The sequence below is a fragment of the Diadema antillarum genome, unplaced genomic scaffold (genome assembly GCF_040938485.1).
Source record: "Diadema antillarum isolate AM-2024a unplaced genomic scaffold, OU_Dant_1.0 seq00000248_RagTag, whole genome shotgun sequence".
NCBI classification, from domain to species: Eukaryota; Metazoa; Echinodermata; class Echinoidea; order Diadematoida; family Diadematidae; genus Diadema; species Diadema antillarum.
Genome location: NW_027271292.1, coordinates 2,142,411 through 2,286,589, shown reverse-complemented (window position 1 = coordinate 2,286,589; position 144,179 = coordinate 2,142,411). Strand labels below are relative to the sequence as shown.

General features: G+C 39.0%; 4 protein-coding genes across 4 annotated transcripts in view; 1 reads left to right on the top strand and 3 right to left on the bottom strand.

The window, feature by feature from the left end:
• LOC139729623 (synaptotagmin-12-like) overlaps window positions 1-42,290 on the bottom strand; it is a 120,050-nt gene extending 77,760 nt beyond the window's left edge. Inside the window, exons 1-2 of the mRNA XM_071640550.1 lie at window positions 41,991-42,290; window positions 797-994 (exon numbers count right to left, since the gene is read on the bottom strand). Of these exons, the coding sequence (XP_071496651.1) occupies window positions 797-982 (186 nt within the window). The 5' untranslated portion in view covers window positions 983-994; window positions 41,991-42,290. The remainder of the gene's footprint in view (window positions 1-796; window positions 995-41,990) is intronic.
• A 2,588-nt stretch (window positions 42,291-44,878) lies between these two features.
• Window positions 44,879-66,567, bottom strand: LOC139729661 (aqualysin-1-like). The gene is made up of 8 exons (XM_071640587.1): window positions 66,460-66,567; window positions 65,619-65,759; window positions 64,894-65,023; window positions 61,756-61,877; window positions 59,218-59,359; window positions 56,713-56,897; window positions 45,630-45,801; window positions 44,879-45,056 (listed from the first exon to the last, which is right to left on the bottom strand). Exons 1-8 carry the CDS (start codon window positions 66,565-66,567, stop codon window positions 44,917-44,919), a joined length of 1,140 nt encoding a protein of 379 aa, XP_071496688.1. The 3' UTR covers window positions 44,879-44,916.
• Window positions 66,568-89,765: 23,198 nt separating this feature from the next.
• Window positions 89,766-101,407, top strand: LOC139729659 (interstitial collagenase-like). Its single transcript, XM_071640586.1, has 9 exons — window positions 89,766-90,060; window positions 90,420-90,543; window positions 93,872-94,080; window positions 96,191-96,413; window positions 97,465-97,623; window positions 98,753-98,872; window positions 99,820-99,956; window positions 100,313-100,457; window positions 101,034-101,407. Exons 1-9 carry the CDS (start codon window positions 89,980-89,982, stop codon window positions 101,405-101,407), a joined length of 1,572 nt encoding a protein of 523 aa, XP_071496687.1. The 5' UTR covers window positions 89,766-89,979.
• A 5,307-nt stretch (window positions 101,408-106,714) lies between these two features.
• Window positions 106,715-142,435, bottom strand: LOC139729658 (SPARC-like). Its single transcript, XM_071640585.1, has 6 exons — window positions 142,223-142,435; window positions 115,311-115,344; window positions 109,676-109,909; window positions 108,950-109,107; window positions 107,923-108,102; window positions 106,715-106,840 (listed from the first exon to the last, which is right to left on the bottom strand). The coding sequence occupies exons 1-6, from the start codon at window positions 142,268-142,270 to the stop codon at window positions 106,715-106,717; spliced, it is 780 nt and encodes a 259-aa protein (XP_071496686.1). The 5' UTR covers window positions 142,271-142,435.
• Between the last annotated feature and the right edge of the window lie 1,744 nt (window positions 142,436-144,179).

Here is a 144,179-nt window from a genome sequence, read left to right as displayed (position 1 = left end):
AAAGGCAGCTAGGTAATCAAAAGAGATCCACCCGTGTAACATTACTTAAACGATGCACCACTATAATGCCAATCGTTGGCGGAATCCATCCACCACTACAGCGTTCCTTGGATATTCATACGCACTCATAAAAAGTAGAACTTTATCCAGTCAAAATCAAGACACTTTATAGGAACAATAGAACATAATCGGAGCAAGACTTGGCTAAATGTTGACTGTATGTTGCATTTTGACGTCATGAAGAATGAACACGCTAATGTTCGACAGCCCTTCACATTATCCGGGAATCCTTCTTATGCCGTATTTGATATGATTTTTTATTGTAATATTCAGGAGATATAACATGATTACGCTTTCTGTTTATAATCTTTGCTTTTATCCTCTGATTGACTGTTTTCATAAAATACATCTGACATTTCCTTCCTTACGTAAGGCAATCTCTGTAATCCTCTGCGAGCTAACGACAGAGTCTGTAGCCGAGCTGAATGCTCAAAGTAATGGCAAACGGTCGCAAAAGATATAAAAAGGATCCGTTCTTGGACTCTTCGAAAGACAGTCGATACTTACAGAAATGAGTGTTCTTTATAGCGCATCGATCAACACAAGGGAAAAAACAAAACAAAACACGAGAAGAAGCGGATTACACGAACGATCTCAGATCCATTATTTATCTCTCTGTAAAGATATCGTAAAGATGTCAAATTTAAAGTTATCATCATGCATTCTAAAGATGGGGTCAGACGGTGAAGAAATAAAACTTGTCTGCTCGGATATCTTCTCCCGCCAGTTAACTCACCTGGTACGCCGCCTGATATTCAGTCCGGATAAGGATCAATTTTTCATCGTCGGTTAGTCTCCCCGTCAGCCGCCCCCACACCTTGCCGAAGTCGCACTCTTTGCAGTATTTGGCCAGGCCTGCTACGACAGCCACCGCTCCCAAAGTCACGCCAGAAACGACCAGAGCGACGGCTATGACCGGCATTGCGCTCAAAGTCTGAAATTGAGACAACATAAAATGGTTCCGCTTAATAACGTTTGCTTAGCTCTCATCACTCATGGGCATAATAGATATGTAAAATTGAAAGGATATTGTTATTCACAAACTACTTTCCTTTTCTTGACTCTTTCTTCAAATTGTCTTCAAATTGTCTTCGAATGAATAAATTGTTTGTCTCGAGGATGGAAAACGGGTTCATAGTTATACTACGTTATACTACAAACACCAGAAACAACTACATACACAAATAAGCACTTCAACAATTATGCACCTCCTGTTCGTAATTTCATCTTCCTTTTGACAGTACTTTTACTGAATGCGATTTTTTCAAGGCTTCTCATAGATACATTGTATTACAGAATTTAGAAGTTAAGATTCAAAACCCCCTATGCGAAAGGAAAAGCAGTCATGACAATTCAGTGCAAATGATTTCTTTCCTTGTTCGTTCTTTGCAAGAGTCATCGGTTGGCTTGGACTAAGAATAGCTATCAAAGTCGATACAACATTATCAAAAAAAGAAAAAGAAAAGATTAGAAAAAGAAAAACCTAAGGTGGGAAGGAGGTCAAAAGCTCATACAAAATGACCCAGACGACAAAAACAGCGGTACATCGCTGCGATGCAACCACCAAAAGATTGCCGCCAGAGAGCACTCGTCTAGATATGAATAAATGCGCATAATCGAAGGAATGGATAGAGATGAGAACATCAGAGGTCTGTTTGTAAGACATGACACGTGACCAGCTGGTCAGACGAATGGGCAGGTATACCTCTTTGGACAGACATACAGGTTTGCTCAGGCAGGGAGGTCTAGACTCGACGGTCTTCATCAGGAACATATGATTGAACTCGCTGGAGTTTCAAACCATTAAAACCATGAACATGGTGCCCATCACACCTGAATGCAATTACACATAAAAAACACCACCAACAACAACAAACAGAATAGATCTTTTCTGATGACATAACTGATGCCCTAAATTGATCTAATCTATGTAAGGTCACATGACATTTTTAGATCATGTTGGTGAGGCTAAAATGTACCTTCTTTACGCGGCCGTCCAGCAGAGAATTAACAATGTAACGACATGAACAATATGAAATTAATGCTTCTTGTGAAGTACGTCACGTGCACAGCGGTTAACCAGTCCTATAATCTGTGCACCTTCATAAGGCTGCCTTGCCTAGGACACACAGTACATTTATGGTGTGACTTCAAGAACACTAGAATGTTCAAATTAAGGAAATTTTGCGTCGAGTTTTTTTTTTTCAACTAATTGACAAATTGCTGTACATCGACGTAAATAAGCACCTAATCAATATTGTAGTGTTAAGTTAGGTAGTAGCTTATTGATCGTCTACTACTATGATTTTTCTTTTTTTAAAGATATTTTTCGATGTAGGGCAATTTGTCAATCAAAGTGTTATTGCTGGTACGTAGGCGTGTGTTCTATGAAGTTAAGTGGACCGACGTGGAGCATTAAAAAGAAACAACAATGTTTCAACTGAATAAAAGAAAATTGAGAGAGAGAAAAAAATTGAGGTTGAATGATATCATGGTACAATATCGTAGAAAGGATGCATTGTGGCATGCAAAATTTCACATCAAGTAAAATGTGTTTTTTTATCATACCACAGCCATAGAAGGCATTATCCACGGAGAAACTTTTCTCTTTATTTTGCATGTGATTGGCGAAATGAAAATATGAAAAAAGTCTGTATACGCGCGCGCACACACAGACACACAGACACACACACACACGCACACACGCACACACATAAGCAAGTTAAAGGTTATAATCAACACACTCTTAACGTGGAATATAGTTATAAAATCGTTGACAAAAACAAACAAACAAACAAACAAACAAACAAACAAACATTTTACGCCATGGTAAAACCAACGGAGAAGTTGTGAAACGATGACACCATGGCCTCGAGACATTTTAGATTGGTGGCTGCAGGGAGGTGAGACCTCCCTGGTGATTGAGACTGCATACTGAAATTACGTGGAGTTTTACAATCCAAAAACTTTTTGAGATTTGTCTAATTTGAACGAGATATTCGTTAATTCTATTTGACTTTGGTCCCTATTCTCTACAAGTCAGCGCGAACATTGAGTGGTGTTGCCCTGTAAGTTGATGGGGTTTGTCGAAGGCACGGATTGTTGTGAATTGATAGCGCCCTCATCACGGTGTATAACCTTCGTGTGTTTAGAATTAGGGCTTTTGCTACAGGGTTTCCGCGCTGATGGAGACATTTGAAATCACTAGATGTAGGTGAGTACTATCGACTTAAGTGATTTTATTTTTCTAATGGACGCCACGCGACTTGGTTGGAGAGCTCGTACAGTACTATTCTATTCTCTCATCAATCCAATCGGTATAGTGTCAAGACGTATTTGCCTGATGATGATAAAATTTGATAGAACTACCCTCTACACGTAATTGCTTTAGCCAAATAATGCATAATTGAGGGAAACCATGGCAACATGAAACACCGGGCGAACGTGACCAGCGTACTGAAGCTGGGTTACTAGGCGCACCCTCCGGTGTTCGTCTAATTAGATCTTGCTCCATTAATTTCAAATGACTGAAGTGATAACACGTGAATATCGCTACCATCTCCCAAAACAGACAAATTCAGTGCATCAATATTTAATGCACGCTTGCACGTGATTGTTTGAGAGTTTTCCCGGGGCTTCAAATTACATTCCGTCTCTTTGCATATCAAGGCACTACACACGTTGCTACTAATACGATGAAAGGTTCAACTATGTAGCGCTGTAATCTAGGATCTGATAAAAGGAAAATTCAATTTGAGATTCAATAATTCGAACTCACTGTTAATTGTTAATATTGCAGGAGAACCTGCTTTACAGCCACTGATTATCACATCTCTGGGTTTATTATGTGATTGTGCTTTCGAACAATCAAGAGATTGATAACGTTTTGGTGTTGTTTTTTTCACAGTACTCAAAGGTATAGAATGTCTAGACAGTATGGTGTGAAGCGACGTCAAGCCAACAATTAAAGGGGATGGCTAGTAACCGATCAGTGGGAATCAGTGGGAATGCTGAGGGATGATTGTTCCAATCCTTGTGGGATTCATTTAAGAGTACATTATATATCTACTGTTGTGTGAAAATTATTTGCTTCAGAACGGTCTCATATTCAAGTAATGTGCAGATTAATGCCCCGTCACTGACCAGGGACGCTTACCTGGAAACATTAAACTGCACATTACTTGAATTTGAGACCATTCTGAACCAAATAGTTTTCACACAAGAATAGATATATAATGTACTCTTAAATGAATCCCACAAGGATTGGAACAATCATCCCTCAGCAATCCCACTGATTCCTACTGATCAGTTACTAGCCATCCCCTTTAAACGCCAAGAACAGCCGCACATAATGATTCTAAGTATACTCTGTGTCTGTCTACATATTCTTCTGCTAAAAAGACGTTCGCCGATACGTTGGATAGTCAATTTGTGTCATAATCAGTGCAAGTGACTGATTCCCTGCCACATTAATCGCTCAGACACAGCAAACCGTAAAGTCCCGTTCTCATTAATCCTATGTGTGCCAGGGACCTTGGACGGCGTGTACAACGCTATGGAATTTTCTGCACCAATCTACACTCATAGCGCTTAAGGGGTTAAGTTGTCTATAGCGTCTGTAGAGCATGCGTTGTTACATCAAGGACATCGAATAGTCTCCCAAGAGTTTAGCTGTTCGCCAAGCGTGGCGCTATCTCTCGATATAGTGTGCAACCAAGTTCAAGGTTGATAGATTGATATCACTGTACTCTTGCACGTGTGACGTTAAAAAAAAGACAGACGATGGATATGTGTAATCTTGAGGTCGATGTGAACTTAATGCGACAAGAGCGATCTACAAACTGTCATTAACACGATACCTCTATGCCCCCACCCCTCCCAGCAGTAGGCTCTAACATACATAAGGTAGTGTAGAGCACTCTATACGCAGAACCTTGTAGTAATAGTAAACCCGGTTACAGACCGTCTTTTGAAAAGTGCAGATACATTACGACTGATTTATTCTACCTTCAAACCCGTAAATAACATTATCTATGGAGCCAACAGCATGTGGCAATACCTCACTCTTAACGAGTGGCCAGCTATCCTGTGCTGCAATGATGTGGCATAGAGTAAAAGTACCAATATACAAATTGCGTACATTGAGAGGGGGAACAGATTATGGACAGAAAATGCAAAGTCAAGACAAAGTAAGTGAGACATCTCCCCTTACTCCCCTCTTCTCATAATATTAACCCCTCATTCAGTCTACAAACTTATCCTGATAATTAAATGTCTTACTGTTGTTGTGTAGTATAGTTTAAGCAGTATATAGACGCAAGGCAGTTACAGTTAACAAACACTGTAGAAATGCACATTCTACAAAATAGAAGAGACTGCAAAATATTGGAAAGAGACAGAGTCGCTTGCAACTGTCTTCCAATCAGTGCATACAAGTCAAGATAGGCCTACTTGAATGAAAGAAAAACAATCTGACATTAAGAAAGTAAACGCAATTGGTGTTTTTTGTTTGTTGTTAGATCTTTGACATTAGTGATTTTGGTGGGCAATCGTCAATATCTTTTGACCACAGTAACCTTTACATTTGACTTTACTCTATTAAGCATCATAATTCTATTACCTTTTTTTTTTTTTTTTTTTTTTTTTTTTTTTTTTTTTTTTTAGAAAGAGACCAGTAAAGATAAGGGAACTGTTTGCATTAATTACATGCATTGATGCATAACAATTGGGATATAGGTTTTGAGATTTCCAACGTTTAGTGTGGGTTTAAAATATGCAAGATCATTAAGAAATGTTTCCCCACATTAATGTTACACGCCATTACTGTTTAGGGTTGAATTATTAAGCATTCGGCCGAAGTGAGTTTGTTGCTGTTGTTTTTTGTATTCACCAGAAGAGGAAGAAAACAGCGTAGCATGGTCGAAATGACGGCGTGACAGGATGCTTCAGTCCGCATGATTCGCTTATCTAATTGGTGATGGAGTAGCGGCAGACAGCCATGAATGTCACTGGTTTCTCTGGGAGAGAAGAATATTACCCCGCTGTCTCGCTTCATCTTCATAACCCACCTGAGTTATTTCTCTACGCCGAGATCATACAGCCGTAACTCTTGTTCAAATGGTGTAAGGTCCCCGTGAGTTTAGTAATATCATGGGTTATGATCGCTGCGACGCAAAGTATGGGGGAGGTGAGGGTTTTGGCGCAGTTTACTGTTGTGCTAACTGTCAAAGACAACACCCCCTCTTACTTATGAGGCCTGTAAGGCTCTCCATAGCTTCACTTCAGACGGTGGTGTCTAACATTTATAATCTAGCGTGATGCAACATGTTTTGTTTTGTTTTGTTTTGTTTTGTTTTGTTTTGTTTTGTTTGCTTTGTTTTGTTGTTGTTTTTTGCCCGCCCAGCTTTGTAACGCGGAACGATCATTTATAATTATCATGTATCTAGGTGGATCTCAATTATTCCTACAAGCACCATCGTCGCTTTAGGATCAAAACCACGGATTCGATGTTGTATATTCAAATAACAACCGGGACTGCAAATGTTGAGTTTGGAATGACCAAAATGCTGCGTCGTGTTCAGGTCAGCCGTCCTTTTTAGCTAGACCCATGCAGTCGATTCATTCTCCGCACCCTGGAATATGTTATGAGGGATAGTATGCCTGTGGCGTATATTAGTGACGTATCGTCTTATACCAGATAAATGTCAATGTACTGTTAGCCCCTGCCTGAGGTTACAATAATTAGTATCTTATGAAGCGCCTCTAAACGTATTATTTACAACAGGGCGAACAACTGACGAGGCGATCTATAAGGTTTGTACAGCAGACCTTTGCGATTGATCATGACCTGTAATTCGCTGCGTTTATCCGGACGTTTCACTCGGTACTACGAGAATGAAAACTTCGAAACTTCTATGGCGCGTCATTTTACTGGTTCTATGACAACAACAACAACAGCAACATCCATTGTCATTAACACCTTTATATATAAATGGCTAAAGAGAATAAGAAGAAAGTAAGATCAACCGTTGATGATAAAGCGAAATAAGGGGAATAAAAGAATATTGAGTGAACACACCAGACAAGCATGAACATCATGTAATGATTACTGGCGTGATACTGTCGGGATGGGGTAACGTGAACAATGCATACCATGTCACACGAGGCATGTTTGGGTATTAAAGGATGATTTCTTTCTATTTATATACGGTCCCTGCCGTATGATGATCAAATTTAAAGCCATTTCATGTCCAGTAAGACAGCATCGCTTTGATATCATATTTGTAAAATGTTGACAAATTCGCTCATATTATGTTAAACCTTCCTGAGCCCCACAAATATGACTAAGGATGGGACTACTGGCAATGATAATGAACTTGACTTGTTGCCAAGAAGAGATATTAATGCCGCAGTGTATATTTTGCCCATGACAATGTCATGAAGCGATAATCGCGACAATCGTTGGCTAATTGAAGATGGGTAATTGATGGCCTAACAAGATTATCGCTGGAATCAATGGTTCGTTGCTGATTTAATCATTCAGAGAAGACGAGGGCTCGCACAGGTGTGAGAGTTATCTCTGGCTATCGTGAAATATTGTCCGTGTTCGAATACTGCATGTTTGTTTGTTCAACTGAACTGAACTAAAAATATAATATGTACATCTTGTGTTAGCGGCTTATGGTATGTTTCGGAACTGTATTGCTTTTTTTTTTCGAGACAAACATGATAAACAGAGCTTTTTATCATGCATAAGTGCTGTTATAAATTTCACAAAATTAGACGAAACTTTACTTGAAGATATGACGCATTCTTCCTTTCTTCCTTCGGGAAAAATCGTTGTGCTTTTAAAATCCGACCCAAGTCGCGAATATTCAACAAATAATTGACCCCCTACAAATTTTGGTGCAAGCTTATACCTCGTGCTATAGAGTTATCTCATCTTCATCCTTAGGAAGAAAAATGCTTTTGTTATTAAAAAAAAAAGATAAATCCACCGCATTGGACATTAGATTTGTTTAGAAAATAATTTCAAGCAAAACGCAAGATAATTACTCAAAAAAAAACAACTAACCGCTTCCCTTTTTTCCATTCCCAGGTTGATCACAGGAGCGCTGTTTCTAATACCCAGTGGACACTGATCACCGAGGAACAAGAACATCTCTCAGGTCCATTTAGGAATACGGACGCCATTTCCGTTGCATCAAAAACAGCTGAGACATAGCCTATATAATTAGTTGCATATCCCTCGAGGGAGCCTCCAAGGCCGAAAGCAATATGAAATTACAACGGTTCTATTACGGCTCAATTATTGGCCGTGATTCCCTATAGACTTTTATGTTAGCCCACAGGTATGAATGATTCGTCTGACGAATGGGCGCAGAGTGTTTTGTCAACCATCAAAGGCCGAAATTAAAGGAACTATTTTCCCAGAGATGCAGATATCTTGAATGAATGCGTGTCAGAGCACCTGCGGCAAGAGTTTTTGACGAGCTTCAAGAAAAGCGAGTCTCGTGGTAAAGAGGTGACTGTGCTCAGGATCTAACGACAACGGCTCCAGGGTTCGATTCCACCTGACACGCGTATTTCTTCGGAGGAGATAATTCCGTTTCTGGTCCACATGGAAAGATAAGTGGGCCTAGGGGGCAAGAGTCATAATGGTACGACACGACCCTCTGACATAGAAGAAAGGTTACATTGATGAGGTTAAGAGTTCATTGTCAGGATTGTCGAGACATTTCAAACAGAAGTCAAGACATGACGTCATGTGGGCCTACTGGGTCACGTGACAGTGTCATAAGAAGCTAGGGAGATTGCGACTTTTCCATACTGATCAATTATTAGACTTGGATAGTGGGTGATCACTTATTCACGTGGAGGACCCAGAATCACTATTGATATGATAACGATGTAGAGGAAAAGGTAATAGAAAAGCAAAATAAAGATAATAGACAACACATCTATCCCTTTGTATACTGTAGGACAAACGAATCGCAAATAAAAACATGCTGATAGTTAGCAAGGGGCTTAACCCTGTCCTGGAACATGGGTTTGATCTTTTGGGGAGTCAGCTCAAGAAGCATTACAGTCACTGACATGACGAATCGATTGCTTAAAGGAGAGATGCGAGGGTTAGGGCTTACACATTGCACAGAGAAATTGCTGTAAGTTACTCTGTAAAAATCTAACAAAGAAAAATACAATTTTCTTATGAAAGTGACGTAGCAGTGAAAGGATGTGGTGACTCTCTCTCTCTCTTCTCTTCTCTCTCTCTCTCTCTCTCTCTCTGTCTCTCCCTTACCTGCTATCTCTCTCTATCTCGTGATCACACAACCTACATTGTGCCTATCATGCTTGTCATTCAAGAACATGTACACACTTTTCCAGCTTTGTATTATATTTCTGTTTTTCGAAAAGATCTATATAAGACTACACGTATAATGTAAGTCGACCTTGCACAAGTACCGCGCAGGTGGAAATTTGAGCAAGAACAAAGCAGGTGACAGAAGTTACAAGGACTATACCTCTTGCTTTGAAGTCTGTTAATGTGAATATACTCATTAAACGGCGCAACATGATAATGCCAGTTCTAGAAATGTCAATCGCTGTATACCCATCGTTTGGTCTGACCTTGTATGTGTGTGTGCGTGTGTGTGTGTGTGTGTTTGTGTGTGTGTGTTTGTGTGTATGTGTGTGTATTTAAGGAGATAGTTTGCGTTAAAGGAAAAACAATACTGTTTTTCTTTTCATTTACTCCTTAAAATGATTAATTTGTCCAGACATAAAGAAAAAAGAATAATGTCGATCTTAAAAGAGAAAATAGTGAATTCATTCTCATCGAGTGAAATGCAGACATTGAAAGCCAAAACATCAGGATTTTCGTCTTATTGCATAATCGTGTGTGTGTGTGGATGTAGGCCTATGCATGTGTGTGTGTGCAATAGATAAAATCTAATGGGCTCCCGCATCGTAATGTTAATGATTTAGCCCATGTCATCACCACTCTGTGAGGTTGAAATCCTTTTGAATTTTTATACGAATCTAGACCATTCTGATGGCAAAAAAACTCTTCACATTTACCGCTCAATCCAAGACAGGCTGTAAACAAAACGGCGTGTCTTCTTTATGCGTCCTCATTAGCTAGCGTGAAATCGCTTGCAGACATTGCGTCATGCTAATCGAATCGACAAAATTTGCCTGTGGTACTTATTTCCCCCAATTTGCTTTCGCACTCTACACTGGTTAAGCAATTTACTTGGTTGGTGAAAGTTTCATCGAAAAAGCATGTAAGCAAAGATACGTTATCATTTTCGTGTTGAAAGGCAAGTTGCCATTGGTGTAATAAGACATCCTAAATAACGAATGAGTTAACAAGCGCGGAGCCTTTAGGCAATGCGAGAAAATTGCTGAATAGCCCGGGGACTCAACGCGCTCTTTAGCAACGCTTACCTCTTGGTATTGTGTCCTTAATTAAGTTTCTCGGTTTACATGAATTCTGGATGAAATTGGAAGATGAGATGGAGAGGGAGAGGGAGAGAGGGAGAGATGGATAGACTGAGAGAGAGAGAGAGAGAGAGAGAGAGAGAGAGAGAGAGGTGGGAAAAGGAGAGATGAATAATAATGAGGGTAAGGAAGAGCGATAGAAGAAAAGATAAAGAGAAGAAGAAACAAAGAATAGGGTCCGTATGTGATGACGCATTCAATTATGTAGACATTTTTTTTTTTACCCATGATAAATGTAGCCTGTATTCTAATGTATACATTATACTTCTTAACCAGTTTATATGACTGTGCAATGTATTCACAAATTTGCAACTTAGTTTTGTATAGAGTAAACCCCTCAAGACCAAATTCATGGAAGGGGCAACTCTTCAAGAGATGTGAATAGATGAGAGGATAAAAAGACGAGGATAATTAGAGGAGATTTATACAGCGAAGAATTGAAAAAAGAAAATTAGGCCTTTATCAGGTGAAAGATTCTGGAATGCATAAAGAACAATATATCGGAGAACCGACATCTCTCAGGAGACAAATTCGGTCTAGTTTTTGTTTCCTGAGTTAGAATTCACTCACTCTAGCGATGATAAATTCTGGTTTTACACCATTTCTGTGTTGTCACATCTATCCATTATTGTTAGAGTAAAATGTATCTATCTATTTTGTGCAGGAGAGGAGAGATTGAGGAAATTATTTCTAAAACCGTATAATTTCTTGTGCCAGAAGATGTTCAAGTTGTCGGCAGATTAATGAACAGTGTATATCCGAGACGAGAAAAGAATAGGGCATGGCGGCAAATTAATGGTTTTGTCCTTAACCACCTTGTAGACGTAGCTAGGGGTTTCCATAAACAGTAGGCACATACATTGTACTTGCATAACTTACAAAGATTAACAAGAGCAAATGGCAAAGATATTGAGCCACACGCCGCATTTTGCCAACCAAATCTCAGGCAGAGGTTCTGGAAACAGCGGCTATGTTGTGATAACGAGCTACTTTTAGATCCCACGGAACTGAAGATCGTGTCATGACAACACGATGTAAGGATGCCCCCGCCACAGGGCAGGAGCCAAATGAGTGGAGAGTCGCAGGGAATTGATTAGGCACACATCACCCACACAGGTTTGAGGATGGAGCGCCTTCTCAGTCATCTCTAACTCCATTCTCTGACATCCCTCCCAAAGCCATTCAATCTTCTTTTATATCAACAAATTTCAATGGTATTGATGAATATCAAAGATTTTTTTTAAAGAGTATGACTTCTTATCTTCAAGAGTAAAAAAGAAAAAAGTGTGGTTATACAAACTGCCGTCAAATTGAGAGTAAGTTACAATGTAAAAGCGTTTTTGTCTTTGTTTTTGGCACTTGAAGGTAAATATTCCATTCTGTCTTTCTTCATCCAGCAGATATCCATTCACTCCACGTCATTGTTTAGATGGTTGGTTGATCTCAGAAATTGTCTGAAAATGTAAACTATGCGAGTTGATGGGTAGCTTTAAAACATGAGCATCTTGCAATTTTCGCAAATGTGTCTGATGTAGAGCCGTTTCGTGGCAAAAGATCTTAAACAGAAACGAATAACTTAAATACTCCTATTTCGAAGTGCTTGCCCTCTCATACTGTCAGATATAAATGTAACTCATATGCAACTTGTGGAGTCTACAGGTGAATTCTTTGTAAAGAACGTGAGGGTTTTACAAGAAGGTAATTGTCTGTCCTGTTTTTCCCCTCCTGCCTTCTAGAAATGTGCTGCGTGACATCCGCTTATCATATTTAACACCATTTCACATTCTTCCATCCTTTTCCTTTATCAATACCTGGAAAGTCACACCAGAGGGAGAGAGAGGGGGGGGGGGGGGGAGGAGGTGGGATGGGGGTGGATGAGAGGGAAAGAGCGGAGTGGTGAAGAGATAGATGCATTGGGTACATGAGTACGAGTGGAGGTGGTTTGTTTGACGAATCAGCCGGGGCATAAAAGCGATTGTTCCACTTCCATTCCAGGTATTGCACTCGAAGCATCGATCTTCACGCAGAGATTGCGTGGAATGAGATTGACATAAAAACCAAAGCTAAACCTGTTTACCTCCTTGGAAGACCAAATAAGGCCAGGAAAGTGGGAAAGATAAAGAAAAAGATATAAGGAAGAGAGCGGGAGGTATAGAGTGTGTATATATGTTATGATATGGCCCACATGTATTTGTGTGTGTGTGTGTGTGTGTGTGTGTGTGTGTGTGTGGTGTGCGTGTGTGTGTGTGTGTGTGCGTGTGTGTGTGAGTGTGTGTGTGTGTGTGTGTGTGTGTGTGTTTGTTGTTGTTGCTTATTTTTGCATTGGGGTTGAAGTGATGCCTACTAGCCGTGTGTGAGCGTGAATGAGAGCTCGTATTGAGAGAATGACACGGAAATCGCTGGCCAGCTAAAAGCTCCCCAAAATGAAACAAAATAAAACACGGCAGTTTTTTCCTTTTGGGGGGAAATAATTTAGTGATTCTTTTTTATTAATTTTTTTTCACATGTTCCACAACACATGAAATAAAACCCTATATTTGTATCCACATGCACAGCAATTTCTGTTGATCTATTATAACGCGTCTACCATTTTCATCGTCTTTTTGCCCCCCTTTAACAACACTTCCTTTCAAACATCAACAGCTCTTCAATTCAAATTTGCTCGGTTTATATGTCTCTCGCTTCCGCACTTCAATCCCTCTCGTCAAGCAAAGAGAGTAAACACAAAAGCACACAGACCGACAGACAGACAGATACACACACACACACACACACACACACACACACACACACACAGAAACTCACTTCCCAAAACCTAATTTATTTTTACTGTCGAGAATGACGAAGAAAAGTCTACCAGTGAAGATCGAAGAATTCCTATTTCCCTCAATTATGTACTCTTGTCTAGACGACGGAACCCGACAATGTTTGCACGTGGTACATCACTGTCACAATCGACGTCCGTACATTAGAATGGTAGGCTACTCACGAGTCACTGCTTATTAAAGTAAGTTGAGACTCCCCTCCTACCCCCCCCCCCACCGCTCCCAACCCCTCCAGGCAGTGCTTTTAGCCGCCTTCCTGATCACAAATCGACCAAGTTTCATGAATCATGAGAGAAGCGGATACCCTCACTGTGCGATAACACGGTTTCGTCCCTCCTAAAATATGCTAAAACCATGAGCCACAAATTTCCAGTGGTATTACAATGTACGGCACAAAATATTCATCAGCCAGATATCGGCTCAGTGTCATCTCGGCCCCAGGCAATGCTGCCTCTTTGTATCGAGACTCAAGCCATTCCATTTCAATGCTCCCATACGGTAGGTTATGTTTTTCAAACCCTGTCACACCATCTGGTCGGATGAAGACAGAGGGATGTAGTTTCCACTATTTTTTAATAAAAATGTCACGCTATGCTGAGTTATTGGCTGTCGGTGGGATATCAAATTCGTGGACATCGTATGCTTACTATTTTCTCTTCAATCTGACAATACGACTGCTGTTACATAACACTAATCCACACCTGAATCTAACTTTAAATCTTCTTTCGTCGTGTTCGTCATTGAAGAGAACCATGGCGCTAATATGGTCCGAGATGCTACCACTGAGAATTTTGGTACAGGATTATTACTGGGGAAGTTCAGACAGTTGTTGTATACAACGTTAAAAGATCTTCTTTTTTTGGGGGGGGGGGGGTCCATTGTAAATTAAACAATCTCATTAAAAAAAAATACTGTACAGAATAAATTAGTTACGTATCAGAGTGATTAGTTCGAACTTCTGCCTGGTTTTGCCGTAAGAAATAGGTAAATGAATAGACAAATAACTGACTAAAAACTTGCTGGATCGGTAAATGCGGTGAGGCGTTCCTGGGGGATTACCCAGTGTCTTTTGTGTAAATATAACAAATCTTCGTATCACTGTTATCATCACCAATACTACATGCTTTGATTTATTGATCGGGCAAATTATTTGCGTATCATTGTATGGAACGAATGTACAGTAAGAAGGTTGGCAGGAAACTAAGTTGGTTGAGAGGGCCTATGTAGAACAAAGAAGTTGTTGCGACCATTAACTCTAGGAGCTGGCATTTTACTAATAACAATCGACCATAAGTTTGTTCAGTGCGCAGCTTACGACTGAACTTTTCAAGTGCAGAGATCGGGCATGCCTTCCCATCCTTCGTAATTGTTAAATAACCACAGGCTGACAGGTGGTGGTTCGAAGTAAACAGTTTGGAAAGGCATATTTGCGTACTAGGAACATCAAGTAAACAATCATTTCGAAGCTTCTGGACTTTTCAAGGCTTCCGGTCTTGAAGATACAGTGTTATATACTTTTCTTTCCTCGCTTTATATAAAATGAAGTATATATATATATATATATATATATAATGTATATATATATATATATATATATATTGTGACGAACTCGCCTTCTCGTCGTGAAGTAAGAGAGTGTATTTGACTGTCTGTACAAATGCCTCCGCGAGCCGTGTCAGGATGGCCGAGTAGGCGGGGTTCGTTTTGTTGCAGTTTACAACGATCCCTTTAAATTATTAAAACTACTAGTCTTTATGCTACCATGTATTATGTTGTGTCAGAAGCAGCTCACCAACACAAGCGGCACACATACCAAGTTCAGCATCACTTAAAGTATGTCACTCCCAAGCGTCACTTGTAGAGGATGTTAAATTGGTATACTTATTTTGTTACCAACTTTTGCTACCAACTCTTGTTACCAAGTTCTGCTACCAAGTTCTGTTACCAACTCTGCTACCAACTTTTGCTACCAACTCAGTCACGCTAACGTGGAACACCTTTCACAACCATATGGTGGCACAGGTATCGTTGGTGGCACGGGGTAAAGTGCTATATCGCACCGTTACCAACTTCTTCAGGCGGCGACTGGAACTTGGATTGGGCACGGACTATGCGACAAGTCACATTACCAATATACCCGAAATCCAACGACGACGACTGGAACTTGGATTGGGCACGGACTATGCGACAAGTCACATTACCATTATACCCGAAATCCAATTACTTGCTAGTTGGTCTTCTCAGGAACGGCGCTCCAACTCAGGAACATGTACCACCACTCTCCAACTTGTTGTATTGTGGTAGGACTCTTAAGAAGACAACAGTGTAGTCACAATTTCAGGAACACATGTACAGTTTATTACACATAGAAGTGAACGCTAACAACACATTGGAAATATATCATACACGGGCTACTTGTTGCGGACTATGTCACACAACGGCCACTTTATATGCCTCTCCTCCTATCGCGGAATGAGGAGGCAATCCCGCACGGCCGTGATCAACGCGGAAATTACCCGCAGTAGTCGTTCAAATTATTTACAATGTTGGCGTGGTTACAAAATTCGTACAAGGATTATACATTTTAACAGTATTTCTTGTACATGGTTACTATAATTCGGCATGTATCATCGGTCTAAACCGGAGTTGGTATTAAAATAATCCAAACTTGCCCATGACAAACAAGTAACCACATATTTAACAATAAATGTTAAAACTCATAATAATGCACTACCACATTACAGCATTTGCCAAACGTTCCAATCGTGCCCCCTTTCTATGCTATAGGCACAATCGATCATAACAAATTATAATCGAAACGGTTAAATCGAATCGGTTCCACCGAATTTCGTTACATGGCTTCCCTCCCCATGCAGGCTTCGTCCCTGGAGCCGAACGCATAAAGAAAGAAAAAGTGGCAACAACAATGTACTACAAACATTATTGAACGTTTTGCTCCTTTACAAAACTCTACGTACAGTCCTTAACAATGTTACGAGACAACTACAGTCTTAAGTTCAAAGCTGTCCAACTGTCATATAGACTAATTGTTCGTCAGAATCTCATCTTTTAAGAGTTCAACAGTCTCTTCATTTGATTTCCTGACCTGGCTGCTCCCTTGCAGCAGACAGGTTGACACGAGAAATGTCACATTTCACCCTGGCATGGTGTGCCAGAATGAATCCGACGTATGATGAGATGAACGGGCGTGCCTCAACGGGAGAGCGGTTCCTCGATCGGGGTAGATACTCGGGTGGTCTTCCCGGTGACCGAGAATAGCGTGCAGGTGAGGAAGAGTCGTCACACCGGCGATGTCCACTAGGTAGCTTTCCCGCAACTACTGGTGCTGTCGCGCTGACGCTGACACGTGTCCCTGCTCGGCCTGTAGAGAACACCTCTGAGTCGTCTCTCAGAAGCTGGTATGCCGATGAATTGCTTTCTGGGGGAGTTTCTGTCCAACTGCATTGACAGAAGTCCACCAGATGTGGCGGCACACGATTCTGAGATATGCCTTCGTCGAGAGGCGTGGTCTCCGTGTCGTCCTCAGCAAGGCTGGTAAGGTTGGCTGGCGCAGTCCCTTTTACCGATATCGGTGCTGTCGTTGCTGCACATATCTGTTTCTCATTGTTTATACATGGGAGAGATACCCATGGCGTATGCAGCTGCATGTTCTGGAAGTCCAGTGTGGTTTGCAGACCAATCAGGAGATCCAGACCAAGGATGCCCTCAGCTCTTATGTCAGCTACTACCAAGTCAACATGGCACAAGCAGGAGCCAAGCTGAAGTTCCATGGTAGCATGTCCCTTTGTTTTCAGCCGAGATCCATCTGCTTGACGAACGATGCTTGTCACTGGTTCAAGTGGTGGCTTTCGCTCAGGTCTCACTCGCAGGTACATTCCTTCTGAGACATATGACTGCGATGCACCACTGTCTACCAGAAACATCACCTCCTGCCCATTCACGTTCAACTTCACGTACAGTCCTTTCTGGAACGTGGATGACAGAAGTGAAGCTGCGGAACTAGGTAGTGGCGGGTGAGATGTCTCTGGTTCGGGTGCCTCTCTGGCTGGTGTGCACCCGTCGTCTGGAGGATTCGTACCCTCCTTGGATGTGTCCTCCTTGTTGTCAGAAGGCTGACTGTCCTCCTTCTGTTCGCTTTTAGGGAGTGTCTCAGTCTTTAATGCCAAGTCGTTTCTCCGCACTGGCGCTGGTTGCTCCTTCTCCCTCTTCTTTGTTAGATCGCTCACTGCTTGGATCATGAGAGTGGTGTTATTTTCACACACCCCCATGGACTTGTCAGCAGTGTCTTCATCCTTCACAGCCACGTCTTGTTCTTCCTCCTGTGACAACAAGACTCGGTTATACTGTCGACGGTCGCTCTCCATCCGCAGGAATGCTTCTGTGTTGAGAGCAGCTTGGATTGCCTCGTCGAGCGTACGAGGCTGAGCCCGGAAGAGGCCGATTCGGATATCCCGGTCAACTATTGCATCGAGAAAGTGACCTCGAGCCAATTTATCTTGGCCCGCTTCCTTGAATTCAGGATATGCCATGGATGTCAGCTCGCGAATGCTCTGTCCTAGCTCCTGCAAACTTTCCTTCGGTCTGCGTCGTCTGGTGCGCAGTTCTGCTAGGAATACTTCTGAATGCGAAACAGGTCCAAAGCGGTGCTTCAGGCGGTTCACGAGTTCTTGGTACGTCAACTGACGTCCCGCCTGCTGTGCTAGTACTTTGACAGCAGCTCCTTTCAAGCTGGCAGCCAAATATTGAAGAGCTTCCACTTCCGTCCAGCGGTTAACTCCAGCGCAAGCTTCGAAATGGCAAAGATAGTCCAGCACAGGTCCTTTGCCATCATATCTATCTGGTATGACAGCCGGTTTGCTGGTTCCGTTGCCCTGAACATCACGTCTCTGGTCCCAGAGCTCTAGTCGACGTCGCTGGTTCGGGCCGAACTGGTGTGGCATTACATCTGGTTGTCCTCCAAATGTAACAGGCTGGTCACTTGTACGAGATGAATGCGACTGCTGCATTGGAGTTTGATGCTGCTGAGGTAGTAGCTTTGCCGATGACGGAGCTGACAACTCCACCTCTCCATTCGCATCTCCAAACAGCTGAGGTGACACCACTGGCGAGCGTGACAGTGACGACTGGTTACGGCGCCCTCCAAGTGTCATCGGTGAGCAGCGTAAGTTAGAAACCGAAGTTGGTGCTACTCCAGTTTGCTTGCGCACCGACTCTGACACCTGAGCAATCAAGTCGTCGATTTCGCTAATCTTGCTCTCTAGCAAAAGTGACAACTCCAACAATGGTGTTTCGCGTGCCATAGTGAAAACACAGTTAACTACATTAATTCATACAAAATTTACAAATAGGGATCCCACTCCTGACACCATGTGTGACGAACTCGCCTTCTCGTCGTGAATTAAGAGAATGTATTTGACTGTCTGTACAAATGCCTCCGCGAGCCGTGTCAGGATGGCCGAGTAGGCGGGGTTCGTTTTGTTGCAGTTTACAACGATCCCTTTAAATTATTAAAACTACTAGTCTTTATGCTACCATGTATTATGTTGTGTCAGAAGCAGCTCACCAACACAAGCGGCACACATACCAAGTTCAGCATCACTTAAAGTATGTCACTCCCAAGCGTCACTTGTAGAGGATGTTAAATTGGTATACTTATTTTGTTACCAACTTTTGCTACCAACTCTTGTTACCAAGTTCTGCTACCAAGTTCTGTTACCAACTCTGCTACCAACTTTTGCTACCAACTCAGTCACGCTAACGTGGAACACCTTTCACAACCATATGGTGGCACAGGTATCGTTGGTGGCACGGGGTAAAGTGCTATATCGCACCGTTACCAACTTCTTCAGGCGGCGACTGGAACTTGGATTGGGCACGGACTATGCGACAAGTCACATTACCAATATACCCGAAATCCAACGACGACGACTGGAACTTGGATTGGGCACGGACTATGCGACAAGTCACATTACCATTATACCCGAAATCCAATTACTTGCTAGTTGGTCTTCTCAGGAACGGCGCTCCAACTCAGGAACATGTACCACCACTCTCCAACTTGTTGTATTGTGGTAGGACTCTTAAGAAGACAACAGTGTAGTCACAATTTCAGGAACACATGTACAGTTTATTACACATAGAAGTGAACGCTAACAACACATTGGAAATATATCATACACGGGCTACTTGTTGCGGACTATGTCACACAACGGCCACTTTATATGCCTCTCCTCCTATCGCGGAATGAGGAGGCAATCCCGCACGGCCGTGATCAACGCGGAAATTACCCGCAGTAGTCGTTCAAATTATTTACAATGTTGGCGTGGTTACAAAATTCGTACAAGGATTATACATTTTAACAGTATTTCTTGTACATGGTTACTATAATTCGGCATGTATCATCGGTCTAAACCGGAGTTGGTATTAAAATAATCCAAACTTGCCCATGACAAACAAGTAACCACATATTTAACAATAAATGTTAAAACTCATAATAATGCACTACCACATTACAGCATTTGCCAAACGTTCCAATCGTGCCCCCTTTCTATGCTATAGGCACAATCGATCATAACAAATTATAATCGAAACGGTTAAATCGAATCGGTTCCACCGAATTTCGTTACAATATATATATATACATATGTATATATTATAAATATATACATATACACACACACACATATATATATACTTCATTTTATATAAAGCGAGGAAAGAAAAGTATAGCGATAGGAAATTTACGAAAGAGCTTTTGCGCACGATTGTCACGTATAGACATTCATCACAAACGTTCTTCATCCCTCGGGCATTGACTACGCTCGTTCAGGGCTGGAATGAACAGAGACGACAACGAAAAATGTAAATTTCAAGAGGAATGTGACTCCGGCAAATTCTAGGTGTGCGTGGCGTTAGACACACTACGGCACGTTTTCCCACATCATACAGTTTGAATGGAGTCTAGTCCCGAGGTGGACGTGGCGTTAGACACACTACGACACATTTTCCCATGTCATGCAATTTGAATGGAATGTGGTCCCTCTGTGCAGGTGCTGAGAAATCGACACGCACGGACAAGACCTACTAGAGCTCTGTGACTTGCACACTGAGGTGAGAGTCTTGATTTAATCGTATCCTTCAATTTTCGTAATGCAATCCTTATCGTAAAAGATAGAGAAAGAGAGAGAGAGAGAGAAAAAAAAAAACTGGTTTAGATTTCGCCGGACACAAAGGAGCAGGCAGAAGGTGCTCGACTCGGAGTACGTATTTTTATATTTCGCCGTTACGATCCTTGTTCGCCATCTTCACGTTTCATCACAGATGCTCGACATTCCAGTATCCTTTTAAATAATTCATGGGGCATACAATATCCACCACTTGTCTATCGCTTGCTTCACGGCCGGCTTCATTTCCAGTCGCCATGGATACGTCCCTTCTGGTGACGGATACGTCTGAGATCCGGTTGAAAAAAAATAATGTTCAGATTTGGTAGGTAAAGGGGAAAGATTTTATGTATAAATGTCAAAGGTGCAAGCAGAGGGCGATTTGGCATTTAGTGTTTCTAGAGCACTCGGCACGCTGTTTCAGATGACAAAGTTTTGACAAGGAGATGAGGCACATGTCAAACTGGCACAGAACAGAAGGCAGAAACGTCATTCCTCGGAAGTAATTAATAGCTCTTATCCTTCACGCTACAACGGTTAGAAATATTCGCTCTACTTACCTCGCTTCTCACAACAGCATGCTCAGGTCACTTTGATAGATCTCCTGAAGTGAACACTACTGAGTCATATCTGATACACATGGTCATAGTTATCTCAACCCATGGTTTACAGAACAGGGTATGTTAGTGTGAAACCTTTGGTAATCTTGAAGTTAAAGAGTTATAAATCAAGTTAACAATAGAAAGATTAGTATAGAATGCCGCCAACTTTTCCTAATAATCCTTTACGCCGTAGAACCAGCTACCCCTAAGCTAAAGTAATTAACAACTATCCAAGGTAGATGTGAACAGACCTACCCAAAACTCAGTTCAGTCTTATCTGGGTATCACGTGATCTGTGTTTCCTTTGGTCCTGACGAGTTCATACTATGTTAACATATCTGGCAACATCCCCTCTCGTCGTATCCAACCTTGATTCTTGTATGAAACAAAAAGAACCACAAGACAAGTTTCTGAGACAACAGATTTCATGAGTAGTTTGAACAGTTCTTTTCTTTTTGTCTTGTTTTCTTCTGTCCACGACTAATATTTACAAGAATTGGTCATAACAAGGATGACTGGAGTGCAAGTCATAACCGCTCTCTATGTTATCTTTAATGTGAAAAAAAATATCACATTTCTATCCACATGAGCAACAGAATGTGTCAACAATACGTCTAGATGAAATCTACCCGAGTCTGTCACAAGATCCTTGCGCGTAATTAGCCTTCATCTACAATTTAATTTGATTTCAGCGGACAATCGAAATGAAATAACTCAGTTAAAAGGAAGGTGAGATTTCATAATTCCATCGCAGGGTACTCAGCTTAGCTTCGCTGCCTCTATCATGAATACATGACTCAAGGATAAAGGAGAAATGAACATGACATGGAGTCATAATCTGCCTACCCCCAAATCACCTCCCCTCCATTCACTCCCCGCCCTGCCCCATCCCCTGTCCTATTTTTTTTTAATGCCATTCAAGTACAACAAAACGCGCTCTACAGTCCCACATACTTCACTTCCACCAGTTGAATTGCATCATCACCCGCACTTTTCCTTTTGTTTCACATCATCGCATCTTTGAAGTGGTTGTCATGACGACCGTAAGGGGAGCCTGAATCGGAAATCGATGTGTCGCTGGCCTCGAGGAGAAGCAGTCTTTTTCCAGTCGGCTTCGGTTTAAAAAAAAAAGGAAAAAGATTCGACCAAACTCGGAGTTAGAGCACTGATTCAATGCTTTTCATAACTAAAAGAACTTTAAGTTTCAGACACTCTCATCTGATTTGGTAACAGTGGGGTTAATCTTGAGAGAGCAATGTAAAAAAAAATATATATCAAGCACAATAGTCTGCGGTGTTTTGAATCAATAGTCAAATAGTGTGGCCATTCAGCAAGGCATAGCCGACAAAAACAGCTTCTTTAGCGCTTGTGTATACAATGTCCAACGACAGCAAGAGTGATAACCCTAGAGCATCGAGTACCACTCAGTCGCGTGTCTGTAAGGAAGAGTAAAGATTATAAAAGGTGTGATATATTTAGCTCTGAAGAAAGAAAAATTAAGAAGATAGAACAATTGCTTTAGAAGAAGTCATGAATATTTCAACATTCTATTACGACGAAAGATTTGCAATAAAATGTCAGGAATGCATACATGAATCCATTCCAGCCTATACCTACAGACGAGCAAAGACATCCTCTAGATAATTCGCTCTAAAACGCCGCGAACTTCCCGCATAATGTTCTCATAATTAAATATCACATCTCAATAATAGTACTCCAGAGAGTCTCTGAAACTCAAGATCTGAGTACTTCAGCGACGTAGTTTATGGGAAAATGGGTATCATTTCCATACTCCTCAACTATATTTTGCTGTGCGAGCCTGCTGGAGATTTTCGCACGTTTCGTCGACGAGTGATTCGGAGGCGGGACCCCATGATATGGTAATCAATTTTGGCGGCCTCAATTTCCTTTAGTGGTAAGGTGTGCGTGACAAGTGAATCACTGAGTAAATAACCCTGACGGTGGGGGCGGGCTGGTGCGTGCGAGGCAGTGCGTGTATCTTATCTCGAAATACTTCTTGTACATCTGAAAAACAACAGGCAGACAATTAGAAATGTACACTTTCTAGTGATTAAGCAACGACGCGGAGCCAGGGGAATAATATACAAGTCACATAGTTAACTCAGACGCGGTGTTCTGCTTTGGTTTCTTTTCTTCTTGTTTCTTTCTTTCTCGTAACTGGTTTTGATTTTCATCACGTTGACCTTAGGCAGTTTATGTTGTTCAAATCTTTTAGATTTTTTGTTTTTGCCTGACTTGGTGTGATATAAATGTTGTTGCTTTCTGTGTAAAATGACTAAAAGAGCCACAATCATGATGTTTTAATTTTCTCCTCCAAGCTATGACTCATACACAGGGTTTGCATTTATTTCGCAACTCCGCAAGATGTTCAAGTTGGTTTCAATAGAGACAATGTAAAATCAAACAAACAAAAGAATAATGATACATCAAACTCGGCCCAAAAAAGAAAAAAAAAGTTAAGAATTTTAACAGTTTGACACGTTTTCATGATACATTGGAAAAGGTTGCAACATGGTGCAAATTAGAAGAGGCAATGGTGCCATGGTTTCACCAGTCTCTCATCATCTATTAATACATGCATATTTTCATCAAATTTCATTTTCTTTTAACATAAATCCAAAGTGAAGCTTATTATCTTTGAATCAAATATTGTTGTGTTCCAAAATCGTATGCAGCAGTAAGGGTATTCCTATATCTATATAGTCTACCTTGATGCCTTTCACTTTTATATCTCCCGGGGCATTCATTATCAATAAGTCAATACAAGGTCGGTGATGATTTTGCACATGACAGTCTACTCATTAAATTTAGAGTAACATTGTACGACACATTTATCATTTAAGAGGCATAAACGTCTACTGCAGGTTGGACTACGTAACGTACTCGTATCAACTGTTCATAAACGTTGATTTATCTGATTTTCCAAACATGAAAACATGATTCCCTACCATTGACTGTGGACCAATGCATTCATTGAGAAAGAGCAAATAATGACACCAAGCTTCATATATTTTCATCCAGTAGTATAATCCTCTGTATCTATGTGAAACTTAAGTCGGAGAAAATAATGCTTCTAAGTTACAGAAATCACCTGATGTTGAAGTTAGTTTGCGAAGCATCTTTATAGAATGTAACGGAGATACAAAGGCGACCCCCAAGCTATACACAGAGATTTAGTAGGAGTTAACGGCAAGTTTAGCTTTTTGTTACCAAACAAAGAGGAGAGCTTCTCACATGTTTCGCACATACTACTGTAATGCAATTAGCCGTTCTTAAAACTTGTCAGGACGATAACTGGAGCCTCATACAAAATAATCTCGTACACATGAACAGTATCTAAAAATAATGTGTATTCAGATGCTGGAGTGTTGTGAATAAAGAGTTCAGTTCGGAGGTGGCTTTGAATAATTAAAGGAAGGTCGTGATAAATTGGCTACTGCGAAAGGAAAGATCAACGAATAACAATCTATGACAACAAAAGTGAACGCAGCACTACAAGCCGAACGCAGAAAATGAACATTTTCCCCAAATTTAATCTAGCCCTTATTAGCTGCTCATATACTTCGCCAGCCATTTGTCAATTAGCCGACAGACTGTGTGCAGAGCCCGTATCGTCATGATTCCAGCAACAGAAGTCTCGACATGGCATGGGGTTGGGCGAGGTGAGGAGAATTTGTTCCTGGGGACTGCATTAATTATTATCCCGTCAGTGGTTTCGACTAGTAAAAAAACAGCTTTGGGTGTTATTGCACTCTCAAGGTGAGCGGGTGCGATGAAGAGCAGCCGCCAGGAGTGTCGGCGATGCGAAGCACGACAAACACCGGACAGACGTGTGCACTTCCGTTTTAAGGACAAGCTGTCATCTTTTGTATTTGAACTTAATGACGTGAAAGTAAACATACCAACCTTTCGCTTCCTTAGAAAAATCTTAGAGCTCCTGACTTTAGAAATAAAATTAGCAGTTTTTAATTTGTTTAGGTTGTTGCTATGAGACAACAACATCCATCAAGTTGTATCATAAGTCTCATGGAGAATGCACATACATACTGAAATAGGTTCATTTACTCAACAGCAACACCATCTCAATCATAAGAGGAGAAGATAAATGGCGGCCCCTGCTGAAGACTGCCGAATTCGAGTCATATTTCTGTGAAGCACTGTGATACATGTTCACGCATCGTAAGATGGAAGTACTATAAAAGTACCCATATTGCATTTTATAAAATGGGCTCAAGAATGTAGCCAATAGGAAGCGCTGAAATGAGTCACATGTGCTTCCTTTATTCTAGTCCCATTGCACTGCGTGTTAAATCCTATTGCCGATCGTCTGTGCGCGCGGCGGCTCCTTTTGCATGCATACGCGCTGTCAATCCTGTAAACAACTTCTAGTTCGGGCTGCCGGCCGGCCTTTCTTCCCTTGTGCATAACATGTGTGGCGTACGTATACTCTACTATACTTACCTACACTTTGTACAGCACAGTAGACCAAGCGTTGTGGGACCGGACGCGTACATGGAGTCACTTTGAAGGGCAAATCCAACGATTTAGCAGGTTAATTCTCACGCCGTTTTCAGAGTATGTTGTCTAGTAGGCCTATATGAGGAGTCTATATCAAGTCTTTAAGGTAAAGGGTGCATATTCTATGTAAAATAAGTAAGTTTTCATGCGGGAACTTAAGTGTCCGGAAACCCAACCTCCCACCATACTTAAATACTGTATGTGCGGGATTTCCGAGTGCGACGTGCGTAAATGTTTGGGACGAACATCTTCGGACGTCTTGACCCACAAAGGTACGTGAAAAACGCTGAAAAATGCTGTTAGTTTTCGAATTTTCGACCCATTTTATAAAACAAATGATGCACAGGATTATTTCGTGGCGTTAGCTCACTCTCGGGTATTTACAATGTAGTGCAACATGCACTCGGCTTCGCCTCGTGCATGTTTCACAATTGTAAATACCCTCGAGTGCACTATACGCCTACACTAACGCACTCTATCCTGTGCATCATTTGTATAATATTGTATTGTATTATATGGTATTGTATTGTACTGTATTATATTGTATTGTATTGTATTGTATTGTATTGAATTGTATTGTATTGTATTGTATTATATTGTATTGTATTGCGCTGTAAAAGTGGATATTTTCGCGCGACTAATTTTTCGCGCTTGGCCGGGTAAGAAGAGTTTCGCGTGTTTTTAATTCCGCGGAATCAAGTCATCACGCACAGGAACATATGGTAAGCAAAAATATTCGCGTGCTTTTATTTTCGCGCTAGTTTCTGGTTGCGCGAAATGCGCGAAAATTTCAACACCGCGAAAATTTCCACTTTTACAGCTAGTATTGTATTGTATTGGATTGGATTGGATTGGATTGGATTGGATTTCAGACCGACAGGGCTCAACAAGTTGTGTTGATAAAGAGATGTATTATAGACTCTACTCGTACTCAAGGGACGCTATCGATGTGTTCTGGTCTATTGCCAATTTAGACGATTCGCCTGGGGAGCATTGTTGGTTTTGTTCGGGTCTTGAGTAAGCACGTCCTAGATGAGACGCAACGATTCGTATCCCGATTGCTGGCTAAACCTCAAACCTATCTCATAACATCACTGTCTAATAAACCGACTTCTGGGAGAGCGACGAGCCACGATATCCGGTGGGACTTGTTCTCCGCCGAGCGTCCAGCCATTGTTTGTCTACGTCTGGTTCTCCGCTGGACCCTCGCTGTTTGAACAGCCACTTGAATGCGGGAATTCAGCGTGGAAGGCATGAGGTGAGCGTACAATCGGATGACATCCTCGCTAGAGATGGGGTTACCTAGCAACGTCGATTGCCGATGCCCCGGGAAAAACGGATTCATGCGCCGGGCTTAGCCTTTCACCAGACTTTCAATTCTCTTAGGTGGGTTAAAAGAATACAGCATATAGACGCAATCTCCTGTGTTCTTGATCTACATAATCTTCGTTTAGGGAACATTATTCTGATAGTCATTCGCTTCCTACGCTGCATAAAAGTGTATCCATGTATTACATGTAACAAGTAAATGTGTGCTTGAGCTCACTATATGTATGAGGTCGTGTCGCTACACCATTACTTATTCTCAATACTTTCTCTCTAAGTTGTGGTGTAGTGTACTAAAGTATCTGTTAAATTTCGGATGTCATTTTTTAAAACAATAATTAGCCTGGTAGAATGCTACCAGTCCCTATAATGATCCCACATAATATTCACAAAAGGACTGTCCCTTTCTTTGTAAATGTAAAGAGCATGCTATTTACAGCAAATGACAGCAAATCCCGCCATATCCGATTTACAAGGGGCATTCTCTCCCTCTCTCTCTCTCTCTCCCTCTCTCTCTCTCTCTCTCTCTCTCTCTCATTGACTATCGACTGTCATTCACATTGTGTAGTTGGAAAAGTTAAAAGGATTGCACAGTTTCGGTTGAGATGGAGATTGAGGTTTCTAACGTTTTTTTTTTTTGATGATTTGTTTTTTAGATAATGAGTAACTTCTTATGAAACGTTGAATAGCATGTAATTCTACGAGGAATTCAAAGTTTATTGATTGATGAAAATGAGTTTTGAAATTGCCGAGATATCCAAAATAAAGCGATTCTAAATTAAAGGTGGGACCCAGCTTTTTTTTAGGAGCGCTTTGTTTTACTTTTTTTTTTGGTATATCTCAGCCATTTCAAGACTGACTTTCATCAAATAAAGAGCTTGCTTCCAAAAGGCGCTAAATCAATCATTTTTCAATGGATTTAGCGCCTTTTGGAAGCAAGCTCTTCAAACAAACTTTGAATTCCTCTAGAAATTGTATGCTCCTTAAAGGGTGTGTACAGTTCTGGTCGAGGTGAGGATTTAGCTTTTAGCATTTTGCGAGATATTCAGAAACGACTCGATGAGATGTCAAAGAGCATGCAATTCTAAGGGGTATCAAAAGTTTATCTGATGAAAATCGGTTTTGAAGTGGCCGAGATATCCAAAAACAAGGTGAAACAAAGAGATCCTAATAAAGTTGTGGCCTGCAGTCTTTTATTATCATCACTTTTTTGGATATCTCAGCCATTTGAAAATCATTTTCATCAAATAAACGTTGAATCTTTCTTAAATTTACATGCTTTTTCATATTTCATAGGAGGTTTCTCATTATCTCACTTAGGAATGTAAAAAACATGAATCCCCACCTCAACCAGTACTGTACAGCCCCCTTAACATTTCATAAAGTGGTTTCTAAGTATCTTGCAAAAGGTTAAAAGCTGAATTCTCACCTCAACCAATACTATACCATCCCTTTAATGCATTCTGAGCCACCAAATTCCGTTTCATTTCATTACATCATCTATGCCAGTATTCGAGCATCCTTTACAAAAGGGGCTATCTTTGCAGAGCCTGCAAAATCTGCGCGTGCGTATAGAAACCTACCCACGGCTAAGGTTAACTTACAACATAAAAGTCAAAATCGATGATATTACACCCGTAACGTAATCATATCGATTATGCATTATTTTTGAACGCAATCTATTCACACCGATTCCAAAATCTCATTTCATTTTTTCCCATATTTTAGGTGAAATGTCTCATTAGAAAATGGGATCAATGCGGTGAAAAGAAGCTCGAAAACTTCTTCAAATGCCGCTAGAAGTTATACTTTCACGACTGTCAGAATATCTGCTGTAAGCCGTATGCAAAGTGCAGACGAGAAAAGACAGTGCTCTGTCGTGCGTTGTGAGCATCCTTCACTGAACATCAAGATGGCACGTGCAAGGGAATACAACTAGGTTTAGAATTTGCGCCCACACTTAACGCCTTTCGTCTGAATGCATCGACACAAACGCACTTAGCTTGTTTCTAGTCGATTGAAAATTAACCTCAAGTCGATTAAGTCTGGTGTATTAGGAATTCCACACACACGTTGCCCCTAGCTTTTAGACGTGGATGCATCGCCTAGAACAAAGATCTAGACAAAAATGTTTTAAACAGTCGAAGTTCGATCAAGCGAAATGTGACAAGGCACCAGTACAGACTGCATTGAATAACTTTGTGTGCACTCGCGCCGAACTCTATGACCGCGAGCTATTTGTTTGTTGTTTTGTTTTGTCTTCTTCCACAAAGGGTTATTCCCTAAATAGGGGATATCTGCACGTTGAATAAATACGGTCAAGTATGCCAGCATTAATGGTTCTTCGCCTTTGACGGTTTTACGGCTTGATGCAGATTACTCACGACACATTAATGCACACAGCCAAATTGCCATGACTTCTGTATGATTGCAGTGTCTTATCCACCCCCCTCCCCCCACCACCACCACCAGATTGTGCTCAGTAGTTCAAAGTAAACACCTGCCTCCTCAGCTACAACCCCCGGTTGGCCCCCTAGCGGTGACGATTCAACAGTTTGCAAAATCAAGAATTGACAATAACAGATGATGATGGCGCATTGCATATACATAAAACATGAGACAAAAACAAGCTTTAGCGAAGTGTTCACTTCTCCGTCAGCCTGGCAGTGCTTTGTTTGAAAGTGTGTCCAACAAATTTCTTGTCATAATCAATGTACTTTAAAGTTTGCTTGTTTGTGGACGTGAAGTTAAAGTTCGTCATTCACCTTTTGATGCACTTTCCCCGTTTAAAATTGTTTTGTTTTCAATCCGCTGCCTTCCACTGACTACTAGTATATGGCCGATTCAATATGACATAATCTCATCATCCGCGCTCTTGGTTCAAGGAAATTGGGCGAAAATGAAACCAACGTCGGCTCGGGTGAGGAAGCTCTATTGATTTGATTCTACGTGGCAGCCGAGCAGATATTAGCCGGCAAACGATCCAACTGGCCGAAAAGACCCGCCATTATCACAGGCTCGCCACTCCAGCACAAACCTTTAAAACGTAATGTAAGCAAATTTATAGGTAGGTCACATCGTGGTGAACATATAGGTGAATGATCATAGTGTGTGAAAAAAGTACACGCAGTTGTTTTCTCGTTAAGCCAGTCCATATCATGTCGAAGCTAATGGTGATGCATATAATGATGGAGTATCGCTGTTCTAGGCCAAGGTTATCATGGTGATAATTGCGTTTTTCTACGGTGCATGTCCATGAGGAATCATTTGTCATATACCATCATTTTCGTGATGATGACACTGTACCGTACTGATATCAAAATATATAGCCTGTACACACAATCACCCACAAGTGCTTCTTTCCACCTATTTCCCACCTTATCCGACTGTCCATTTCATGGTGGATTTTCAGATTTGCTTTGTTTTTTTAGTAGACTGAAAAACACGGAGAGTGGGGGATAAGATCAAAATATGCTCCATGAAGAAAACGAAGTTGAAATTTCCAAACGTTGTGAACTAAACCAAAGTGAGATTATCATACTAATATTACAGTGAGAATTTCTGATGGCCCATCTCCATCAGTCTCTTTCTTTCTGTGCCACATGAAATCATCAACACAAAGCTCAATTAAATTGACAATGTTTTATGAAACTCACACTGAATGTTAATCCTTACTCTCATGAAGCCGATTTCACAGCTGTGTGAAATAAAAATGCACTGCATAAATCAATGAAATAATCTAAAAGTTATTACTAATTTGCAAACCAAGCAATACATTGTACTAACTGCAGGGTGACTTGATTTCAGTATCCCTGTATAATACGTCATAATCTTCTCCTTGCAATCTTTCTCTTCTTCCTTTCTGTAGATATCTTGATTTCCATCTTCTGATCATTTCGTCATTTAGTTCTTCACCTGCTCATTTTCCTTCCTAATTAACTCTCTCCTCCCGTCTTCTTCTTACCTCTCCTGCCATCTTCCTTCCGTCCCTCAATCTATCATTTTCCTCTCGTTGTTTCCTCCTTTCTCTTCACTGTCTTTTCCTTTTCCATCCCTTTTTTAGTCCTACCCTTCATTTTCCCTCAGATACCATCACTTTAATCGTGCACCCGAGGCCTGACACAGTTTTTAAAGTGTACATACATGCGACATGCAAGTTTAATGACTTCACTGAAAATCGTGTGTTGGACACCGTTCGCTGCCCCCAGGGCTTATCAAACATTTACCACTCGTTGCCTAGCAGCATGACAATGACACGAGAAAGTGAGAGACAAAGATAGAGAGAGAGAGAGGGAGGGAGAGAGATAAAGAGGAAGAGATAGGAAGAGTGAGACACTATCCTGTGTTCCCTATATCATGTACACCGTACATCCAACTATATATCATATATTTCTTCTGTTACTAATACTGTGTTCTTCTTCAGCTTTAGTAGTCAATTAATTAGTACAGCAGCTGCATGGTGTGCGCTTAACGTGATGAGACACTAAAATACGCTTTAAAGCCATCTCACTTGCACCGCTCGTTAAAAACTGGAAAAAATAACAAAATGATTTTCAATAATAGCAGAAATAAGACTGAGAGACAAACCCGATATGAGATGAAAAGGCGAATAAAGTATAACACTTTCCAACCATGCGTGGTGAAAACTTAAGAAGTAGGCCAGGAAATAGACCAGGAATTAGGTCAAATAATTGAAAGGAGATATAGGAATATAAAAAATAAAGAAAAAAGGGGAAAGAGAAAAAAAAGATAAAGAAAGAAGGGAGCAGCAGTTATCCGGACCCAAAGAAGACAACGATTAATGCATGAGAGGATACAACAAAATCTTTAAGAATCAGCGGACCAGCTATCAAACAGTTGGCCAGTGCTTCGGGGTTCGTCTCTCTCTATCTACCGGAGAACCAACTTCTTAATGATCATTCATTCTGTAATCCAACCCGCACTAGCTTGCAAAGGATTCCGAGCGTGAGGAAGAACGAATACGGAAAGTCACCGAGATCCGCACACCTGGGACATACGAGATCTCATCCTTCAATCTGTGCGGGAATATCGCATGAAAACTTCGTAGAAGTTTTGGGGTATGGCAGGAAAAGGACCTCCCCAGCACACTTATGATATCAAACCACCCTGAAAATACGGTCACAACTCGATGAGGAGTTCAATCATTTCATTGCCCCAATTCGGTCTCTCGGGCCAGCGGAAATTTTTGATCCTTCAATAACTTGGTATCCTTCGATAGGTTTTTACTCTCTCCTAGCGCAGTTCATCCAAATAGGAATGCGTCTGGAGCAATCCTCACAGTATCTATCTCACTCCAAATTTCACAATGCATCAAGGACCTGTTAGAGTACGAGATGGGTTGGTTTGCTTGGCGTCGGTGAAGGCAAAGGGTTAGATGGAGTCATTGTGCATGGTTTGACGGACGGTCATAGAGTACACAGAGTTCAACTGTTACTCCAGTGGTTGCTTGTCTTTAAGCTATACGCTTATGAATATATTGAAATAGTAATCACTTTATATTGAATTAGCCTTATATCAGAGAGGTCGGTACATTTTCGCTTGGGGGTTTGTAAAAGGATGCATCGTTCTGTCTGCGATTTTATGCTGTGGGTGTGTTTATTTAGATTTTTCTTTGTCGCGTCCGTTCGATTTCATGAGAGAAGAAACCAGTAAATTTGGGATTCTTTATTCCTCCATTAACCACAATCTATTCACAGTGTTTTGCTCACAGAGAAATTGCTTCTCTTGGTGTTACATAGAATGAAAATTGTGTGAATGTGATTGTGTCATAGACCGACTGGAATATGTGAATTTTCTTTTGCAAGAAGTCAAGTGTGAAGCTGTATTGATATGCATGCCGCCTCTTCAGTTCATCTAACTTCCATGATCTCGCCTTTACCTTTGAAGAAGGAGAAGGATAATAACAATATATTTTCGTCAATAATAATTCAAAACCTTGTAGTTTCTATGTGTAAATCTTGTGCTTAATAGTAATCATACTGAATGTCCAGTCAAGTTTCCGTTCAAAAGCTCCGAGCAGATAAACTTACAATACTCACGATCTACTTGGAAGCAAAGTCGCGAAAGGATTCTATTGACCCATTAAGTTCCATCATGCAGAAACAACATTTCTGTGCTTTAGTGACGTGATTTTGTTATATTCGCTGTTAGTATTTCATATGTATCAATGGAAATCTTTCAATCTCTTTCACATGTACCTTTGTTTGAATTACTAAATTAACGACTGATCCACTAATCAGTTGGCGACATACTTTTGCAGATTAAAGGAATGTTTCTATCGCAAATTGCCAAATTTCTGTAAGTTTTTTCCCTGATATTTTGCCGAATCAATGAATAGAACCAGTACCATCCATTTTTTTTTTGTACAAAATAGGGTACGCAGTAAAGTCTGAGGGCATTCCATGAATCATTTGTCAGATATTTTTTCTGACAAACGGTTATAAGCTGCTGAAATCTTTGCATGTGATTGGCTGAGAGCAAATTTGTCCGACATTTTTTTCCGGACAAAATGCTTCATGAAATGCCCCCACCCCCCGAGTTGCAGACTCAGTGAGAACAAGATACTGATTTTTATTTCTGCAGAATTACCCCATACAGAACATATCGAGGTCGTGTTGAACCGTTCCAAGCTGTTTGGTGTTGTTTGCTGCGGATAGAAAATCCACTCACGCTGGCGGGGAAACAGAAATGGCATATCTGTCACGCTTCACACTCATCCTTTGTGCTCTGTCGCAGATTGGGGGCTTACCGAAGAACCAGGTATAAGGGATTTTTTGCCTTGTAAATCCCATCGTACCATGGCAACAGGATTGTACCGTTTTATCCTCCACGAGACAAGGTGGGATCTGATTGCGAAAACATTCAGAGTACATTTTGAACAACAATCGGCTATAAACCAATGTGCATATTATGTTACGTTACAGTGGTTTTTCTCTTCGCTCGCCAAAATGGATTTCACGATATTTGCGCTGTATGTCTGTAGACAAAATGAAGATTTGATTTAAGGTGAAGTGCTCGTAGATCAATGAAAGGGCAATAAGAAGGTAAAGGGTGAAATAAGGAAGAGAAACAGAAAACGTGCGTCATCCCATGCTTCCATGAGTCCTCTCGGATGTTTTGGGTAAAGATTGATATTGACTCACTGGAAACCCTTCAATCAGACCAAACATTTTTCATTAGAAAACAAAGATTCACAAGGTGTTTGGATGTGCTTCCTTGTATTTCAATTGATTCTCCTGTTTTCACACAATATGAGCCCCGTCTGGTCTTTCTTACATCATCCCTTCTTTCACATCTTCTCTAGATTGCGTCAATACCGCCTTTTGTCAAATCACATTAAAGGGGATGGCTAGTAACTGATCAGTGGGAATCAATGGGAATGCTGGGAGATGATTGTTCCAATCCTTGTGGGATTCATTTAAGAGTACATTATTTATCTATTGTGTGAAAACTGTTTGATTCAGAATGGTCTCATATTCAAGTAATGTGCAGTTTAATGTTTCCAGGTTAGCATGCCTGTACAGTGACGGGACATTAAACTACACATTCCTAGAATATGAGACCGTTCTGAAGCAAATCATTTTCACGCAACAATAGATATATAATGTACTCTTAAATGAATCCCACAAGAATTGGAACAATCATCCCCCAGCATTCCCACTGATTCCCATTGATCAGTTACTAGCCATCCCCTTTAAAAGAAGTATACCATGCAAAAACAAAATTATTCCCACACAAGTTTGTCTATACAGTTACATTACACATATACTCACATACATATAAACGTACGCACACACACACCCACCCATCCACACGCGCGCACACACACACACACACACACACACACTCACAGGGGCAAAGAATGACTCCCAAAACCAGGTTCACTAGAATCCATTCCACGTGTTTGTAATTTCACGCTTTGTATCGAAGCTCACACTTGCTGCTTCGCTGCCTTACACACCATTCTCTGACAAGGCCATCACGTTTAGTACCCCGACACTCACAGAACGCGGTATGTCCTCTTTACAGAAAAGGAATACAGACTAATATCTTTCAGTGTGTTCATCTGAACAATCTCAAAGTTATATTCCCCATACTCTGCTTCTTTCACTCCAGTATAAAATCTATTCTGTCTCCATTTCTCTAACAGTCGTCTTGTGAAAGTCTGTCAGTCCGTCCGTCCAAGACGTTTCACTTGGTTCCCCGTGTAAATCACTCTCGCTCCGTTTCCCTGGGACGCTTCACTGCATCCCTTCGGCACGGTGTCTTCTCTCTCACCTCTAGGGAGCTTGGCCGCACGCCGGCTGCACCCCGGATCACCGCTCCCTCGGAAACAAGCTAATTACAACTCCAGACAGAGACTTACATGGCGAAGAGATATGGAGACAAAAAAAAAGAAAGAAAGAAAGAGAAGAGAGAGAGAGAGAGAGAGAGAGAGAGAGAATTAACCCAGCCCTCACACATACACACATAACTAACACACACACACACACACACACACACACATACACACACACACACACACACACACACACACACACTCATTATTCACATGCATAGATGCGCACATAAACACCAACCCTAACACAAGGAGTCAGCATCACAGCAACTAAGTAACAATTTTCGATCCTAACTGTACGATGATCTATGCAACCATATTGTAACCACAGTGATAAAACTCTTCACTAGACACTGATCGAAATTGTCGTCATGTTTAACACTTAGCGCTGGGCGGTAAAGGGACATTACCTACAATTAATGTTTTACTTAACCTTTTTCTTTCGTCGCACATGAAGAATCTGACGTCTCATCATACATTATGCCTTAAATCTGTATGACATATACATTAACTCGATAGTATGAATATAATAACAAAAAAAGTGTTTAGGTGAGAATGTATTATCACGGCACGTGTGTAGGAGCGAAAAGAGTTATGTATTTCTAATTCCAGTGAATTATCTTGAAAATAAGGCTAGATTCTTAAATGACAATTATATTTCACACAGTCGGTTTATTAAGGGACGTCTTGGAAATGAGGTCATATTTTGAAAACTGTCTGGATGTATACAAAAAGTGTTCATAACTTTAATCTTCTAATTGAATTAAGGTAGAAAGAACACAATGATATTAGCGAAGTAGCATTAGCATTCAAAACAATATATTGAGCATACACCTTAAGCAAGGTTATTATTCCGATGGTTTATTCTAACGCATCTATTTCAAATTCTTTAATACTGTAGGGGATTCTGCTGACAACTGACTGAGACATTGTAGCCAAGGGTTTGTCGCGTAATAGCAGACATCAGCAGTCATCGCAGAATTTCTTTCTGGGATCTCTAGGGATAAGGAAGAAATTAAAATGGCGCCTGATGCCGAAATGATGAAATACACCGGTGTGGAAGGTCGAGACGGCGATCATGTCGGGAAAGCTTCAATGAGCATGGTGATCCTTACCTCTGGAATAATTGCAAAATTCGAGAATACCTGGATAGGACTATAGCCAAGTGGTATAATATTGCTGTATTTTATCTCTTTTAGGACATTTAATGATGTTATTATGTAGTTTTTTGTGCTCTTTGTTCTTTGATAGAATCATTTTCACCTAACTTTTGCTTTACACAATGATAAGTACACCCTCCAACACACACACACACACACACACAGAGAAATATATATATATAGATATATGCATATATAATAACTAAACACAATACACACAACTGATGCCATGATTATTTGACATCGAAATTTTAACAAAATTTTATGTTTTGTCAGCTTAGAAGAAAATTCTATAATCAAAGTCTGATGTTGACCTTTAGAGGACATCAGTATTTTGCGACAGTCTGACGCGGTGTTTTTAAGATAAAGGTCTAAGGCTACACCTGTTTCAACAACATGTGATCATGCATGGTAATCACGTGCAGGATATAATGACAGTACTCCAAATAGGAGCAATGGCTCCCAAGATGTGTTGGCAAACAAACAAAACAACTCAGGTGCAGGAGTCGGGAATGATAATGGATTCGAGGATGGAAATTTGTCGGAAAACACCGTTGTTGGAAATCACTCCGCACATGGTAGTGGAGAATTCTCAGGAGAAATATGAGAAATGAACGAACAATGGGTATTTTTTGAGGAAATCCACACACTGAAATGAACAAACACACTGAGAGTCCTGTAAATGGTACCCATGGGCAAAGCATCTTTCTGCTATCGGAATTTTATTGGTACAGTGCACTACCGTTACAACGAGCACGGTTATAGTGTTAATATATAATTCCGGTTACAACGAAGTAGAAATTCAGGCTGCAGCAGTATCCGCTCTATGTTTGCTTTGTGTTTTTTTTTTCTTGTATGCTCGGTTATAACGAAATATTGATACAACGAGAGAAAACTGCCGGTCCAGAGAACTTCGTTATAACGGGAGTCATTATTACTTTTCCAAATTGATGAAATATTTGCGTCGAGTTGTTATTAGTTGCAATGAAAACAACTCAACGCAAGAATTCCTTCAATTTTAACAGTTACGCAGTACCCGCTGCATGCATCCGGTGATCAGGAGGTCGATGGTTCGAATCCTGGTCCAGTATGTATTCCTATAAATTATTTTGTTATAAAATGGCTACTATACTAAAACACTGACCAATTGAGTGCTTATTTACGTTAATGCAGGGCAATTTCTGTGGAAATTATTACTTTTTGTTTCTTGTGAAAAAAATAATGTGGGGGAAAAAATGATGTATCCATACATCAAGGCGATAGCCGTCTTCCTTTTCTATCCGAGAAAGAATGTGTACCTGATTAGAACACAGAATCATTAGTAACCAAGCAAGGACTCGGCAACCAAATTTGCTTTAATGACAAAGATTCTCCGATTTGCCGACTAGACAGGGATGTTAGTATGTATAATTATGATAACATTATGTGAATGAATGACTTAAACTATAGTTTCAAGAGATGGATAAAGGGTTAGAATTTGTAGAATACGACTCTTCATTATTGACCTCCATAAGTATAAGGCCTAAACAACATTTTGCAGAATTGTTTTTCTTTTCGAAATTAATGAAATCATTGTTTTTGTCATCGTTATGTATGTGACTCCAGTATTACTTCTAGAATAAAACCGCTGTGGATAGAATATCAACAACGCTTGAGGAAATACAGTGCACTACCGTTATGACGAAATCCTCGGGACTGGCGGTTTTCTGTCGTTATAACGAAATTTCATTATAACCAGATTGAAATTCTTGACAAGTCTGCAATGCGATCTATAAGAACCAGCTATGATGATGATGACGATGATGAAGATAATAATAACAACAATAAAAATAATAATAATTAAAAAAAATAATAATGATAATAATTATTTTTTTAATTATTATTATCATATAATAATAATAATATTAATAATAACAATAATTACTATTATTATCGTTATTATCATTATTATGAGTAGTCGTATTTAGATATATAGATGGTAAGTTTGGGACATGAATTTTGATTCCGATGTAACGAGAATTTCATTTTTACCGTGTTTGTTATATCGGGAGTACACTGCAAAAGTGAGTCAAATCCAACATTTAACACTCATCGTTCAGAATTCTTGGATATATATAAATGGCCTCCCCAGTTTATCTCAATGTTGACCTTACTGATAGACCATAATTATGCATTCTATCAAGCTACGATGTGCCATCTATATCCTTTCTGTCCTCGTGGAATTGCATTTTTCATTTAATTAGATTGAACGCTCTTTTCCTAATCAACTAGAGTGATGCTCATTATTCAAAATGCAGGAAATTCCTACCCAGATCACTCATGATAGCATCTTTTCCTGAGAGTAATTTCTTGAGTGTTACCATAATAGCGAGTGTGTAGAACGTCATAAGGGGGGGGGGGGATAGAGTTATGTACCCATATTCAAGTAAATTGAGTGTACACAAAAGTTCTAACGACGGAACAGAAAATTGTAGACAATTTGTGATATGACGATTAGACACTTTACGACTACTCAAAGTCTACTGTGTGACGAACAACTGAATTTTGATTAGAATACTGACAGCAGCAGTGACGTTTTGCCATAATCATTTATCATTGTTTATAGTTTCAGAATACTCTTGCGAAAATGCCGATTTGCACTTTTTTTCAAACTTTACTGGTTTTATATGCTTTGTCTTTGTGTGTGTTCTTTCTCAGTGTAGTAAATGTGGGATTACGGACTAACGTGCAGACCGTATAAGTAAAGCTTCGATCTCCAATGGGTGTGGGTTGACGTGTTAATTTTTCTTTAACTTCCATGTAATAATTCAAGTTCTTTATGTATTGAGAATACACTATGGTTAGTTATCATATATAGACCAGAATGAAGAATTCATTCAAAAGCAACGATTTTGTTTGTACATATATATGTGTTTATAATTATATACACACACACATTTATATACATTTATCTCTGAAACTACATATTTTTCATGCATTTCGAGAATGATGGACTACGTGTTATACAATCTTGTAAAGATTATGATAATCTCCGATACCTCGCGTTAAAACAACTAACTTAGTGTTCTCAATGACGCGAATTTCTGTCGCCTTAAGGTGTAGCACTCCGCTTTTTTCCATACTTTGCGTCAGGTTCAATTTCACACATGTCCGATGGAAGCAAATAGAGCGTCTTCGAACAATCATCACTGCTCAAGTTAAACACACACACACACACACACACACACACACACAACAACAACAACAACAACAACAACAAAAACGTCAGCATCGCAGTTAATCCATTGCTTGCTGGTTAGAGGTGGACATGCTGCGTTGCAGGCATTGATTAAAAAAAAAAAAAAAAAGAAGTGTTTCTCATCTGCCCAGATACATTTCTAGATGTGATCAACAGTTGGATACAATATAGCAAGCTCCATATGGGTGCAAATCAATATCTACGCTCACAAAAGTTGACATATTCATGTCATGTAGCCACCACTTAGGATGAGGATCAATTATCATCATTACATTTCTAGCGCAGGTGGTTTGGGAGCTGATTGAGAAAGCGGGACCCTTGGAGAGAGTACGAAGGACCTCGTCGTATGCGATGTAATCCGCCATCACCTCGCTTGATTGATAACAAATATCTACCGACTAAAAACAGAGAGAATCGGTATACCTCTTTCTGTACTTTCTCTCTCACACACCTCTGTCTTTTTCACAGCTGACATTTCCTCTCCTCTTTCCCTCTCTCAACAGCCATGCAGTACTCTCTCTTTCTACGTCGATGAAGCGCAATTTCATCCCATTTGGTTTCGATTTTATTCTTACTATTGATACTAGAAACAGGAAAAAAAGTATGCGTTGCGCTTTTCCCATCTAAACGCCCGCTTTGCAAAAAGAGACAAACAAATTCTTTGACAGTATTAGATTCTCGCTGCTTTTTCCACAAAGTCATGATAAAAAGGACGGCTTACCTGTATAGTGCGATTGGCACCTTCTATTTTCATGTGAAAGAAAGAAAAAGTTCAATTATTGCCAATACTGAAATTTTACTGTCATTTTAAAATTCATGATCACATAAGATGATCATATACTAGTTTTGTACTACACTTTATAATCCTTTTATTATCTATTTCTTACAAAATGATAAATAATGAATGTGTGATGTATACTTGTTTCGTATTTTGTTTCGAATTCTTTGGACGAATGGAAATCTAATATCAATTGAACCGAAACCGAAACTGAAATTATTTTTGCACTATTGCAGTGATACGTCAATTGTAGTTTTGTAAGCTATGTATAAAGGTATTGTAGTAATGTGAGTAAGTGAGGGGAATGCACTATACAAGTTCGCTTTTTAGCAGCCCCTCAATTTTCATTTCCATCAAGTCCTTAATGAAACAAGATGTATTATATGTTACAAGAATATACTAACATTTTGACGTTTGTATATCACCTATGTATATTGTTTGGAAATGACAAAAGTAAAACATGAATGAATGAATAAAAAAAAAAATTGAATACTCAACTCACTTGCACCAAACCCAAATTTACTTTGTTTCTTAGGTGATCGATTTTCAACACTTTGACACTATGCTGCACACATAGGTAAATAAGAACATTTCTGTGTTAAATAGTTTAGGTGCCATTTTCTAGCACAATAGCGGTATAGCAATAGCAATTCTAACTTTGACATTTCTCTCTGTCAGCAATCAAGTCGTATCAAGAATGAAGACTGGCTGTCACTAGAGATACATGAGCGTAATTATGAAATTTGCCTGAAAATCAGAAAATACTGAAACCATCAATATAATGCCGTATGATGTTGATTTAGTATTCATTAAGGAGATGTTAGATTAAATCAGTTCTTCAAGTAAAAAAAAACCAGCAAAGTTGATACGAAAATGTTACTTTGATTAACTTTTCAAAGCGAAAAATAAAATGATCTGCTCCTGAGCGCCAGGAACGCAAATGTGCCAACGCCTTGACGTACAGGAATCAATTAGAATACCCCGATCCCTCTGCCTTGGAAAAAAAATGGAGGAGACCGATGGAAATCTATTGGTCTGGCACAAGTTCTTGGTCTGAGCCAGTGGATGTTGATAGCAGTAAAACATCCCAATGACTGACGAAGCAACACACCGAGTCACTGACAGTAGGTCAAGTTAGTTAACAGCTTAATATTTATTATTAATCCTTACGTAATAATGTTTTCTGTTAGATCTCTTTCGACTGAGATATGAGCACAATAGAAAATGACCTCAGAAGAATATCCTATGTCCATTTTGCCTTTCACATTGAAGTAAACTCTACTTTCACTTTGAAGGAATAACACTGAATTCTAAGACGTAACAGATTGACTCTAAAAGATATAATACAGTAATTCGATAGATCAGCATCAGTATTTTGAGGGTCTTCATCCGGAGTGATTAATTTCAGGAGCTTACCTTGTCAGTATTGTGTTATTCCAAAGAGCAATGCGCTTTCCGACGAAGACTTGGGACAGGCAGGCGAACTTCACGCGAGCACGTCGTCTGTTTGGATGGGCAACCAGCGGCAGCATTCGCTTCCTTGCCTCCTTGCTTGCAGTGCGACGGCGCAAAAATCGATCCTGTACCGTAAAAATATCCTCCGAAATCCCGGCACTGAATTCCACAAGTGGTAACAATCAAATCTTACACTTCGAAGATAATGGATTGTTCCAAATTTTAAAGGTTCAGCACGAGAAGAAAATGCGAAAATGGACACAGGAGTCCACCGACTTACACAAATTCGCATTTCCCCGCGAGAATATCGTTTGCAGGTTCAGAACGAACGATTACGATGCACGACGCTATCGCGATACCATATGATACAGTGCGCATTGCCATGGGGGGGGGGGGGGGGGGGGGGAACTCGCCGCGTAACAGGGACACGGCAACTTCGGTTTACTGAAAACTATCATCTCCACCTTGACTCATCCACTAAAAAAGACATGGTACCGGGTACTACGCAGTCCTGTGTATTCAAATGCCATAAATGGTTCTAGTTTAAAGCCTCGAGTAAATGTTTGTTTTCTTATTTCATTTGCTTCATACTTTCATATTTTGCATGCTTTGGGTCTACGCTAAACAGACATCAGGCTAGCCTATAGCTTGGCTTGCCATTTCTGAGCGGAAATATTTGTCTCACATAAAGAAAATTAAAAATAAAACTGAACAAGAAAACGAACCAATGGACAAACACATATCACTCTATCTAAAACAGTATTTACGACCAATTTCATGACCAAAGCTGACAGTTTTAACTACAAAGTTAACGAACGTGACAAAGGCAGTCTTTTATTATCTCAACATATATTCATTATCGAATTAGGAGGCTTTTGTTTTTAAATTTTGCAATGCGGATGTAAACATCACAATGAGGTGGATCGTTTTTTTTTTAAATCTTTACAAGCTATTCAATTTAAATTCTTAAACTCTCCCAAATATTCCGGGATTTTTCCTCTTTAGTGATAACATTAGAATCTTGAGTAAGTTCCACATAGAGCATTTGATATTATTAGATGGATTAGGCACCTTGGAAATCCCATATATTATTTAATAATGATACTACTACTACTATACTACGACGACGACGACGACTACTACTACTACTACTACTACTACTACTACTACTACTACTACTACTACTAATGATAATAATAACAATAATAACAGTAATATTGATAACAGTAATAATGATTCTATTATTATTGTCATCATCATTATCATTATTATCATTGTTAGTAGTTTAGTAGTAGTTATAGTAATACTAGTAAAATAGTATTACTTGACTTTCCAGGGGTAGATCTCACTTAATCAACATTTTCATTTGGCTCGGACACTACTGGAATGTTCGTTTTACACCATTGTTACGTTGAAGCAATCCGACTGTTGAAAAAATTGAAAACGGTTTTGCTTTCTCATAAACTTTCTCCAGAAGATTTTCATCATAAATATTATGAGATAAAGGGATAATGAGATAGCGTGCGTTAGGGAAATCAAGTTTAACTGAATCGACCGCTAAATCGTATCCCGAAGTCGATAATGGGACTACAGTAAATCTATCTAGCGCCATCTCCGGCCAATCGCCACACAAATTATTACGGTTTTTAATAATAAGTTTTTGTCGTTGTTGTTTTTTCAGTATCGTCATTGTATGACATTGTATCACTTACAGTGTAAAGTGATTCAAGATAATGTCGTGAAATCTTAGGGTGAGTTGCTTAGTAACCACGTGTCTTCGGGAACCTGTCGAATTCTGTATAAAACCTACAGGGCGTCAGAATTACGAATGACTGGCTTACGTCGGACGTGTTTTTTTTTTCCAGAGTAACTGCAAATACATTCATCAATACCTTGCGTGTGATTGATTTATGCACTCTTTATGCTTTCTCTCTCTCTCTCTCTCTCTCTCTTTCTCTCATATATATATATATATATATATATATATATATTATATATATATATATATATATATATATATATATATATATATATATATATATGAAGAGAGAGTTATTTAGTTACTTAGACAGAAAGATAACTAAATGTAACATTGGACTTGAATATGCACCGAGATACATATCATCGTTCAATATATTCCAGGGAATCACGCTTTTGACACTTTTAACACCGGTGGGTTTTTTTTTTTTGTCTCAAGGTACTACACACATGAAAAATTGAATACTATCGTGAGTTTTTATTTCAGAGATTGCTTTCGACTTATTTTCCTATACGAATCAGTCAAATGACGGCAAATGCCGTGAAATTATACATTACAGGTCAGAATGATTTGTCGGTAATTGACAAGGAAAAGGCAGAAGAATTCATAATGATTCTTTATTACATTCAACCAATACAAATGATCGGAATATCAATGACAACAGAAAGGAATCATGTAGGCTTTGTGAACAACAAAATATTGACGGAACATTTTTGAAATGCTGACGTTATCAAAATCATGCAACAAAGGAAACAGGTCACCTGTCAAAACAGAGCAGATGCACGTAAGCTATATTCCTGGCCATTTTGAATTACCCAACATTCATTGGTCGATCAATCAAAACTGTTGGTTGATTGAGGTTGCCTACAAAATTGATAGCTTTGCAACTTTCCTCACATAAGGTAGGCCTACATGTGACGTTATGTATCATCATACGACAAAATATATGAAGAAATCATAATCGTTGATCTAATGAATTTATTACCGGCAGTGATTTGATTGATTTTCAACAATATAGCGTGGATTGTCATATAGTTTGGTTGTTTTTTAATTCAAACATGGGAAACGTTGCATTCGTGCTCGAATCAATGTCGGGCGTTCCTTGGCAGAGAACCATGAGTCACTAATCTAGTCGATATAGAGGAGTTTGTTGGGCGAGCCAGACTCTACATCCGTAAGCCTGTTGTTGGTAGCATCAGAAAGAATAGCGTCCCTGACTTGCAATGGGCTCATACCAGGATTGTTGCCCAGTAGTACGGCAGCCACTCCTGGGGTAAGAAGAATATTCATGCACACATGTTGTTTTGTATTGGTATATGAGCAATACAATTATCTTTTAACCTAACCGTTCCCCTTCAAAATATGCCCGTTTGCTCCATCGATAAGCACGCACACCTTATCGAACATGTAGTGTTGTTTAAACAAGAACTCTATAATATTGGAACAGATTGGCATATTGCCTTATATCAACGTAAATAAGTGCAATCAGTTGCAATAAGAAGAACTTGACATGGTCAAGTTGGTATTAAACTCTAAAGATATTTATGTACAATTAACTTTATGATTTTCAATTTGGTTTCATATTCAAGATACCATTGCACATGAGTATACACGTAATATGCATACTCAAACGTACAAACGAGTGCCAGACATTTAAAGAGTAATAGTGCCGACAAGGCTCGCTGGAAGAACCCTACAATAAGAGAGAGAGAGGGAGGGAGGGAGAGAGAGAGAGAGAGAGAGAGAGAGGGAGGGAGAGCGGGAGAGGGAGGGGAGGGGGAGGTATGAGATGGAGGGAGGGAATTATGTTTGGTTGTAAATGTTTCTGTCTGTTTGCTCACCTGCAACGTGTGGGCAGGCCATGCTGGTACCACTCCATGCATCAGTGGCCGTGTCGTTAGTTTGAATTGAACTGACAATGTTTACACCTGGTGCGAAGATGTCAACACAACTCCCATAGTTGGAAAAGTAGGCACGAGTGTCGGTGTTATCGGTGGCACCAACGGTGATGGCCTGGAATATAAGAGGAAAAATGATGATAAAAAATGATTTTACCATTTCATGAAGTTCTCAGAATCAAACATTGTCGAAATATCCTTCAAAGGAAATAAAAAAACTACTAGTAACCTTGGTGACAGAGCTTTCATGTATGCTGCTCTGAAATTATTATTATGGAATAACCCCCCCCCCCCCTGTTTGTAAGACAAGAAGCTACGATAGTGTTTAAGACCAGGTGCATATCTGAAAAATTACATACTTAGTTTCAATTGAGTATGTAATGACTACTACTTTGTAATGCACGGTAGATTATATCATTATCCAGTAGTTGCGTATCTGCACATGTCCTTTATTATTGTTATTATTATTATTATTATTATTATTATCATCATCATCATCATCATCGTCGTCATCTCGTCATCATCATCATGATTGTTTTTATGATAAAATCTTAAACGAAGCATTTAGGCTATGAAGGGACATAAGGAAAAGCCAATGTATCATAGACATAGGAGACAGGGTATGGAAATTTGAGTAACCTCGGAAATGAAAAATCATCGCACGTGGAGATAATATACAAATGATGCACAGGATAGAGTGTGTTAGTGTAGGCGTGGTGCACTCGAGGGTATTTACAATTGTGAAACATGCACGAGGCGAAGCCGAGTGCATGTTGCACTACATTGTAAATACCCGAGAGTGAGCTACGCCTCCACTAACGCCACGAAATAATCCTGTGCATCATTTGTTTTATAAAATGGGTCGAAAATTCGAAAACTAACATCATTTTTCAGCATTTTTCACGACCCTTTGTGGGTCAAGACGTCCGAAGATGTTCGTCCCAAACATTTACGCACGTCGCACTCGCGGAAGTCCCGCACATACAGTATAAGTATAATGGGGGGTTGGGTTTCCGGACACTTAAGTTCCCGCATGAAAACTTACTTATTTTACATAGAATATGCACCCTTTACCTTAAAGACTTGATATAGACTCCTCATATAGGCCTACTAGACAACATACTCTGAAAACGGCGTGAGAATTAACCTGCTAAATCGTTGGATTTGCTCTTCAAAGTGACTCCATGTACGCGTCCGGTCCCATAACGCTTGGTCTACTGTACTGTACAAAGTGTACGTATAGTAGAGTATACGTACGTACGCCACACCTTATGCACAAGGGAAGACAGGCCGGCCGGCCGGTGTAGCGGCAGATAGCGTTCCGCGGCGTTTTTTGTTCTAAAACAGTATCCGCCGGCAGTTATCGTTTCAATCGGCAGTTATCGTTCCGACATGGGCTGAAATCTGCCGCGATTAGTTACGGCAGATACTGTACAGCGGCGGATTTTGTACGTACAGGCTACTACGTTGTAATAGCGTTGCTTAACCTGCCGCGTGCACGTGATCTTCGTCAGGGACTGTCAAAAGAGTTCCGCGCTGCGCGGATTAGGTTCCAAGTGGCTACTGTATTGCTACCAATAGTTGCGCGAGCTTTACGGCAGCCATTTAGTAAGCAAAATGCTGCATGAATCGTCACGAGATGGAGTGAATTCTGCCTCCCTATGAATACACAACAGGGACTTATGCCTCTCTTTGAATACGCTACAGGGACTCACGGTTGACATTTTTATAATCTGTTGACATTTTTATAATCTGCGGACATTTTTAGGCACCCTTTAGGTTTCAATAAATCTGAGACTTGCTCTTCAGCCATGTGAAATTGTCCCAAAGTTATATCAATCGAGATATCTAATGCACAATTCGTCGGCGTTTTCACGAACCGACGCTATTTCGTTTTTGAGCGAAAATGCAGTTCTGAGAAAATCGCGTTTAAAGATCTCACAAGTTTTAGACAACGTTTTCAATGACTTTTCCTGTCTTGTGTGTGAAAATTTTGACAGGGTGATGAGAGTGGAAGTTGTTCTTCCTATCCATAGTGTAATTTTAGTGTGAATTCAAAAAATTTACGATATTTCTGTCTTCAAACTCACTGCGTCGGTTCGTAAATCCATCGTTTCTTGCGCGCACCATAGGTTATGTACTTAAGCGCGGGTCTCACGAACCGACGTAAGTTGTATTACGCCGGTTCGTGAGACCCGCGCTGTAGGGCCTGTACAATAGGTAACGTGCAATACGCGTGTATTTACGAACCGTCGCTATTTCATTTTCGTATGTGTTTACATACAAATACTATTAGGGCTATACCTGCTTATCAACAATAACCTTATTAATTGAAATTAATTGTCATGTAATGATTGTTGTGATGATTACAATACATTTAGTGATAATTAAGATGATAATACAAGCCAGTTTCTCTTAATTGTTCTAAAAAGAGTGTTGTCATTGTTTTCATCTTCATTTAGTACACGCAGGTATTGTTATTATAGCTGTGGTTGATCGTTCCAAAGATTTCTTTGCCCCCCCTTTTTTGTGGATATATTATTATTTAACACTTTTGCATTTGGACATCTATCATTTGGTAATACATGTATTCGGTATACTGTGTTTCATATTTTTTACTTTTTACTGTTTTTTTTTTACTTAATTAACTTACTTTTTCATTTTTTCACATTATTTTTAATTCAAATTCAATTCACTTCTTTCATAATTATGAATGTTTGTTCTAAGATGAAGGATACCGCTAAATCTTGGGAAAAAGACGTGCCAGTCAATAATAATTACTTGTATTTACTCATCTTTCATACTCATGCATGCACTGTTATTTCTTTCTCTGAAATAATATATTAATTTCTTTATTTCTTATTATTCCACATATTTGTGACATTTACTTTGTCACAATTTTTATCAGTGTCATTATTGTCATTTGGCTCGCATGCGAATTCACTCATAATTCCTCATTTTCCATCTTTCTCTTTCCTGCTCAACAGATTCTATGATAGCTGCACCTGATCATATAAAAACATAAACTCATCCTGCATGCACTCTTCGAAACTGATAAACTCCTAAAAATACATGAATATCGACACTATCAGAATTTCAAGCTTCATTTTAAATATATAATAATGGTCATGTTTTATTATGCCTTTTGCAGCAATATATTGAAGAGGTACATTATGTAATCGAAGAAACATAGGTCTGCAATAGAATATCAAATTTGAATTATTCAGAGATGAGTAATGACAATGGGAAGGATAACAATTGTGGAAGAGCTCCATAAATCAATACATATCTAATTGCAAATGGAGATGGAATCAAGATTCAAGAATATGTGTAATTCAAGTTCATTATTATATCAGTTCTTGTGTGTTCACAAAAAGAGGAACACAGTTCGAACATGCACACCAAATCTTACATCGTACATTTACATCTATAGAGTGCGGACGGAACATATACAAGAGAAAGAATAACATTCTCAAATTAATATATCAAGCATAACTACATGTATGTATATGACCACACAAAGATGTTACTGCATATGCATGAAGCTTGAGAGTGCTGCAACACCTATATGCTCAGATAAAAACTTGATGTATATCATACAAAAGAGAAGAGGTACTGCATGTACATGTAGTTACACTATTCACAGGACAGTAGAGAAAAAGCACGAGAGAGAGAGGGAAATGGGAGTCTAAAATAGGTCGATGTAAGGAGTGCCAAGCCAATTAAGTCTCTAATAGAAGTCATACATATATAAGGAAACAAATTAATCACAACATAAATGATCATGCTCTTGTTAACCAATAATTAGCATCTAAAAATGTGTGTAGAAAGCCCATAATATCAGCCTTTCGCCCCGAAGGCTTGTTACATATGAGAAAAAGAGAAATTTTGGCCGACCCCCCCCCCCTCCCTGTGAATCCTTAATCCACCGGTACTATAAACACATTCTGAGAATGTGTTTTAGTACATGTACTAGCAAATTCACAAGAGGGTTGGGGAAATTCAGCCAAAATTGTGTGTGGCTAAAATAATTAAAAAGAAAGGTCATCAGCAAAACTACGGGGTGGATGCAGACGAATTTTCATGTGATGACTAAAAAATATGCAGCTAAAGGGAAAAAAAAAGACGGCGGAGAGGGGCCAAGGCTAATTTGACTCCCCTCCCCCCCCCCCCCCCACCAAAAAACAAACAAACAAACAAACACCACTGTTTTACAGCACCTTTAAAGGACTCTTAATTTTTTGTTTGTTAAAAACAAACGTCTCGAAGTAAAGAATTCCATATTGTAGGCGAAATGTAGACCGATACAGTGTATAAAGTGTACATCCCAAGCTATTAAAGAAAAGAAAAACAGATTATGAATATCATTTAAAGTAAGAATTTCAGTGTGTTTAATCATCTTTAGTTGAGTTGCAAATGACATGTACATATTTAATAAGAGCAGTAAACTTCGAAGCGCCCCCAAGCCCTTCTATACTTAATTATTCATGTGTAAAGGTAGCGCCAGGGCACTCCGGTGGTCTAGTGGTTATGACGCTGGTCTAGTAATCCAGAGGTCGTGGTTCGAATCCTGCTTGGGCTGCCTGTGATTTTTTTTTTCACAGCAGCCTACAAACTGCACACTGCAGTTGCGTGCGTTACTACGGATGGAGACAAATGAATAATCTATTATTTTAATATACGATGTTTGACATCCTTATTGCAATCACTTTCTTTAATTGTAAATTTAGAGACATAATGAATTATTATTAAAAGAAATCAAATTTCTGTATTTTGTTGTGAGTTTGCATGGGAACATACACGTATCATAATTTACAATTTTAGTTAGATAAAGAACATCTTATAACAGAACTGTCTAGTGATGGTTGAATAATTATGTCAATTTGTTATAAGTCCTATCATTTACATGGAGTGCATGTTCCCATGTTTATAAGAATCATACGTGACACATTCAAAGTGGGTTGAAGACAACAAAATAATAAATAAAAGAATAAAGGAGAATAGAACTTAATCTGATTACAGCATCATCTAAATATTGCCAATGTGCACTTAGAAATCTATCAAGATTTATCACAAGGTTATGATTACCACACAAAACCTTCAAGATTTATTATCATGAAATACATACCAATGAACACTTAAAAAAATCTAACATTCCATATCCACATGAAGCTTTCCTTGATATAAATGTCTCTCTGTAGTGTTATTAAAGTGTAGCAAAATTGTAATTACGACATCACAGAATGGAATGCCTTGTTTTCACCTTCAATCTTAGGATCTCCTTTCATGTTTCCACTTTACAATCACATTTCACTGTAGATATACCGTCCTTATGTTGTCGCCCTTCATCCCAATTTCTTCCTTCTATCCTATCTGTAGATTGTCTTCTTTCCTAAGCCATTGTATTCACATTCCTTGATGATCAGCACGATGCTGTACTTTTTTCTTCTTCTCTGAAACAGTCCAGCTCTTCGCTACTGCATGGCATCAGTCATCTGAAAGAAAAGACAGAAATTAAGAACTTTCAATTAAAATCAAACATCATGATACAAGATACAACTTTCATTTTGAGAAAAAGAAATCAGCCAACTAAACTGTAGTTGAAATTATTTTGCTCTATTTATATTAAACATAAAACAAAACGGTATACAGGATCAAAGAATGTCAAAAAAATACTGCTGTTTTTGATGCATATTCAAATTGTCTCGCCTTTTACATATTTTAATGATGCAAGATCTTATGTCTAGCACTTAGTAAGTCTCATGTAGAATTTAAATTATTATTCACATGAATAAATCTGCATGTCCTTGTAAACAAGGCATTGCTTTGAAAAAGCTGAATATTACTAATTGCATTTGGGAAAGAGTCTACGACAATCAAACTTGTTTATTATCAGAGACTTTAACATCTTAATTAGACCTACACTCTACATTACCATTGTATTCACATCCGTTGGTGATGTACACGACCCTGTACTTTTCCTTTTCTTTTCTGAGACAGTCCAGTTCTTCGCTACTACATGGCACCAGTCATCTGAAAGAAAAGAAAGAAATTAAGAACTTTTGATTAAAATCAAACATCATGGCACAAGATACAACTTTAATTTTGAGAAGAAAAAAAAAATCAGCCAACAAAACTGAAGTCGAAATTATTTTGCTCTATTTATATTAAACATAAAACAAAATGGTAGGCCTTTGCAGGATCAAAGAATGTCAAAAAATGCTGCTGTTCGTATTTGATGCATATTCAAATTGTCTCTTCATTTACACATTTTACTGATGCAAGATATTATGTTTAGCACTTGGTATGTCTCATGTAGAAATTGAATTATCATTCACATGAATATAAATCTACATGTATTTGTAAACAAGGCATTGCATTGAAATAGCTGAATATTACTACATGTACCTGCATTTGGGAAACAGTCTATGACAATCAAACCTGTTTCTTATCAGAGACTGTAACATCTTAATTAGACCTAGACTCTACATTATCATTCAGCTTTTAAAGGTATTAACCATTCACCTATAAAACACTGGCATTGTCATGTGCATCATATTTCTTTGATACTGCACATATTTTCATGAAGTCTGCACAAGAATGCAAATGAAACACGTCTGTTGTTTGGTATTTATGAGAAAAAAAATCACTAACCCGGAAGTCCTTGGCCTTAGGAATAACACGTGGCGAGTTAGTAGGAATTGACGTTAAAATAGAATAAGAATAGATCTACTAAATAGGCCTTTGCCTCATGAATGTCTGGTCTAATTACAGACTAAGTGAAGTCTAGACCTTTCACTTTTAAGTTACCAGTGGTTCACAAAATTTATATTATAGATCTAGACTACATCTAGATCTAGACATCTAATACTATTAGATCTTGGCAACTTTTGTCTTTGTGACACGAAATTAACACGTCACGGATGATATTGCGGCGATATCCAACAGGATGACAGTACCACTATTACTGACTCAGTAAGTTGACATAGATAACTAACATCAACTTGTTAACGTACGTTAGAGATGGCACCATATACAATAACCGGTGACACTGACACTGACAGATCTAACGACTACGTTTAGACTAACGTTAAAGAGTTAGACTCGCCATCTCAGTAAGTCGGCCAAAGACAAAGTCAATACAGGGCTAAGTCAGTGTTACTGTTATGTTAGGCCTAACAAATGTTAACGGTTACTCGGTTAGGTTAGGTTTACCAGGACTCAAGAGTCCTGTTAAATCAGTCGAGGGACATTTCTTAGAAGTCCTTCGATTCCAAGAATAAAAAGGGTGAAAGAACAAAGGGAAAAAAGGAAAGAAGAAAGGACAAAAGATTATGTATGGATGCTGTGGAAATCGACAGCGCTACTGTACTATCAATCACGCGTGAATATGTAAACGCCATTTGGTTGGGCCGCATTCACAAGTTTTAGGGAAAAAAAGCCCCACCGCTGTGCTTCAACGGTACTCCACTCGAACTAACGTTAGACATAATGTCACATATCTACACACAGTACGGTACTAGGGCTGAATTCACAAGTATACTATAACACTGCACTGTACAGGAAAGCCACCTAACCTGTAGAGTACTACTCGTAGTGTTTAGGTAGTATCACTAGACCACATACTGTCATAGATGACATCTAGGTACTCTACACCAACGCTGCACACTGGCACTGGTCCGACGGTCCCTGACCAGGAAAAATCACTGTTGGACACTGACCAGTAACTTTTTCAGGAATGGACAAGTAAAAATTGGGGGAAAAAATGGGTGGACTCTACCTACTATTACCACTAGTCTAGATGTAGATCTAGAGCTAGACTATATACTCTGTGTTAATTTGACTTGGTCTTAGACTTCAGCTGATCTTAGTTTTAGTAACTGGCATTACAAGTAAAGTCTTAACTTAGACTTAATAGTTAAACTTGAAAGTTAAAGTCTAACATGTCTAACTTTATTCTTTACTCTTCCTTTGAGTTTTACTTTCAGACTTTTTACTTTTTTTTTAGTTTAGTAGGCCTACTTTGTCAATCTCATGATTTCATTTTCAACTCAAGTCAAGGCATAGCCATGAGTGTCTTCGAGACTTTGACATCTTGCATGTCTTGCACACAGACGTTACGACTACAGTACTCAGTAGTCTCAGAAGTAACGACACAAGTTGAAAAGAAACTATAAATAATATGATTTGGGATCTAATTTGAAATTGGATGGCGTTTACAGACTAGGCTTCATAAGCATCACGCGATTGAATACATGGGACTACACTCTACCGCAATTAATGGTTATGGTAGTCCAACTGAAACTGTTATTTTGAGCATGATTTTAATAGGATTATAGCTTACCATTCACTTCACTCGTGGACAGTGGGCTGGCTTAGGTCGTCATTCATCTTTCAGATGGTTTGGTTCTCACTCTGAGATCTGGATTAGGGCCAAAACCTAATTCTAGGCCAGTAAGTTGAACAAAGCTCAAAATAATGCAACTGCGACGGTTCGTAAAACCCGCATTGCTCTTCACCCTAGCAATTCGGGTTTCACGAACCGGCGTATCTTTACTGCGTCGGTTCGTGAAACCCCTTTTTCTCAATTTCTCGATATTTCGAGTACCGTCGTTTTTTTCTTTCTTTGATAAAATTAAGAATAATTAATTTTGTGATCTAAAATTTTGGGATTTGGTAGAGTTTTGAAAGCACTTTCATTTGGTACCAATATCTCGATTTTGAAAATTTTGACCAAAATCGAAATAGCGTCGGTTCGTGAAAACGCCGACGAATTGTGGACAGCCCCCAAATTACTATTTTTCAATAATATGTGAAGAAATTTGGAAGCTTTATGTGACTTTGCACAAACTCTCCTTGGTATTTGACTTAGAGTTTGCTCCTCACATTTTCACTGCCCAAAAATCTCCAAACGAGGAGATCTTTTCTCATGCATGGCCGCTTCCTATCTTTTATTATATTTATGCAAATGTTCAGTTAGCTAATACATAGAAATATTGATCTAAATTGCTGAATATAGTTCCCCCATATGTAAAACTTGAATTCTTCACTTTACAAGTGGCTTTCTAAATCAACATTTTGTGACCACTTTGTGTTAGGATAACAGTAAGAAGAGCAGAGAAAAATCTGGGATAGCCATAAGTGTCCAATCCACACCTTTTATTTAGAATCTGTCTTCTTTTTCTAAAACTTCTCTTTTGATGTCGAAATTAATATTTGGCAATCTTATACACACTGAACGATTTCATCTTCATTTAATAGACAAATAGAAAAAAGTTGATGTTTCAGGGCCATCTTTTTTTCTTTAATAAAAACAGATGGGCAATTAAAAAAAAACCAGATTCAATGATAAATTGAAATCCACTACTCATTTGAGATTTGTGCAAGTCAAAGATGATTTAGAACTCATAATCTTTTCAACAGTAGGTCCATTATATATACATTGTTTGTCATACCAAGATTGTAATTAATGGAGGAAACCTTTTAGAGCATCAATTTTCAATTCAGTGGCATAGTGTACTCTAATTTCGCAAGAAGTTATAGTCTTTTCATCTGTAAGACGTGTCATCATGTAGGATAATGGCCAATGGACTTAGCTGAGTCGGAAAGGGGGGTTACCATGCACCCTATACATATAGTTTTTAAATCTACTTCATCTAGACCAAGTTTGTGCGTAGATTTCAAAAATGCTATGTTAACAGGTCAAAGCGTGTCCCATAGTGGTCAACAATCCGTTTTCATGGTAACGCATGGTGAAAATGTCAGTATCTCATAAAAATACATGTAACCTTTGATGAAATTGTTCAATTATCATGACTTTGGTCTCAAATTAAAGAAAAGGAAATTATCTATATGATAATACCAATTATGTAGGGGGTTATACTAATCTTCATATTAATTCTGAGGCCAGAATTCATTTTTTTTCATATTTTTCTAGCAAAAATGCATTTTTACCATAATACTAATCTATCTCTAAATCATACCAAAACAAATTCAATTTGTTTGAACATTCTTCAAAATTATACCAAATATGTATGTAATGAAATATGAAAATTTCGTAGATATTGCTAAAATAACAAGAAAGTTACGGCCATCCAAAGTTGACATTGACACCTTTCGAGACGTATTCGACGAAAATCGAGGCTTTTCCTGCTTGCGTAATGAATATTTATAAGATAATTTCTCGCATGGCTACGAAAAAAAAAGATACGTGCGGACCAGAGCTAGCTGCTCCACATCAACCACGGAATACCGGTCTGGAGTGTAAGTGGAGGCAGCGAAACAGCAGCAGCGAGGGGCGGAAGCAGCAAATATAGAGGTATTGTACGTGAAACTTGAAATGGAAGCAGCGAACAAGCAGGGGCGCATTGGCAGAAGCAGCGAAAAGAAGAAACCACAGTGAGAAGCAACGATATTAACGATACCTGCGCTTCAGAACAGTATCCGCCAGTGTTAGGACACGATCTGCCGGCGGATACTGTTTTAGAACAAAAAACGCCGCGGAACGCTATCTGCCGCTACACCGGCCGGCAGCCCGAACTAGAAGTTGTTTACAGGATTGACAGCGCGTATGCATGCAATTCATCAAAGGAGCCGCCGCGCGCACAGACGATCGGCAATCTACTATAGGATTACAGGCAGTGCAATTGTACTGAAGTAAAGGAAGGAGGTGTGTCTCATTTCAGCGCTTCCTATTGGCTACATTCTTGAACCCATTTTATAATTGTCCTTCATTGCTATAATCTCTCGAATAAGACATAGGCCTAAAAGCCCTAAATATGGGGAATTTGATTGAGTGTGACACGAGCACCCTTATCAACCTCATCTAATTATATATTTAGCAAGATTGTATTGCTCAATTTTTCCCCTCAATATTTACTTTAGTATCTTTTGTACGTAAAAGGAAGCGACAGGTACTGGTCCAATTTTTTGTTTTTGTTTTTTTGAACAGATGTGAGATTAACTGAGATCTATAGTTTAGAAGTCAGTACACTAACGACCGACAGAATAAATGAGACGCGCTTACAGCTGGAGCACGTGCAGGCGAGTACCAGCACGCATTGGCGTCAGAGTTTCCCGCAGCCGCCACGGGGACGATCCCCGCTGCCGCAGCTCCGGCCACTGCTTCATCAACTGCCGGACGGTAGAACAATCCAAAGGACATTGACATGACCGCTGGTAGGGTGGCGATACTTGTAGTGTAGTCAATAGCTGGGAGCGGGAAATATAAACATCATTAGATGCGATTTTCTGAAAAAGTTCTCCTCTAACTAGCTTGTATTAAAAAAAAAAAGAATTCACCGGAGTGCTTTAACCAAGTTTTCATGAACAGAATTCAAGAAAAGTTCACAGCGGTCTCAGAATAATGCGGCACACAGGGGGTCTTACATCAAGGCCCACATAGAGAAGAGTTGGTTTTATCAGTAATTTAATGCTAGAGTTTGGTAATGAGCTGGTGGAACAAATTGATTTATATCTTTTTCCCCTTTTGCAGAACTTCATAACTTCTCACAACCTCTTCCTTTGATAGATCTGAATGTGTCAAGTAGCGAACCAGGTATTAAGAATAATAACTTTCTTGTGCCTTGTCTCTGTCAACCAAGCAAAGGTTTTCCTTTAAAGTGTTGACCGGAATAATATTTTGTGGATAAATCTTGGTTTCATTGCTAAGGCATATCACAAAGAATGCTCGACCATCTATAGGCGTTTTCACATCAGCCCGATGTTTCGAAATAGCGCGATATTTTCTGACTTGGGAAAGATATCTCGAGCTTGGATTTTTATCGGGCTGATGTGAAAACGCCTAATGTGATGTCGGTGGCGTGGAAGCTTGTTTTCCAGGTGACAGCTATCACAACAACATTGCAAATTAGATGTTGAGCTTGAGTTGAGATGTTTTGTTCTACCTCAAAGTATAAAGAATTTGTCAACTAGGCAATGTTATCTCCATTGTATCTCTGTTCCTTTATTTGTCTGTAAAATTTCTGTGTTCACTTTGTGTAAGACTATTTTTGAGAGACTTTGCGGCAGTAAAGGCTGTAAATGAAATATCGCGTAAATTGTACAGTTATACAATGGCATGCTAGTATATTTTAGTGACGTTTTGCATTTTCTCTGTTATAAATTTCATATGCTTCGCAGTGACAAATAACAATCTCATGGTACAATATATGATCCATAAAGAAATGGAGAAGTTCAGAAAGAAAAGTGATGTTAGTCTCATCAGATGGTAAGCACTGAAAGTTTTATTATTGTTTCATAAACATGAAGAGAATAACCCAACTTCCAGTTTCAGTTTTGATATTTTGTTTGTTCACTTTTAAAAATATAAGGAAATACACACAAAATGAATACACAATTAAAATGGCAAAAATCAGAGACTCGTAATATTACTTGTATAACATAATATAGACATACAGGTAAACAACAAGGAAATGACGTACGAGTGAAAAATTATATATTTTGAGGTACAATGTGGAGGATAAAGTCATCAACAAGCATTGTGCTTGACTGGGATGACTGCCTTAGATGACAATAAATTCATGAGAAAACTCAGAGTTTTGATTGGAATTGGAATGGAAAACAAAAAAACACTTCAACCTATCATTTCATGACATGTGTAGTGGATGGAACATATTGCATTGAATATCGAACTATAAGCAGACAGATAAGAAGGACAAAGAAGGGGATTGTTATGGCACATTTTGGTAATTTACTACCAAAATGTGCCATAACAGGGATACCTAAAATAGAGAGGAGGAAGAAAAGAGATTAACAGTGCTTGAAGGATTGGAGCCGTCTCCTTATCATATGCAGATTGTTACCTAGGAATTCTTATTATATTGAGCATTCGAGCTGGAGTAATAAGATGAGCAGCAACAATAAACATATAATTGAAATCTATATAGTAGATGATCGAGTCGGATTATTTTGAAACCAACAAGTATACGATGGCTGCATGAAGTATTTACAGCAGATTAAACAGCTATTTTAGTAGGGCACTGTAGGGCCTACCTTTCAGCACTTTCTTTTTTTTTTTTGCAGCATACAATTCTGGCGCGATGTTACATCGTATCCCAGGAAAGGGTGGTCACGTCATGTAGTGTTTATGGAGCTATAGGGCTCTCGGAGAGAACGAGTTAGAGGGACTGTTCTTGACTCTCTGTACACTTAAAGATTAGGCTAATAATGCTCCCTGGTGTCACTGTTAAAGTCTCTGTGGGATTGTCTTCACTGTTTCTTAAGATTTAGGACTCGGTATGTTTTCAGGCCCCTTTGGGCCCTTTTGGATTAATGATGGTAAGGAAATGCCTGCATGTGGTCATTGTGAGGTCCTTACAGATTCGATCACTATTCTTGACAGTTTGAGTGAAAGGGATGAATAACATTAAATGAATGTTACATGAAAAGGGATATCGTATGAACATGTAAATTAATGATATATTGTGTTCAAATGAATGGCTACCAAGAGAGGATATCGTGTCAAGAGCATGAATCGAAATGATTCAATACGCCGAGTAATTCTCCTCACCTGCCACTATATCTGCGGCTGACCCACGGCCCTCGCAATCGAACAAACGAACGGAGACTATGTTCGCGTTTCGCGCGATCCCATGTATACCGCCCGCAGCGGTACCGGCACAATGAGTTCCGTGTCCATGACAGTCATCTCCCTGTTGTCGGTAAAAAGAAAACAAAAGTGGCTTTGAATTCGTCTTTATTCTATATTTGCTTATTTTATGGTAGCTTATTCTGGTCATACAAAATTGGTACATTGCAGACCCAAAGGCTGAATTGTGTGCTTCTTGTGTATATGTACAAACCAATAATTCTGCCCTTTATAAAGAGAACAAACTTTATACGGGCCTTGCATTCCCTTAGCCACAAATGAAATTCCATCTCAAAATATAAATTTGAATTAAACACCCATTTTACATGGAAAATTGCTACTGAAAATTATGTATTTTCACGATTTTGGTACGATTTCTTTAAATCAAAGGGGCGGCTCGTCTTTGAAGTAGGCTTAATGACTATAATCAACTCTGTTCAAATTGACAATTTTTTTCGTTGAGTTATTTTTTATTGCAACTGATTAACAAATTGCCCTACATCGACGTACAAAAAATAACAACAAAACTCGACGGAAGAATTTCATGAATTTGAATAATTGTCCAGTACCAGCTGTGGTCGTAGGTTCGAATCATGCCTATGATTTCATTTGTTGTGGCGACTACTTAAACATTGATCAATTCAGTGCCTATTTACGTCGATGTAGGGCAATATATTAATCAGTTGTATTAACTTCATGTTTTATATCTATATTCTCACAAATAAATGTCATGTTTTTCTAGAAATCCACATACTAAAGATGATTATGCAACGAATATTTTCTGGATTTTCTGAAAGCGGTCAAAAACCTATTGAAAAGAGGCTTTTTATTAATAGTAAGCAAAGGAGATTCGACGGATATCTGGAATTACGACGCGTCATCATAATAAACAACCTCATCAATATTCAGTTTCAGTTTCAGTTTCAGTTTCAGTTTATTTCCACAGTTCAGGTAAAAACATATAAATACACAATCAATCAGTTCTAACACATACATATACAAACCAAAAATCATTTTGGATAAATACATAATCACAGTTAAAAGTTAAAAAGTGTGTGTTCCAGATTGACATAACAATTAAAATAAATGGTGAAGGAAATCAGCAGTAGGCCATTGGCCTTTCGAGGCTGATCCCCTGAGCAAATATACAATATTAAAACTGTATGTCGTTATACACTGTTACATGAATCATGAGTCGCATAAAAAAGAACTGGATTTGCAATAAATAGGGACAAGAAGAAGAAGAAGAAAAAAAGCACATCCAAAAGGAAGGAACCATGACATACCAAAAACAACCATAAAAAGGGTGGGACAAAAAAATGGGCAAAAATTATCATTGAATGCAATTTAAGAAATATATATATGGTTTGAGCATATAATATTCTATAAAAATCGACAAAGAAAAAAAAATACATATCATCATAATACCGAGTATCATTGAGTATAGTGTGCAGCTGTATAATCGTGATTCTTCAGTGTGTACATATGCCAAGCAATATCGTGAGCCGCGCCCCGCCACTGAGGGCGCACCACTTCCAACATGATCAGAGCTCTCAATTACGATACATGTACTGAGTACAGTGTAAAAGAATAATTGTAATACATTGTACAATGAATGTAGAAGGCTCCGATCATAATCACCACAGGCACGCGCGCGATTCCCAACCTGTACCACTCTACATCCCCCACCCGAGGCGGCCGCCCGGCGACCCCCACCCCGGCGCGCGCTCCCCGCCAGCGCGCCGGGGTTATATCCCTAAAAAGGCATGTTTTCTGGAGCCAAGTATGGTCGTTGCAAACATTCTATTTCCAATATTACAGATGTGCATGAGAGGAAGAAAAAGAAATGACTAAAAAGAAGATGGAGTGGTATACAAGAGCCAAAGGTATTTATTTCATTTCATTTCATTTCATTTCATTTCATTTCATTTCATTTTGTTGCTGTATGGTACAATATAATCAACTCTGATCACTTTCAGAAATAAACATATGGTTCATACCAATCTATGGCTTATTTTGCGCATGACAGGTAATCAAATCATTGTGACAAAGAACAGAGACATAATGATAATGAAAATAAAAGTCAAGGTATCATACAGGAGGATCCCCAGTAGGCCGAGCTTAATATCGGGGCCTCGTGCACAAATAAATGATAAACAGTTTCAACCAACTATCGGATTACTTAACTACAAAAAAAAAAAACAAGTTTTACACAACAAAACAGTTACAAAATAAAGCATACAACGTCATGTACACAGGTGATGCTAAGAAGGAAAAACAAAGAAGAAGGGGACAGCGATAATGAAAGATGGTGAGAAAGAACAGGAGAGAGAGAGAAATAGAAAGACTCCTCGTTCACTGTACAATAATACACTGTACAAAATACAACACCATTGCAGGTGCATTCACCCTGTTGCCAGGTAACGGCTGGGTGAAGCAACGTACGGACCAGTTACTTACGTTCCGGCCGTCTCCTACAAAGTCAGCTTCAGCCTTAACAGCTCTCCCGTCTTGGCCAAACTCAACGTGAGTGTCTCTGATGCCTGTGTCCAACACGTAGACTGTTACACCGGTCCCGTCGCCTGAAAATAAACGGTAATGGATAAAAGAGTTTCTAAACTTTTAACTCTTGCTGATTCAAAAAAAGAAGAAGAATCAAACACGATTACGTAGGAACGATAGAGCATCCGTAGAGCTATACTTTGCACTACCAGAGTATAGAATGAAATATATTCTATAAGCTATCTGTGTGATAACTCATACAAATGAAGATTATGAATTTTCCGGTGTTTATTACATTTTATCGAGCAGCCGAGGCTTTTTGTAAATGAGCCACTGAAATTAATTATTGTTCTTGTATGATTACGTCCGACTATTATTTGGTTTGTTGTGTGTGTGTATGTGTGTGTGCGTCTATGTGTGTTTATTTGCTCTTTTGCATAATGTGTGTGTTTGTATGGGATTTTCATAATCACGTTTGCAGCTTTTCATGAACAAATTGGGCGGTCTGACTGTCCGCGGTGGAAGCTACAAGCCTATATACACTCAGCAAAAAAAAAAAAAGAAAGTAAACGCTTTTTCAAGTTTAGATTTCTTATAGAATATTTGGCTGATAGCTAGTGTATTATATACCATATTGAAGGTAATTTAATTGGCTATCAACCTGGTAGATCATCAAAAAGGGGAACACCATTGTTTTTCTCTTCCAGGGCACAAAAGTAAAAATTTCAAAACTGAACAATTTGCATTCATGCGTATGTGCTCTTCCATAGAACAATAAGAACAAACAACAAATTTCACACGAAAAGAAACATGAATTACGTTGCAAAAATAAACCTTTGATCTCTATGATATCTTTACAGACCAAAAGATCAACGAAGACTAAAAATAAAGGGGGAAAATAAAGCATCTTATGCAGTGGCGTATCTAGGGAAAACGGCGCCCGGGGCAAGCGCGAAAATTGCGCCCCTAATTTCTGAAAAAGTGTTCAACCTCAACCCCATCCCGGTAGGGACTTTTAGAAAAAAGGTTCACATATGCTTTTTCAAGCACTTAAAAGGGGTCTTTTGAGGGTGATTTAAATGTAATAAATTTAGATAAATATTGGCGAGCGAGCGCAGCGAGCGAGCCGAAAATTTTTGTATATTTCGCGTCATCATCACGTTTGGTTCTTATCTTCTTCTCTTTTTTTTTTTTGATAAATTGGGGCGAGCGAGCGCAGCGAGCGAGCCGAAAATTTTTGTATTTTAGCTTACAATACATGGAATTCTTGTCATTTTTTTGCTTATCAAATCTTAAAATTCTAATCAAGATATTGTGACGGCATTATAGATAACGATTTATACCAACAAACTTAGGACTTGAAAAAATACTCCAAATTAGTACGCACGAGTGAGCCGAAATTCGTATATTTCCGCGCCATCATCACGTTTTGTTCTTATCTTCTTCTCTTTTTTTTTTGATGAATTTTGGCGAGCGAGCGCAGCGAGCGAGCAGAAAATTTTTGTATTTCAGCTTACAAAACATGGAATTCTTGTCATTTTTTGCTTATTAAATCTTACAATTCTAATCAAGATATATAAGTGACGGCCTTATAGATAACGACTTATACCAACAAACTGAGGAGTTGAAAAAATATTCCAAATTAGTACGCACGAGTGAGCCGAAATTCGTATATTTCCGCGCCATCATCACGTTTTGTTCTTATCTTCTTTTTTGATAAATTTTGGCGAGCGAGCGCAGCGAGCGAGCCGAAAATTTTTGTATTTCAGCTTACAAAACATGGAATTCTTGCCATTTTTTGCTTATTAAATCTTACAATTCTAATCAAGATATAGTGACGGCCTTATAGACAACGATTTATACCAACAAACTGAGGACTTGATAAAAAATACTCTAAATTATTTTGCGCGAGTGAGCCGAAATTTGTATATTTCCGCGTCATCATTACGTTTGTTCTTATCTTGTTTGATTTTTTTTGCGCCCCCCCGTAATGTTCGACACCTTTTGTGCCCTCGTTTGATCCAGCAGGCGATCGCTTCAGAACGAAAGAAATAAAATTGCAGCCGCTGCTCCGTGTAACATTTTGCCTTCTAACAATGGCATGTGTGAACACGATATACATTGTCATTTTGTCCGCGTTATCATCACGTTTTGTTCTTATCTTCTTTTCTATACATTTTGTCGAGCGAGCGCAGCGAGCGAGCCTAAATTTCAGCTTACAAAACATGGAATTCTTGTGTGAACACAATCAACATTGTCATTTTTTGTTTTTATCTTGTTTGATTTGGTTTTCTTCCCCCCCCCCCCCCCCCCCCGCCGCCCCCAGTCCGGGCGAGTTTTTTTTTTTTTCCTTCTTCTTCTTCTTCTTCTTCTTTTTTTTTTTCTTTTTCTTTTTCTTTTTTCGTTTTTTCGTTTTCGGCGCCCCCAAGGAGTGGCGCCCGGGGCACGTGCCCCCCTTGCCCCCCCCTAGATACGCCATCTTATGTCAAATCTAAATTCAAATGAAATGAGAGAAGAAGGAATAATTAACAAAAATGGTAGAAATTTGTTTTTTTTTTCAAATTTGGAAATTGCAAATAATGTTCGGTTCTTGAAATTGTCACATGGATTCTTAAATCACTAGATTGAAAGAAATAAATAAAGAAATTCTGCTCATTTAACCATCTTTATGCTTATTATTCCCTTTGTCATTTGAAGTTTGACTTGACAGAAAATTTTTGTTTTTCCCCCTTAGTTTCCCACTTTGTTTTCTTAGAGGTTATAAAGAGATAAAGAGAACAAAAACTTATTTTTCCTATTTCATTCATGTCTCTCATTGTGTTAAACTGGTCTTTTGTTGTCAATGTTATCGTGAAGGGCATTTGCAAATAAAAGAGAACTTGTCAATTTTTGCAATTTTTAATTTTGTGCCTTGGAGGACAAAATCTAATGTGCTTACTTATGCGTAAAGTTTTCTTTCTAATTAATCTATTAGCTTAATAGGCAATTAAATTACCTTTAACATGGTATATAATACATTGATTTTCATAAAAATCTTCTATGAAAAATATGACCTCGAAAAAGTGTTTACTTTCTTTTTTTGCTGAGTGTATATACCATAGATATCAAATGTGTTGTCGTAAGGCAGGTCGCGCTGGTCAATGCGATCCAGTCCCCAAGATGACACATCGTCGATCGTGGCGATGGCATCGCTGTCGACGTACTTGACTCCAGACATTCGTTTCACCTGTCGAAATAAAATATGCATAACGTCACTGATTATTTTCTGACAATTGAAAATGACTCTAATCTTACAGGGGGATTTATAACAAAAAATAGGTGAAATGCTATCGTGTAGGTTTACTTCGCTGGAAATGAAATTAGATGAAACTCTTTCCCGTTTAATTCTAAATGTTACTTATTTATTTTCTTTAAGCATAAATCTCATTTGAAAGACACTGAACATTGCCAAGGTCTGTTTATTTTCAGGTAATGATTTTGGGAGGACGACACGTTCACCATTTGACTTCACGAGCTTTAATTTTTAAGCCCAGACAGGAAAAAATAAAGAACATTCATGAAAAATGCAAGGAATTTGGATAAATGAGGTGGATTTTAGATATCCTTTTTGATTATTTTCGAGCTGAGCTGTGTGAAAAAGCTATCGTGTAATCGTAAAAGCAAAAGGGTGTGGTGACTCTTACTAGAATCGCATGGTGCCAACACTTAATAATTATGACAAATGAATACTTCACCGGCAAATTACTTTTTTTTTTCGTAATGAAAACGGGTCTATCAAGAATTTAGTTCATGTGCATTGTCTTTTTTTTTTTGAAGCTCACCAATTTAAGGGATCTTTCGTCCAGAGTAACCGCCATCCCCTTCAAGGCTGTGTAGTATCTGCGAGCTACATCAAACTTTCCGCCAATCGACAAACTTTCCAGTTCAAGACTCCTCACGAGGTCATCGACGACCACGTTATCCTGTTCGCAGAAGGGTTAAAAATGCAACACTCACACTGTTTTCATTGTGTCCGTCAAGAAAAAGCCTTTTCTAGGGACAAAGTAAAAGTCATGGACATAATAAACTCAACCTATTTTCAATTCTGAAATCTAGCTTGCATCTATAAGCTATGAATACAATGCGATTAATTATTGATTATGCAACCTTTTTAGTAGCCAGTAGCAACCTTTGTTTTTAAGGGCAAGCGTAAATTATTTATTTCAGTAATTCGGTCTATTAACACAACATCAACAGACATCTTCATCTTAATCTACAGTTATATATATATATATATATATATATATATGATAATATTACTATATATAAAGATTAGTGTCTAAAATATTGAAAAAAAATATGCTCTCAAATTTATGAACTTTGCTATGCTATATCATGCTTAATTAGAACATTTTGCATTTTGCACTTTTGGTTGTTTAGATATAATTTCTTCATTGTTTTTCGTCGAGTGTGTGTTTTATCCACCCCCCCCCCCCCCCCCCGGAAAGAAAATCATTACCTGTAGCTAAATACAATACAACTTCTTGCTTCCAGGTACGGGAAAAAATAGAGCAAATAATAGTTATTATGATAACTGAACCAGCCAGAATTGTGATTAATCTCATAATGACAAAAAGTTTAATATATGCTACTGTTTGATGGTGAATATGGCTGAATCAGTACCTCGAAGACGACAATGTAGCGGTCCTTGATTGCTGCAGTAAGCCTGTCAGCTGGCAACCCACTGGTCACAGTGACGACCAATAGGAGAGTCAGGATCAACGAATGCATGATCACGCGATGCTATCACTTTCCTACATGGGAGTCATATAACAAAACATGGCAAAACTTAATAAATATACAGTGGCGGATTCAGGCAGGGGCGCACCGGGCCCGTGCCCCTCCCCCTTTAATTTCTGTTGAAATAAAAGAAATACAAAAGAAAAGTGGGGGCACACGTCCCCCTTTAATTTTGTAAAGCCCCCACCCCCCCCCCTTTTTTTTTTGAATTCCTGGTGTATAATACTTATGAAGTTGCTAAACATTAACCTCCGATTTCGGGTATGTTTGAATTCTCAAATTCGGCTTTCAGTGATATGAATAATGTGTCCAACTATATTTTCAAAATCCCAGTGCAACAACAGCAAAAATAAGGCTGGCCCCCAGATGAACACAGTTTTCAGGAAATAGGCTGTGCAAGTATCGGTGCAGTCAAACATACATGAGAAGGAGAGTGTTCAATTACAAAATGATTGATCTAATTTACGGAATCAACACGTAAAAAAAACAGGAAGGTTACATATCTCAAAAGATATTTTCAAACTTGGACATCCTACCAAGAGGGAGATAAAATATTGATTTAAGAACTATTTTGGCTTTCAAACAAATCTCAAGTCTTGTAACCTGGTCAAACTGACTTTTTCTCAGAAACTTTGCAACTTTATCAGCGTAACGATCTTGTGCATAAACACTTTTTAATATGTTATATCATACATAAAGCTCGTGAGAACATCCTTTACGAAGAAGTTTCTGTTGGGTTCCATAACGTTGATTTGCTGCTTCGAAAAAGGATTAGAAAAGGACGTGCATGTGCAATATCGATAAGATATCGAGATAAATCACAATATGAATTTCACGAAGAAATGCGGTGCCATCCGTGAATGACAATTCGGAATATAAGGGAAATATTGACTGCTTTAGCAGTTGTGCTATGGCTGATGTTTTACCCTCCAAGTGATCTCGATCATAGCCCCACTTTACATAGCAGTCAATATTTCTTTACTATTGTTATCTTCACGGGGAGAAGCATATCATTCTCCCCTGAACTTTCTCAGTACAGTACTTATGATTTTGACATTACTACCCAATTAAACGGAGTACCCGTTTAAGCGATACCCGATTACGCGGAGAGTACTGTACAATGTGTTCCCTTACGTGTGTAAATAGAGTGTCTTGTGCCGTATTCGAGACATCGTGAATGTCTCATGAGTGTACACATACTTACCGGGAAAAATGTTTCATGGCAAGGGTGAATACTACTTAATAATAATGTATCTTCACCTTTCCATCTTCGAGCTTTACAAGATCGACTGAACAGAACAGATGAATGAATTCTTTCTAGTGTATTTATTTCTTTGCTATTTTTAGAGGGATGAAGCTTGACCGCCCAGTACTATGCATTAGACTTACATAAAAAACTTAAACTTTTAAATTCCAACTATAATAAGCGCGATGAAAATTTAGATATCCAAAATGCATTACCAACATCATTATGCTCAGATCGCTATGTAATAATGCACATTGTTAACGGCATTTAAAAAGTTTTTTATAGCGTGAAAAAGAAATAGAAACAAAACCAAGGCGACGAAGAGGAGTGAAATCACTATATACCATATTTTCATTCAACAATTATAATCATTCATTTTGATAATGTATTACGCATAACTATAAGTGATGATATTGTGAGGTGGTTTGTGTACAGTATAAGGCAGTCTCTTCCAGGACGACTTTAAATAGCTTTAATGGTATTCTTAAAAACAAAGAAAATATACATGGGCCGTATAGCACACCCATCGCAAAATAGCGAAAAACACAAAGACAAAAACAAAACGGGAATACTATTAATCATTTCTTCTGTATGCCACTTTTATAGTGAGGTTATATTTTATCATGTGACACTAACTCTGAAATTAAAAAAACGGTATAAGGTAAAGTTATTTAAAGGGGCATTCCAGACGATTTTCATAATTTCACATCATGTAGTACATTAATCAACAGCTCCATGTACAGACAGGTGGAATTTATTGTGGCCCTTGAGCAGAGAAACCAATAATTTGAAAATCTTAAATAAACCTGACGACATAGGAGCCTCGTATATTTTAGAAATGTAGCAGCGTAATTTCATTACAATACCGCTTGCTTAACAGGTTCACCTGTATAGAATCTATACATACCTTCTTCTTTTGTTCTGCTTCCTTGAACCCCAACACATGCATTCTTATGGTGAGGCTGCCATGTCATTATCCTTGTTCATTGCAATTTGTTATAAAGTTTGAAAACATTATTATTCCTCATCCCAGCCACTACAAATTTGGAAACTCTGTACTCGGTACAGTGTATAACTTATCTATAGTTGTTCAATTGTTAAAGTCTGAAAATCTTCCGGTGGTTTCCTTTGAGAATACTCAGGGGGTAAAAAAAATCCCTTGATTATCTATCATTCTGACTCAAAATCATATCTGTCGAATCTATTGGAACATAAAACGAATATTTCACATGAGATTATCGTTCCGGCTTGGACATCAATACTGAGACAAGAGGTATAGTTGAGAAAAATTCAAACACCTTTTTACCTCAAGCTGAGTGAGACCAGATTGTCCTAAGATGACACTTCTTTACGAGCAGAGATCCAATCGGGAAGCTGCTCCTTCGCTGGCCGATGCAAATGTACTGAACAACAAATCTGAGGAGCAGTGGTAATTAAGAATTCATCATCAATAATTAATCCAAACTGACAACGTGGTTACAGGCAAAGTGGTGGCACGAGACATGACGTAATCAGAGGGCCTACGTCTTGAGAAAAAAGTCCAACAATTCATGAATGGAATATGCGAAAATATAATGATAACACCTTAGAACTACCGATAAGATTACCAACGTGTTCCACGTGTGAATCAACAAAATAATCCATGCCAAAAAGTATAATTTATGCAAAGAGAGAGAAAAAAAATGAAACCCATGACGTGGATACCAGCAAAGTGATTGCACGAGACATGATGAAATCCGAAGGCGTATACATCTTGAGAAAACAAACAAATGTTATGATAACCGACTAGATTACCAACATGACAGACAATTCAACGAATGAAAGTACCGGACGCGAGTAGAACAGGCGGAGCTCTGAACTCAATCAGCAAATGTCGACCAATAGTAGTCCGGAAAATCCAATACATACTATTTTGTTCCTCACTACACAAACTTCTTTACAGACAGACCTGGGTTCGATCCCCGTGTTACAAGCTACGGTGGGGAAGAAGACAGGTGTGCGGTTTATCAACAGAGTGGTTAGCCATTTCTGCAGCGCGCCGGAGGTGAGATATGATTTCTTATCGAGATGTGGATAGCTTTGTTATTATGCTGCTTGATAAGTATTTCCAGCTCCAACAATTGCGACAGATATCGTCATTGCGCATGCAACAGTGTTTGTTTATGACTTTATAATCAGAGAAATATGAAACGCAGCTGGTAACATTCCCATCATTCAATTTCTAACCAAAAAAAAAATATGATGTCTCCTTGATTCATTAACAACATCTTCACAAGTTGAGATCTTCATATACCAGTTGCCAATTCCAAATCATCTAGTAGAATGAGTATATATATATATATATATATATATATACAAATATATACACATAATAATATTATTTTTACTGGACGAAAATTGGTTTTGGAATGGCTGAGATATACAACAACAAAGGGGTGCTAATAAAAAGGAGGACATCTTTTATTAGGAACATTTTGTTTTACTTTTTTCTTTGATATCTCATCCATTTTCAAAGCCACCCTCATCAAGTATAAACTTGTAATTCCTTTTAGAATTGTTGCCCCTTTCATATTTGATAAGAGGTTTCTCTTTTTTTTTCGCAAAAAATTAAGATCTGAAATCCTCACCTCAGCCAAAGCTTTTCTATCTCTTTAAGGTTGCATTGCTGCCAGAAAAACCCATGAGGAGAAAGAGAGAGAGAGAACGAAAGAAAATGGGAGGAAACAAACAACTGTAGATAGAGTGTCAACCATATGATGCTCACATTGCCTCACAAGTCATTTCCAAACAAGAATCTAGACTTTCACAAACAATCTTGAAAGCAGAGCGGGTCAGGAGTTCACTCAGTTTCGTATGATGTAAAGACCATTCCGTTGCGAACATGATACAGCGATATGACTGCCTGAACGTGACAATGGCACACACACGTACAAATTATAACACACACAGCGAGATTGTAAACACACGGCCAGATTACTTCTCGATTCCTGCTGCCTATATGAATAAATTCTTATATTGATATCATGATTGTGTATGTATTTTTCCAATTTGATTTTTGTCACCCCTCTGACTTGTTTGTTGGTATTCTTTGTTTTAGTTTTTCTCGTACACATGAGCTAAGATTATGTAACTGGCATCAATTTCACAACAGCTAGGTAACGACTATGTGTAAAAATTGGCATGTACATGTGCTTCTGATGATTCCGTTTGCATGCAGTACGCTAAAGTTAATCAATTTATTGCAAATGTAAAATCTTAGGTGCCAGGTAAAAATGGCAGAGATAAAAATGGCAGAGGTAAAAATGGCAGAGGTAGAAATGGCAGAGGTAAAATTGGCAGAGGTAAAAATGGCAGAGGTAAAAATGGCAGAGGTAAAAATGGCAGGGGTAAAAATGGCAGAGGTGAAAATGGCAGGGGTAAAAATGGCAGAGGTAAAAATGGCAGAGATAAAAATGGCAGAGGTAAAAATGGCAGTGGTAAAAATGGCAGGGGTAAAAATGGCAAGGGTAAAAATGGCAGAGGTAAAAATGGCAGGAGTAAAAATGGCAGAGGTAAAAATGGCAGGGGTAAAAATGGCAGAGGTAAAAATGGAAGAGGTAAAAATGGCAGAGGTAAAAATGGCAGAGGTAAAGATGGCAGGGGTAAAAATGGCAGAGGTAAAAATGGCAGGGGTAAAAATGCCAGAGGTAAAAACGGCAGAGGTAAAAATGTCAGCGGTAAAAATGGCAGAGGTAAATAATTATGTGGTAAAAATGTCAGAGGTAAAGTTGTCAGTGGTCGAAATGTCAGTGGTCAAAATGCTAGAGATAAATATGCCACTGATAAAAATTTAGTCGTTGAAATGTGAGAGGACGAGGTAAAAGTGACAGAGATTTTTTTTCCTTCATGTTTCTGACACCTTTCTCGCAATACGCGCTTTTCGTGCCTTCTTCTCCTGAAATAAAGCACGGGGGAAACCGGGGAGAAATGGGACACGGGGAGAAATATGGGACACTCACGTAACTTGAAAAACGCTCGACCAGTCAACAATCCAATTATATCAGTAAAAAGATGAGCGTCGGTACACCTGAAAATGGACATATTAACCACTTTACAGCTCTACAGGTATCTTGTCAGTAAAATATCAAACTCACTTTAGATCTGGTAGGTCCTATACGATATTAATAAGTATTTTTAAAAGCGTGCAAACTTCTGAAAATAAAATTGCTTGATAACAGACATGCAGGTATGAAAAATGATATTATTGGCACGGATCTTTTACTGTTTCCATTTGGTTTCCGTTACCACTGGGAGAAATTTAATAGGGCAGTGTTACATTTCTCCCCGCGGCACATGCAAAGAGAGTCTTGCAGAGCTTCAGCGATCCCTGTGTAAATTGAATCGCGATCATTATGGTATTCGTAGGCGGTGATTTCAATCTACCTGGATGGGATTGGATTGGATTTTCTTACTGTTGTTGTATAATGAGGGAAAAACGTCATTTTCGGTGGCTGAATCTACCAATCTTTAGCAACACACCATGTTGATAACATAATGGAATCTGACTTTGGAGCAACAGCTAAGTTTGAAAGGCATCAAATATTTACATTTTTTCGCCTGCGGATTCGTTCAACAATGATTGAAAGAAATTCCATGGCAAACTATCAGTTTTTACTCTCACTAGAACAGTTTATTGCTAAAGTTCGTCTCCAGTTTTAATAGGCATAAGTTTGTAAAGTGACCACAAAGTTTTCATTAAACTTCGAGATTTTTGTTTTTGCGCCATGTGATACTTGAACATTATAATAAAATATTTTGCAAAAGCTTATTTGTTTTTGCGCCGTGTGATACTTGAACAATGTAATAAGATATTTTGCAAGAGCTTACTTATGTCTGCCGATACATCTGCAGTAGTTTGTTTTTTGCGTTTTGTATTTTTACTTCTACATTATGCCGTGATCAGGCCTTGTGAGATAAATAGGCTCCTACGAAACCTAAATGTGAGAAAATAATATTGAACAGGTGAAAAATTAGCGGTTTGCTTCGACTATGTCTCCTTCACTTCTTTACACTAAACAGTTCAAAAAATGAAAAATAATGACAATATACTAGCCTGGACGTGAGCGGAATTCGTTTGTGTAAGAGTGTGTATGTGAGAGTATATATATATGCGTATATGTTTATACCAAAAGTGGGTTCGTGTGTGTGTGTGTGTGTGTGTGTGTGTGTGTGTGTGTGTGTTTGTGTGTGTGTGTGTGTGTGTGTATGTGTGTGATAACTTCATTGGGCGAAACAACGTAGGATTAAACTGTTTAAGGGCTTTGCAGCATTGTTGGAACCCCCTTATAATGATAGGTAATAATAATAATAATAATAATAATAATAATAATAATAGTAATAATAATAATAATAATAATAATAATAATAATAATAATAATAATAATAATAATAATAATAATACTGAATAATAGAATAATTTCCCATATTACTACTAGGCTCTTAGCTGGTTTATTATTTCTCTGCACACAGACAGATTACGCCACTGCACTTGAATCAAACCCAGAATAATGAGAGTGCTCTAATCTCTAATCTCTAATAATTCATTCAATATTCTTCAAACCTGCAATTTGGATTTGAAAATTCGATAAATACACTTTGCTCTGGCTAGGTTATCATTCAAAACCTCTTCATACGCTTATATCTGACGAAATCGCTCTCATTATACTTCTGACATTGTACTTCTGCCATTTTTACCTCTGCCATTATTACCTCTGCCGTTTTTACCTCTGCCATTTTTACCTCTGCCATTTTTACCTCTGCCATTTTTACCTCTGCCATTTGTACCTCTGCCATTTTTATCTTTGCCATTTTTACCTCTGCCATTTTGACCTCTGCCATTTTTACCCCTGCCATTTTTACCCCTGCCATTTTTACTTCTGCCATTTTTACCTCTGCCATTTTTACCCCTGCCATTTTACCCCTGCCATTTTTACCTCTGCCATTTTTACACCGAACCAAAGCTTAGTAGATTGTCAGGCCTTCTCATAAATTTGGAGGCAGGGAGCTTAATACCTATAAAAAGCGTAATTGCATATTTACCTCATTTGAAGGATACTAGGGTAAACATTCCTTTTTTTATGTGTCTCCTGATATCGGTGCATATTTTGATTAATACATTGCTCTAACAAATTAACAGAAGACAACATTATGTCACAGCCCTTTTAAAGGCGTATTCCAGACGATTTATATAATTTCACATCATTTGGGGAATAAATCGGTAGTCCCATGTATAGATTGGAGAATTTATTGTGGTCCTCGATAAACCAATACTCTGAAAAACCAAAAACATAATACACTGAACAAGAATGATAACATAGGAGACTCACGCTTCAGAAATGTATATATTATACTACCATGACAATACGACTCGCTTCACAAGTTTACCTGTGTAGAATTTACTCATGCTTTCTTCTTTTGCACTGCTTCCTTGAGTACCCAGTCATGTATTTCTTGGTGAAGCTGCTATGTCATCATCCTTATTCACTGTTCTTCTTGCAAACCAACAGGAAAATCTGGCTTATCTTTTTTTATTAACTACCCATAGATGTCAATGTGTATTCTTTGTCTGCTCCCACTAGTTTGTTGTTTTCTTTTTTTCTTAATGATACTATGTTCTCATGTTGGACATCAAGGAAAATTCAAACTCGAAGATGGCAACAAAAAAAAAATCAACGGTGAGCACTCGCAACAGAAGAAAAATAATTACAAAGTTGTGTATATGACGAGCTTCAATTTCAATTGATGAGTAAATTAAGATATCTGATTGATGGCGCTGTCTCGTTACATTTCGTTTCATTCCGATTGACCCTTTAGTATCATGTTATCATTAAACCAATAAAAGTAACCCAACAGAATCTTTATCAGCGATGTGTAGGTAAACATTTATAATATTTCATACGGAGATGTACGTCTCATATTTTCACCAATCTAGTAACGCATTTCTCATATCTCTGTAGACCTATTACATGACACCATTTCCGGGTTGATCTCTTGTGTAGCACTGTATCGAAAATTACAATAAGATGAGAGCAATCATACATGAAACTAGAGAAGAGAGAGAGAGAGAGGAAAAAAAACCTGTCTAAATTGTCATGACATGATTGATCTTTGGATCCTGGGGATTTTATGTCTCATCCCTCAACTACACGACTTTTGTTGTGAGCGTATGTATTTTCCTGTCTTTCTTACTTTTTTTAAAAAGCTTTGTCCGATTCACATCGGAAACAACAGGCAAAGTTCGATGCCCATGTTTATGGCTTAGATTCTCCTCTTCTAGCGCGATGCTATTCTTGCACGTGACCTCAGGAGGTCAAATTGCCTTGGGAGGCACACTGCCGCTTTGTCATCTGACCTTTGACCAAGAACCTGTTCCTACGCAATGAGACGCACTGTACTTCTTGAGTAGTACAACACTTAGCTCTTCGTGGCGCGTTACGGACACTGTGTATACAAACAGTAATTCATTACCGTTCCCACGTCGTATTTCAAAGCAGGAAATTGCTCTGAGTAGAAATCGGATCTGCTGACTGGTCTGGTTGGAGTAAATATTGTAGTGATTGCTGCAACGTGTTCGGTGCTAGCAAAGCTTTACGCGACCATGACATGATGGCGACTTCATCTTTCATTAATTTCATCTGAAAACGTCTGGCCTTCAAGAAGACAGAGTGAGTGCAACACATCACCAGGTAGTAGGTCCAGAGCCATTATTGTGTCCCTCTTATTTGAAGATAATCAGGTCGTTTTGAACAACTCACTTACAATGTAGAGAAATGTTTTTGATACCAGAGACAGGGTGCTTGATGATTTTCAATTCTAGTGCAACTGCTCACAGGCGATTATGGAAATATATAGTATAGAGTTAGTATCCACTCTGTTTCGGAATTGGCTGAGATTCCTTCTGTCTTCTCAGTATTACAGCCTATGGAATGTATACTTGAATAGAGAGGAAAAAAAAACAGGAGCGAAACCATTCACAGGTTAACGTATTATGCGTATAGGGTCTACATAATCATAAACTTTTTTTTTTTTGTTTAGCAATTACAACGTGTGATATAGCTTAGATTATTTATCTACTGGACTGTTTAATATTCAAAGAATTACAAATTATTCTCTACACCGTTTCTGTCATTACTACCCGGGCTGAGACCCACATCCTACAATCTACTTCCATGAAATCGCTACCGGTGCAGTGACACTTTTGTGAAGAACTATGCAGATCTCACTTTTTATCTGACTGATATCATTAGTAGTTTTTTTTTTCTTTTTTTTGTCTGTTTTTGTATTGGAATTTCCATTCCCCATCGATGAATGTGACCTGAAGTTACAACTTCTAAACGCAGATACGGACATACAAATCCTGCCATTTTGATCAATGTATACAAATGTATGATGTGTGAAACGTAGCCTATTCATTTCATAATATCTTAACTTAATTCCAAGTATCTTCTGCAGACCTTTATTTCAAATGCTTTCTAAAAACCAAATACACACACATACATAAACGCAAACACAAATAAAAAAAAAAATATATATATATACATATATATATATATATATATATATATAATCAGTATTATTATGTATTGTCATCATGATGTTCATTGTATTTGTCAGTCAAAATACTCAGTATATTGTATACCTTCATATTCTGACAAGCCTGATGGAGAAAAGCAGAATTTTATCAGAATCTTGTAATCATTGACCATTGTACAATAAAATCTGCATGATTATTATGTTCATATCATGATTAAAGGTCAACGGTTGCATTGATTTCACGTGACGTCACTGCTTTTGCCACGAGTGCATGGCCATGCGAAATAAGTGTGAATTTGTGCATGTGTAATCAATGCAATGAATATGTACTTAAGGCTAGTGTATAAAAAATAGTGGACGTTCTGCCGTGCACCATTCTGGACTATGTCCTCTCCAAATGCATTAATAGCCCTCTTAATTATCTTTAAATACCGAACTGGATATAGATTAGCATAAAACTGCACAAAGGGTTATAACGTATTTACTTTTTCTTTTTATTACAAGCTAGTAAAAATACGCTTGAAATTATCCATTTCTGTATATATGAGTATGTATGGATGATGTATATATATATATATATATATATATATATATACATATGTGTGTGTGTGTTTGTGTGTTTGTCTCTGTGTATTATTTAGTATGTAGGTGTGTATGTGTGTGGTGTTGTGTTGTGTGCTTGTGCATGAATTGGACATTCTCTATCAGCTTTGCCTCTCATACAATGATTCGAAACGTCAAGTTTATTGAAGGCTAAAAAAAAATATCGTCTGTATCTCTATGCACTCGTTGTTTTGCTTGTAGCGTTAAAATGCATTGTCATACTGTTCATTGACACCACCATTCTCACACTCGTGTCACATTGTGATCATTTTACTCATCTTTTTTTATCAAACCTGTTTCTGCATTCTCTTAGGAGGCATAAACTGTGTTGAAGTTGATCGCCATGTTTCGAAAGTCTTCAGAAGATAACTGGACGAGAAACCTTACGTAATGCACGGTTCGGAGCCCTACCTACGAGATGCGGGTTTGGTTTCAGCGGGGACAGGTGAAAGAGACACATCCTTGCACCTCTACAGACGGAACAGCTGCCAGCAGGGCCGGCTGGAGCAGGACCTCCGGAGGATTCGGCAGCAGGAGGAGCGATCGCTGCGTAAGACCAACCGAGAAATCATCGACCTGAATCTAGAACAGAAGCAGCGCAAGGAAACACTGAGGAGGGAGAGACGTCGGTCTGAGTGCATCGGCCTGCCTCCTCCTCCTCTCACTCCATTGGATATCTTGCACTCCAAGGGAGAGCATCTCCTTTCAAGGAGACACAGTTCAACCGGAAGTAATCCAGATATGCTGACTAGCTCTTCAGGGTTAAAACGCGCGCAAGTTCGACGAGCATCTATCAGCACACCTTCCACACTACCTGACCTGACCGGACGCGATTCCCAGTCAAGGTTTAAGGACCGTCCGAAGTCCCACTCAGCTGAGCGTTTACCTAACCCAGCTCACATGGACTCTTCTTTCAGCATTCAAGAGACCTTTGTAGATTTCCGGCCCCAGAAAGAAGTCTTGCGGCTGAGGAAACACTCGGAGAGCTCCGTCAAATCGACTCACCAGCTTGGTGCAGCGGACAGGACGGGCAAGCCGCCGATCCCCACCAGCTCGTTCCGCTCGTCGCTCGCCGACTCCGAGAGGAAAACGAGGAAATCGTCTCAAGTTTTCGATAGATTGAGCCTCGAAGCCAGAGTTTCCGGTTTGCCTGCCGATAAATTCTTAAAAGTGATTCGAAACAGGACAAAATCACTCGACGCAGGCACTGGGGTGAAAACACTCAACTCTGATGCAGCGAGCAGTCTGTAGCTTCTCGCATAGTGTACAAAGGCAAAGTCCATGACTTATGTCTATTTTGATGTGCGTGAAAGGTCCAAATAAAGCTAACGAAACTTTCTACGAAGAAACTGCTGCATATTTGAAGGAACATCATTATCTTTCTGACCTCGGAAAATTCCAATCTTACAAGGTATCATGTTTGACTCATTTGACAATCTTGCGCTCTTTACCAAATTGTCTCTCTCTCCTATTGATGTGTTTCTACCAGAAATATGAATTAGGATAAAGGAGGACGACAAACACGTACTAGAGTTAGATTCGACCGTCCAGATAATTGTAGTACATTGTAATGATATCCAGCACCCCCCCCCAAAAAAAAAAAAAAAAACTCTACAAAAGTTTACTCTGACAACTGACAATTCAATGATGTCATTTCCTGTGAGCATTTGCTTTAGGTATTGAACCATTTTACAACTAGAACAACAGCAGTAATTGAATAAACTAAAACCTACTGTGTACACACTCACCACCACAACTTACACACAAACCCACACACTCTCACACACTTAACACTCATTTGGAATTCTCAACAAGTCCATGCAATTTAGTTGTCAAACAACGACCTCTCATCCGTTTACCGTCTTATTCTGTTCCCCATATACATTTTACGTGAAGCTAGTTTGTCTTGCCTGTTGTAATTCAGTCTGAAATCCATTGTGCTCGTCACCCTTCCATTGGCTTTTCGAAGGAAGAATTGCAGGAGGGGTGCGAAATACACTCCCCATTCTTTGGCAAAGTTTCCTAATTCAAATACAAACACTCCCTGTGCTAGATAGGAGTATGCAGGAGTAGCGCGAATTTTCTTTTGTCATACCATTTCCTCACTGCCAACCTCAAAATTAAAGTTAATTTAGAACTTTATTGGACTTCAAACGGATGAAAACCAGAAAAATGACTAGTAAAGTATGCAGCAACTATGGTTTCATCATTCCTCCCCTCCCGTTACTTTGTGAATGCATGAATATTGTCATTGAAATGTTTATGAACTTTGAATCTAAAGACTTTGAATATTTTGCAAGGTGAAATTTATAAGTGAAATAGGAGTGCAATTGCAAAGTAATTAATAATTGTACGAACAGCACAAAAATTTGATTGTATGGAAAATTTTCTAACACGTTAACTGCAGTTGGTGTACTTACAATGTATGCTTTATGTCGGGTCCGAGATTCGTGCACTTTTTGACTGTCATCAGATGAGGGTGATATTTGCCCCTTGTCTGCATGATAATTTGCCCCATAAACTTCGAATAAGTCAAATTATGCTTTCTAAAAGACAGAGGCTGAATGAAACTTGCATCTGAAGAAGGAATAGAGCAGGACATGTTCCTGATCGACGGTATGTTACCTGGCAAAACAATGAGTTCTACTTTTGAGTTGTGTGTGTGTGTGTGTGTGTGCGCGCGCGCGTGTGTGTGTGTCCAGACTCAATGGAGACTTTTTAATGATTTTTTTTTCACTATAAAAAACGGCACACACATCTGCAAAGTTCATTACCATGATCATGCTCTTGTGGTTTGATGTCACCTATACAGTAACGTGGGAATATTTCCGATCACTCAGAAAGTTTTCTCATCCTCCGGTGTGTCCATATTGGACGGGAAGACCTACATAATCGCCGTCAGTAGCGAGGTCAAAGTTCAAATCAATAATTAATACTGACCGCAATATGGGAAGTCTAAAGGGATGTGACACATAGCCATATCATGAAAAAAAAGTATTACACAGGTGATCTTCAATTTTAGGCTGAATAACCGGTTACTACTCATAGCATCAACAATGACGTAATCCATCGTCACAATAGCAAAAGGGTCGTTGATTTCCCTGAATAGACGATTGTATTGCTTTATTTCTTTACAACAGTTACGGCAGGATTATCAATATTGAAAATTAGAATTGCTGAACCCGAGAAGTCCATATTCTGAAATCAATCTGCACGCGCAGTGATGGGCGTTATCTTTCATCCAAAGAAAAACGTGGGTGTCTAGATTCAAATAGCGGACGTTTTAGGTATGGAATTTGTATTAAGACGTACATTTTATATGGAATGAATAGAATTCCTATTCTCTTATTTCTGTATTCGGTCATATTGTTCTATGATGTTTTTCTTGTTAATTTGTCTCTCCGTCTCTCTCCACTTACATCGTTTTCTTTGTTCTTTGTTTATATCATCAGAATTTCATGTCTATGATTTATTACTTAAAGTAAAATTACTAATCAATTGCAAATTCTTCTGAGCTCGCAATTTTATCTTTATCATTAATCTCTAGCAAAATATTGCCATTTGTTTTTGCGATGAAGTTGTATTTGCTCATTTTGCTGTATCACAATGCATGCCTTTAGCTGGTATGATGTAAGCCTTCATGTCTGTCACACAAGGTATGATAAAATAATTTTAAAAAAAACACTTTTATCAAGATATTATAGTAAGACTTAGTCGTACTCTACTTGTGAAAAGTGGTTTCTGGGTCATGTGTGTGTGTTTGTGTTTTTGTTGCGTTGTGTTAAGATCATGGCATGAAGAGGATAAGGTATACCTCATGGCAAATAGGGAAGATAGACTTTATTCCAAACGAGTGTCACCAGTTTGAACATTATTTGTCTTTGCTCAAAGTTTTCACTATCTATCATTCGTAAAGCCTGCAAAAATAAGGATCGAAAAGTATGGAAGATAACTTCTTAGCAAAGTACATTAACAGTTTTCTCTTGACATTCAATTTGCAAATGTCAATGCGTGGATAAATCAACATGTACATTGTATATATATAATTATATATATATATATATATATATATATATATATATATCCATGCAACTGTATACAAACTGACCGTGGTTAATTAGGGTGAATTTCAAAAAGACATGCACCTCGCTGGAGACTTTTAAACTCAAATGGCTGTAATGTTGTAGAAAAGTTTTAGATTCAGTGGAGTTTTTTAGTGGTAGGATCGTCTTCCTACACCGTAATGACCTCAGAGCAGAATTTGAACACCCCTGGCCTTGCATAATAATCATAATTAAGGACTAAGGTTGAACAAAGTAGTTCCCCTTGACATGAAGAACGGAAAAGATAAACACGTGTGTCTAAGGGGAATCACTGACAGGTGTTAGACCTTCAACGCACGGGCTGTCCAAAAAATGTCGTCCCTCATTCTACTAGATTTGATCCAGTTCCAAGAGAGTCCTTCTGGATGGCTGAAGTCTGAGATAAAACCTTAAAAAGAAACAACTTAACTACCAATGAGACACTTCATCTATTTAGCATCTATGTATCTATATATCTATCCCTCTCTCTGCACTTCTTATATATTACTAATATTATATATTACTGACAGCTATGTACTTTACAAGGACATGAGCAGGTGAAATCCAAACCCAAAGTTTCCTGTCTACACTTTTGTAACACCTCTCACTGAGATGAGTTCTTCATATATATATATATATATATATATATATATATATATATATATGTATATATACACTGTTTATATATTTCGGAAAAGGTATTAGTATTACCTTCGTTTTACTTTGTGGCAGCAATTGACAATTTAGGGTGACATAATAAAAAGCAGGGCTCGACACTAACGGTGGCCCGGTGGCCCGGGGCCACCGAAAATGAAAGTCGGGCCACCAAATTTCAAAACAAAGGGCAAATTTGGTGGCCCGCCTCGGGCCACCAAGTTTTTTTGAAAAGTATGTCAATAAATTCGTAACTTTTTGCGCCAGAAATTAGCAGTTAAATTTGTTCAAAGGATGGATGAAAAGGACTTACTATCATAAATATTAAATATTTAATTGACTCATTAAAAAAAAAAGACTTTTAATGTTTTTTTATTGTTTTTATTTTCGGGACACCACATTTTTCTCTCGGGCCACCAAAAATTTGAAATTTAGGATTTTGGTGGCCCCATCGGGCCACCAAACAAAAAAGTTAGTGTCGAGCCATGTAAAAAGGCAACACTTTCACGACTTTGTGGTCCTTTCGCCTTGTGTAACAGATGCTATCGTTTATTTCTATGAACGCCTGAAAAGGGAACTGTACTCTTTTAGGTTTTTGGTTTTGTTTTTGTTTTATTTGAGAGAAGGGGGTTAAACACGGTGGCCATGTTAAACAGGTGGTCTCACTATTTTCAAAGTCGAAGTGCTTGGCAATATCAATCGCTATACAGTGTTAAACATCGTCTGTGAAAGAAGCAGGTAATCGTTATGAGTGATCTAAGGTGACCATCGTACAACTTCAGGACAAAAGATATTACGTAATTATAATTTGTGTAGACATCCGCCACATTGGTTTGTCAGATTGTGTGTCTGTCTTTCTGTCTGTCTCTTCTTCTCCCTGTCTGTCTGTCTGTCTGTCTGTCTGTCTCTTACTCACTTCACCTCACGTGGCTGCTTTGAGGTTAGCGGGAATGAATCATCAAATACTATCCCGCCAATTGATGACTTTCCGCAGTTTCCTCTTCTCTAACCAAAGCGCAGTTGTCGCTGTAAATCAATGTAAAGGATGACTTCAGAGTCGGTTAAGATTATATAATTCACAAGTTTAAGAATAGAAAATACAGAAGAATAAATATCTAACATGTAAACGTTGTAGAGAAAGCACATCATTTCACCATGCTAAGCGTTTTGCAGTTTGCACCTCGCCCTGCGACATCCGGGACACAGATGATGCCTTCCTTAAATCAACGCAAGTGTTACGCGTACACAAACAGGGGAAGTTGTTGAATTTAGTTTCCGGCTTCCTAAATCTTGGGTCACATGACTTATCTCTGTGGCTAGAATACGTGCCAGAGGAATGTAGCCATAAGCCAAGTGCTCTACTTCATCTAGGATGCAAGGCTTGAAGGCTGCCAATGTGTACTTTCTATTTTTTCCATGGGGTTGTTTTCTTTGGGCAAGAGACGCTTTTGGTGAAAATGATAACCTTCCCCTGTGCGTATGTAAAGGTACGACATGTCCTTGCGAAAAAGCGTGAAGTGAATGTTTAACGGATTATACTTATACCTAGTTGCATACACCCTGTAATTTCCTACCACAATCAATCGGGAAAAGTGCAGCAGACCCGTATCGTTGAAACTCTTTACGCGTCGGTCCATACAACGATGTTTTCCATGCTTTAGTAAGTAATGATAATCTAAATATGACGTTCGTACAAACAACAATTACTTTCTATCTTTTTTTTGTGCATATCATCTCCGCAATTTTTAGTTGCTAATGAATTGCTATGATAATTCCAAGATAAGAATTTTTAAAAGCAAGTCATATAGAATTAATCTACTTTGTATGAGATAATGGGCAATGGTAGGCAGTTGGATATTGGGGGTGGGGGTGGGGGCTGCTAAAAAGCTTATCTTGTATATACTGCAGTCTCCTCAGAAAAAAAAAAACACCAACACAAATGTTGCTGGTCATAAAGAAAAAAGAAGTGAAAATAACGAATGTGCTCTATCAGGAAAAAAGGTGTGTGTGTGTGTGTGGGGGGGGGGGGGGGTGGGTAGACAAAAACTTAAAAGACACGCTCTGCTTTATCTATCAGATGGATGGCAGTCAAAACAAATTACGCATGTAATGACGTTATTACCGGTCAAACTTCGGCAAACAGCCATGGGCACCATTCCCATAACACGACACAGTTTGATGATTATTCGTTTGCCACACCTAGATTGTATAATACAGTTGGTGTACATGTCGACAGAATAATGCTAACCCATTAAGCCAACGTTATGAAAGCGCGCTCTTCTTTTAATTCGAGAAATACTTGATTCAATATTGATTGCGTGTGTCACATTTTTAAACAAAAGGGTCGGTGTACTCGCGCAAATCATAACACAGGAAATATATTCAGCGATCATGAATCGAAAGTATTCTTTTATTTCCCAGATACAGGTTGACTCATTTCCGTGTTACTCTCAGAAAAAAGGATCTATTCTTCATTTAGTTTCAACTGTTTCAATCACACCAAGTTTGAGCACACCGATTTTCATGTCACATGAATGTAAAGGCCCGAACGTCTATAAACAGTTTCGGGAAAGCCCGAATGACCAGACAATAGCGTGTGAGCTGAAAGTGTGTAATGACTGTTATGGGGATTGCCATATAAGGAAGTCATGAATATGGGGCGGTGTCAAACCATGACTGGCCTTTAAAGTAATAAGGTAGATCTGAAAGTTCTAAAAGTTTGGGCATATAATTTGTGTAGGTGATATTATGTACGGTGAAAAGATCTGAATGCTTCTCTTTAGCTTGGATGTCTTCATTATCTTACTTTCTTATCATGTAACTTAGATTCTGAAAATAGGATATTTTGAGAATCAAACGACACAAGTGACAACGTTGGATATAATCCATCCTCATGTGCTTTAAAGGTAGGGGATACCTTTTACAGACCTCCCAAAATGCAGCAAAACATCAAATATGAACCTCAGGGGACTTGTTTAGGCCACTGCTGAGAAATTTGGAAGTCAACATTTATCTACAATTTGAATAATGCACAAAACTCAACTACTCAGTTGTTCTGTGTGTCAGCCACACTTAAGCCTTTTTGTTGCAGTCTTCTGTATCTTTTATCTATAAACACAAATCTAAAAGTATAAGAGCTGATGTAATAACATATAGAGTGTGTGGCAAGAATGTATATAGAAATGTTTGTAAGTTTGGATGAACTTTCTTCACAAAATATACATGATGGACACACATGCAGTGCATGGGTCTGCAAAGGTAGCCTAGTAATGTACTGGAATTTACGGTGAGCCCCGAAAAAAATTCAATTCAAAATCTAACGGTCAATACAAAATGTACTAAATGTTACCTTCCACTTTCAATACTTTATGGGAGTTTCTAAAATGATACTCTCTTCAACATACCACTGTATTTATACAACTCTTCATTTAAGGCATGCAAATGGGATTCCCTACCTTTAAGGGTATTGTTTCCATTCATCTAAGTAGATCTTTATAAGTGTGTAATTGATTATCATCATGAAACTGCCTACATAGACTTAAGTAATTTACAAACTATTGATTGCAATGTTCTGGTGAACGACGACGACGACGATGACGACGACGACGACAACAACAACAACAACAACTTCCAACCCACATAAAACATCCTGGAGATTACTGCTTCAGTTGCTACAATCTATGTCCTGCAACTCGTATTCCAGACAGAGCTTACTTCGTGGTCTAATTGTAGATATCAATGATTGTAATTTTAAAACATGTCGGCCTAAGCCTAAGGGCGTTTGATCACACATAGAATCAAATAGAATTGACAAACAATCATTGATAAGTAGCAAGTGACAAATGCTTGTGTGAAAAATAACTTTTATTCTGAAAGACGTATACCAGTTAGCAAATTATGTAATACATTGCACTCTCAAATTTTTATTAATGTTATTCCCATAGATGGTATGCCATGGCTGACACAACATGTCCCTTTGGCTGTTATTGCATTAGCGCAATTTTTTATACCAATGTTTATAACCTTTACTGGAATTTCAGTCACACTTCTTTACTTCGTGCATATTAAACGTTGCACTCACTACGACAAATTCCCGCCAGTTGAGTGATCCTTTTGGCTCGTTGCTGTGAAGGGATGAATTTTTGCTCAAAGGATTATTGGTGTAAATCGATGATTTTACTGCTACTTCCCGTTAATTGGGGCAGCGGTACAAGCACTAAGCAAGTGCTGGGATATACTGTAGTATGCATTTTCGGCTGCAAATGTAATAATTACTTGAAATTGACCACAAGTTCGTCGTTGGGAAAGGCAGCAACAACATTTTTTTTTTTGTAACAGCAATGTAGATCGGAAAAAAAACCCAGAGAAGTTGAAATCGTTAGAAAAGATATGGTTTCTTGTAGCATTGTGTAGAAAATCAAAAAGAGAAAGGTGTAAAAATGTGACCCTGCATCGTAAAACCAACATGTCATTACATTATATCCCTAATGTCAACTGTTTTCCCAATAAGTCACACACACACACACACACACACACACACACACACACACACAAACACACACACGCACACACACGCACGATACACACACACACTATTCCTTCTATCTTAACCCTAATGAGCCCAAGCTATTTTGACCCCTCGCAGGCCCAAAGGGGGGGGGGGGGCACATTGTGCCCCCCATATAACTTTTTTTATCATTTCATGTACCATCTTCATATTTGGCACATGGGTAGAGTAACTCATACTCTACATGACGGTACATTTGAATGTTCTCAAGGTCACCCATGGAGGGCGCTATTTACCAAAATATAAAGAAATACATAGGAAATATGCTAAAAACATGATTTTTCTGTATAATTTCTTTATCCCCATTATATATGTCTTATTATAGACCAATCATTTTCATATTTGCCTCAAATGATGAGCAAGCAAAATCTTATTTGTTATGGTTTAAATTTCTCAAGGTCACCACATGAGGGCGCTATTCATATCAACATAAAGAAATACATTATGAGACCCGAGATGAAATGTTTGGGACGGGTACATGTATAGTTATGACATTTCAAATTTGCATAATAGTGGAATTTTGAGATTGCAAATTGAAAATATGATAAACTAATGATATCAGAGGCATAACTTGGGTGAAGGAATCAAAATAACACAAAATAGAAGGGAAATCTTTAGAAAATATTATTGTTTTCAATTATCTCTATTATATCTATTGTTTTATGCCTTTGTAACATAAAAACAAAGGAAATAATAAGAAAAATTTTCCAGGACCATAATTACTTCAACTTTTGCTCCTTCAACAAATTTCAGCCAAGAAACACCCATTTCATACACTGTAATGCTGTAAAATGAAATGGGAACAGAAAAAAATGCAAAATCTGACTGACATGGTTGTCAGTTTATGGTTGCCATGGTTGCCATGGCAACCAGCAACATCAAATATAGCTAAATTATATATCAAAATGTTCGCAATAAGATTTTAGGAAAAGTCACCAAATTTGGTTGAAATCGGACTAAGGGCGAAGGAGTGGCAAATGAAAATCTGGTAGGGGGCACAATGTGCCCCCCCCCCCCCCTTGGGCTTTACAGGGTTAAACAGCACGCATCAGCACAGAATTTACGGAGAGCTGGAGGAAAGGGATTATGGCTGTAAATAATGACCACCGAGTGTTGTGACGTACAAAGTCACCTGTAAGCTAGTCACAAGTATTGACCATGCGTTATCGTGTTTGTTGGTGTGTATGTTTGGAGCTCATGTGTAGGTGTCTGTCCGCTTACAAGTGCATTACTGCACTCATTTCATGGAATATGTATGACATGTCCTATTACACAGCGAATTCTTAAGATTACATAAAAGCGTTTAATCACGCGTCACCTTGTCTTGGAAATCATTCCATCAGTTCACATAACTTTTCGACGCGGTTAAGGTCAAGGTACGAATCCCTGCTATTGTTAAATTTCCCGATCCAAATTCTTTGATTGTGTTTTTGTGGTTGTGCGTCAGTTTCCTGCAATGGTGGCTGGTAGACGATGACACTTCCTAGCTGCATGCATAGTAGAAGGACCCGGAACAAGTGATTCCATATCATGAAAGATATCAATAGGCCTACCTAATAAGGGTTGATGTTGACCGTCCACACTTACAAAACCAAAACATTTTCTGTTAATGGGATAAAACAAAAATAGTTAGAGTGCTTCGCTTTATGGTGAGTGAACATCAAGACAAATTATACTCTGATTCATTCAAAATCAACATACAGTCAAACCTGCCTTAGCGGCCACCTGTCTATAGCGGCCATCAGCCGTATGCGAACCACTACCCCCTCCCCCCCCCCCCCGAGAAAACCAATATCAAAGACCCTGTCCAATGCGACCACCTGTCTATAACGGCCACTTTTTCCCGTCTCCCTTGGGTGGCCGCTATAGACAGGTTTGACTGTAACAGAAATATGGTTAACGTTATATTCATGTATAGATGCTATGTTGAGATGTTGCGTAGATTGCAGGTGTTTTTTGTTTTTTGTTTTTTGCTAATCTTTCTTCATTCGGTTAAATCAAGTAATCATTACAAAAGGTGTTGGGGTTGCTCGAATATATGTCAAGGTAATCACATTTTGAAAGATTTGATAAATAGCTGAAGATACACACCACCAGTAAACGGGGTGGTCAAGGACAGAATGCTCACCCAAATGGTTTATTTTCAGTTTGTGTGTATTCAGCTACAGACAAACAAGGAAAACTGTGACTATTGTTGTTTTCACGATTCACCAACTCTTCATTTTTGTATAATGCAGAAATTTCAAATATAATTATGCAAGGTTTAACTCATGAGCTGATACACTCTAATGTGAGGGGAGAATCGAGCCAGTGAACCACAGTGAATACACAAGAATTAAGTGCAAGGATGACGTAAGTAGGCAAGCGTTGTGTGTCTAATCAATCATAAACATACTTTATCTCAGAGAAAGGAAAAAGTTAAGTCAATTGTACAAATGTGACGAAACATGAGGTATACTTACACAAAGAAAATCTATCATGATGATAGCAATAACCAAAACCGCTGGTGCCAGGTTTCTGATGATTATGAAATGACAATGTGTAATGATATTTATAAGAATCCTAAAGATTGTAATAAAGTAGTAAAATTTATCACTGATGTACTCACAATCATGACAAGGTTTGTGATATCGATACCGATCATCATACCATCACAAGTTGGATGCCCCATTTTGTATCCCATATTAGGTGGAATTTTACATTATTAGTATTACTTTAACTGTTTGTAGCTGTCTGTCAAATCGTTTTACTTATGCTATGTATCATGTAGAGTGACATTTATGTGAATAAATTTTTTTTTGTGGAAAAATGAATTATATCCGATCAGAGCGTTGCTTAAGGTAAAATCTTTGAATAAGACATGGCAAGCAAATGCAATGAACAAAATCTATTTGAGAAAAAAAAAACAAGTTGGATGTCCCTGTAAACTCGCATTCGTTCTTTTCCAAAGAGGCATGACTCAAATGACACGCATAGACAACCTTGGCTTTTTACTTTGAAGCCAAATTACTTGGATGCTCGCCGAGAGAAGTACAGTACTATTACCACAACGCCCAACAACAGCTTGATAATTTATGCTGTGATAACTGTGAAAGCAACTCACAATAATTATACCTCTTTCGTCAGTACGCAGTCCGTCCCTATTGAACATATTACATATTTTCATATTGCTTATTTGTTCTTAGATACTCACCCATGAAATCTAAAGAGGGAGAGAGAGAGAGAGAGAGAGAGATACAGAGAGAGAAGCAGAGCGGGGGGGGGGGGGAGTTAAAACGGCAACGCGAGAGTCAGCCTATAGCAGGAAATCAGCGAGTTACTTTCGTTGTTGGGAAGTGTTGGCGTATTGATATTGCTCCGGTCGGAGTTTCCTAAACTATTGCGTGGGCTGTGAAGCATTACTCATATCAAGGGGGGAGCTCTGGCTGCACTATAAAATGACAGGTCATGTTAGTCCAAAGCCAGTAACTCTGAAATTGGTGGTGTTGGATCGCTGCTCTCGGGAAAAATTCGTGAGCTTAAGGATCACTTCTCTTTTAATTCGTTTCTGCGTCAATTGAGTTCATCTCTGGAAAAGAAATTGCACTATAATCTCTCGCGTTGTGCGTTTTCTCAGCGAAAAAGGACTACTCTTTTAACGAAACTGTTTATCATTTCACTGGTGGAGAGAGATAGTAACCATGGAAACGCATTTATTGCTCATCTCCATCTTCCTAACATGGACGGTCGGAGTGCATTCCTTTGGACTAAACGAGGCCCTGGTAAGATCTCTGATATATTCATTAATATGTTATTGTAATCATAGACTGATAGCGACCATGGAAACGCAGGAACGGCTTCTCATATCATATTCATAACGTAGGTGGTTGGCATATATATGTATTTCTTCCCACACTTTTGTTCAAACGATTTTCAATTTAAATTTTCAATTCAATTCAATTTAATTCAATTCAATTCAGTTCAATTTAATTTAATTCAATTAAATCTAATTCAATTCAATTCAATTCAATTCAATTCAATCCAATTCAATTCAATTCAAATTATTTAATTTTGCATAGGTAATCTCTTCTATAAGCGTGCTCATCTCGTTTGCCGCCTTCTTTGCTTTCTTTTCGATCAGAATTATCTGCAAAAGTACCATTACTTCCCAGACAACGATTTGTCGAGCGGTCGGCTCCGGAGCCAGAATTCTCTCAATGATGCGATTCGACGATTTCAGCGAGTAAATGGGCTGAACGTAACAGGTAAGGCACAGCTTCCGTAAAGTGTATATTCCATGGCATGTTCAAGTAATCTTTAATTAGCTAAAATCAGATTGACAGATAGCTTGAAGTTTCATGAAAATCGGACACACAGAAAAAAGAAAGATTATGGAATGCTAAGATTCCACGCATTTTCACCGAATACGGTGAAATTAAGAAGGGACAATGTCTTCACCACCGCTTCCCATTGGTTCGTACACAAAAATGTTGTCAACTGTTTAGCACCTGTGGCATCTTTCTCCATCAAAGTCATCGCTGATTGGTTGTTGCTAGATCGAATCTATCTAATGGAAAAGGATCTCCTGTAAAAAAAAAAATGATATAAAGATTTTTGAAATTCTCTGGCATGGAGAAGTGTAAGATGGTGGTATCATCACTCCTCCTATAATTCGAGTATTTCTGATGCATGAAAGAAACATAACGGATGTGGCATTTGGGGAATTTCTTATTCTAAGATGTTATTTCATAAAACCACTACTATTCTATTCCTATGATTTTACTCTTTTCACTGAAGCCAGCTTCGTGGAATGGCATCTTTATTATCTATCACGAACAGGTGCACCTAGACCCCTATCTATATAGGCCATGAAACTGGTACTGATCGACTGAGCAAGCTTATCTGCTAATGGTTGATTATCATCTCACACCATTTCTAAAATCCATTGAGATAAGACCAAAACGCTATGAGTACTATAATTCACACACTAGAATAAATACAGCTAGGAAAATGCTGAAAATGAATGCATGTGAGAGAGAATGGTTTGCTCGAATTAAGGATGTGCAACAACAGAATCAAAACAATATATTTTTTAGAGGTGAAAATCGCTCATTACTCTCAAAGAAATTATGTTACATTGTATTTTCATGTTTCTGTTTGATATCCGTACTACCTAGGTACAGGATTGTCAGTATACTATAACGCCTTGGTAATGTAGAGTTGCCCAATCAGCTGACTATAATTAGATTGCCAGTATAATGATCCTCTGTTATGTGCAATACAATACACTAACTGTGAAATTTACTGGCTGCATTGCTGACTTATTAACAGAAGAATGACTTTTACCTATACATGGGCATAATACGTTAAAATGTCTGCTTCTACAAGGGGATATATCAATTTAGATAGATGTTTTTCAAGTTTTCTTCAAACAATAACATGTAAACTGCATTGTAGGCATATTTAAAGGGGGGGTTCAGCAACAAAGCAAAATCACTAAGCGAGATAGTGAAAGTGGTGTTGGAAACCGGAAGTAAATAAAAAAGGGGGTAAAACTGCCACAAAAATCAGTGACAAAGTGTGTGAGACATGTGGGAGAACTATTATGATACACACTTCATGTTATTTTGATAACATGTGACATCATTAATCAGTGACTATAATGACTATAAAGTTGACAAGTACTGTTATGGCATACAATATGTAATTTATGATAATGCATTGTTGAGAATCGAAAGTTAGACTCTTCAGAAGTGTCCTTATTCACACTGGATAAAGCCAGTAAAACTGGCTTTTCCTTTTATCCAACCACTTAAGCCTTGCATCGATTCCTTGTTCACTCATGTGACTTCAATTTAAAAAAAAGAAAAGAAAATATCTCTTTCATTTTCGAGGTATAGTTTATTTACTAAAAATAATGTTCAAATTAGTCTTAATTAAAACCGAAAGTCAAACAGAAGGGCAGAAGTGTCTTCAAATTGAAAATGAGACAAGAAAATCATTCAATTAAGTTGGTTGTATCATTAGTAACAGAAAGTCACGCCAGTATGATGTAATTTCATCATATGCAGATTAGATGAGAATGATAATGTCTTTTGCTTCAAAAATAATCACGTTGTCCTTGTTTAAAATGAAAACGAAAATACATAAACTTGTTTCATCAATAAGCATCAAAACTATTGCTTTGTTGCAACAGCCTAGCAAATAATGATTATTCCTTTTAGATTTTAATGGGTTGTCCTGATTGTAGCTGTTTAACTGTCGACCGAAAGACAAAGTGTTATTATTCTTATAATTATTTTTATGATACTGAGAACAATTTAGTGTGAGAGATCTATAGCTGGTGACACCATTACTTCATTTAAGTTCTATGAACGTCGTTGGGATCAGTACCCCTGTTTAAAGAAAATATTGCGAGGGATCAGATGTTCACATTGCAATTTGCTTTTTGTGCCCAATTTCCAATTAAACTTCTGCTGTCATGTTCAATATACATGAGCTGTATTGTCAACTGCAGCGAAGACTATTTTTAAAAAAAAGATATAATGTGAAAATGTGCTATATGCTATAATAGTAATAGACGGCTCAAACGATTGCACATCGGTAGTTATTTGTTAAAAAACAGAATAAAATAAAAACCTCAAGGCGAAGTGTCTCCGAGCAGGGGTCTGACAAATTTCGGAAGCTCCCTTACGGGGTAAAAGTCCGCTTGGTAGACTTTAACTATTGTAATCACTGTACACCATTAAGCCAGACACATATAAGATGACCAAGTGTGAAGTAATGAGGAAAAAAAAAATCAAACAATGCGTTTGTAAAGCACTGCCATATAATACGATATCATTTTGGTTGGTCGAAGCATCAGAGTACCTGTTTATGACTAGGACAGTCAAAAAAATTAATCAAGGAAATGATTTGCAAGAACAATTACTAAAGGCTTTTCGCTCGTTACCCAGAAATGTTCTGCAGGATTGAGTTGTAGGTTGATATATATTTCCATGAAAATGTAATTTTATATGTTATTTTCTTAAACATTAAGTTTTGAAAAATAAGGATGTTGTTCTTTGGTTATTGCTTTTCACTGAGTTAAATAAAGAAGAGAAAATCAAAATATTAAAAAAAATAAAAGCTCTGTCAAAACAATGTCAAAGTTCGGACAACCAAGAAATTTGAATAAAAAACTTGCTTACAGACAGTTTCTCAAGAATTTGATAGATTGATATAATCAGGGTGATGTGTACCTCCCTGATATAATCATGGATCCGCTGTGTCTTGTGGATTAGACCACAGATTCTCAATCCTGGGTTCCCTGATTCCAGTTCTTGAAAGAGCAGTGGTTTTGCGGATTTGAGTCAATTGAATATACTTCCTTCTTATTGCCTATGTCCTTCGGAGGGGTCGTGATACCGTGAATCATGATTATTATGGCAGCTTGGTGTAGTGGGCATATTTAAGCTAAGACAAAACAAACAAACAAACAAACAAACAAACGAACGAACAAACAATAAAACAAATAAGCAAACAATAAGCAAACAAACAAACAAACAAACAAAAAGAGACCATGCATGTCAATGTCATGTTTATTTCTAAAAGGCCTGGCCACCCCAGATGTGTTGGAGCTAATGCAGATGCCTCGATGCGGGCTGCCGGACAACACGGGCACACAAAGCTTCAACCGAGCCAGACGATACACCAAGTCTGATGTCGCCTGGCACAAAACCGACCTGACATGGCGAATGGTCAACTATACGCCTGACCTCAGCCGTGGCACCGTCGAAAACATCATGGAACAAGCACTACAGGTAACTATCTTTAAAAAAATATATTGATACATATCTGCATGCTCTCATTACAAACTGAATGATACGATCAAAAGGATACATGCACTTAGCTGACACCAATACTCTCGAAGCTACAATCTTAACAATGCCACGTGAACCAAATTGTTCATTTATAGGTTTCTATACAGAGCTATAATCATTATGTCCAAATGTGATCATACGTGTGGGTTATTTGACCCCCAAACACGTGATGTGAGCGAAAGCAACAAGAGAATTTCCACTTGGATTATAACTGTCTTCTAGATATAGGCCTACTCCCATAGACCATCGTCATCATGTGCGTCTTTCTTGTCATATCAAAACTGGATTACTCACACACCAATATAAACTGTTGACGGTGCATTGCTGTCATGTCACGGTGAAAGACTTAACTATAGTATCCCGTTTCCCGAGTTGGGTTGGAGCATTTTGACTGAATATAGGAACTTCGATTGATGATGATGATATTACTGTTGTCTTTATTTATGTTTGTTATTTTATTCATAATCTATCAATACCTATGAGAATATCACATTTGCTCATTAGTCAATCGTCATGGCAAATAACGCTGAAGCCGAACCTCTCTTTTATTTTCTGATAAAAATGCGTGAACTCTTTGACCGTATAATTACCTATTGATGAATCTAAACTGTTTGTCCGTGATAGTAATGTACATGCCGGTACAGAACCATGTAAATGTAATTAGCTGAGACCATAATGCGACGATGACTCTTCCGGAAGCACATCCTGGAACATTGTGTAAAATGCGTAATGAAAATGACAGCCATTGGTGTACGTAAATTAATTTCAGCAATTAATAAAAATTGTTTTACCACGATACTTACCGTGATAATCACGCTTTCTTAAGTCAGTGGTTAATATTCTTTATAATGACGGGAATTGTAAATATATGTGATGATTTAACGATGCAAGAAGTCTCAAACTACTTTTTTATTGAAGTGCCACCTTTGAAAAATCATAGGATTAAGAGATAAGAGGAATAAAAAAAAAAAACGTTTAACTGATAGGGTACATGGTGTTGAGAAGAATAGTACCGTCTCGCTGTATGTTGAACATTATGTACAGCAGGGATTGGTGTTCTCAAAAATGCAACGTTTGAAACTGTCTACATTAACTTTTTTAATGTGATATCGATTACCGTGGAAATGTCAAAGGTCACGTGTGACTAAACTCCAACAATTCACAATATCCATCACAGCAGCGTGTCTCCCTTTTATGGTTCCTGCATAATGATATTTTCTCTCTCTTCAAATATCTTATCTTCTCTGAACTGTAATTGTTGGTACGTGTGCAAATTTGATTAAGGATAACGAGTTTTTTCGTATCAGTCTAATAACCGTGCCGGTGGTCTCAAATATTGGATTCAAAGCAGACTTCGATGCATGAATTACACGACTTTACGTGTCATAGCTTCAGATCAACTCATTCTTTGCGTTTTGCTATGAGGTGTTTTCATTCTGTTGTTGTTGTTGTTGTTTTTAGTTTATGGCTTTCAATAACTGCCGGTTAGTTAAAGGCGAAAGTAACTTCGCCAGTCTTGTTCGGGAGAACATTCCATTCCACAAGAGACTGAAGTCTATAAAAGCACTTTGTTGTTGGTGGTCGAAATATCGTGTTTAAATATACATGCGCAATACGTACATTATTGGTCCAAAGGGGATGTTTACACAGAACATAGTAAACCTCCGTCAACACTAATTTGATTCGGGGTTGAGCTAATGTTTTAACAAAGGGAGCACTTAATTGCACATCACTTATTTGCCATCGAATAATAATAATAAAAAAATAAATAAAATGTGTCCTGTCCCTACTCAGCCAGTTCAGAGGCTAAGATGGTATAAACTTTAAATGACACATTCCAGTAAAACAATGAAAACTAACAAGGAGGAAAAGACACCTCTTTCTCGCTGAACCTGTAGCAAGTCATACGCTAATATTGTGTGGCAGACTTCTTTAAACGGACTCTTTAACAACACGAAAGTTGTAAAGTTTCTCTTCATTTAAAATAATTGGAATAATTTCTGATAGGTCAGATTTTTGTCTAATTCTGTGGTATTGTTTGGTTCATCAGACCTGGGCGGACGTGTCCCAACTGACCTTCAGACAGGTGAGGTCCGGTCAAGCGGACATTGAGATCAGCTTTGCGCATGGCGATCATCGCGATGGAAACCCGTTCGACGGATCAGGAGGCGTCCTGGCGCATGCGTACTTCCCCACTCCAGATCGCTCGTACAGTATTGCAGGAGACGCACATTTTGATGAGGCTGAGGCATACACGGACAGGACCACTCGAGGTAAGATGGTGGTCTTGCTCGCTCTCTGTAGATATAACACTTACCCACCTGATTCACAATATACCACTCACGAAAGTCCAGACACTACAGAATGTGACAAACACTCATAGACACACACATACACACACGCACGCACACACATACAAACAAACAAACAAACACACGACTCCTTGATTATTATCTTCTCATTTATAGCAAATCAAGAATGGAGCACACGCGTCATTCCTATATTTTTGACATAGATAATACTATGTTTAGATAATAATTTTATTTCGGCCAAAGTGCACGCCAATTAAGAAGGTAAGAATGCAATGACCATACTATCTTACGGTAAAATGTTCTTGTTTGCTTACAGCGGCGATATGACAACTTAAACCATTTTTTTTTTTTTTTGGTAAGACTGATTCGAACAAAATACTAAGCTTTCTGAGTGTACTTACTTAATCCGTCATAAGACAAAACATATTATTATGGTATGCATTTTGAAGAAAAATATACATAATTTCACTGAGTAGTCTTAAATCAATCTGTTAGTCTGGAATGGGCCGGCCATCTTTTCAAGCAATGCTTACAATGGCGGCCCTCTGCAAAATCGCTTCCTAACTACAATTGTTATTGTAATCCCTGCTGCATAGACATACATACTGTATATTATATCATTAATTTCCTTTTATATCGTTGTTTATGCAAGTCAAACGACTCTGTTTTAAATTTACTTTGTAAGTTTCCCACATGTTCATGATTATGTAACTTATGTATATTGATTTGCAGAAAATAAAGTATCTATCAAATCAAATATATCTACTACTGAGTACACTCTAAAAGCAGTGATTGTTGCTAGATATGTGTTTTGCCCCCATGCTGAACCTGAAATCGAGGTATTTTGATGATCATGTTTTCTGTCACACTTCCAAACGGGAAACCGGATGGTTAGGTTGCGTAGCCATACCAGGCTTGGAGCAGGAAACTGGTGGCCATGGCAACGGGATGCGCGAACTAGTTTAGATTCTGATCATTTTGTTGTTTACTCTCCTTATCCCGCATAATCCAGGAACCAACCTCTTCCAGGTCGCCGTGCACGAATTCGGCCACAGTCTCGGGCTTGGTCACTCGAACTCGCCCGATGCTATCATGGCCGCCATCTACCGAGGCTACGTACCTAATGCACGACTGCACAATGACGACATTGCCGGTATTCAGGCCCTCTATGGTGAGTGCACGCACAGTGAACTAGAGTTTATACTCGTACGACGACCTGAAAATTGAAGATAATGTCGTACATACCTAATACGACTTGATTAAAAAAGTCTACACAGTGAAAGAAAAATGAACGAAGTTGAAGTTTTACTTCAACTCATTGTAGATACAAAAGCGTTCAGACAACTTGACACAACATGAAAAAGTTGGGGTAGCACATGCAAACACAAAGTTTCCAGATCTTCGCAAGTTAAGCAACATGTACTGTGAAAAAGAAACTTTTATCAGCAAATACTATGCACTATACTCGACACTTTGGATTGAGACAGGGTGAAAACATAAAACTTATGGAGACATAAAAATAAAAAAACCTCTAAAACTTGAAGAGTCACTGGAATTTTATTGATTCGCTTGATTATACATGTAGATATGAATCCTTAAATCATAGCTTAAAGGAGACCTCCGGATGATTTTCAGATTTTTACGTTTGAACAACTATAAATTAGTTATACTGAGGACAGAGTTTCAGAATTTGTGAGAATTGGGATGAAGAATTAAAATAATTTCAAAATTCAGAACAAATTGCAATGAACAAGGATGATGACATGGCAGAGTCACCATGAGAATGTATGAGTTGGAGCTCAAGGAAGCAGAACAAAAGAAGAAGGCATGCATAGATTATACACAGGTGAACTCGCAAGCAAACGGCATTGTAATGGAATTACACTGACTACATTTCTGAAATATGTGAACCTGCTATGTCATCATCCTTGTTCAGTGTAATTTGTTTAAGGTTTTTCAAAGTATTGTTTTTCTGCTCAAGAACCACAATAAATTCCATAAATCTATACATGGAGTTGTTGATTTTTGTACTACATGATGTGAAATTATGAAAATTGTCTAGAATGTCCCTTTAATGAAGGTATTTTGTTTGGTGGGTTGATGTTTATGTTACATCATCGATCTCTGGACTAGCATCAATCTATTTTTGATGAACATCTTTGAAGGCTAAAAAGACTTCTAAAGTAGAGTTATCTGGTCTTTCGAACTTTAATTATCAACTCCAGTGTGTCAGAATTATGTCATAAGTTCATGTTTCCGCTTTTTATGACCTATATACCATCATGTCTTTTTGTACCCAGGAGCAAACTCTGGCAGGCCGGAAGTCGAAGGGACAGAGGGGCCAAAGGTCACCTCCGACTGCATTGCCAATTTTGTTGCTGCAGCACAGACTGCCAGTCGAGGCTCCTATCTCTTCAATGGTAAGTTTTGTCTTTAATAGCAAAAACTAACCATGAAAACAATATTCTTTGTGATTTTCTTAATGATTTATCACATTTTGTCTTGGTTCCATTAATTGAATGAGACCTGGAAGTCTGTCATGCGCATGAAAGGACACTTGGGTACATTAAGTAAGCACCATAAAAAACTTTTCGTTTTGTTTTGACATTTTTTAATGAGTGGAACCAGTAACATAAATCAGTGTTTCTACTTCATCATTGTTCTGTTATCATCATACTTGTTATGCTTATTATTATGATTATAATGACGATAATCATTATTATTCTATTTATTTATTTATTCATTTATTTATTCATTCATTCATTCATTCATTTATGTATTTACTTATTCGGCCATACGTAAATAATTTCAATATACTTGTGAAGTAACTGTTATTACTATCATCATTATCGAAGTTGAGCATGATACATAATGTATCAATAATGCAGCATCTTCTATATGGAATCAAATCGATGAAGAAACTATCGTAACACTGAAGAAAGAAAAAAGTCTTTACATAAGGACTCAAAGTTGTAACAGGTAACTTTTCAGGCTGCTGGAGAGCATTAATTCCATTTTTATGTATCAATATCTTTAACTATTAGAACTATGAATGCAACTTGAAGAAATGGTATAGTATATTGGTTGATGTAAAGATTCAGCTTTGAACTTTTTGGGAGATACTAAGAAATCACTTTATGAAATGTTAACGAGCATAGCATTCCAGAGGAATTCAAAGTTTACTTTATGAAAATCAGTTTCAAAAATAAGTAAGACAAAGCGATCCTAATATAAGGTGAGTCCCACCTTTTGGATATTTCAGCCATTTCAATACCAATTTTCATAAAACAAACTTTGAATTCCAGAAGCAGTTTCTCATTGTAGCATGTATAATCAACTTGGTATTTTCTTCCTTTTTCGTACCCAGCTACCCACGCTTTCAAGATGACGCTGAGTGGACTGGCGGGAAGTCCCGTACCGATCGGCTCCCTCTTCCGCAGACTGCCGAACGATCTGGATGCAGCTTTCTATTACGAGAGGACAGGCAAGACATATTTTTTTAAGGTGAGGAACGCCATTACTCTCCCAACCAGACAGCTGAAAAAAATATATATATGATAAAAAAGACGTCAATGAAAGTCTATCATGGCTCCACGACACCCCCTTCACAGCGGCGTCACATCATACAAATTTGCTCTTCTTATTCAATTTTGTTGCACAAATTTTGCCAGGGATAATCGTGAATAACAATAAAACATCGTCTTTAGAATTGTTGCGGGGGGAGGGGGATATTCATATCGTTGACTACATTAGAAAACATAAAGTAATGATTATGCTTTCATGAAACTTCTCAATCAATATCAGTCACTATCAGTAACTTTTTCAATATCAGTCATTTTCTTTTCTTTTCTTTTTAACAGGGTTCAAACTACTGGCGGTTTTCGGACTTCCAATTGGATCGTGGATATCCACGAAACATTCAGTCCGGATTTGGGCGTGAGGTTCCAAGCGATCTCGACGCAGCTTTCGTGTGGAGTGGAAATGGAATGACGTACTTTGTCAAAGGTGAGAGAAAAACAGGACAAAACGAAGCAAAAAACAAACCCAAAATCACACAGCTCTGTGATATGCAGGGTTACTGTAAAATTCAAGTTTAGGTGCATAATTAAAGGATGGAGTTCTGGGGTGATAAGCAAGGTTCATTCGAAAAAAAAAGGGGTGGGAGTTATACTGTGTTACAATGAAGACAGGGAGAGATTAATTCCAGATTATATCCTATACTGTCCCAAACAGTTAAACACAATTAGGTTCTCGATACACTGGTGGTCCCTGGTGTGCTGCTGACAACCCATTTTAGCATCTTTCAGTTATTTGTACTGATGCTCTCACAGAATGGCTAAACCCAAGATAACATTTGGTTATGAAAAGGCTAGAATAGGTTTCATCGAAAATTAGAAACTTGATTTACAATTTGCATTTTTTCTTCACAAGTCTTCGTAATTCTAACACAGTTTTTCTTCACTCCTACATGTGTCTTGGATAGTCGTCATAATCTCACTTTTTTCCCCATCATGCCATACATATCTTTGACAGTGCCCTTACTCTTACACATTGTTATTTTTTCTCACTTTTTTTTTTCAGGCAACCAGTATTACCGATTCAACTTCCGAACTGCCGCTGTGGATCCAGACTATCCGAGACCCCTATCCGTGTGGAACGGCATCGGTACGAAAGTTGACGCCGCTTTCCAGTTCCACAACAAGGCCACGTACTTCTTCACTGGCGGCGAGTATCGCCGGTTCGACGACAATCAGTTCACCGTTGACAACACGTATCCGAGACCGTCGACGGTGTGGCTGAAATGCGAAGAAATGCAGGTTAGGATGTCCCCGGATCCGACCGCTGCGAATAACGAGATGATGTCGACTACCTCAGATAGTTCGGATGCTACTACGGACGCCATAAGTGTTTTGGCCCTGCTATTTTCAATCGCACTGAGCTTGTCACAGCTCTAACTGCATTCCAAGGCACACTTTGTACTGAATTAGTATCCGAACTAAGCTGTGGATGTAGGACGTCGTTTCTTTTCCTTGTGAACTCTACCAATAAGTGTCTGAAATGAAATAGTGTCTTGTGAATACGACAATGGAGGCGGACGGTGCTTTGGATGTCAAAATATTTATTTCTGCTTTCCGTTTTGTGATTTGATATTGATATATTCAATCATGTGTCAAATACATACATGTACTATTTAGTATCTCATTTCGCAAAGAAATTTGCAAGCAATCATTTTAAGTTGCAATCAGAATGCAATGAATAAGTAATCAGTATTTGAGTTGACACCATGCTATCAAGGGGTATTATTTCAACGCATCGCAAGTGCAGACATCTTACAACTTTTGTCCTGAACGAGGGACATAAACAAAAAACAACAACAACAACAACAACATGATGAATGTAACCAGGCGGACAACAACAAACGAGGAGAGAATGTTATACTGGGAACTTAATCGGTTTACGTCACAATGTGACCGCGGGACAACAATGAATTAGGACGCCTGGAAGTGGCAATCATCTCACATATAGAGATCTTCGTGATCTAGGACATTCTAAGAGCTTTTGAAACACATTCACCAACCGCACAAACACAATACTGCTATCATACTGTGAATGAATATTGCCCCTCTAAGAAACACAGGTTTTGATGTTGTATTTCTAAGAACGTAAGAGATGACTGATCGTATAGTTTCGAGTATTTAAGCTGTATATTTGAAGTCTTATTCTTTTGATCAATTGACAATGACGTGATAATGTGGCAGATTTTTTGGGCGCCTGGCGGAAGGCTACAAAGTATCCTAACTTGGTGTGTTCTGTATATAATGTTATGTGATCCAAGTGTGTCTCCGTGCCTTTCTGTGTGAATTTGTAGATAAAGTACAAATCTATGAGGCTATGTCACTTTACTGAACGAGTACTGTACATTTATATCTGTTTATACTATATTTTTCCAAATGAGCTTTAATAAAGAAAAAAATATATATTACCATTACCCATATGAATGAGTGCATTGCATTGATTTTGTGTGGATAAAATTTGAAATAAGCTTTCTGATAATGCTATGAAGGGACAAAAACTGAGGCACTGTTCTCGTTGGAAGTGATTGTTGTTTGAATTAACTTCTTGAATATGAATTCACGATGAAAACTGGAGTTTGACTAACGAGAAGGTAAATTGTCGACGTCTATACTCCTCAGCGATAATGCCTCTTTGATGGAATGGCAGACTACTGCCAGATCTGTCATAATCATGCACGGTCACTGTCGACGGGGATGATAATGAAGGTGGTGATGACAACGAAGAGAGAATGCAATGTCAGAAATGATTTAAAAAGGTACAGCAGGAAAGGGACCGAAGAAAGGTTTACCAATAATGTGTGTTTGACATCATAGCGTTGAGCCAAAGATGGCGTCATCCAAGAGTTCTCTCTCTCTCTCTCCATCTATCAGTCACTCAATCCATCCATCTATCTATTTGTCTGGTTATCTATCTTTCTATCTATCTATCTATCTATCTATCTATCTATCTGTCTGCCTCTGCTTCTGTCAGACCGTTTCTCTATTTCGCGCACAAGTGCACACACACACACACACACACACACATACCCACTCTTTATCCTGTGTTGTACGGAGTACTCAATAATGTGGTCTTCCACTTAGATTCCCATTCTCTCTCTACTTATTCAAGTATCTCAACATTTATCTATCTACCTGTCTATTTACCTGTTTGTCTACCTACAAATTTGTATCTATCTATCTATCTATTTATATAATCTATCTATCTCTCTATTTACCTGTCTATCTTTCTATAAATCCATCCATCTATCTGTCTATCTATCTATCTATCTATCTATCTACCTACCTGTCTGTCTATCTTTCTATAAATCCATCCATCTATCTATCTATCTATCTATCTATCTATCTATCTATCTATCTACCTGTCTGTCTATTCATCTTTCTCGCGCGCACACACTCACCGTTCTACTGACCATTAAAACCGACTTCTATCGGTTGACATCCGGAGAAGGTATAATGGGAGACTTTTTTTTTAGTATCAAAAAGAGTCTTCTTTGGGGGGACCATGTGCTCGATGTCCATGCATTCCAATCAGTGGAGTGACAGAGATCAAACAAACATTGGAACATTTTGTAAACGATAGAACAAGAAGCGACAAAGTCCAAATAGAATAGAAAAACAAAATTATACGATCTTTATTTCAAAAAATTGTGTTGGGAAGAATCTAAGAGTTAGTGACTTTGAGCTAGTGATCATCAGTGACCACTATCAAAATATGAAATCAACATTTTCTTTAGACCCTCCCAGTATATATATATATATATATATATATATATATATATATATATACATATATATATATATATATATATATATATATATATATATATATATATATATATATATATGAAATATAAGCAATCAAGACCGGAAAATACCAAAGTATCCATGAATAGTAACGTCTCTAGGACACACCTCTTTTATCTTAGACAGTATTCATATGTAAATCACACAACAATCACTCACGATGCATATGATGATCACAGCATGATCAGGCATTAGAATCTAATTTCTAAAATAAGTATTTACTCGCTAACAAACCACAAAAATGCGTACCACAAAAATGCGTATCAAATTTGTATTTAGCAGAATTGTATAAAATTAAGCGGGAAAAAGATAACAAGAATTACGGGGTCCAAAGTTATAAAGTTACACTCGCAAGCATTACATACTAAAGGGTATAAAAACATAGCACCAATCATAACTTATATCTTAAATACAGTAGTGCAGCTACAAAGGATAAAATGGACAAGGCACATACCATTATTATTTACAATAGACTGTACATGATAGAGAAATAAGAAGCACTGATAGATCGTATGTTGTTTCTACCCTGTGGTACTTCCTTTACACGATTCTAGAAGGAATACATAAAATGGAAGCTAAGAATGGACTACACAACGATAATGACGTCTATAAAGTCTACGACTTATTATGATGACTAAAAAAATCGTCTGAATGTAAAACCTAGGAAATATGGCAAGATAAAATGTTGGCCATCTTAGTGTACTCACTGAGTTGATCTTTAAATTCTATAGATATTGGTAACTAGTCATACCTTGAACGTGAGATCATTATGGTTCTGAATCCTCAAGTGGAAGAAATGTAAAAATACAAATTTATGGCATGTCTATGTAGGCATATGCCTGACTGTCAACACAACAACTTCCGGAGCCCATTCCTTCATGATATTGATTTGCAATCTGTGCACTTTGGGATAATTACAGTTGCTGTGATAGCAATAACAGTACTTACACACAACTGCTTGGTTATTCTCTAGCCGATGACAGAGTGATTGATAATATTGCAGCTTACAATAATAGCAAACCATTTTATGAAACGAGCCCCTGGTTCTTTTCATCCCAGCCAAACAAGCCATTAAAAATACAAGCACCAAAAAATTCAACAGTTTGACCAGGCTTGTGTCACAGGTATACATGCGACTGAACTGACAAATATAATCCAATAAAAATTTTCGTTGCTGCTGACGGTTTTATGGGTACCTTTTCGCAGACCGTTCTTCCCTCAAGACCATATAACAATCTAAAAGTTTAATGCCATTCTTCAACACGAGTATGAGATAACAATTCTATCAGACCTTCACTTTATCAGCGATGTTCTGACATTTTTCCTCTAGATATGCCAATGACCATGTAGGATGTCAGTCAGAGAAGTGATTGTCAGCACAGTTCTCACAGTTGGTAACGAGGTTAGGCACGCTGGTTTATATTGTTGCGTCATCAGTCTGTACAAAATATCACAAGTATCAGCATCGATCAAGTATCGGTCACTTGATAAATTCTATGCAATTGCCCTGTTTCGTGCACAGTATCGTCGTCACATATTATTGAGTCAGGAATTTAGTACTAAAAAACTACACTTTGATATGGCAGTGTCTTCAGTAGAGAGCTGGTGGTATCGAGTCAGTATTAGCTTCATGGACTCCAGTCTGGTGATGGCGTCGACATGATGAATTGAGCTGACTCGTGGTATCTTCTGTACCATCTCTTTGTGGCCGAGTTCACTTATGGTGCCTCTGAAAATGCAGTAGGATAGAGGTATTCATTCAGACATCTATTTGATTTTGATTTGATTTTATTGTTCCACATCTCAAACACAAATAACATGGTACAATAGATTGAACATAAGACTAGACATAGCGTCTTAATTCGAAAAGAAGAGAAGAGAAGACAATATTTATACAAACATGAAATGTGGGAGACCTACTTACTAAAAAGCATAAGGCAATAGCGTAGAGCGATATCCATTATTGTTGTTATCGTAAACAATACAACGCCGAAATAATTTGATTTACAGGTCAGGGAGCTCATGTGTTTTCACGCTTCCCTCGAGGATATGTTCTCACAGATGATGATATCATGAGACATTTAGGCACGAATTCGCGAAGGTGGTACAAATGAAACCATGGAGCGCCAAGTGTCGCACGGAATATTTCGTTACGAAATCAGTCATTTCGTCGATGAAATGATTATTTTGTGACGACATGACAACATCTTGTAACTAATGAACACTTCGTCCACGAAATGACCAATTTCGTGACGAAATTTTCCGTGCGACACTTGGCGCGCCATGGTTTTTGTCCATGGTTTAAACCATGGTTTCATTTGTACCACCTTCGTGAATTCGGGCCTTAGAGATTTAAAGGGATCGTATAGTTGGGGTTGAGACCTATCCTCGGATTTGTAACGTTTGGGCACGCGCGCGTGTGTGTGAGAGAGATAATGAGAAACCTCTTATGAAATTATGAAAGAGCATACAATTCCAAGAGGGATTTGACATTTGATGAAAACATTGGTTTTGAAATGGCTGAGATATCCACAACAGAGCAATTCTAATTAAAGGTGGACCCATCTTATAATATTGAAATAGCTTTGTTTTACTTTGTTTTTGGATGTCTCAGCCATTCCAAAACCGATTGTCATCTAAGAAACTTTGAATTCATCTTATAGAATGGTATGCTCTGTATTATTTTATCAGTGGTTTCTTGGTATCTCACAAAAACTTAAATTCCCAATCCTCACCTCCACCAATACTATACCATCCCTTTAAGATAAGAATTATTGTTTTTGGGACGGTAAAGAGACAACTCAAAGAGTGAGTTTCCATATCCTGCTAAAAATGAGTGTGTGAGACACATGATCACCTATCACCCTACCTCTATCTATCTATCTACTGTTCATCCTCGTCCTCATCAACGTCCTCCTCCTCCTCTTCCACCTCCTCAACGGGCTGTTGGGCCTCCTCTTCGGTCTGGGCGTTCTCCTCTGTCTCCTCAGGGGGAAGCTCGTCGTACACCTTGAGGTGTGGTAGGATGGGTAAGAGAGAAATTGGTGTGATTGAGTGGGGTACACATGGGGTGCAGGAAGGAATTGGGCGTGGTGGGATGGGTACAGGTGCAATGGAGTTTAGTGGGGTAAGGGAGCAATAGGGTGTAGTGGGATGGAGTGCAGTGGGGTGTAGTATGGTGAAGGTGCATAGTGGGGCAAGGATGAAATGGGGTGTATGTGGGTATATGGTTTAAGAAGATAGGTTGAGTAAAGATAGAATGTAGGGGGATGAGGGAGATTTGGTGTGATTGGGTGAGGAAGATCGTGTGATTTAGATTGCGATTTTTTAAAGTTTGTTTTTACCAATTATAGAGTGACGTGAGGTAGGGCGAGAGGCTACGAAGGCAAATTTTGATTTTTATAAGTCCATATTTTGATACAAATAATATTCTTCAGCGTATTTCGTTCGTTAGAGTTGAATTACTGATTAAACTAGGCACTTTCTTTTTCAAATTGAAGAATATGTGCTCATTTTTGTTTCGAACAAAGTATTCAAGTTTGAATCATCGTTTACATTAAGTGGATTTGCTTTTGTAAGTCGAGGTACTTTCTCATTTCCCTTCCACCATACAGCGTTGAACTCAAAGAAATCAATTTCCATCGCAGCGCCATCTGTTGGTCACCGTTGAAGATCCATCTCTGTCCAATTACTTGCTACCCCCTAAGCTTGAGAGTATCACAACTTTAATGGCATAAATGCAAATAGCTACCTTCTGGCATCAGCATTGAATTCCAGTGAGCTTTCAAAGTTTATTTTGTCAGATATCATTTCAACAACTTTATCTGCATCAAAATGTTGTAAAAAGGAAGTCTGAGAAATTTCAGAGAAATAAAGATGAGCTATTTCTGTTCTGAGACAAAGATCCGCTCTAACGAACGATTTGATTTATACAAAATAATGTGCCAGAACATTACATTGTGACAGAAAAGACAACTTGACATTGCTGACTGAAGCATCGGAAAAATATCCCCTACGGTGATGGCATGTTCTGTTGACTGAGAGACAAACAAACTATACATCGCTCATGTTCTTTGGAAGGAGTATCTCACCTTGAGACAGTCTACCCACTCCTGAGCACTGATCTTTTTCGCTATCTTGTCGCCCTTGGCGCAGCGGGTGAAGAACGGCGCGGCGCAGTGCTCGAGTGGCATCAGCGCATAGCGGAATCTGAGCAACTCTCGCTTGTCAAGCTGGTCGTCATTGTTCTCATCCATCTGGTCAAACTTCCACTGCGTGGTCGTTGATCACGGGGTTGACAAGACGGGCATACAATGGGAGAAAGGGAGAGACAAAAAACAAGTAGAAACAGTTAAAACAGGACTGTAATACAGCATGTACACCAATGCTTGCGTTTCTGATTATCACGGTGCCCCTAACATTAATATTCAAATTTGCATAAGCGTCCAAACGAAATTACCACAGTGTGGTTTTAAAATAGGCAGAATACAAATCTCTGAGCAAAATGAAGCAGAGGTCACTTCTCAAACCATATATGCAAGGAGTACGTAGGCCTATAGCTAAAGCCAACGGGGCAAAGCATACACGGAGAATGATGGTGACCACGTGGTAACCCACCACTGCAATATTTTGCTCAGTCACTGCTGGATGAAACTACATAATACTCCAGCTTGTGATGTCACATGTGTAGAACGATATAAGAAAATATAAAGGAAATTCAATAAATTTTCACTTTTCAAATGATAAAAGAACACATGACTTGCATCTTTCAGAAGGCAAGGGGAATTATTACCCCTAACATACGTCAGTGACAAGTCGAGGAAATGTACTCTTTATTCCAAAAAAAAAAAATTATGAAATTCTCTTTATATTTTCCTTGTATCTTTCTACGCATGTGATATCATACGCTTTAGTAGTCTTCTCTTCCAGCAGTGACTGCGCAGATACTTTAAAAATGCATAACTTGTGAACGGATTGTCCGATTTTCCCCAAACTTTCACCGATGTGTTCTACTAATATTGCTGCATTTACTCAATCCACATGTATATGAAGGTGGACTTGTCCTTTAATATGGACTTGCATTCGAAGACGCCAACGAAGAAGAGGAGGACATCTCACCATGGCAACGTTTTCCCTGACCTCTGGCCCGAGGTCAATGATGTGCCGGTTGGGGTCGATCCTTCCCATCTCCTCCTCCGACTTGAGGTGCATGAACCATTCCAGAAGGCGGTAGGGGAACTGGGAGTACTCTTGCTTCGTGCACGGTTGCTGGGATGCTGCCACCAGAACAAAGAGGAATTATACGAAGTGATTGACTTTACACAGACCACATTAGGTGAAGCGCGCTGACAGATCCAACCGTCAAAAGACAATGATTACTTGTAAAATTTTCTGCCAATTTAACAATTTTTGACTGAGAATAATGCACGCTTTGTTGAAAGCAGCTCGACTTAAGGACTACATTGTTGCAAACATAATACACTGATATCTAGAATAAACACAACTTATTACTTGAATGGTAGAGGCCAACTTTTCACACGCAATTTGACTAAGGTTTCGTATAACTTGTTACCATCATGATCCAGCTTTAGAATGAAATTTAGAATCAAGTGTTAGTGAGAAGCATCCGAAAATTCAAAGAGCGAACAAAACATTGACATCCATCTAAGGTAAATTACTAAAAAAAAGTAACAACAACAACAAATAACAACATTATGATAATGATGATGATGATGATGATAATAATGATAATAATGATGATGATGATGATGATGATGATAATAATAATAATGATGATGATGATAATAATAATAATAATAATAATAATAATAACGGCAAACTCACCGACACAGGGCTTCTCAAAGGCGAGGCGAATGACCTTCTTCTTCTTGCACTGAAACCTGTGGAACTCGCAGATGTTGTCGTACTGCTTGCCGAAGACGCTGCACACGGGTTTTTCGGGAAATTCCGCGCAGCTTTGGGGACATCGACACTCAGCTGTGGGCACGCCCTCCTTCATGACCACCTGACACCATGAACCACGTGGCTTCTTACAGGTCATACTCTCACACAGCTCAGCTACATGCAGAAAAGATCGTGAAAAACAATAGAATTATGATACACTATAAAGAACATTCAAATATCATATTAAAAATGATATAATTCGTTTATAGTCGCCCTATATACGAGTAAGTCATGAACGTTGGAAGTACAAAATATAAAGGACAACGAAACAGAAATCCACTTTTATTTTAGACATTTTCGACGCCCCTGCTTCAAAGGTCATGGAATCAAAAGTATACAGTGCATTCCCATTATAACGAACACGGTTATAACAAAATTCCGGTTATAACGAAGGAAAAAAAAAATCTGCCGGTTATAACGGAGGCGTCTACTGTATACAAATCCTTTGAAGCGTATTTTTTAATATAGAAATACGCTGTGTATAGCGTAAGTCGAGAGGACGCTTTCTTCAGTGGATTGAAGACAGTTTTGTAGTCAGCCTAGCCCATCGTTCTGTAGTGCCACCGAGAAAACGAGATCATTCATCACAACCTCGGATCTCATCACATCTCTATATCTCGCCTTTAGAACCAGCGACATCGAGAAGATGAGAGCCCACTATCCGCCTTCTCGCCTTTGCGGACAGGAGGAAGACGATATCTTCTTCCACGCTTTCTTTCCTTCTCGGAACCAAGAGGTCGAGAAGACGAGACCTCAAATCTGAGATCTCAAATCTCGGGTTTTTTTTTTCTCCTTGGACCCAAGAAGTCTAGGAGACGTTATCTCGGATATCAGGGCGTGCTTTATCCATGGTAGCATCTTTGGTAGCATCTTTAAAGGGGTTTCTGCCACTATCATTGCCCTATATGGCGTTGAAAGGTATACTCATTCACATACCTGGGTCGGGAGGGATATGGTGGGTAATGACATCTTGTCCAAGGGCGGAAGAACTCGATTGAAGAGTTTTATCCACTTGTCAACAGCGCCCTCTTGCCTTCTCCTCTTCTCGGACACGAAGAGGTCGAAACGTCAAAGAATGACTATTGCTTCTACTTCTTAGTAGCACTTTTAAACTTCCCTGGTTCACTTGTATGGTCTCTCAAAGAACTCTCGCAGAGAACACACTCTCGAATTCACAATACTAATTGGATACTTTGTGACGAGTGAAATAGAATCGGCTGCTCGTAATTTTGGTCAGAAATATTGCAACACAGTTTTGTTTGTTTGTTTTTGTTTCTCTTATAGGCCTCTATTCACCAAAATTTCGCCGACCAAATGTTTATTTTGGGACGAGCCGATAGGTGATGGATGGTGGTCTCCAAGCGAGACGCCCGCATCACCAGCAACTGCGGGAGGATGACTCTAAAAAGAGGGACGCAGTCATAGGGTCACAGAGAGGTGATGTCTTTGTGTTCTCTGTGAGCGCCTACCAACATTCATGGGGCGCACTGCGTGTGGTGGGGTGCAGAGTTCTACATGCAAACTAGCTTCCTAGTGATCTCAGTAGTGAGCCTGGGATTAGTTATTCTATATTCCCCATGCCTTCCCCGATCGCTGCAAACTCCCATTCGTTTTTTCGCTGTTGTCCGACCGTTATACAGAAAACTTGCGTATAAAATAGCAGAAGTCAACACCAAGAGGATATAGGGGTATAAGTTTATCACAACGAAATATTCACGGTCAAACTGAACAATGTCATAATGCAAGTGATCAATTGAGAAAAAAGAGAATGTGAAAAACATACATTGTTGTGGGATGGCAAAATATGAATCCCACACATCATATAATTTTCCAAAAGGTTATGACTACAACTTATTTTCGCGATTTACATGGTATTATAGAGTAATCTAATTTTGTCTTGCGAAGTTTGTCTTTTTTTACAATGTTGAATGATAGCAAAACTTGTGAGCGATTTTGTGCAAATAAAAGACCCTCCTTGCTATCATAGATACAGTATATATAAGTTCAAATCATGAACGATCATCGATGATCACAAAATCAAAGCGCCCTTGTGATCTATTCTTTACCGTGACGATGTGTGAATACATGATTGCAGAAGAACATAACGCATAAGGCAAGCTGCCTTTTTTCACGAACTAGCAATGATATCAGAGATTGTTTCTCCCCTCCAGGCGCAGTGAAAGTCAGCGTTGATAACACTGATAGTTTGGGATTCGAGTTGGGAGGTTCAGGGCTAAGCTGGTGTCAGGGGACACAATTAGTTCTGTCCTACCACTGGGGGCAGTTTGCTTATATATAGAAGATCTTTCTGCCAAGATGCCATGGCGGGAATCACGATTTCTAAAAATGGACGATGATGGAAATGTAGATGCTTACCCATAGCGCTATATATGCATGGTCTAACCAGGGAGGTGATCTCATCTCCCTGGTCTAACTGAGAGACGGTCCTTTCCATCTCCCCTGTGTTTCCGAGTTGGGTTACAAAAATGACAATGAATAACCTTTTGCAACAGCCCTAAATTCCCAATTTGTTCCCATATCAACGCGCTCCCAGATCAACAGTCTTCGCTCTTTATCATAATTCCATAATAGAATGATTTCTATGCGCTAATATGATAGCCTACTGCCAAAACAGAGAGTCTTTGTTTAGTCATTGTAACTGTAAGGTAGTGCGGATGAAATGATGACCAAAGGACCGCAAAAATTCTTTATCTCATAAATCATTTTTTTTTATTCTATCCCTTTCTTCATCACATTCAGTGAATTCCTTGGTTCCATCTGTCGCCTCAACTTCGGTCTTCCTTGTGTGTCTGTTTGCCTCTTTGTTAATTTGTTTGCTTTTTGAAGGGACCGCCTTTCTTGAATTCCGTCTGCCCCTATGTTTTTTCACAATGTCTCCTAAACATACGCACCTACAAAAAAGTAGTATCACAACTCATTGCTCACTTGCAATAATGTTCAATCCTGCGGGTGTTTTTTTTTTCTGCTATAATAGGAAACCAAGTAACAACATGATGCAAGAGTGCTCATGGAGAATGTGTAGACCCCATTATAACACGGACGAAGCAGACGTAGATCTCTTCTCGTCTGTCGGGGGAAAAGTGTAAGATGTCTCAACTTTCACAGGTTATTGATGTTGATGATCAGGAGAGTAAAGGTCGTGAAATCTAATTTAAAATCTAGTTATGATTCTCACTCTTGAAAGGGCGTGTCACCTGAGCTGGTATTGTCAGACCCATGCTGCCACAGTCACGCCTTGGTATTGGGGTTAGTGGCCATCCAAGGGTGGAAGAAAACATGGCGCACCCTCCTCAACCTCTCACTGTGGGATTCTTGGCAACCTGTTCTTTCAGTACTCTCTTCGCTTATACATGTGATGTGCTAAACCCCGTTGCGAATAACATTAAGGGATTTCGAGTAGAAATTGGTTCATGTCTGGTTTGAGATTTTCCCAAGGTAAACATTTTTTTTTTTCATTCCATGGCTTGAAGTCACACGCGTAGTGTGATAATACGTAACAAAGATGCCAGAAGACAGTTCTAACATTGGGAAACCTTCATAGCAAAATTTGCGTCTCTCATTACCAAAGGAAAAGAAAATTTTACCCAAACTTTGGCTCCTATGGCAATGTTTCATTTCTTAAGAGAGAGAGAGAGAGAGAGAGAGAGAGAGAGAGAGAGAGAGAGAGAGAGAGTGAGAGAGAGAGAGAGCTGATACAAATCAAATGGAATCTTATCTTTACTGATAGGACAATTTCGGTATGATGTATATTTGTCTACATTGCTGTACGTACTTGTGTCCCTGATCAGAAGAAGAACGAGGTTGACACATTACCTTAAAGGGATTGTATAGTTTTGGTTGAGACCTAATTTCAGATTTCTAACATTTTTAGGTGAGATAATGAAAAACCTCTTATGAAATATGAAAGAGCATGTAATTCTATGAAGAATTCAACGTTTATTTGATGAAAATTGGTTTTGAAATGGCTGAGATATCCCAAAAAAGAACGATTCTAATAAAGTGTGGGACCCACACTTTTATACGATCGCTTTGTTTTACTTTGTTTTTGGATGTTGCAGTAATTCCTAACCCGATTTTCATCAAATAAACTTTGAATTCCTCTTAAAATGGTATGCTCAGTACTATATCATAAGTGTTATCTTGGTATCTTGCAAAACGTTAAAAGCCCAATTCTCATCTCCACCAATACTGTACCATCCCTTTAAGGAGCCCTGGCAAGCAAATTTCATCTTTGAAAAAGAAATGGACTAGAAAGGGATCTGGCTTAATTCTTTTGTCGTGGATTCCTCTCAATAACACGAGTCTGAAGCATTTAATCCAAGTCTAGTATGACACAGCTTTCCAGTATCTAAACGAGAACTTTCATAGACTTTTTTTTTTGAACGTCGCTTTTCTCGCGTTGCAACGCACGAGAAATTTTTCGTCTTTATACAACTCATACATGGTAAGAAATCTGTAAACACAACCGCTTTCTTGCACTCTGTTGTTGACTGAATTTGAATTCACTTTCAACTATATTATATATTCTTTCGAAACAAGCAAATTTAGGGCAGTATTAAGTATTCTTGACTATGAGTGATGCCTGGAATGTACTAAGCCATCTCAAATACGCCGCGCTAATGTTCCGTGAAAATCAGTCATATCAGCCAAATCAGATTGAAAAGCCACAATGAACCGAATACGATAAGAACAACTTACTCTTTACTTTCTAATACCCCTTTCCTTCTCGTTATACTGTTTGACTCTCTTTCTTACATATAACATATCATATTTCATAGGCGAATGAACAGTAGGGGTGAAAGGTCAAGTTTGGGGGATACTCTGACCTGATTTCAGAGACGAATCCTACATCTGTTTCACGTCTGTCCCTTCAACACAGACCGTTATGTTGGTCCAGCGGATCAACAAGATCATATTCCTTTGACTGATGAGTAGCAGGCATACGTCTTTAAACTACATACTGCCCATTGAAACAAGATTTCGCAAATGAACACTAGTCATTCTGATACTGCATAAAAATTGATTGTATTCATTTTCCTTTTGGCGTAATACGTACTCTAAACATTTCGAGATATGATGACACATAAAAATTCCAATAACAAGCAAATGAATATTGGTCCAGTTCCCTTTACCTGCTCAAGAAATGTGTATAGGGCCTACTTCTTTTTCTTGTCATCTTTCCGAATCATTTTAGAGAAAAGGGGGCGGAGGGGAGACAGAGTGTGTGTGCTCTGTGTGCCTGAATGTGTTATATATATATATATATATATATATATATATATATATATATGATATAATTCGTGGTAAAAAGAGAGAAGGGAGATGGGGAAAGAACGAGAAAGGAAGTAAAGCAGGAGGGGAGAGATGGAGGGGGGGGGGGGGAGGCACGTTACCAACCACCGTGTAGGGTTGTGAAGGCGGTCTCACTTCCATTTTTCAAACTTGTCATGTTCCCTTCATCTCAAAATTCACACAAATTTCGAGGCATACTCACCATACTGTTCTGTCAGGGCATCTTGAGACAGAACCTGACAAGAAAAATAAGCAGAAAAGTAAAGGAAACACATAGGTGAAATCATATGCAGTAGTCTTTTATTGCTGTTATTAAAAAAACATCAATAAATTCGTAGAATTCATCTGGTTGGGAACATAGAGTCATAAACAGTACGAATAAGATATAAAGGTCATAAAGCGAACTTTTTGTTTTTATGACCTTTATTTCTTATTCGTATACTATTTATGACTCTATGTTCCCAACAGGGTGAATTCTACGAGAAACTTTGCTGGAATGTTTACGACAACATCAAGAATGACATTGACTTACGCCCCCATCAATCACAAATCGATATAAATGACAGTTTGATCTCAAACGACACCAAACATGAAAAGGGCTGAATCATTGCAGACGATATGAGATAATTATAAGCCATTTTGTAGGGTACACGTGTAAGAATGTGTCGATACGCTGGTAAATATAAAACAAAACACATACAATCCCGTGCCAACAAGTGAAGAATCTGATCTAAAGAAGGGTTAAGTACAGGTTTTAAACATTTTAAGGTAAGTTCATTATCAGGGCAAAAATAAATACAAGTTTTCCAGTGATAATTCATCTGTTGCATAACAAGGACTTGTTAAGTTATGATTGAAATAAGCTGATGTACTTTCTTAGAATCTACTTTGCTTTTATCTTTAGCACCTTTATAAAAATATCTCAAAAATATATTAATATTTTATATCTCAAAAAAATATTAACAAAAATGGAGTTAACTCTCTTTGCACTCAAACTCTCAAAGTGTCAGCGATAGCAAATCCCTGATATCAAATGTATCAAATTTCTATACATGGTTAGTGTTCGGGAGGAACAAGGGACGGTAGACATGGTAGAGATCGTTGATTAGTTTGTAACATGATCAACACATTACTGGTGTTTATAATAACAACGGAAATGATGATTGCATCATTGCAAGGTGGTATCAATTAAAAAGCTGTCATCCACTTTGACCAATGGGATATGATAATCAGCTGGGAGACAGACAAGACAGGAAATTGACAAAGGTATCCATCCGCAGCCTACAGCCGACATCTGGAATGATGGATTAACTTTTCGGCCTGGAGATGAGTTTTGTCTGACATTCGCTGACCTCGATGGAACGAGTTATTTTTCGTCAAATTAAACTAGATACGACCAATTTTCTTCAGTTAATTTGTAAAAAAAAAAAAAAAAAAAAACTTTGCCAAAAAGGAAAGTAGAGATGTTAGAAACTTTTATGAATTTCGGAATTCTCAGTAGTGAATTAACATGCTCATTCAGGATATTTTTCATCGTTGAAGAGTCAGAACAGACCTCTTCCTATGGCACATGCACAAATCAGATCATGCACCAATATTAGAGAAAGAAGACTTTATCAAAGAAATGTGAAGCCATCATAACACACAACGCAGCCAAAGGGATCACGGGGTACAGCCGTTCTGTCGTACTTTTATATATATATATATATATATATTTTCTTTCTATTTCGATTTGATTGTATAGATAACACGGTTGGAGAATACACACTCATTTCATTTCATCTGATAGCTGGAATCAACTTCTGAAAGCAGTTCTCTGAAAAGATAATACAACAAGGTTGAGAGTTCTTGTGAGAAAAATATTCCATTGTCTGTATGGATATTTTAGACACTTTGCTTCCTAAGTCTCTGTTGCTTATCACAGAAAAGATACCGTGTGTAAGTCTTATCCAGCTTTTCAAATTAGCTCGTGGTCAGTATTCGCGGTTTTGGGCGTTGGTTGCAAACTTAAACAGCCTCTCTTAAAATCTCAGATGGCGGGGATCGCCGGTAGGATGCGGGCGACAGTAGCTTTAGGAACAGATGGTTGTATTTTCCTCTCCCGCCATGGTCAGCTTCATCCGTCTGGCTCTACGGGGGACCAAGCTATGGCCCATCTGTCCAGGAAGGAAGCAACGAAGAGCAATCACGACAGAATGCATTTCCTTCCCATTCCCGAAACGAAAATAGCAGGCAGGGAACAAAAACGTGGCGTATTTGTTCTATAAGTCGGGGGCTCTCGATCTTTGCTGCGGATCATGTGTCCATTTTCAGTCCACTCTGCAAAATATCGTGAATGTTCGCTCACAAAGACAGAGATACCAAAATGAAACTATATACAGGGCTCGATTTCAGTACGAGTATCCCCGCCGGATTTCGTCCAAATGTAGCTGAATAACACTGTCCTCGCTAGTCACTGCTAGTTTCTTGCATTGACATCTATACAGGCCACCAACCCGAAATCTGGTCATGTATTATGCTGAAAGAGAGTAAATAATGCATACATCCGTCATATCAAAGTGTCTTCAAAGCTGCGTTCTTAATTATGGCAACCACATTAAGCTAAGCGTCAACTATTTGTTTCGCCCGAGCTTAATTAAGTCTTCCTTCACGACCTTGGAGCCTATCGGAAACATTCGTTTTGGTTATAAGGCAATTCGGATAGCTCGCCATACAGACAGATTTAGTTGTGCTAAATATAGGAACAAAACACACGAAAGATATATGTCTCTTCGTGTGAGTACATTAACAGTTACTAGTTTCACCTGAGTCCTGGAATTACCGGGGGGGGGGGGGGATGATTGGTGTCTTCACCCACTTTGCAGAGGGCCTTGGAGTAGGAGTATTTGTTACCTGTATACCTCAATTGTTTGTTTGTTTGTTTGTTTGTTTGTTTGTTTGTTTTGCTTATGAGGCACAAGACTATACTGAAATGATGAATCACGTTTCCCGCCCATCCATTCGCAAGTCATGATTCCTGACAGTGTTCAAGATGGTGCGTATAGCGACAGGCTATGAAATCTGCCTATAAAGATAGAAATATTAACCTATGAATTTCATTCGTCACTGTTCTGGTTGCTATTTCTAGTATTAAGCTGCTGATCTTGATGTTATTGGCAGCCCTCCAAACGTGCGGCCTCTGTATTCGAAATGAAATTACTTACAGTCAATCATCTCGCCCTTTAGGGCTATCCAAAATGTGATCTTATATCATGTGACAGTGGGGTCTAACCGGCTATCTCAAGGTAAAGACTGAAAAGTAAAAATTGATCTCAATCAGTTATGAAGTATAGATTTGGTTGGAAAGCAGCTAGGTGTCACTGTTTCCAATCATTTGGCTCGCTTTCAAATTTTGCCATGCCAGATCGAGTCAAGTCGAATCGAGTGGCACTGTTCCCTTCGGAAGTTCTCATACATGCAATACAAGGTAATGCTGACATAAGTTTGTTTTATCGAAACATTGCATGGAGTGGTTCGTGAATTAAATTCATGAACGATAAGGACTGCATGGATTGAGGCTGTAAAGAAGATTCCCATGATTTTAGAAGACCTATTCTGTCGTTAATTATTAGTAGTTGCAACAGCAACCCATACTAGTAATTCAAGACTAATGCATGGACACGACAAGGATTATATTCTACTTGTGTCACTTGGAAGGAAAAGAGAGTTTAGCATGATAAAGAACAAACTTTAATGAAAGTCAGATTAAAGTGTAATTCCACGCCAAGGTTCGATCAACAATGATTAATGGATAAAATAAAGTCAAACAAAAAACAATGAAGGGTTTCATCAAAACCAAAGATGTGCTTGGAAAATTATGGAATTTCAAAGTTTTACATAGTATGTTTTCATAAGGTATTCATAGCGAGATTAGTAGCTAACACATCATCAAACACAATTATTGTAGGCCTATGATTACATAGGGTAATAATTTCATAGCGACATTTTATACACGTAAATCGAAATTGCCCCCTTTTCGACATATCAAAATAAAAGAAAAAGCAAAGTGATAGACCAAAAAAAAAAGAAGAAGACTTTTTGTTGATATTTCATGCGCACAAATCAGATATAAAAGATATGTAATATTTTGATATTCCATGATATGTTTACTTTCATGTTCTTCTGATTTAACTCTTTGATTAAAATTAAGTTAAGTTCTGTGGAGTTGCACTTTAAACGAAGGGTTTGGTAGAAAAACAGTGGTGCTATAAAGAAGGAAGTTTTCGTTGTGTATGTCTGTGGGTGTTTCTTTTTTTCAGTTTTTAGTTTTTTGGTTTTCCTATAGAGAGGTATTGTTTTGTCAGATCTATTATCTTCTTCCGTACAGGCGTTGACAGACTGGAAAGGTCCTGTTGGAAGAAACAATAAAATATCAGGACATGTACATGTCGGAAAAGAGTCAGGAATGTTTATATCACTGCACGAAGCTCGCCATGATCTGTGTATCGCTATGTACTGATCTCATGGCATTGTCAATTTTCCATGTTTGTGTTATATACACCTTGTTACCACGTTGCAGGACGTCACGAATGACAATGCACATAAACCACAGAGTATGGCTACCCTGGATAAAGAACGCTAAATACAGGAACAGATGAACTGATAAAATGGATAAATAAACAAAACTGTTAAGTTCCTGTTTTGCTCAGCAGTTGCGCTGCTAAATTGTTTTGAATCGTTTATTACGCAATTCCTGTTGAAACTTTAATCGTTTAAAATCATCAGCGCGCGATTATAATCGGAGAATGTTAGATGTAGGACGTTATGGGGGGTAATTAAAAAAAGAGGAGGAAGTTGGGTTTCTTTTTTTTTTGGGGGGGGGGGGGAGGACGAGAATACAGATATTTTACGGAGTTATTCAAAATACCGCGTTCTCAGCGTCTGCCAACTCTTTTATAATACAAGTTCGTCATCAGACGCCTCCTGCCTCGCGACCCTAAAAGCGAAGTGACTGTGGTTACGGATGGCTCTTTCTTATCTGGTGCTTTCCTGCACTTGACTTCTGGTTCCTTACAGTGCGGTTCCCTTTCGCCGTGCATCAAAGGAGATTCATGAGACAGGTGAGGGGAAATGACATATGATTTTAGCGCGTTTCGAAAAGAATAGGATAGGAGTGGGTTGATTACAGGCGTCTGTCCGAGCACACATGGCTGCAAGGTAGACAGCTCTACATGAACTCTACAGACATTGTGAGGTTTCGGGGACAGCGGTGTTATCAATACGTCATATCGGATCATCTCCTCTTATTTGGGCTATGTTTATTTTGGTGTCTGGTCGTGGAATACTTCCGCTTTCTAAATCCTGCGATTATGAGAATATAAAACAGCAGGCTTTGACAGGCGACAAATTCATACCCCTTTTCGAAAACAGATTCTTAAAAAAGAAACTAAAATGCTGACAACATCACTTAAAAGAGACCTTCATTACCTGGTCAAGATGACTGAAGTGCAAAATCACACAAAGAGGACAGTGAAATCTTGTTTACATGAAACGCCAAAAGTATTTTTCATCAATAAAAACTAAAATGTTTTCCATACACATTGTTGTCTTCAAGATTAATTTTTTTTTTTCAAGTTGATTACTGATGGGGAAGCTATAAGATCGTATGGCTCTCACATATGAAAAGAAAAACATTCCTCACATTTCTATTTTTTGTCTAACTTAAAAAAAAAAAAAATTAGTTTTCCGATGGTTAAATTTTCTTTATTTCCATCAGTGAGTACGTGAACTAGATGTGGAGCTCCAACGTAAAGCGTGTGCGTCAGGTTTATAAGCCTATTTCAACGTAATGATCCATTGGGTGCCCTGTCCATCATTATCCTAGTACGCTGAATAATCGTACAAATCTATATTGCTCGAAATCGCTGATTAACTACGTGAAAACGGCCAAATTTACCTACTACCCATCTATAGATATTTGAACCTTGAATGGGTAATCCCTGCAGCAGCTGGTAGAAAGTTAAAAAGCAGGGATGGTGAAGTTCACTGAACCCTGTATCTTTTAATTCATGTACTTATCCTTTATTATGGATTTGAATGATTTACCTTTTAAACAATACTCGAAAAGAGAATAAACGAGTTATCAGTGTGTATAGGTGACTGCGTAGGAGTAGGCCTACATAATCATGGTAACATCTCCAACGAGAGAACATGCGTCCAGGGAGGTGTTTGGTCTCACCCCCGCCCCGATGCATGATGCGTCAGATGTTTGTCAAAGTTGAGAGACCTGAAGGAAAGTAAACTAAAATTAGGGAACAGAAATAGAGAAAAGAAGCCCGCTTTTGGTAAGAATGTGAGAATGCTGCTTTTTTAACAGTACTTCTCTTGTTCAGTTTGTGATGGAGATGTATCGGACTCGGGTTAAAGTCTGACGGATGAGGGCGGCATGTGTGAGTGGGTGTATCCAACTCTTGACCTGTGACCCCTGTGAGATGAACTTCAGCACAGAGTATACCTACGATTATGTCGGTACTCTACTTAGCTACAAACGCAGCGTGCACAATGAATCCCCACGTCCCACCCCAGGGATGAATGCAATTTATCCCCACCTCGTTCATGTATAGGGAAGATAAATATGCCACCACCTCTTTCATCTTTTTTTTTTTCCCAGGTAATTTTGTCAATAACTTTACCAATGTTACAGGTCCATGTAGCAGTGCTTAATTCAACTTTCGGAGGTTTGAGGTAAGAAGGGCATCACAACTGATAAAATTTTTTTACAAAATTTTGTAGGTGATGACGTGTCCTATAAGCACTGGATATGACAGATATAGTATGGGGCAGGGCTATTTCTTGTTGACCCCTTTCAGGGACTCACGGTTTAATATTTTGCATTCACAAACAGTGAGGATACAGGGAAACTATAAAGTTACGATAAATATTGCAGCTTAACCCATTGAGGACAAGCCGCGAGTCTTGTTCACATTAATCTTTTCAATGTTATCACCTTTCGAGAAAAGGTCTGCCATCACAATTACCCAATCCCTTAGCTGTCATGCCAGTCAGGTACCCATCTAGGCGTATATAGGAGAGGGGAATATCTTGTCCAAGGATGTATACTTGGGACTCAGATAAGCTTCGAACCCATCACCTTAGATCCAAGAGCCTTATGAGCTATACCACTGTGCTCCCACACTTGCTTCAACCACTCTACTCATTTTTTTGTTCTTTACGATGAATGGCAAACCATTTATTACAATTAAACGCTGCATGCAACTATTTGCCGGGCATCCTTAAGTTTGGAAGACGAAAAGAAACACGCGTCATCTCCGTCTCATGATATACACACGCAATTTTTACGAAGAACTGATCAGTTTTGCCGTCGACGCACCGCCTATAATTATTTGCGGAACAATTAATTAAAGAATGCCACACGTGTTACTATACAGCTCTTGTTTAACTGCTGTGTCAATATGTCAGCTTCGCCTGTCAAGATTTGATTATCGAAGAGAGAGAGAGAAAAAAAAAATCCTACGTTACAATGAAGCAACAAAGACTTTAATTGGAATAAAAAAATAAAAACTAGAGCAAAAGCAACACTAAGAAAATGGAACGAACAGCAAATGTCTTTTGTTTTCTGGGTAACATTTTAGTCACTCGATCTTTCGCGCTAAATCGAGAGCGGAATTATGGTAGGCCTACACTCTCAGTTTTCTTTTTAGCACACATTTGAACCTGCGATAACCTTTGCAAGACATGTATCGCAAAGTTTACGACACTGGTAGAAGGCGTGGTAGCATCTTCAGCCATTGTTTATTCTGGCCCATCGGATGTTTGGGTGCCTAGCTAAACAGGAATGTTCATAGACTAGGCTGAATGGCTTTTTAGTATGTCCTCCTAGTAAATCTTCTTAGATAAGAGACATATAGACAGAGAATAACACATAAAACTGAAAAAGTTAGGTTACTAGATCTTCCAGGATTCTGTCATGGTATATTATACAACGTTTATTAAATCGCCCACGTGTGCAAAGTCCAACACTGTTTCATTTCCCGCGCAAATCCCATCCACAGACAATAAAAGCCACCTAAGATATCCTATCCTATCTTGGACCATGAATCGAAAAGATCCTGTCATTCACTCCAATTCCCCTCAGAAAATATGAAATTGTGTCCTTGACATGGTGGCATACACGAACAAATTGGGAAATGAATTTTCAGTGCAATTGCAGTCTTTGAAAGCAGCCCTGCTCTAGTGAACGTCGCAGATGGTCTGGAAAAGGTGATCTTTTCAGTCCTTAATTGACAACAATGACAGCTAAACATTAAAGTGTCATTGTTTAACGTTGAAGGTCGGTTGAAATTGACTTCGTATATTTTTCATTTTATTTGTATGCATGAAAACTATTCAAAGAACCTAGAAAGTAATTATAAAATCCTTTAAAATATCAATTCATGTTTTGCACTGCAATACAGAGATATCGTTCAAACCACACACAAAAATGGAATAGATTATCATAATAACGTATCATTCCTCAGGAAGAAATAGAATTAAAAAAAAAAACAACAACACAACTGCCTATATAGGCTATAGGTTTTTTTGGTCATGAGGTAAAAGAAAAGAAAAGAACAAACGCTTCACAATTCATATCGTTTGTGCATCATCGATTGATTACGTGCCCTGTGGGCATTTTTAAAAATTTGAATCAAGTCCAGCTGACCGGAAGTATTTAGCTATAATATTCAATCAGTCCAACTTGTCCTAGGGTATGTTGACTGCGTGAGATCGGCAATCAAGGGAAAGGTAAACATTCATGCTGAGAGAATCAGAAATAAGGCCACCGCATAAAGCAGCAGGCAAAATGAAGCCCCGATTTCCTTAACGGAAATCTAAAAAAAAAAAATAAATAAATAAAAATAAAGTTTAGACATTGGCTGGATGTATTAAAACCTTATCCCCTCCCCCTCTCAAAAATAATTTTAAAAAAAAATTTACCCTGAAGGTGATGTTACAGATTATCTTGAAAACAACTCTTCTCGGTGCATTTTAGATTATAACTATTGAGTGATATTAAGTGTGTGTCAGCAAACAGAAAGTTTGGATTGTGAGTGTGGACTTATACAAATTGGTATAAATAAGAACAGAGGGTAAGATACGATGAAGAAGACAAAAAGAAAATAAAAACGAGACAGACAGATAGACAGATAGACAGATAGACCGAGGGAGAGAAGAAGCGAGAGAGGGAACAACTGGTGGGAGGAAGAACAGAGGGCGGGCGTTATTAGTTGCCCTAATAAAACAAAAGTATAAAACCAAGACACAAATACATGACCACGGTGGGAAAATGTTTGGGCGTATGCCCCGGATGCTCCAATCATCCTTCGGGCTTATCATAACTCAAATCATGGAATGTGTCATTATTACTCTGGCCACGAGTGAACGACATCCCATAAAAATTAACATAACGGATTATTTTCCTTTATGTTCCAGTGATCAAATAAGAAATAAAAGAAAAGAATTAAACTTCTGAGTGGCATGAAGTGACCTCATAATAGATTGTGATCTTGGGCAAACGCCGAGGGCTTAATTTTTCTATAGTAATTGACAAAATAAAATCAGTATTATCTCAAATCAAAATGATAAAGCATTTGTGTGTCAATGTTATATAGGTTTACCAATATTTAATGAAACATGGTTCTTATTACATTATCTCATTTGTTGTTGTTGGTTTTTCAGCTTGAACTCTAGCTGCAGCTTTGGTTCTGCTATAGTTTTACTGATTGTGATCCCGTTTTGGGGACTTTGTAGACACTTTGATAAATCTTGTACATTTACAACTTTTGCCGGAAATTCTAGAGACGGAGATTTGTCGTTTTGTCCCCCGCACAGTTGCTTTTGTTATCTTCCGTTTTAGTATAGAGGTTAGAATTGGGCATTCCAAGTGTTCAACTTTCACACGAAGTGGTATTTGTGTAGGAGGAGCCTCAATGCATAATGCAAGCCCTGCCCTACATGTCTTGCCCCTTTTGGGTCTCCAGTGTGATGTAGCCAGTAAAAGAAGGGATGATTCTAAACCCTTGTTTGTGTCTAAACAGAGGATCATTCGTGTCATTGATGGTGAGATAAGAAGAACGACTTTATACTAAAATTCCAAAGAATGATCTTTTCTCCTGGCATGCCTGGTTATCATCAGCACGTAAGACGTGATGCTGTGTGCATCTCGCCACCTAACGAACTCTCTATCATTCTGGTCTAAGTTTTATCTATCTGCCTGTCTCTCCGTGTTTCCCAGACCTCAATTCATCGTCTAGACGATCTCCGCATCCACCACTCTCGCTTTCCTCTCCCGAGACAGGAACCAAGCAGGAACCAGCCAACGAGGATGCCAATTTCAGTGAGCGGGACGTTCCCTCTCCTCCCTCCGTTTAAAGGACCTACAACAGTACTTGAGTGTAGGGCGGAAAGCTATTTTAATTCAAGTAGGACATTTGCCTTCATGGATACATCTCCGGGACTCACATCTCACAACGATAACTCCTTTCTTTCAACTTCTGTATTATCATCACTGGCATTATTTTCATTACATAATCAATCAATTTAGTTCATATTAATCTGTTTGGTATTTCAAATGGACGATAGTCACAAATGATACTGATTCTTAACAAGAGAGAGAGAGCCACTTTCTCGGAGTGTACTTCTTGTAAAAGGAGTATATAAAATTTATCTAATGTCGGCTGTTAACGATATCGAGAAAGACCATGCATGCAAACTATTTTCTTTTATGCTCTCCTCAAATACTATGATCCGATTTTAATGACAACGTAATGGTAATTCTCAAAACGGCAATAAAGTGTTGTAAGCACACATGGTAAAGCGCAAAAGTAGAAATCGAACCACATTGAAATATTTGATGAATACAATGTATTATTTGGTGCATTTTCTGGGTGTTTTGATTTGATGGTAATACATCAACTAGACTTTAAGAAACTATCTCCATGAATTGATACCAACGATGCCACCAAACTTTATCCTAGATACCACCACCCCAGTCATTCTCGTTTTTCACCCCTGAGACTGATCTCAGCACGAATGCAACTTTCGCTCCGTGGTTTCCTCCTCTCTCGCGAACTTAAAGTGCCACCTAGGCAGAAAGAGAACGGAGCATGTATTTCAGTGACGTAGCGAAGGGAATAAGATAAAATATGCACGCGAAATACATTTATGTTTTGTCTACAGTAATGTGATAGGGTCTGCTCAAACGGCTTGTGGAAAGCCGCACGGAAAGGGTTCAGTGATAAAGGGTTCTTTTTTAGGCAGTCTTAGGGCCCCTGGCAATATCAATAAGATCTCCCTTTGGACTTGTTTTTCTTATCGTCTGCTTCTACGTCATCTCGTAAAGGCATTAGTAGAAACAAAAATATATTAGTCCTGACATCATTGTGTCGATCGATGTGATTTTTGTTGGTGTTGTTGTTGTTGTTGTTGTTGTTGTCACTAGCTATCACTGCCATCACAGGCATTATTATACATCTTAATCTATGGGGCTCACCATCTCAATCGAAGCAATATTCTCAAAATGCCGAACTGTCTAACGGTTACAGTTCGTGATTCCGAAGGTTCGATTCTCCGAAAATGAAATGATGCTCATTATTCCAAAGGTTCGTTACTCCGAAGGTTCGTTAATCCGAAAATGAAATGAGGTTCATTATTCCAAAGGTTCGTTACTCCGAAGGTTCGTTAATCCAAAAATGGGGAAAAAAAGAGGTTCGTCATTCCGGAGGTTAGTTAATCCAAAAACGAAATGAAGTCCGTAATTCCGAAGGTTCGTTAGTACGCACCTTCTTTTCATTTTCGGAATAACGAACCTTATTTCAATTTCGTACTAAAGAACTTTTGGAATCACGAAACTTATTTCATTTTCGAATTAACGAACCTTCCCGATGATAACTACTCTGTCCGACAGCTAAATCTAGTGAATGTTATAAGTAACTAGAATAAGTAGAACCCAGAGATATAATCACAGGGATAACTCGTTGAAGACGAGTCCCGAGTATACTCGGTCAGGTGCATGGGAAATGTGTGTTGTAGCAAAATCAAACCGTCCTCGACGGGACAGATGGAAAGGATGGAAAAAGTAAATTCTGGTTATCTCCATACTAAGGTAATTTTTATTCATTCGGATTGTTGATTATTATGGTGAGTCGGTATACCAACGGTGGTTTAACCCAACGGCGATCAAGTTCTAACTGGGTCTGCTGCTGCAATCCCAACGGATGGGGTATTGTCTTCACCCCGAGGAGTAGGCTTGATGGCGGCCTTATGACCCAACATATTACGATTGGGAGTCACACGCTACTCTCTTTACCATAGAACGTGATTATAATGGATGTGTGTGAGAGTGTGTGGGCACTGGGTTGCATCAAGCAATCTGGACAACCCCCTCCAAAATGACAATGTTTATTTATTGACGCTGATATGTACCAGACGACAAAGATATCAACTGGATGTAGACTCAGACAAAAGGAAATTACTATCACCTTTGTGAAACAGGTATTCTTCTCAGCTAGTCCACAGCCAAAAATAATTGATACAAAACAAAACACATGAAATCACTAGCCTCGAGAGCAGATAACTATCATTAAGTGAATCTAGGATACAGGGTGTCATAGGAATGTTTCTATCCTTGAAGAAGATCTTTTTAGTGTTTATTCGTATTATTTGTTGGTGAAAATGACTGAAATATAGATTATTCGAATAGCAAGCTCGGAAGGAGATCGGAAATGTGGCCGCCAAACTGACACTTTAACGAAAGCGAAATCTCAGAGCATCGGTTGGGCCGATCGCGAAGAAAAAGGAGGAATGTATACAGGATAAGAAAGTTTGGTGCATCTAAGGAGGTAAATACCTCCTTCATTGGTACATCATTCTCGATATATGCAACATTTGCAATAAAAGAATAATGTCCATTCTGCTTCCTGTGTGCTTGGCTTGGCGGTTAAAAAAAAGGAAGTATAAATAGACTCTCAAAATACTATACAATTGACATCCATGAAAAGAAGGTAACTCTAGCATACTTGGTTTTCTCTTGTTCAGAAATCCAACTCGAGCAAGTGATCTGATTGTAGCGAGGCAATTGAATTTGTTTTTTCAGTTCCGAGTTAACAAAAAGACAGCGAAAAAGGAAACAGACAAACTTTTGAAGGATTCGGCTAGCTCTGAAGAATGATACCCATCAAAGTTATCAACACACAGTCATCTTTTTTTTTCTTTCTTTCTTTTTTATACGGAAGCCTATTTGACGTATTATCAGGCCTGCTTTTGACTAAAAAGTTTTGTGTCTGCGATGCAAAGTTCGAAAACTGTTCAAAAAATCTGCCCTCTCAGATATCTCAGCCTAGGGGTGAAAAGCATCAATGCCCTGGAAAGCACCGATTTTGTAAAGATTCTTTCGTTGCTTTTTAGTGTGACCATGCAGCCAGACTTAGGGCAGGGCTCTCAGTGCAAGAACTGACTACAAAGTGTAATAGTACCCAGCGGTTTGAATGCTGAATCTCACCCAGATATTTTTATACCATGCACAATGCCACTGAGTAAACAGTTTAAGTGACGAAGCTAAATTTCAGGCATGGGAAGTCGACAAAATGCGATGGTTCACCTTATAAACAAACAAAGGGAGTACCCTGGGATTCAGCTTTCACACACTCCAATATCATCCATTACTGACTCGCACGACACAGACAGAGGAATAGATTCGGAAATTCAATTTTCTTTTTAAATTCATATATTTTCATTGACCGCAACATGTATATGTAAGTTTAATCTTCATTAGTTCATTTTCTTTGGGGGGTGAAAACACTACTCCCAGGCAGTGCTAGATGGGAGAACGGAGCGTGTCGCATCAGATCAAACAAGGTGAGATAGACGATCACCCAAAAAAGAAAGAAAGAAAAAAAAGGAGGAAGAAGAGATGGAGAAAGAAAATAAGAAAAAGCTGAAGAAGGAGAAGGAGGAGCAGGAGGAGGAGAAGAAGAAGAAGAATGAGAAGAAAGGGGAAGAGGAATGAGGAGAAAAAGAGAGAAAAAAACGAAGAAATAAGATCTTTGTAACTTACACGACAGTCACATGCACAGATTGAGGCAATGACTGCTTATACAAAGGGAACTATGTAGGTTAACGATGTTTTTGCCAGATTCCGGGTTTATGTTGATCGTCTGATTTCAGTCTGTGACCTTTGACACCACAAGAATTAATGTCTACCTCATGGTTTATATCTTCTATACAGTTTCTAAATCAAAGAATTATCTATTTCTTTTCTACGTATTGCACAATTTATTCTTCTCGTTTGTTAGGTCACGGTGGAAATGTTGAAGAGTAACAACGTTTACTCTGTGACACCTGACATGAAATTGTTGTTAAACGTTTTATAGTTTTGTTTGTTTTGTGTAGCTACGTGTTTGTCTTTATCTTTGTCTATTAATTATTTTGGTTTGTAGAAGGTGAAAAGGAGCCGAGAAGCGCGGAGGCAAATCCAAACAACATATCTGTACTGTTATAATGACCGGTGGTTGATAAGAATTGTTGGTGTCTTGGGCAGACGATGTGTTGGAGGTGAATGGCGGAAGGAAACTGGCGTGTCATAAAAAGTGGTTGAGAGAAAATTGCTACAGGGAGAAAAACATACACTTATATATCAAATCCCCGAACATACACACGAGTAACAAGTATAGGCTACACTTTGAGCAAAATCAGACACATGTCAACAAATCTGATGACCTTTCAACTTAAGGTGAGTCACGTGACGCCCTGTGGGCACCTTAAATAGACGTCTTAATCACGTCACTGTGACATCACTACAGAAGAATGTTTGACTTGTGCATTCTTTCTTTCGAACGTATTATGTATGTATTCAACACACTTGCCTCATGGTTGCAAGTCATGACAGCGAACTTTTAGTCACATCTATATTTCACGACACCCACGTATCATAAACAAATATATATTTTGCTACACATGACAGTGGGGAATAGAAATCGTAAGTTTTGAGGAGGAAAGCCGGAAGATCAGCAAATGACCACTCGTGGACAACCGTGGGCCAAAGAAGAGAAAGCAAAACAAAAACAAAAATAACAACGTACTCTCCATTTTAGATGATGACTGAGGTAGTGGATGAACGATTTTCATATCTCATGTAGACAAACACTGGCCGAAGATATGAACCAACACTTGGACACTGCTTTTGGCAATCATAAATTATAGTCCCATTTTCTCAGTGCTGTGTCTAAATCAACTTGCAGTTTCCACTTTTTCGCCCAGTCATTTCGAGATGTATATCCATAACGAATTATCCTCAGCCATATAATCATGATTCTGATAGGACAAACAACCTGGCCTAGTACTTTGTTTGTGCATGGTTTGAGGTTGAATTTGTGTTTGTGTGTGTTTGTGCGTATCAAATTACAAATTGTCGCATAACGTGGGAAAAGTTGTCATAATATGAAGGTGCTGTGTGCCTATTTACTCACACAAAGCCGGCTCCTTTATATGGTACTTGCGTTGCTACGCTCATAAGTATGATACCATACAGTACGGACCAAAGCTTGCCTCTGTAATCGCTGTCCGAGCCAGCCTTATGCAGTCGCAGTGTTACCATCCATATAACACACTCACCCAGAGAGCCAAACATTCGTGGAATGCCGTCAGCGCGTGGCGTGTTCGTTTCACGGCCATCGGTATGGCGGACGAAGCGCTTGTAAAGGGACATGCAACTTTAGACAGCACTGACCGTTCGCGAAATGAGATTGACGAGACGTTTGTTTGGAATGTATTGCAGACGATGATAAGAGGAAATGTAAACTCAACGGTCATCACATCTTGTGAACAATTTGAAGTATAGTTTCTACACAATTTAAACTGTATGCCATCGTTTTAAAGATGTATCTTTTAATGCGCACAGTCTATGATTTTAATTGTACACATTTTAACTTCATAGATGTATATAAATGTCATGTTACCATCATAAGTTGTGAAGTGCTTATAGAGAGGTAAAGATAAATGTTAGGCGATATAGGGCTTGTAGCGGCAGAAGTGTGATTTTTCCTCTGTATTTGATTTATAATGCCTACACTCATTCAGAATAATGAGATGTCAGTAGAGGAGATCTGATATGTATATAGATCAAATATATTCATAGAGAAACGTGGGTCATAAGGGTTATGACAGAGGTCAAAAGAGGACTAACCGTGTCAAGATGACGGATCACTAAGGGGAATCTGCCCGACCCAGTGCACTTAGCACCACTGTCGGCACTGTTTCAAGTACTTTCACTTCTAGAAATCTGGTTTTTGATATAATTTGTATAGAGAAAAGGGAGAATTGGTTTTAAACAGGCGAAACTTCTGACACTTCTTCACTGTGCAACTATCGGTGATAGAAGGCAGTCAGAACCAACGAAGCAGTGGAGGCTGCAAAATACAGTATGGGACTGTATGGCAACAATTGACTGGGGTTCTCAAACAGTTGGTAAGTTGAGATAGAAGTTTTAATACTTGTTATTTCAGCCACATATCAATAGTTGTGCTAATTCAATTGTGATACAAGAAGAAATGTTTGTTGTCATCATGATTTGTTATATAATTAAAGGTGTGTACAGTTGTACAGTTGTACAGTTGTAGTAGTAAAGCTTTATAGCAATTTGTATGTCAAAATCAGTTATCTGAAGGAGATTCACACACACACATAATTCCATGCATTGTTATGACTGTATGCAAAGATTATAAACACTCCGTTCACATTACCTAGACAGGTAGTTTATATAATGATTTGTAGAAGGTTATGAAGTGAACCCTTCAGAATGATGAAGTTATAAGACTTTGTCCGATTACATTGTAAATATCATTCAGTTCAAGTGTTATGTTTATGTTCATTGATTACTGTACTATAATCAATTATTGTTTATTAGTAATATTAGTCAAGTATACGCAAGGTGAGCTATAACGACGCTTATGTACCATATGCAGTAGCATTTACAGTGTAATTAAAGTGTATTATACATGTATTCCTTTGTTACAGTAAACCACTTCACCCCGACACTTCAAATCTTCATGACACTTCACCCACGAGACACTTTCAAGACACTTTCAGTACACTTCTCTACGACACTACACTTCATCACATCACTTCATCCCACGTTCGAATCTTAAGTTCACGTCGTGATACACATTGGTGTATTTATGTTCAGTTGTGATTCTTCAAGGAATGTTTTGATGAAGCGATCATTAAATCAGGACAGGCCTGGATTATTGATTCAAGCAAACGAGTTGGACAGTGTTTCATTATTTTCTCGACGACTGGTAGTGTGCCGGTGATGCAACAGTGCGTTTACAAGAACGAACCCCACCCAATGTAGTGAAGCTACATTTGAGTTTACAACTATTTTGGATTTCAGTTTACAAGTGCTTTGAACTAAAGTTTTCAACTGGCTTTGAACGCTTACAACTAAGATGGAACAATCTGACCCTGTTGATACAACAATGGAGCAAGTGACAGCGCTGAAACGGTCTTGCATCGGTCACCTAGGAAACCTCACAAGGAGGTATAAAGAGTTGGAGCAGCTCTTTGTGAATTATGAAAATCAGGATGCCGTGCAACACAAATATGATCAGCTGAAAGGAATGTTTCTTCTTTATGAGAACAAGTACCATCAATACATTGCTCTGCTTAGTGGAGATGAATTACAGGACGCTATGCAGCAGTTTGAGTCGTACAGGCTTAATAAAGAGGAGTTCCAGAAGCGGCTGTCTGGCTGGATGGAGGAAGTGACGAAACAGCAGAATGGTGGAGACGACGACGACGATGGGCGCCGATCTGTGAGGTCGATCCAATCAGCTCGTTCCATCCGCACTGCGAGTTCGACAACAAGCAGTATGAAGCTCCGCGAGGCCAGGGCAAAGCAGAGGCTCATGCAGAAGAAGCTTGAACAGCTAAGGGAAAGGCAGAAACTAGATAGAGAAAGGCTAGAACTGGAAGCACGCATGGCTGAGATGGACATTGTTAATGAGAAGGAGAATGCCGACCTGGAAGCTGAATTCTGGGCACAAGAAATTGCAGACGAAGGCAAGCCAGCTAACATCGCTGCAGAGAGAGACGTAGAATTTGGTAACGTAGAAGTACAATTACCTAACAATCAAGTAGTACATGAAAATGTTCGTGTCGAGAGTGAGATGTACAAGAAGACTCTCGATAGCAAGAAACCAGGTGAAACTGTTTCTACAACACAATTGTGTAATATGTTGATGTTGAGTATGAATATGCCGAAACCAGATATGATAACATTCAATGGCGATCCCATCCAATATTGGAATTTCATGAATAGCTTTGATATCAATGTAGCAAGTAAGATTTCCGATGATCGCATGAAATTGATGTATCTTGTGCAATTTTGTGAAGGTAAAGCTAAGGAGAGCATTGAGTGTTGTGTGTTGATGGACCCTCACATGGGTTACATGAAAGCCAGGGAGATACTGGCAGAGCAATACGGGCAACCACACGTGATCACGAATGCATTGATGAGAGAAGTGCTGGATAGGCACCAAATTCGGCCAAACGATGGAGCCAAGCTCGTGGAGCTTGCTCGTCAAATGCGCAAGTGTGAAATAACCTTGACACAAATGGGTCACGCGGCAAACTTGAACAGCAGTGAAACTCTGTTGAAGATACAGCAAATTCTCCCAGTTCACATGCAAGTGGACTGGGCAAAGCGTGCTCAGACAATGCTACGATCACGTGTGGAACCCAATTTCTCTCACATGACGGAGTTCATAGAACAGCATTCACAAGTAGCAAGCAATGTCTATGGCCAGAACATAGGTAAGTCCACGAGAGACGTTAGTCAAGCAAAGAAAGGTGGAAGGTCTTCTAGTGGTACTAAGAGACTGACTTCCTTCTCCACTCAAGGCTGCGAAGAGAACCAGCCAACGAAAGAAAACACAGAGCGGCCTAGACGTAAATGCCCATTGTGTTCACAGGACCATGATCTGTTCAAGTGCAAGGACTTCCTGGCCAAGACGCCGAAGGAAAGGCTGCGAGAGGTGAGGAGGAAACGATTGTGTGACAACTGCCTGAAGCCGTCTCACATTGCGAGTGAATGCAGGTCTTCACAAAGGTGTAAAAATGATGGCTGTGGCATGAAACATCACACCCTCCTTCACTTTCAACGGGACAGTAGCAGTGTCAGTAACCAAACTGGGGCCGGCGCCAGCAACAATAACCCTCAACCTCAGGGTACGAATCTTTCAACAATAAAACAAGGCAAAGTGTGTCTTCGGGTGCTCCCAGTCAAGGTACGCGGAAATGGGAAAGAAGTGACCACCTGTGCGCTTCTTGACCAGGGAAGTGATGTCACCCTGTGCGATGAGAGGCTGGTCAAGGAGCTAGGACTCAAAGGGTCGGCAAAGGAGCTTGAGCTAACAACAATCAACCAACAGAATCACAAAGTAATGAGTGTCGAAGTCGACATGACTGTTACTGGAATTGGGAAAACTGAAATCATCCAACTTGACTCAGTTTGGACGGTCAAAAAATTACCAATATCGGAGAGTAGCATGCCGCATGCCGAGGATGTTGAGAGATGGCCACATCTCAAGGGGCTAGAACTCCCAAATATGGAAAATAATGAGGTCATGCTGCTAATTGGTGGTGACGTCCCAGAAGCGTTCTGGGTCATGGAAGAACGGCGCGGAGGAAGAAAAGATCCATACGCCATAAGGTCACCACTGGGTTGGACCTTGATCGGACCTACCAACAATACGAGGAGGAAAACTGACTTCAAGGTGAATTTCGTCCACAACAAAGATGAGCAACTTCAGCAGCAGGTGGAACGATTTTGGTACATGGACTTTGGGGGATCCACACTTGGTGCCAAGGTGGGAGAGTCCCTCGAAGACAAACGAGCGAGATCTAAAATGGACCAATCCATCACCAAGGTCGATGGCCACTATCAGCTGGGTCTTCCGTGGAGGCATGAAAATCCATGCTTACCAGACAACCTCACACAAGCAGAGGCACGGCTGCAATATCTCAAAAGGAGATTAAAGAGGGATCCCCAGCTCCACCAAAGGTACACAGCTACCATGGAGGGATACTTGGATAAGGGTTATGCCAAAGAAGTGGAAAAGACGGCCCAAGGAGAGCCACAGGATGGAGACTCGCGGAACGATAGAACCAATAAGACTTGGTACTTGCCTCACCATCCGGTACTTCATCCAAGAAAGCCAGACAAAACACGGGTGGTATTCGACTGCGCAGCGCAGTACAAGGGCATATCACTCAACAGTCAACTCTTGCAGGAACCAGATTACACCAATAGCCTAGTTGGTGTGCTGACAAGGTTCCGGCAAGAGAAGATAGCCTTAGTCGCCGACATAGAAGCCATGTTTCACCAGGTAAGAGTGACGCCAGAAGACTGTGAAGCGCTTCGATTTTTGTGGTGGCCTGGTGGAGACTACACTAAGGAGCCGAAACACTACAAGATGCTTGTCCACCTGTTTGGTGCCACCTCCTCCCCCAGTTGTGCGGGTTATGCCCTACGCAAGACAGCAGAAGACAACCAAACAGACGAAAATGAGGCTGCTGTCAAGGCCGTACAAGAAAATTTCTATGTCGATGACTGTTTGACATCAGTTGGCACTAAGGAAGAAGCAGTGAAACTATGCGCCGACCTGCGAGAGTTGCTCTCGAAGGGAGGATTTCGACTCACCAAATGGGTGAGTAATGATCATGATGTTCTCCAGACTATCCCTGTATCTGAAAGATCAACCTCAATTCTAGATCTGCATCTCGATGACATGCCTGTTGAACGCACACTAGGAGTACTGTGGAATGTTGGAACCGATCAATTCGGCTTCAGAGTGTCTGTTAAGGACAAGCCAGCAACCAGGCGTGGAATCCTCTCGATCACAAGCTCCCTGTATGATCCACTCGGATTTGCAGCACCATTCATCTTGGTAGCCAAGATCCTCCTGCAAGACATCTGTGCGAAAGGTCTAGGATGGGATGAAGAAGTAGGAGATTCTGAATGCATGCGATGGCAGCAGTGGCTGGAAGAGTTGCCCCAGCTGGAGCGCATCACCATAGACAGATGTCTAAAACCAACGTCGGAGGTCAGTCAGTACGAACTTCATGCATTTTGTGATGCATCTATGCGTGGATATGCTGCAGCGGTATATCTCCGCACTACGTCTACTGATGGAAGCATCAAGTGCACCTTCGTCATGGGAAAGACCAGACTGTGTCCATTGAAGACGATGACAATACCGCGACTAGAATTGTCGGCGGCAGTACTGGCATGTTCATTGATGGAAGTGGTCAAAGCAGAACTCAAGCTACCGATTTCCACCACTACTTACTGGACAGACTCTACTTCAGTTTTGAAGTACATACGCAATGAGAGTAGAAGATTCCACACATTCGTTGCGAATCGTATCACAAAGATCCAAAGTGTATCTGACCCATCTGAATGGCGTCACGTGGACACCAAGTCAAATCCGGCTGACGATGGATCAAGAGGACTTCAAGCCAGAGAGATGACAAGTGACTGTAGATGGATATGCGGTCCAGAATTCCTACAGAAACCCCAAGAATGCTGGCCACAACCTCCAACTGACTTGGGTGAAAACGATAACCTGGCAGCAAGCGGAGAAGTTCTCAACGACCCAGAAGTCAAAAAGGGTCTAGTAAACCTGACAACTGCTGATCCTGTACAGAAGCTCACTGAACGATACTCCACATGGAATGGCCTGAAGAGAGGCGTAGCGTGGATACTGCGGTACAAGGAATATCTGAGAATGCGGGTGTCAGGAAACCCACTGGCAAGACAGATGAGACACGACCTCACAGCGAAGGAGCTGGAAGTTGCAGAGCTTGAAATTGTCAAGCACGTTCAAAGGCATGCTTTCCCTGAGGAGATGAGAGTCAGGAGCAAGGCAGACTCTGTCAAACTCCAGCGGTCAAGTCGTCTTGCAAAACTGAATCCCATTGTGCATGATGGGGTGTTGAGAGTGGGAGGGAGACTTGCAAAGGCTCCACTCTCAGATGATGTGAAGCATCCACTGATATTACCACACGATCATCATGTGACAAACTTGTTAGTCTCACATTTCCATGAGGAAGTAGGCCACTCAGGGGCGGGAATGACTTGGACAGCCTTGAGAGAGAAATTCTGGATACTTCGCGGAGGAGCAACGGTACGTAAGGTGATCGGGAACTGCTTCAAATGCAAAAGGCGAAACTCCCCAAGAGGAGACCAGTTTATGGCCGATCTACCACGAGAAAGAGTGACCCCGAACGCCCCACCTTTCACCAATACGGGAGTGGATTTCTTTGGACCGTTTCAGGTCAAGAGAGGAAGAACCCAGGTGAAGCGATACGGATGTATATTTACCTGCTTGGCGTCGAGAGCAGTACATCTCGAAGTAGCCCACTCATTGGACACGGACTCATTTATAAACGCTCTGAGGAGGTTTATCAATAGGCGAGGACGTCCAAAGAAAATCCACAGTGACAATGGTACCAACTTCAAGAGCGGGTATCGCGAGCTCAAAGAAAGTCTCACACAATTAAACTCCCAGAAGGTCGGAAGGTTTCTGACACAAAAGGGCATAGAATGGGAATTCAACCCCCCAGGAGCCAGCCATATGGGGGGAGTCTGGGAGAGGGTCATACGGGCTGTGAGAAGAATCCTGGCAGGCCTCCTTAAAGAACAGTTGGTAACAGATGAGGCACTCACCACGTTGATGACGGAGGTTGAAGCCATCTTGAATGCCCGGCCACTCACCCAATTGAGTATGGACTCGAACGACGATGAGCCACTTACACCAAACCATCTGCTTCTGTTGCGCCAGAACCCCTCCCTACCACCAGGAGCTTTCTCGAAGGAGGACAGTTACCATCGGAGGAGATGGCGTCAGGTCCAGCACTTGGCAGATCAATTCTGGAAGCGATGGGTAAAGGAATACTTGCCGCTCCTACAAGTTCGTCAAAGATGGGCAAAACCCAAAAGGAACTTCGCCATTGGTGACTTAGTGCTGTTGGCAGATGACAGCAGCTCTCGTGGACACTGGCCTATGGGCAAAGTTGTGTCCACCTACCCCGACAAAAACGGTCTAGTCAGGCAAGTGGAGGTTAGAGTCGGCGCAAAACACTACCGACGTCCTATTTCGAAGCTCTGCCTGCTTGAAGCAAATGAGTAATAAGAATAATATGTGATTCTGCAATTGTCACAGCAGAGACTGCCGTGATACGTAGCTTTCAGTGAAGGCTTTTGATTGTTACATTTGTTGTTTGATTTTCAGTGCATAACATGGTACATTCATTAGGCAATATGTTTGTGCCTATTTGATTCAAGTTGATTGTAATTGTAAACTTTGCCGCTAGAATTAGTATTCATGAGAATGAGCAACCGGACGAAGTTAGCTCATTGGGGCCGGTTATGTAGCGGCAGAAGTGTGATTTTTCCTCTGTATTTGATTTATAATGCCTACACTCATTCAGAATAATGAGATGTCAGTAGAGGAGATCTGATATGTATATAGATCAAATATATTCATAGAGAAACGTGGGTCATAAGGGTTATGACAGAGGTCAAAAGAGGACTAACCGTGTCAAGATGACGGATCACTAAGGGGAATCTGCCCGACCCAGTGCACTTAGCACCACTGTCGGCACTGTTTCAAGTACTTTCACTTCTAGAAATCTGGTTTTTGATATAATTTGTATAGAGAAAAGGGAGAATTGGTTTTAAACAGGCGAAACTTCTGACACTTCTTCACTGTGCAACTATCGGTGATAGAAGGCAGTCAGAACCAACGAAGCAGTGGAGGCTGCAAAATACAGTATGGGACTGTATGGCAACAATTGACTGGGGTTCTCAAACAGTTGGTAAGTTGAGATAGAAGTTTTAATACTTGTTATTTCAGCCACATATCAATAGTTGTGCTAATTCAATTGTGATACAAGAAGAAATGTTTGTTGTCATCATGATTTGTTATATAATTAAAGGTGTGTACAGTTGTACAGTTGTACAGTTGTAGTAGTAAAGCTTTATAGCAATTTGTATGTCAAAATCAGTTATCTGAAGGAGATTCACACACACACATAATTCCATGCATTGTTATGACTGTATGCAAAGATTATAAACACTCCGTTCACATTACCTAGACAGGTAGTTTATATAATGATTTGTAGAAGGTTATGAAGTGAACCCTTCAGAATGATGAAGTTATAAGACTTTGTCCGATTACATTGTAAATATCATTCAGTTCAAGTGTTATGTTTATGTTCATTGATTACTGTACTATAATCAATTATTGTTTATTAGTAATATTAGTCAAGTATACGCAAGGTGAGCTATAACGACGCTTATGTACCATATGCAGTAGCATTTACAGTGTAATTAAAGTGTATTATACATGTATTCCTTTGTTACAGTAAACCACTTCACCCCGACACTTCAAATCTTCATGACACTTCACCCACGAGACACTTTCAAGACACTTTCAGTACACTTCTCTACGACACTACACTTCATCACATCACTTCATCCCACGTTCGAATCTTAAGTTCACGTCGTGATACACATTGGTGTATTTATGTTCAGTTGTGATTCTTCAAGGAATGTTTTGATGAAGCGATCATTAAATCAGGACAGGCCTGGATTATTGATTCAAGCAAACGAGTTGGACAGTGTTTCATTATTTTCTCGACGACTGGTAGTGTGCCGGTGATGCAACAGTGCGTTTACAAGAACGAACCCCACCCAATGTAGTGAAGCTACAGGGCTAATGGAATATAGAATGTCAAGATAAGATCTTATTACCACCATTATTTGACAATATACTGCAATATCTTTTCACAAGACATCTCTCACTCATGTCGTAGCCAAGTATTGTCTACTCTTGCACCTATTATAGCTATTACTACCCTTTCTATCTGTTCACTGAACGCTTTCTCGAAATGAAGATACACGCACGAATAGCATACCGTACTAGCAACCCATGTCTGAATAGTGTGAAAAAATCGCAGATCCGTGTCAAAGTAAAGAGCCTTCGTTGATCAGGTGTATTCACTCATGACATCTCAAATGCAGGTCTAAATGAACTGCAGTCGTGCGTGTCTTTTGCTATTTTCACACAGATTCAATCACTATCAAGTTTATAACTTGTCACGTTCTCGCTTCTGCAGTCCGCCGATCTACTTTTGGAATGAAATTTGATTTCGAACCTTTCCATTTCCAAGGTCTGATTTACCAATTACCAGTAATAAGGAGTGAGCACGATGTATGTGCGTGTGGGTTGTTTTTTTTTTTCCCCGGGGGGGGGGGGGGAGGGGGAAGGGTGAATGGAGGAGGAGGAGGAGGAGGAGGAGGAGGGAAGGGTCATACTACCGTGGGCTGTGTTCCATTGATAGACAACGGTGATTGTGTTGATGTGATTCCCGTGGCATAGCATTTTTTAAAGTGACATAGCGTGAATGCCCTTTCCAGTTATGTACCTCCATCTACGCAGTGCACCAATGTTCATATCTTTTTTTACACCATTACACTATAGTAAAAACAATGCTTGGAAGGGATTTTCGAGAGAGTACTAATCTGGTACATTATCTTTTTCAACTGAATCATGACTACCATAATCATTTCACAAATGTATAAAACATGTCTTTGCTCATGATACTGCAAATGATACAACACAGAACATTATGTACCGTACTACAACTGCCAGCCTTTGCCTTTTTCTAGGATTATGTTGTCTGTGTGTGCGCTGCGTGATCTCTTCCTTTATAGAAGTTGGTTGATAGGAATTAAATGATATTCCACTAATAGTGAGAAATCTTATTTGGGGCTTGAGCTGACTAATTTCACAATCGGTGACAGCAGAATATGTCCACATGATATCGCGCATAAAACTTATTGGCGATTGACGCTTCAACGAGCATTATATTCCATGAGATTTCAATAAACAGTTTCAAATAAAGGCATAACTTTTGATACCAAACCTATTCTCCAATCACTGATACACTAGACGATCTTCATTATTTAAAGGATTTTTTTCCGGGGGGGGGGGTCATCTTATGTGATGTATCCCCACAAGAATGCAGATGAGCGGAACAACACATCAACAGTTATACTGAATGATTGCATTGTTCATTGACACCTTTAGACAGTGCTTTCGAAAGCAAGCTAAACATCGCAACGCATTCTGGAGGAATATACTACGCATGTAATCATATTCATACATTTTGTATTCTATATAAACCAACGCCCCCCTGCCTAGGTGATGCCATATGTGCCGTTTCTAGCAGGCCCCCTACCTCTCGTGGCTGGGGAAACGCACATGTTTCCTGTCTCGGAGGAATGTCGGTCTGTCAAAATGTCCTGGAAACCTACTGGGTTGATCTGAATATAGTACCCGATATGCTTCAACGTGGACTTGACGGGCGATAATCGGTTATGTCACCAAAATTAGTATTGCATATACCAAGTGCATGGCGTGAGAAGAGAGAAACGCTTATGGCGTTCTCTATATTTTGAGGCATCGGGTTCAGCTATTTTTAACTGAATAGTCGATGCGTTTCGAATCGTAGGAAAGTTCACAATGAACAATAAAAAAGTACAGCACAATAAAACAAAACAATACAAATAAGCACAACGAAATGTTTGGTGTTTCCGTAATCAAAATCATAGAATAATATTTTCTTTGCATGGTTTGAATATACAATACTCTTTCTTCGTCTTGCTGCACATCATTAAAGTGATTGATCTTGATTCCTCGGGATGACAAGGGAGCGCGTACATCGTGGACAACGTTGCAATTTATCTCTTGAACTTGATTTCAGGAGCCAATATCGAGATTTAGGAGCATTGTTGCCTTAATGATGGGATGAAGAGATTCACGAAGGACAAATCGTTAAGTTTCCTTACTTGATTACCATAATACACTAGGTCAATATGTAAAACTATGTATTTCAAAGATTTAAACTATTTCAATTTGTTGATTCTTATGACAGGAAAGATGTTTAGACACGGACCACCTTATCGGGGTTCAAGAAGATGGATGGTGAAAAGAGAGCCAAATGATGTCGACTTACCATGGGCAGAAACAGCCCGACGAGAGCAAACCAGAACATGTTCGTCATCTTTCTCTCACAGCGCCTCTCTTGGCTTATCCGAACAAGTAGAATGCCAATTAAAGCAGACAAGAAGAACGAGGCTAGTATTCCTGTCTCACTTAGTCCTGGACTAGGTAAGTCAAATCCTGGTTCTACAGATTCGAAGCAGACTACTCGACTCTGCGTCTTCACATGCGCACGGTGGCTGGCAGTACTGGGCGATCGATCTATCGTCGCACAACGACGGTGGGTCCCTGAGCAGAAAAGTTGTTCCGTCCCGCGGAGTCTCCTCATCGGAAACGGAGGACTTTACACAGTGACCTTGTCGCCCTCTACGTCCAGACGAGTAGTTGCTGGCGACAGACGCTATTGGTTGGACATATCCGTCGATAATTGAAACGAGAATTGCCGATGGACAATAGATTATGTAAAATAGAGAATGGAGAATCTTTATGATTCAGTTTAGCCTGCCTTCATCCTTCTGTTTGGCCTACCATGCATACAGTGTATGATGCCGAGGAAGGGAAATGCTACCCTAATATTTTACTAATGTGGTTTGAGTTAATGCAGAATGATTAGTAGAACCAAGGAGGGATATACCTCAATCAGCGGAGTTTGAAGAAAACCGAACAATCAGTTCAAAAGTTATGAAAAAGTAAAGTTTTGGTACCGTCATCTGTGGTTAAGAAGACTACAACAATTCGGGATGTCACAGTGGAGAAAAAAGATGTAAGTAAAGGCAATTCTACAAAATTCAATCTTTTAGTGAACAGTACATATTTCTTCCACTTTTTACCGACATATGAGGGTAATATTATTCCACCTGCTTTCTCAAAGACGTAAGCCAGTTGCTCTTTCCTTATGCTTTGAAAATGAGAAAGTGGAATTTTCATTACATTTTTTTCATGTGCTGCCGTATGCAGTGACATCACAAATCCCTGTAATCCTTTTATCCATATCGATGACAACACCGAAATATCAAAAAAAGTATAACTTTTGAACGGATTGCCGATCCTGATTCTACAACTTTAGTGCATTCATTCAATCCATGCGTGTGCATTTGGGTTTCATTCCCCTTCAAGGCTGTAATGAACCACATTATTTATCCCATAGTAAAATAAACATTGTATAAGCATGATGGACCAAAAGGAACAAGATCGCAGAAAAATCATGAGATAATATAATGATTGTGTAAGTTAGGGCCAAATCATGATTTGGTAGTCTTGTGGCAGCTTTAAGTAGCTATTTTGTTCTTGTGACTGATATTACTTGTGTCGTTAATCTAAAGAAATATCCGATGCTGATTTCTAATCCCCTCAACGACCGTACGTTACTATCAATCTCGAAAAGATAATATCTATTTTCTGTTTCTTTTTTTGCTAAAAATCAAGAATAGGTTTTGTTTGTTAAGATTGCTGTGGAACTATTATTTCTTTTTTTAACACTATAAAGAAAATCCACGGCGATCACGGTCACTTAACCATGAAATCTACTGCGAGGTTCGAAAGTAATACAGAATTCTGTTGTTAGTTGACTGACGAACATTCCAACTACGCTGACGTTCACGATGTATTGTAAAACGTCTCCATTTTTCTTAAAACATTTACGTAGTGAGAGCATGGGTGTGAGATGCTCTTATACGTGCGAATTATCATCTACAAAGTGATTTCTGATGATGAGAATAGTCCTGATGAATTATTCTCAGATCATTGTGAAGCAATGATCGGCTACAAATTAGTGCCTTTATGAAAATTAACCAAAAAAAAAAGACTGATAAATGAATTCTTCTGCACCGCACAGTCTTGCTCTTTCACTAAAAAAATGCTCTGAGAGATAGATAGATAGATAGATAGATAGATAGATAGATAGATAGATAGATAGATAGATAGATAGATAGATAGATAGAGACAGACAGACAGAAAGACAGACAGTCTGA

Excerpts from the sequence above, each read along its gene's own strand:
- LOC139729658 (XM_071640585.1), bottom strand. The coding sequence starts at position 142,270 with ATGACGAACATGTTCTGGTTTGCTCTCGTCGGGCTGTTTCTGCCCATG. Across the intron at positions 109,108-109,675 it reads CTTTGAGAAGCCCTGTGTCG|CATCCCAGCAACCGTGCACG; the intron begins GTGAGTTTGCCG and ends TTCTGGTGGCAG. Across the intron at positions 108,103-108,949 it reads TCAGGGAAAACGTTGCCATG|TGGAAGTTTGACCAGATGGA; the intron begins GTGAGATGTCCT and ends ACGACCACGCAG.
- LOC139729661 (XM_071640587.1), bottom strand. The coding sequence starts at position 66,567 with ATGCATTCGTTGATCCTGACTCTCCTATTGGTCGTCACTGTGACCAGT. Across the intron at positions 65,024-65,618 it reads ACGAAAGATCCCTTAAATTG|GTGAAACGAATGTCTGGAGT; the intron begins GTGAGCTTCAAA and ends TTATTTCGACAG. Across the intron at positions 45,057-45,629 it reads GGCCTGCCCACACGTTGCAG|GAGTGGCTGCCGTACTACTG; the intron begins GTGAGCAAACAG and ends TTCTTACCCCAG.
- LOC139729659 (XM_071640586.1), top strand. The coding sequence starts at position 89,980 with ATGGAAACGCATTTATTGCTCATCTCCATCTTCCTAACATGGACGGTC. Across the intron at positions 90,544-93,871 it reads AAATGGGCTGAACGTAACAG|GCCTGGCCACCCCAGATGTG; the intron begins GTAAGGCACAGC and ends TATTTCTAAAAG. Across the intron at positions 98,873-99,819 it reads AGGCTCCTATCTCTTCAATG|CTACCCACGCTTTCAAGATG; the intron begins GTAAGTTTTGTC and ends TTTCGTACCCAG.